The 144,179-nt window shown below is 36.3% G+C and overlaps 2 protein-coding genes across 2 annotated transcripts; one reads left to right on the top strand and one right to left on the bottom strand.

The window, feature by feature from the left end:
* Positions 1–30,744: 30,744 nt before the first annotated feature.
* LOC136553972 (nascent polypeptide-associated complex subunit alpha, muscle-specific form-like) lies at positions 30,745–36,311 on the bottom strand. The gene is made up of 3 exons (XM_066545784.1): positions 36,297–36,311; positions 32,529–32,880; positions 30,745–31,762 (listed from the first exon to the last, which is right to left on the bottom strand). Exons 1-3 carry the CDS (start codon positions 36,309–36,311, stop codon positions 31,395–31,397), a joined length of 735 nt encoding a protein of 244 aa, XP_066401881.1. The 3' UTR covers positions 30,745–31,394.
* On the top strand, positions 32,422–114,943 carry CDH7 (cadherin 7). The gene is made up of 12 exons (XM_066561267.1): positions 32,422–32,560; positions 41,383–41,783; positions 71,857–72,151; positions 79,657–79,776; positions 82,073–82,240; positions 83,568–83,755; positions 95,157–95,410; positions 99,091–99,227; positions 101,130–101,251; positions 102,651–102,768; positions 104,823–105,074; positions 112,316–114,943. Exons 2-12 carry the CDS (start codon positions 41,574–41,576, stop codon positions 112,807–112,809), a joined length of 2,358 nt encoding a protein of 785 aa, XP_066417364.1. The 5' UTR covers positions 32,422–32,560; positions 41,383–41,573; the 3' UTR covers positions 112,810–114,943.
* Positions 114,944–144,179: the final 29,236 nt, after the last annotated feature.

Genomic DNA, 144,179 nt, shown 5'->3' with positions numbered 1-144,179 from the left:
CATGGGCATTCAGAAGCCTCATGCCACTACTCTCAGTAGGTTTGGTTCATTAGCAAAGATTTTTCCCCTTGATGCACTTTTGGCCAACATGTAACATGACTATTTTTTTAATGTACTGAGTTTTCATCTCCCAGGGGGAAAATGTATCTATTTGCTAAAAGTTGAAACTATTATTGAAAAAAAATACAGTGATTTTGTAACTCAAATATTTTACATAGGAAACAACCTACTTCTCAAGCAGCTTTATTGGTAAAATTGGCATCACAAAGATCCAGTGCTACAGAGTACACAATACCAACCAAATAACTAACCAGCAGACTGGGGTTCCTGTCTCAATCCATTATATGGGTAGGTAGTGTGAAAAACTGTGATTTTGGATAACATTTTGCTTTCCCTTTCAAGAATAATGAAGAGGATTGTTTTTCCATTGATTTGTAACATAGAGAAAGGGCCTAGTCCACTGGATTAAGTCCATCACAACTGGACTTGATCTTAGAGGTGTTTTCCAGCCTAAATTACTTTATAATTCCATAAATACTTTATTCGAGTATACTGAAACAAATCTGCCTTCCCCACTTCATACTATTTGACTATGTACATCATTCAAAGAGTCAGAATTATTCCCCAGTTTTAAGTGATATTCTGAAATCTCTAAGAGTCATGATGAGATCAACACTACCACAGATTTCCTTTGATAACATTCAGTGATTTCTGTCCTTGATCACACTGAATGCAAGACTACACTATACTTGATAAGTCTAATTTTCCCCTGGTATAACCTGATGGAAAGTAGTGGGGATCCTTAGTGGATAATGTGGCTACTAATTTCTTACACATATGTATGGTGAATGCACTTGCTAGGAGTTAAGTTTATCAAAAACCCAGTATCCAACATGGAGAAGACCAGCCTTGACACATTAATGTCAGGTTCAAAGGATCCAACCAATCCTGATCATCCTTTAATAATATATCTTATAATTATGTGAACTTTCATATGAGGAGTTTTAATTTTTTAAAATATAGAGCAGGAAGAATAAAATTTAATAATTTTGATGGGCCAAAGTTATCATCTCTAAATAGAGGTTACTAAAAGATATTTTATTATTTTGATGTCAGATTTCATCAAGTTCAAAGAAAATTAAATAACTATTCTCCTTTTTAAATACCTTGAAGAACAAGCAGTTGTGAAATTGCACTTAGTAGTATGCAAAGGAGATAAACTTCAATCATGGAAATCTTATTAGTAATAACCCAATCATACACTATAACTCTCAATGTACAAGAAGAACAATACTTCTGTTGATTTCTCATTATACTGTTCATCAAATTATAAATGTAATATATTTTCTCATATTTTGTATATAGTATTTTAAAAGATCTGTAATGAATTATTTTGTGGGCTTGTTTGGAAGACCTATGAATATATTTACCAAACAGTTCATTTAACAGATTTTACAGGTTTTCAGAATAAGATATTGAACTTTTTTTTTCATTATTCCTCCACCCTTATGTAAAATATTGCACATCTTAACAGCATTGACTTTTTTCCCCCTTTACTGGAATACTTTGGAGTTCAAATTAATATTAAGTAACTTTCTTTAAAGTTCTTTTTCTTGACTCTTAAGCTTAATTGGCTGAAATTGAATTTAATGGAGCAGAGAGGAGAGTGAGTGGGCAGGGAGAGCACAATCACAGTGGGTTTGGGGTGTAGAGTGCTGCAATTTTCAGCAGGACTCTCATTCTGGGACCTGGATTTCTCCTTCCATGCTCAGTGCAGACAATTGCAAGATACTTTATTTTCAAGGTACAGCACCTCCTCCCTCTCTTTCTTTGGTGGCCTTCATGTCTTTCTCTCCCATAGTCTCACTCATCCATCTAAATGGAACTGTTGAAGTGCTTTTTTTCTCCCCCCTTAACTGTGTTATCCCACAGGTGCTAACATCATTGCTGTTGGGCTTGTGCTTGTCCAGTGGTGGATCGAGCTGGCATTGTCTTTGTCTGTCATGAGGGAAGCTTCTAGAAGAGCTCCCATGGAAGCCACCACTGTAGCAGCACCCCACTGCCATTAACAAAACCTTGCCATGCAAACTCAGTACAGACGCTTTTAACAAAAGTCATTTTAACTGCCTGTTTCCTTCAAAAGCTAGGAAAAAGACCTGCTTGTAAGGGCACATTTTCTCTTTCCCCATGCTGCTGCGCTGCAGTTTTGATCAGAAGTCCAAGCAAGCCCAGAGCCCCACTGTGCTAGAGAACCCAGTGCTGCTGTGGGTTCTGCTAGTCCAGCCTATTCCAGGGAATTGCCACCTCAGGGGTCTGGACTGGGCTGGAGTGTGGTCATCACCAGCAGCTGACAGATGTCTGAATCCCTGGGCAGGACATATGCAAGACAGATTTCCAAGCAGAAACTGGTGCCTGAAACAGATTAGGGAAGACTTTTAGTCCATTTTCTGGGAATACTCTGCTATATATTAAAAGTAAGGAAGTAAATTACTACAGCAATTAAGTAATCTTTCTGCTGTAATGGCAGGAGTGTGAACCTGGAAACAAATCTGATCTGTATCCATCCAAGGATTACAGAAATCATGTGAAAATCTCAGGTACTTGAGGCAGTGCTAAGGAGTGATAACTGTATCCTTCATTGAAATGGCTTCCATTTAGCCCCGTCATTTGGAAATGATGAAAAAGGGGAAATGAAAGGTAAAAGATGAATGTATCTACACAGAATGGTGAGAGTACGCATGAAAGATGATCCTACACAGCATACCAAATATAGCTCTAAAGATCCAGGAGTTAATGAGAGTGTCACTGGTGGTTAATGCAGTGCTCTGCATAGGATATGAATGAGGCCATACCTTCCCATGGTAGGGAAAGTGTAATTTCAAATTGTCTCTGATTCCAACATGCAACAATTGTGAGCAAATATTGAACTCATAATGGCAATTACTGCATTTTAATTACTGAATAAATTATGTTGCATATAATAGACAGTAAATTGCAAACATTTTGCAACTTTTTAAATGCTAAATAACTGCTATCTACTAAGAAAAAAAGAATCCTGTTTTCTCAAAACCATGAAAAAAATAATGAAAACCATTACTTTCCTGAAGTTGATAATTTTATTTGAAACATGAAACAAGATAATTGGAAAAAAAACCATCACGATAGACACACTTCCCTCCTGCTTATCTTCCTTTTCTTCAACTCCTAGCTCAGACAGTTGCAACAGTAGGGAAATTGGGATTACATCATCTTTTCTGTGCAGAATACTAGAAGTATGAGTTGCATTGCTAAATAATCAGATTTTTTTCTACTAGAATGCCCATTCTGTAGTTTGAGCTAATATACTATCCTGAAAATTTAATATCTTTGCAATCATTTTAAAATAGAACAGAACAAAGCTGTGCTGAAAGATGCTTACATTTAAATAAATTAGAACAAACTAGCAAAATGCAGAGGTTGAGGTACACGGTGAATTGTGCATATGAGGCAACTTCATCGAAAAAACGTTCAAAACACGTTTTATCTCCAAGTTCTTGAGAAATGAAAAGAAAATCAGGAATAAAGGGAGCAATAGAGGAAGCAAGCTTTTTCACACAGTAAGCAAACCTTTGTAAGGGCAGATCCACCGCATAATCCTTATTTACTGGAGTCTAAACTCTTGTAGGCAAATGTAAATATTCTGCACAAGAATGTGTGCACAATGCCGATATTCTTTATTCCTTGAGAGCAAGGCCTCTTCAGTATAGCTTATTGTCAATACAAAATAGCTGTCTGTGTAAAGAAAAGAAAAAAACACTTTGTCCACTGTAAACTTAATCTCTTGCTCCTAAATGAAGCTTATTCTAATTTGAAATAAGTTTTTCTTGAGTCCTGGCATCTAAATGTTTTTATTCAATAAATATGTATAAACAAGCTCCTTATTACAGATTCCACAAAGAGCTTTAATCAGGTCTCTAAATTATGGTTTTAAGAAAACCCTATTTCTTATGTGTGTTGGGCAGTTTTCTTATTTCCTACATTTGGTAAAATCTGTAAACAAAACATTCAGGATTTCATTAAATCACTGTGACATATAGAGATACAGTAAGTAAGTATGCCTACCGAATATACTCAGTTCTGGAATATGCAATGTATGGCAGTATTTTAAAATTAAGGATTCTCTAATGTTCACTGTGTTTGTTCTGCATGTTGTCAGTGTGATCTAGTGAGAGAGTTTTGGTATTGTGAAGTTTTAGTTAAATTAGTGGTCATTTTGCAGTATGCAGTGTAAACTTGCATGTAGACAAGCCTTGAATGTAGATTCAAGAAAAAAGGAGGGTGAGGAGGTGGGGTGGTGTTCTTTAGAGTATTATTACTCAATCATTTAAAAAGGTTGGTATGTCATATTTTGTCATTTGATAATTATTTTGCAATGCTCTTAGCAGATATATTGCTTCCCTAGGTGGTGATTGTCTGAAGATTTCATTACAAACAGGAGCCTTCAGGGAAGAATGTTGCTTAATGAAATTAATCATTATACAGGTTTACTCTTTAATAAGGTACTTTGCAAGAGATTATTTCTTGATGGAATATATTAGTGCAGATACGCTGTTTTGACAGTCAACACACTATATGAGAAAGAGAGAGAGTAGGAGAAGCAGGGAAGGAGGGAGGCAGGGAAGGTGGAAAACAGGGAGAAAATAAAAAATATCTCTTCACCATACCTTTCTCTGCCCCCCTTGAGATGTACTGGGAATCATTTCACCTCAATAGACCACCTGCTTGTTGATCATGCGCTAGATAGAAGATGACTACATGACTGCAGAGGGAAGATGTATGCTTGGTACATTTTTGAGCTTATTGTGCCCTTCAGGTGCCAATGCAACCCAGATAATCAGTAGAGAGGCTGGACTTGATACACAGAAATTGGATTTTATCTTCTGTTCACATTTTATCCTTGAGAATTTTTTTTTCTCAGAATCAGAGCATCATTGATTCACTTGTCTTTTCAAAGTGCAGGATGTTAACATGTTAAATTCTTTCATTTCTTCTTCTTCTTCTTTTTTTTTTAATAGTGCACTATCTATAAAGCTTGAGGCTACATGCAATTGTGCAGCTTGGAAAACCTTTGTTTCACAAACAACAAAAATGAATCCAAGAGTTTGGATAGTTATAACTGCTTACAGCATCTTAAGACCTACTTCTAGTCAAGGTTCAGATCATACATTTCTAAAAGATTTTCCTGAAATCTATTTTGCTTTACTTGAAAATATAGTTTGCTTCTTACACAATGTTTTCCTAACTGTGTTTGAGCATAAGGAAATGTTTGAAGATTAAAAGAAGGACTGTCTTCCATGACCACCAGTAGGGTTATTAAATCACTAGTGTGTCATGGATTAGCACTGGAGACTTTTATAATTTGAGAATTTCATCCCTATCTTTCTTTGGATTAACTTTCATCAAGACTTTGTATTGTCTCCAAAGTTATCTCTACAGGAAAGAAAATCAGCACATTACCATGAAATCAGAATTGTCTCACAAGTCAAGTCTAAACAACACTGAAGATCATCCAAAGGTGATGTGGGAGGATGCAGACACCCAAGTTTCAATTTTGTGTATGTCCAGTGCCAGGTGGAGGAAGACATGGCTTCTGCCTCACTGCTGAAGTGCCGAAAGATCTGTCTTTCATGACAGACAGTCCTAATAGAAAAGGTATGGACTTTTCCTCCCTCTCTTTCCATCCATGCATAGCATCTCTTAGGCATAGATTTTTTTTTTTTTTTCAGTTCAACCTGTTTTCAGAATTCACAATAAATGACCTTCTGAGGTGAAAAACTGCTATATACTCCAGAAAAAGGTGTATCATGGATTTAAAATAAAAAAATAGAAATGTTAAAAACAGATAAGGCTTATGAAAGGGCATGGCATTTTTACTTAGTTTTATTATTTTGAACACAGGTTTAATTCACAGAAATTAGCTAGAGATCGATAAGCTTTTTTTTTTTCCTCAAAGAACACAATCTGCAAAATAAAGGAGGAAAAAGTAATTATTTTTGTGAGCATAAACTGTCAGATTTGCTAATTTGGACACTAGCTTCACTCTGAAGCTTAGCCAGCCTTTTATAATTTAACAAGTAGCCCTGATAATCTGCTGCATTGTGCACAATTGTTTACCATTTCTAATTAAAATTGACAACCCCCCTGAAACTTCTCCTAGACAAATGTGGCAAGTTTAGAAGAGCTTCAATTGGTTTAACTCTTTGGGACTGTATTTTTACTTAGAGTCCTTTTAGAAAAGAAGCAACAATATATGGAATGCTCTAGCAAGCCTGTAAAAATGCCCAGAAAATAGATTTCTGGTGATGATGCGTAGAGTACCTACAGAACCTTTACCATATGAAAAAACGTAGTAAAAGCACCATTTTCCCTCTAGACATGTTAAAGATACTTTGTTCTTATTTGGAAGCAGAGTCTCTGAGAAAAATATTGTGTCATATACAATGTGATCGCTGCTGCTGCCTGGATGGCTGCTTGTCTGTTAAACTCCAAACTCCTACTGCAAAATACAGTGTGTGTGCTTGGGCTCTTATAAATGACCTACTTAATCTTGATACAGCCAGCACTGGACCACCTCATACAAAGGTAACATTTCATGCCTTCCCTCCTGCAACGAGACAGTGTCCTTGTGGTTCAATAAAGGAGTGACTGGAGGGTGACATACAACAATTTGTGCATTAGGAAGCCAGAATCCTTCAGGGTTTTTTTCTGTTCAACACTGAATTATTACAGTTCTCTCTTCTGTACCTAACTGTCATTAAAGCTAGTTCATTCAACACATTAATAGAAAATATTTTTCTCTACTTCTGTGAAAATAATACAGGCCTTGATGACTTTTTTTTTTTTTTTTTTTTTTTTAATAGAGCAGATGAAATAGTGGGGAAAACATTGCTGATTTGTATATGTGCTGTGTACGGTCATGTAACAGCGTGTGCGTTTTGCATGTTTCCGGAGATGGATTTTTGCCTGGAGCAATGCAGTCCATTTCTGGAATGTCCAGAGAAAATTTCCGAGACCACAGGTGGGGGAAGGGAGATAGAGGGGAAGGGACAAAGTGATACCAAAATGCAGATCTGATGCTCCTCATGTATTAGGGGACTGCTGGAAATCGATGTTTTTAACATCTTGGCAGAGTACTGAAGTAGCTGTTGTAGAGGCATTTCATTCTGGAAGGAAAGTGTGTTTTTTTCTTGATAGTGGGCCTCTTTTGCTGTATGAATACAAGACAGATGATGCTGAAAGTCAAGTCTTGGCCAAGAGACCCAGAAAGTGTTGTAATAGACATACAATGCACATATTCAGTAACCATCTTGTTTATAATAAAAAGAGAACTGTGTTCTTTGAATGTATGTCTTGCAGGCAGACAAATCAGGAGACTGGTTCCAATACAGGATTTTGCATTCCAAACTTTAAAGACAGTATAAAAGAGGATTGGCCGGAATGCTTGTGGCTTTTGAAAAGATTTCTTTTTCTGTCTTGCGCTTGTGCCTTTGCGTCTGGCAACAAGGTCTAGGGAGAGAGTTGTTTCCTTGAGAACTTGATGACAGAGACATTGGTTCAGAGAGAAGAAGATGGAGCTCTACATAAAAGTTCTGAGATTTACAGAGAAGAAAATCACAAATATACAAGAAAAGAAAGAACAGACTACTTTCTGTGTCTTCATTTTCTGTCTCAATGCGTGTGTTTTGTTTTCTGTTACAGATGAGCACAGGAATTTTGAAGAAAAATCCCCAAATTTCTATTTATTACTTAAGTTTGAAACCAATTTTTTGTAAGTTCTTTGTGAAAACAGGGAAGACAAAAAAGTCCATAAAAAGTTATAGACTCTTTCCTAGTGCAATAAAATGAGTCTCTTTTTTTATACCTGTTATTCATTTAGACTGAGTAATGTACCTGACCTAGCCTATGCTTCCTTGTTTCTGTCTTTGTTGATGAGGCACCTGAACAACATTTATTTCCTTGTTTCCCTCTCCTTCTCTCTCCTTTCTCAACTACTTGAATTCATGTACAGCATATTTTGGCTTCATGTATCTTCTTGCATGATGAAGCATCTGCCTGTAGTGCTGAAGCTACTGGCAGTGCCTGTGTTTGCCCCAGAGCACATTACAGATGGTAGTGTCATTGCAGATAATGATAGCCTAATATACTCAGGGTAGCAACAGGGGACAGATGCTGCTTTTGTTCAGGTTTCAGTGGCAGATCCACCCTGTAGACTGTGGCAGAGGGGAGAAAACGCCTCCAAAAAACAAGCAGAGCTGGCAATTTAGGTAAAGGCCACTGGGTGGGGCAAAAGTGCACATCATTAAAAACAGAACAAAAAAGCCCAACCAAAACACCCTTGGATGATTTGTTGGAAACAGCAGTGCAATCAAAACATGAATTTTTTGCCAGTAGATTCTCAGATATGCAAAATATCAGTTTCTACTTATGAAACAGTACACATTCTTCATTACTTTTATTACTTCCATGATAATTTACATCAGATTACACAGAGGACCATTTCAAGGCATTTTGTCTCTCAGGATATGGATGTGAGTAAATCGCACCCTATAATCTTCCATCATCCCCAGTGCTTTTTCCAGGGAGGATTTACACTCACACATTAAATAAACATTTAAACCCCTACTGTAGAATGGCAAAGACCTTTTCTTCAGGAGACTACAAACATCTAAAGTACATACTGCTTATCTTTTGCCTTTGTGCAGCATAGTCAGATGAATAAAGCCTTATCAGATAATAATAAGTAGGATTTTAGCACTATTTTTCACTGAGTAGTATTTAAACAAATTGCATTTTTCCTATTTCTCAGTTTAATAGCTTGAGATCATTTTAAAAAATTACAAATTTTTAATGATTAACATGATTTTAGCACAAACCAGCATTTTTTCCTCTTGCAGTTAGTAACACTAATGAGGGAATAGGACTCAGGTTATCCATCTCATCAGTCATCCATGTTCAGCCAGTGTACTAGAAACACAGGAGAGAAGCCAGTAGCTGAGTGAAAAAAAAAAAAAGAAAAAATCAGAGTGTGTATGAGATTAACTTCTTGCACATCCTTTTACCAGTACTCAGATCTGCCATCTGTTTTCTGCCATAAAGTAATTGCTCTGCTGAAGGTCCTTGAAGAGGTTTCTTCCCATAACACTGCTGTCCTTTTCATATTTTTCTGTGGGAAGGAAAACTGTTGGCTTGACTTCAGCAAGCCCCTAAAATGGAAGACATAAGGAAGAATGGAGCAAGTATTACAGGCTTTTCTAAGATTTTTTTTCCCAGATGTGTTCCTGAAGAGTGATCAGAAAATAAATAACAAAAGAATCCCCCTTGCCTTTATAACACTACCACCATTTTCTAAATTAGCCAAAAGAGCTGTTCTGCATGTAGAAGTTGAAGCACCAACTCCAAGATAGAATATTGCCCTTTCTGTTTAGAGAAGACCATAATTTTTTTTTCCTGTTCATCTTCCTACGTTTTCATGGCTGTATCCATCTATAACTCCAGAAGATCTCTCACATTTATGAACTCGATAACTGTTATCACTTGTGTCATAGGGTCAGTGGACAGGACAGTACCAATTTCTGCAGGGAGAAAAGAACACCATCTCTTTTTTAGCAGAAAGACTGAAGCAAGGTGATAAAAGCCATTATACTTCCTCGGTCATTTAACACAGTGGCTGGCACCATTTTTCATTGGCCTCACCTCAAAACATCCCGATTTGAGCTACTTCTTGTGAGTAAAGCAGCCATCTGCTGGGGCTGCAAGTCCTTCTGCCCCTGGAGAGGACTGTTTCACCTGATTCTTTTTAGAGTAGCTGACTGCCTGGACTTATTTCTACTTGCAGTGCTTGGCCTACAAAGTGCTGATTTCAGCCCATTTCCTGTTCATCAGGCATACCAATCAGAAAAACCATTAGAACAGATGTTACTATATTTAAGTGGCTTTAAGAGAGAAGACACTGAAGAGCTGAACTACCTTGCAGAAATTTCCAGATGTGAAAGGGTCTAATGCACATCACTTTCTTGAGGTTCCTAGCCTGTGTATAAATGAATTTTATTGTCCGCTGTTGCCAGCTTTGCATTTTTAAAAAAATTAAAAAAAATAACTTGAGGGAAAGCAAGCATAGTAACAGATAACAGTACTCAAACTACTTAGACTGTTTCAGGGGATGTCAACAGGGCAAACAAAAAAACCTCTGCTAATGTCTCAAAATACCATTTAATTGTCCTGTCATGGTTGCGCTAAACATAGAAACAGAAAAATTAATCTCAACAAGTTATGTAGTTTTGCAGAAAGGGCATTTACTGAAATGTGAAGACATTACCCCTGGCTTGCTAAGCAAGTGTATAAATAAATAAACCTAGATATTGGATATCGAACTCATAACTTCTGTAACAACAAGATCATCTTTCCACTCTGCTTTGCACTGCAAAGCTTAGATAGTAATGCTTTTTAATAATGTCATTACTGACATTACTTATTACTTAAAAGATTACCCAGTGTTGTAGTACAACTGCTAGTCAAACTGTATCTGCTTATACCAGAACTGAATCTGTTTCGTAAGGCATTAGAGAATCTGAAGCACTTCAAACATGCAGGCAGCCCTGAACAAATACAAATGAAGAGACTGAAATACAAGTTTTAGGTTTTTCTCCAGGTAACTCTCCCTATCCTTCCCTATTGTACAAAGCAGTCTCTCAAATTATTTCATTTTAAGGGCCTACTATTGGCTTGAGCATCCTCTAACAAGGTCTTCTAAGGTATCTCCTTCCAGGCATTGAAGGGCTATGGCTTACTACTCTTCCAAAAATCAGCCATCATCCCAGTCTAAAGAAGTTATAGCTTTCCAGCCTATGCAGAGAGTACACTCTAGATTTCTCTTTATATTTATACCTCCTGAATTTCTATCCTTGTCTTTGACCACAGAGAAACTCTTCTTTTTCATTATTGTGTCAAGAATTAAACGTGGCAATACATTCAATGTGGGTTCCATAGTCAATAAACAATTATCAATAGCAACTTGAAATATTCATTTAGGGCCTAAAGTAAATTTAATAAAAATTGCATAAGAATTAATTAACATAAAACACCCGAATACAAAATGAATTAAATAAACTAAAATAAAGTTCATGTTTTAATCAGCAAAGCCTTGTTGCTTAACAGCTCCTCCAGGCTTAATGTTCAGCTTAGTTTCTGGATCACACTCTTTCAAATTGCTCCACAGAGACATAAATCTGACTGCAGCTACTGTATACTCTTGTGAGAGTGAGTACATGTGTACATTTCTGAGTGGGAATGTGAAATATAGTGTGCTGGTGCATTGCATGTGAATTAGTCTTTTCTGTATTAGGGAAAATACATTGCAGTATACTACTCTTAAAGAACACTGCCAAATATTTTAAGCTTTCTTTTGTTTGGGGAGATACCAGAGAAATTCAAGAATAACATTGGACTCAATTAGATAGTATGACAGCAGAATAATGTTATTGAATTCATTGGAATTTTCCAGAATAGACACCAACATGTTTGAAATCTTACATTAGCACAAAGTTTCCTCCTTTGGCATGCCTTCACAGCAGTATTTTTCTTTCTTGAGGCAAAATAAAAAAAAAAAAAATTACAATCTGTTAATCCATAGATCTAGGACACATGTGTTTCAAAATAATGTCCAAACTTACACTTAAAGCCGTGCAACTAGATAAGTTGTCTGGATTATGTCACATGTGTTAGCCTGCTCTGATCCACTCTGGCTCATCATGCAGTCCTCTGAATATGAGTGAAAATGCAGCCTGAGATGTATTTTCCTCCTCTGCTTATTTATTAAGGTTCAGCAAAACTTGACCACATCATACTCTAAACAATAAGGCTACTGTTTTTTGACAACATACAGCAACTAAGCAACCAATGCACTTGCCAGAGATTTCTTGGATCTAAAGTGAGTGGGAACTCCCAGCAGATGCCCACTGGCCCTCCTGGGACCCTGCTCTCACTTCTGGGAAGACGAAGAGAGAAATGTTGTGTACTATTAGCTGCGATGCTGGGTCCAGGATGTATCAGACAAATATTTTTTTTGTATGCTCAAAGACATGTCTAAATTTTCCAGACAAACATAAAAAACCTGTAAGTTTTGTTAATAACTACATGGAAATTAACTTGCATGGTCCTAGCTTATATGTTTATTAGTAATATACTCCATTGTCCAGTGTATATTTCTGCTAAGGACTCCTAGCATATAAATTATCAAAGATTTTTTTTTCCCTAAATTTCTCCATCTTAAATCATAACAATGTTATTCTGTATTGCAAAGATTGTGAAATAAAAGCATCAGGAAGTACTTTCTGAGCCTCAGGTAGAAAGTTTCACACAAGTGGAAAGCATCTTTTTTATTTTCTGAAGTCTATAAATGAATCTGCATCTCAGAGCAGACTTGTGAAAAACAATTCTTTGTGGCAAAATAGTTTACATGGTCCTACAGAAGACAAGCAAGTTCTGTTGAGAAAGTTCTGTTCTTCAAGTGCAGCTAATGGAATTCTAGAAATTTTTATGTGGGAGGAATTACTGAAAGAAATCATGTTAATATTCATCATTAATATTAAACACAACTTGTTGGGGTTTTTAAAGCGGTACTGATTTTCAAGTGTCTTGTTAAATGACTAAAGATCACTATTAAAGAGAGTCCCCTCTGACAGGCCTGTGGCCACTCTATCTCAAAAAGAACACTTGTGGAAAAAAGGATAGTCATCCTTTTGCTATTTAGATGAATTAGAGAGTCACTGCATGAAAGTTCTAGGGTTAAACACAAATTCAATAGAAAATATTTTTAAGGGTGAAATATAACAACATGTTGGACAGCCCAGAAAGGACAAGCCCTCAGGTACACTCTTGATTTAAAACAAACTTGCTAAAATACAAAGTTTTGATGAAGGACATTTTCTACTTTGAAATTCTTTCTCTGGAATAAAGGATTGCATCCATATCTCAGTCGTAGACCCACACAGTTAAACTGATTAGATTTTGATGACGTGAAGAAAGTTGCTCAGTCTTCTTCAGATATTATTTCCTAAAACTTTTCTTTGGTAAAACTTTTTAAAAAACGTTTTAAAAAGGAGATCTAAATGGTAGCCAAATAGGTGCAAAGGCATCACAAACCAGAGGAAGATCATGAACTTCTGAAATAATTATTGAAACAGAGCTGGGGTTTCCCTGCTGCAGAGGGTTCACCCTGCCTGAGTGCTGAACACTCACCAAAGCTTTTCTATCACTCCACTTTCTAAGTGGAGCTGGGGAAAGAAATGTAACTGAGGGTTTATAGATTGAGATAAGAACTAGGAGAAATCACTCACCAAACACCATCATGGGCAAAACAGACCTGAATTAGAGATGTTAATTGAATTTATTACTAACAAAATCAGAGCAGGATAATGAGAAGTAAAATAAGACCTAAAAAACACCCTTCTTGTTGTATTTGGATTGCCCCCAGATGGAGGAAGGAAGGAACGATGAATCTCACTCCATGTTCTCAGAGGGCTAATTTATTATTTTATACTATATTATATTAAAGAATACTAAACTAAACTATACTAACGAATACAGAAAGGATACTTAGAGAAGGCTAGAAAGATAATAAGGGAAACTCATGACTCTTTACTGAGTCCCGACACAGCTTAACCCTGATTGGCCATTGAGTCAAAACAATTCACATGAAATCAATGAAACAACCACCTTTTGGTAAACAATCTCCAAACACATTCCAAAGGAGCAAAATCCAGGAGAGGCAAATCAGACAATTGTTGTTTTCCTTTCCTCTGAGGCTTCTCAGCTTCCCAGGAGAGAAATCCTGGGCAAAGGGATTTTTCAGAAAATGTGAATGTGACATTCTTGCATCCCACCTTTCTTTCCAGCTCTCCTCCCCGAAGAAGTGCAGGGAGACCGGGAATGGGGGTCATAGTCAGTTCATGACGTGTTGTTTCTGCCTCTGCTCAGGGAGAAGAATCTTTCTGCTGCTCCAGCGTGGGGTCCTCCCGTGGGATATAGTTCTCCATGAATTCCAACATGAATTTATCCTGTGGGCAACCATTCTCCATGAACTGCTGCAATGCAAGTCCATGGGGTGTAGTCCTTCAGGCACGGGCTGCTTTGCCCTGGGTCCCCCACAGCGTCACAATTAATACCAGGAAACCTGATCCAGGGTGGGCTCTTCTCTCCGCAGGTCTGCAGGTCCCTGCCAGAAGCTTGCTCCAACATGGCTTCACAGCCTCCCCTCAGGCTTCCACTGCTCCAGTGTGGCTGTCCTTCAGGGGCTGCAGGCAAGTCTCTTCATCCCCATGGTCTTCCATGGCCTGCAGGGGCTCAGCTGCTTTACCATGGTCTGTCCCACAGGCTGCAGGGGAATCTCAGCTCCTGCCCTTCCTTTTCCGCTGACCTTGGTGTCTACAGAGTTGTTCCTTTCACATATTCTTACTCCACTCTTCTCTAGCCACAGCTAGATCTGTGCAATAACTTTTTTATTTTCTTTATCTTAAATATGTTATCACAGAGGCATTACCACCATTTCTAATTGTCCCTGTCTTGGCCAGTAGCACTTCCATCTTGCAGCCAGCTGGCATTGTCCCTGCTGGAGATGGAGGAAGCTTCTGGCAGCTTCTCACAGATGCCACCCTGTATTCCCCCCACCCATACGAAAACCTGGCCATGAAAATTGAATACACCTGCCTTGTGCCCAGTGATGCAACTTTTGATGGCATAGTGAAAACTAAGGTAAGTAATATTCTACACAAGCTAGTATTTTTTCAGCAGATAGGAGATTTTAGTGACACTTTTTTTTTGTTTTTGTTTTGTTTTTTTTCCTGGGGGGGCTTGAGTTCCCCTTTTTTGCCACTTCTTTTTGTTGTCATTTATATTTCACATTAGCAAGGGTGGTCCTGGTTAATGTGCCCAAGAAATTGTGGCATGGGCTTTAAATCTATTTCAAAGTTGTTTAGATGTACTTTAAAAGGGCAAGAATATCTGCCCTGTACCCTGTGCTTTCTCTCCACTGAGTTCAGCTACAGGGCAAGCTGCTGCAAAGAAAGTGTTGCTGTGAATTTGTCACCAAAATGCCCCCAAATCAACATGAAATAGAGGTCAAAACAAAACTGAAGGGCAAATCAGTTATTGAGCAACCTCTAAAGAAAACCCAGGCCAGGTTAAATGCAGCTTATGTAAAAAAAGGAGATTCGATAAATTTATGGAGCTGAAATCCTGATTCTCAGGCTCAAGCAAATGAGAGCTGAATGGAGAATACATTTTATTGGTATCAATCTTCAGTGCTGTGCCACAGACAACTGACCCCATGGATGACTTGAAACATGGTTTTCTATTAGTCATTGGATCCTTCAGTTCCTGTGATTCCTTACCTGGGATCTCTGCCCAGAAGAACATTTTATGTTTTGAGAGATTGTTCATCAGTTATACAAACAACTACCCAGAGTGAATTAGAGGATCTCTCTAGATAAGAAAAAGAGGCTAATATTAAAAAATAAAAAAAGAAATTTGAAACATTAAATGTCTAAATTTAGGTGCTCTACAATTAAAAATAGTATGATTTCAGAGGACTTGCATTATTTGCAGAATTATTTCAAAATAGAAACTGCATACCACTCATTCATTTGAGAAGCTCTATGTGCAGGCAGGTTAATGCATTTAGATATTTATAACGTATTGCAATTTAACCCTTTTACACTCATTTTAAAAGGCCATGTGTTGATTCAGCCTCGACATTAATTCTGAAGTGTAGGGTTATTGATTTAACTTGTAACATCCAAGCAGATCAGTTTGATGCATTTCTTCTTCTAAACTAAGTAAACTGACTTGAAAAGTGACTCTGCATTTTGGTTTCTGATTACATCTCAGAACTACTGGTGATGAACCAAGCAACTGACTGAATTTTTCATTTTCTTACTCTCCTAATTTTCAATGTGTATTTGCATTCCAAAATTTGATAGCAAAGTGTGCCATGTATTCCCCAGATGTATAGAATCTACTGTAAGAACTAAAGGTAGAATGAATGAGGTATTTTTATTTTAAGAAATGAAGTATATCTACATCTTCATGAATCTGTAAATCTTACAGTATTGGCATTCTTACTGTCAACAAGCTCATCTAAGTATGAACAGCTGTGCTAGGGACAGAGGTTCAGGTTTAACAAATCAGTTCAGTGTTTCACAGAGTTAAAATTAATTTTAGAAATCAGGATTGTAGCACACATTTGCAGCTGTAATACTGTAATGCTCATTCCAGCCAGCCCCAATGCTGAGGTCTTTGTATTTATAGTTTACAATGATTATCACTTTTTACCCAGGGAATTAAAAATTCACTGTAGATATTAAAGGATTTTATTGCTACACAATAAATAATCCTTCCTTCCTTCCTTCCTTCCTTCCTTCCTTCCTTCCTTCCTTCCTTCCTTCCTTCCTTCCTTCCCTTCCTTTTATCAATACTTATAAACACAGATTTCTTTGGGCTGTTTGCATACTGTATTAAAATATTCTTTTATTTTTTCAAGACAGTACTATGTATTTTTACTCAAGGTTTCTTCATTCCAAACTACAATAATATACATGAGTGATTTAATTGCTTTTTATACATTTCAGTGTCTGATAGATGACTATAATTTTTGAAAGTATAGAGGACATTGGATATCCAGTTCAATTCCTTCATGCTTCTAAGAAAGTAGTAACCTCACCAGACATCATTTTTTTTCGTCATTCTTCCTTTCATTTGAGAATAAATGCTCTTTTGAAATATATTTTTTTAAAGCATTGTAACAAGCAGTAGTGGGATGCCCTTTGCCATAATCTCTTTAATTACAAATCATGCCTGAGACAAAGTGGCTCTGTATAGCCATGATATTTCTTAAAAATAAATTTAGTTTGTGTGCTCTTTGGGTCCTTTTCTGTATTTACTGCTGTATTTACTGAACATAAAACAACTAGAAAAATACTGTTCATTTTTTTTAAAGTGGTATACTTTTATCAATTGAAAATAACAATTGAAGTTTAAAAACTCTAAAAGTATTTTCTCTTTCTCCACTTCATACAAATAAATTTTCTTAATCTCTCTCTATATAAAGATTTCAGGATGTCATAAATATTTTTTGGGTGATCAAAGCTAAATTCAGAATTTAGTTTCAAGAAAAGAAACCCAAAACTCAGTCTAAATGCATTTAATTGGATATGCAAGTTTTCATGGCTTATGCTTTATATGTTAAGACTTTTAACAGACTGCAGCATAATTGAACTATGACTTATTCCTGTTCTTCTTTTATAGATTCATTCTGTTTAGTTATAGCCCTCTTTTCACTTAATTTTCTACTTTTTTTCCTTTTTCAAAATATAAGGACTGCTTTTGGATCAAATAATTGAACTTCTAAGGGCCAAATATATTTGGATGGGAATCTATAGAAAATTTCCTCTGCATTTATTCTGTGAGTGCACTGTGTCTGATGAGAAGATCAGTCAACCTGTGTAACCCTCAGCTATTCTACAGTGGCAAAATTCTAAAGTGACAAATTTTATCAGTTTTATTTTGTTACATCAGAATACTGATATATTTATTAACTAACACTTCATGTACCTTGTACTGTAGGGGGCTTTTTTGGGAGTTGCCTTTTAAAGTGGAATTTCTCAATAAATTTGTCATTTGAAACAATATTCAAACACTTTTGTATGCTCTAGGTAAGAGCACAAAATGGTTTGGAGGTTTCTAAGCTGGTAAGTAGTTACATCCTCTTTGTAATTGCCTCCTAATATAAAAGTATCCAAATTATATCCAAAACTATACTTTCAGTCTAGTCAAACTGAGAGCAGTGTTTTACTCTGAACTGAAAATAGCAAAAAAGAGGTCCAAAACCACAGTTCAAGTATATTAAGAAGTGTATTCTCTCAGAGTGACTTAGTCTCACTATACTTCATAAGGTATGGAGTGAAGTCAAAATATACTGAATGTAAATTAGTATAATAATGAAAAATTCTGCAACGGAAGTGAGCTTGTTCTTGGTTTTTTGTGATATTGGTTTTTTTTGTGATATTCAACTCAGTGACATTTTCAAGCCATGCAGCCTGGGGAAGTTGAGGAGTATTACTTAATGAAACACTTCATCTTGGGGAGAAATCTGCATAGTAATCTTCAGTCTGTGGCTAATAAAATTCTTTTTGCCTCTTCAGTGAGAGCTTTGATTAAATAGTGAAGGAACAATCCATATTATATATATATATATATATATATATATATATATATATATACAGGTATATATATATACACATGCACAGACACATCGATACAAAACCATGCATATGGAACCATAAGTATGGATTAGGCAAATCTCAAAATATGATAAATAAAAAAGAAGAAAAATAATGAAAAAAAAATAACATGACTGTCAGGTTTTAGAACTGATGAGGGTACCATTTTGGCTGCCAAGAACTACATTTAAATTCAACAACAGTGAAATGCTTTTATTTTAAGTTGTTGGTGATTTAATCCCATCAAAAAGGAAGGTGAAGACTTTAAAAGGGTTTTATAGGAAATTATTAGCATTGTTTTTTTCTTGTCTGTTCAAGTAAAATAGTCAAGGGTAATTTACAAATAGAAAATTATATTAATGCATACTCTATTAAAGTATTAGTTAGTTCATGCTTACAAAGTGCTTTGAGAATGCATGGCATTACATAATGCCAGACTTATTTTTACCATAATATCATGCAACTCCTTTAGCTGTTTCCCACTTTCAAAATACACCACTTAAACCTATTCAGTAATAGATACAGCATTCCATCCTGGGTAAAACTTGTGTGAAAGAGCACATCATTGAATTGCTCTAGAAAGGTAAAGACAGGAACTCCATGTTCACACTATATATACTTAGAAGTGTTTCTGCAAAATCGTGACTAGTTCTGTGACCACCTTACGCTATTATTACACTGGAATTGTGATATTGATTCAGATCCAAAGCCTGTCTTGCGCAGAATAACTATCTGAGAAAGTGGCCAGTGTCAGGTGCTTTGAAGTTCTGGAGCCCTCTCCACAGGCACTTCATATCACATAGTCTGCCTCCACTTTTGATATTTTTTGGTTGCAACCAGAGATTCAACCCTGAATCATGAAGCACTTCAATATCTCTATGTACAAAAATATATTAGTTTATGTATTGTGTGCAAAAAAAAAGCTAAGTTCTCCAAGTAGATGTGGGTGAAGAAAGGTTTTTGGCAGTTGTACAAGGAAGCAATTGAGTGAACCAGTGGGCTGCCCTAACTCTTACAATTGTGCAAGGGTTTCTCAAATAAAAATGCTGTGTGCAAACAAACTCCAACCCTTAGCTCCTTTTCATCTCCTAACACCTTCATTACCTCTGTTATTCATGATCTTATTTTCAGTCAACTCTTTTTCATCCATGTTCTGACTGTATTTCTCTGATGTTTTATTTCTCTATCAGGGGATTACAGTGCAGTGTAACTTTGTGTTTATGCTAATCCTCTCACCCATAAATCATTTCTTTATTCTGGGTTTAAAACTAAATCAAGATCAAAACTCTTCATAATCTTTTGTTTTGTCTTTCATTTGGATAATTTTTGATAGACGTTAAAGATACTGGCAAGAGACTAAAATGATACTGCACAAGCCAGAATGAGCAAAGACATGGCTGAAGTGATTGCAAAATCCTTGATTATGCTCCTAATTTGTTAACATTTCAGTCTATATTCACTGTATCTCTTATCAGGTTCTGTTCAGTTTTAAAAAGAAGGAGGATAGCAGATCCCTGTTCAGTAAAAAGCTTCTTACTCTGTAGAGAAGTTCCTTACCTTAGGCTCCTCACTTCATTAGGCACCTACCTGCAGTTTGTGGCCTCAAGGACCAAACAGAGTGAGGCTTGTGAACTAAACTGAGGTAATGAGTTCTTGCTAGGCTATCCTCTGCAGCCAGTGTGGCATTACGAGGATCACCCATCCCTTCAGCATGGCCAAATGCTAATGGGTGCCAGGGGTCCTGGTTAGCAAATAGTCACTACTGAAGGGAGCGCCATGAAGGACTAGAAGGGATAAAATGGGCATAATTTGCCCTGAAGTGTTCCTGTGGATCTACAGTGGGTGAAATCTCTGTACCGCTGTCTAGTCTTCTTGACAGCCCTGGAATTGCCAACATGCCAAATGTTGGTACTGCATGTAAACAAGAAATTAGTCAGGTCATCATCTTGCATGCCACTACCACCAGTGTAGTTCTCTGCAGAGAAAGAAGCCACTTCAGAGCTGAACATTTCCCTTCAGTTTTCAACAGTTTTCTTCAGGTAGAAAAAGAAACGCTATGCCAGTCTTGAGATTTCCTTTTTACCTCTTTCTTCCAGTTAACTATTTAAGAACAAAACTAAAATTCATTGTATCCTTTGGATGTTGAAGATCGCTCTATGTCAGTTGCAGTGAAAAAGGAAAGGAAGTTTTGAAATAGTGTTTTGATTTATTTTTTCTTTAATTTATAAGGATACTGGAGAACAATGAGTGCAGTTTTGTGCAAATAAGGTTTGCTCTGGCACTGCTGTGTAAAAACAATCACTCACTTCTGGGTTGTGAGCTGGAATACATTCCTACTCTGTGTTCTGTCTTCTAATTAGTTTTTTAATCCATGACATGACTGTGCATCATCCCCTCTCATTGCTTAATATCCTCAAAAGAAGAAATCTTTCAAAAGGCTCTTGAAATTCTAAATCAGTTATATTGCCTGCCTGCTTCTATTATGTATTTTGTTAACTATCCCAAGTAGTACTAACCCTTTACGAATGTAAAAATCTCTGTAACACTAAGCTTTCTAGCTTTTTTTCCTTTTCATGTTGTATTCATCAGAGACTCTTAGAGACCTTTGGTCCGTGCTACTAATCAGGAGGCATACACATACAGGAACTCAGACCTGTATGGTTCTTCCCAGGTCCTTTCAGTATTGAAAGTGCCTGGAGAACAAATAATATGATAAGGATGGTAACATTATTAAAACTTGGCATAGCAATACCATCCATGAATTCTCTCTAATGAGGAGGTCTTTAAAATTTCTTTTTTCTAGTAGCTTATCTGTTTAAATTCTGAGGGCTTGAGTGTTGTAGGTTTAGGCTACATTCTGCTGAAGCATATACACACACACACATGTGTGTATATAACTCTTTTGTATGTCACCAAAACAATGTGCACACCTGAATGCTGACACCTGTACCCTCAAAATAAATAAATAAATTGATATTATTTTTTAAAATAGGATGTGCTGTCCAGAAAGGGCAGACACAAGCACTTGCACACTCACTATTATTTTATTTTTTTTTATGCACAAGAAGAAACTGTGTTGAAGCCCAAATGAGAATTTGCTTCTATCAAACACGAATCTAGTCCATTTCTATACCCTGGTGCCTATCTTATAAAAGCCAGTATCACATCAGACTGACAACTGGCAAATGCCCATACCCTTTCTACTGCTCTCCACAGCAGTGCTTGACACTGTCAGTCATACATTCCTGCTCACATGCTGTATAAATCTGGCAAGTGTAGGCAGAAGCATGCTGAAGTGACTCTGATCTTTCTTGTCAGATTAATCCCAGAAGGCTCCATTTCCATCTCCAGAACTTGGCACAGAAGACCTTGGTAAGGTTCAATTCCTTTCCCATTCTCATTTGATATCTGTATGTCAGGAAACTCTGACTTGGCAGCGGCTTGGAAAAAGACCAGAAGAAAAAACCAGAAGAGCATATACTCAACTAGAAGAATGAGATCAAATCCAGACAATAAAACAGCAGTTATACCCAAATACCTTTTACATTATGCTTCCCAATGAAAGAATCTTTGGAAAGTTTCTAAAGGAAACTGGAAGTATAAGTTTAATTTGTTTGCTCCTGCCCTCTCTTCCCTACTCTTTGTTCTGCACAGTTACATATGGATTCATGCTGTGAAGCTGATCAGGGAAGCAATACATGTTAAAAAAATTAATTGAAAAATTCTTTTTTTATAGCTTGATTTAACTTGAATAATTGAGCTGATCTATTTTGTAGACTTACTCTCTGTTCAGCTGGGGTGACATCACATGTGTGAATGCCAGCACCGGGGGTAGGAAGGAATGAGAAGAGGAATGTCTCAGCTGGCTTTGTTGTCAGTGGCAGTGAAACACACAATTCCACCCCTTGCCTAGCTGAAAACCACATATTACAGTTGGGAATGAATTTTCAGATGCAGCTATTTAAAGCTCATACACTCATTATATGCAATGCCTCAAAGAAAAGAAAATTTTAAGAAGTGGTATGAAGATTTCATTATATATATATTTACGTACTTAATGTTTTTAAGGAGAATAAAAGAAGTGAATTTTCTGTTGAAGATACAACTCCTCCTGATCTTCTTTCAAAACTTTTCTTTGAACATGCAGCACTCTTTTTTTTCTACTTTTCTATGAGATAACAGTGGCAAGTAATAGGATGAAATTCTAATAAAGGAAGATTGAGATGTATCTCAGCTTTTAGTCCATAAGTCAAGTAGTTAAAAGATATTTTAAATTTCATTTTGTTTTTGTGCAGTCCTCTATCACAGATTCTAGTATACTATTTGGACACTTTTCTACATCTTAATTTTTTTGAGTTAGAAGGCAGGGATTTTGCATATATTTTCCCTTAAATTCTGTTTCTATATCTGCTAATTAAGTAAATAGTAAGATCTTTCTTCTTCAGCTTACTAAGCTACCTCTTGGATAACTCTACTTCAAAGGCTGTGTGCTATACCCAGCCATTCCATCTAAATGCAGAGCCAGACTAAACGCTGTAATTCTTAATTTGCCCTGATCTTAAATCCACAGTTTTATGAATTAACATTAGCAGTCATTTTTTTTGACCAGTCTGGTAAAATTACCTATATGTAGAGATTTTGCTTTCCTTTCAGAGGCATCAAAGTATGCTTCCTTTTGAAGTGATAAGTGCTTGATGTTGTGCCTTAATGCAGTACTGAATTGTTTTGCTTGGCTTCAGACTCGAAAAGCTGCTGGCCTGATCCTTCACACAGCAGAAAATATTGTGATCTCATAGCTGGGACTGAAGTAATGCAGGAGCTTGCCTGCACAAGGGAGAGGGAGAGGGTGTTTCTAGTGCCTTTCCCTGCTAGTGCCTGTTCTGTGCTATTATCTCCTTTCATAGATGGGAAAGAATTTTAAAAGAGGTAAATACCAAATCTTTTTTTTTTTTTGCTCTGTTTTATTTTTTTTCTTTTTTCCCCCTTTTGATAACAGCAATGTAGCCCCTTCCAGTCACTGAAACAGGTTTATAATTTTGGTATTAAATAGTGCTGGCTATTATTCTTCTCTTTAAACTAATCACAGAAATAGTTTAGAGAACTTGCATTTAATGTTTCAAACAATATTGTGAGGGGGGATGATGGTGCAACTGATCTTGAATCTCACGTCAAGAATATTCTGCCAGGGGTTAAACAGCAAGTCATTCCTAAGCCCGAACTGCCAGTATTACCATTTTAAATGTTCCCCAATTAAATAATTAGGTGTAACTTAATAAATGTTTGAACACCACTTTGTTCCCTCTTCTTTCAGTCCAACTGTCTTGTAGTTTATGTCACTATGGCCCACTTTTCAGCAAGAGCATGTCTTAATATTGACTGTATCAAATTAATCCTACGGTTTATTGTGGGCAGCCCCAGTTGGTCCTGTTCTAAGGCTTTCCCTCCCTTTCTGGTGAAAAACACTTGTACTGTGGCCCTGCTGGTGGCCTGAATCACCTCAATTTGTTCTAGCAATCAGAGGCAGCTGCTCCCAGTGAAAGGAGTGTGGACCACTGAACAGAGCATTAAGACTGACCTCAGGCTGAATGCAAAAGGCTCAGCCTTTTCGGCGAGGCCAGTCGAGCATGTGCAAACAGATTTGCTGAAGAACAAAATGGTCCAGTGATTTAATGCAAGTTTTCTTCTCCCTTTCTCTCTTTTTCCCTTTCAGAAATGAGACAGGATAGAGGATAGCCTGGGTGCAATCTTAGCAACATCTGTTGCCTTTCACTAGGGTCTTGGCCAAGGCCAATAGCTATTCAAAGAGCTACTGACACTTTACTGAAAGAGAAGAAAGGCTTAAATGGAGAAGTGTTTGGACATGTTTCCCAACACATACAGTTGGGTCTTTTTGTGGGTCAGAATGCTTTTGGAGAAATACTTCTCCATTCCCTCCCCCACTCCTCCCTTTTTGGGTGAAAATGTCAGAAAACAAATCTTCAGCAAATTATAGAGCTCAGTGGGCCTACAACACTGAAGAACAGTTAAATTTTCTTTTCTTTGCTTTTATTGTCTGAACTAAATGGTGTTTGATGACCAAAATCTTAACCACAGTTAATAGAATTCTGAAGGAATTTATGCTTAAGATTGCTTCACATCTGTTACTTTCTAATTTCCACATCAATTTATCTTTTAAAGTAACTAGTAATAGCAGTGGAGCAACTGCAGCATTTTAGCTCTATTGAGATGACTGATATTGTATGAAGAGATATTTTACACAAAGTTATTTCTTATGTTTGTTTTCCTGTGTGCTCTCCCCCCCTCCCTCCTAAACATTAATTCCATCCAGCACTTAGGAAGAGGCAGGTACCTGTTTCTCTCTCCCTTTTTCCTCACATAGCTTTTCACAGGCAATTTTGCTCTGTCCATCCATGACATGCCTTCATAAAAATGACAGATGAAGCAGCTGAGTAACTGGTGGGTATATTATCCTCCTGCAGGCATCTGCTGCTCAAAAGGCACCTATTCTTTTGTTTGCCTTGAGACAGAGGATGTAGATTGCATCCCATACATGAAGTCATTCTTATCAGTCTTCCCCTATTTTGAGGATAATCACAGTAAATTAAATAAAAGCTACTCAGAGGAAGTCTAGTAGAGTTATTCAATTGCATATATTTGCAATGAAGCTTGATGTAAGTACATGTCTGTAGACACAAAGGATATTGCTAGAATCCTCAAGGAGAAATACTGGGGAGTTTCCAGTTTTACTGAATTTTGTTTTAATCAGGCCATGCTCATTAAATTAAAAGCAAGATGAATATCTGTGGATGAGCACAAGCTTCATGACGTGGGATGTCTTAGAGTAGCTTACTCATGTGTATTATACTCATGTGCGTAGTAAATTATCAGTATCTATCTGTAAGGTAGTACTTCACACTGAGATAAAGGTGCCTGTGCTCTGTTTCCCTTGACTGACCTAAAAAACCCCTTGTCCCAGAAAGTTCCCAACAGAAATATATATGAGAAACTTCAGTGACTCAGAGGAAAACAAAAGCAGTACTTTTGAAAAAGCAAGGCTTGCAGGGCTGGGAACACCAAGGTCAGTGTTGCTGAATGACTAGGCACAGCATCCCAGTGACCAGCACTGATGTCTCCAAAGGGCAGATTGGAGGAAAAATGATAAGAGAGGGAAGGGGATTGAATGAATTACTTGTGGTGCTAGGGCATTACTAACCTGCTAAGTGTGGGAGGAAGCAAGTTCCAGAGAACTGCTATTTTCTTTCATTTGCCCTTGGCAGTTTTTTTCCCCTTACACATATAGCCGTGGGAAGAAGTAGAAGGAAATAAGGATTGATCAGGCTCTGGTTTTGTTCTTGCAGCACAACCATTGGTGTAATGCTTTGGGACTTGCATCTTCATCTCCGCCATTTGGGACTTGTAAAGATTTCCACCACTTTCTGCAGGAGTGGCACAAAATGTTGTGTTTCATATTCTGAGCTAGTTTTCAAACCAACAATAACTTATGTTTTTCATAAAACTTATTTTTGTCTCATTGACTAAACAATGTTTTCCCACCAATTTTAATGAATACAGAATCTATCCCAAGGAAAGGTAGAAGCTGGATAGGATTAAAGGATTTATAAGGTTTTTAACATTTTAAGTATAAAAGTAATGTCTAAGTTGTCATTCCTAAGGAATAAAAAATTTGATGGATACATTAGCTGGGTGGAAAATTGACATATGAAATTATGTCTCCTTCAGCACTCACACCAAGTAATTTTGAGAGTGGGCAGTTCAGGATGATGAAGATAGTGACATTTTTTTCTTTAACTCACTTAGAAGACATATCCATCTGCTTCCTATACAACTGCTTACATGCTTCTTTCTACATAAATATTCAGGTATAGGAGATTAGCATTTTGTTTAACATCCAGACTTGAAAAGTTGGATTGCTTGAAGAGGAAAAGGAAGGGTCATCAGCATGCTCCTTGCTTTTAGTGTTTCTTGTGCTTATAATACTCTACATTTTGAAAATGTGTTTTGGGGTTGTTAGGGACTTTTTGCCTTTTTTTTTGTCTCCAATTTTGGGAGGTTTTTTCTGAAAGAGAGAGTGCTTGTCCAATTTTTGCTGTGGTCAGGGGAAAAACCTACAAATAATAATAAAAAAGTTGCTTACTAAGCTGAAGTTTTCACACAGGGAAGGTTATGAGCATCTTGAATACCAGTTATGATGCAGAAGAATACATAATTCAGGCCATTTATTCAGAAAAGACTTCTAAAATTGCAGCTGTAATCGCTCATTTTGTTTGTGCAAGTTTTCAAGCTTGTCTTGACAAATCACACTGGAATACTGGTTTGGGTTTAGAGGTCAGTGGAGGAATTATTCACATGAATTTTGTATAGTTAATGTAGAGTATAGGGTTTGACCTGAAGATAGACATCCTTCTACGTATGGGAAGTTACTGGTTTAATTGTGTATATATTGGCATTTTTCACAAGTAACTTAGCTGCATATTTTCTGATGGATGCTACACAGTAGCAATCTCCCTAAAGCATGCAAAACTCCCTGAAGTCAATTGGACTCGCTATGTAAAGCTTTTCATAGAATCAGACAAATTGTGATTCTCCATCACAATTCATCTGAAAAAAATTACATCAGTTGTACCACAGTATGAATGCCTGGCAGAATTTACCTTAATATACAGCAGAAATGCATCTAACCTATTTTTTTCAGCATACATAAAAAAAAAAAAGAGAGGAATGCTGATTCTAAGCAGTGATGCTTCTTCTCCACCAGCAGGATCTTTTCGTCATGACACATCAATCTGAGACTCATGTTCTTTTTTGAACACAATTTGAATGATTTTTGTCATCAAGAGATGCTTGTAAAAGCAGTTACATGGCACCTGATAGAAAGTTGCTGTTTAACTTAGCAGCATTTCAATGTTAGTGCAAGTCCAAGGGCACAAAAGTAGTTGGCATTTTGCATGCTCTTCTCCATCTAGACAATCCAGAAACTGGATTCTCTTCTGCTCTTCCTCTGACTGAATTTTTGATCATATTTTGTTTGGACAACATTCTTGAATGAATCAGAATAAAGTAGTTTTTTAATGATTCTGCCTCCCATCTCATCTCATTTCCTCTTATTCTTAGCCCCCCTTTTTTTATTTAATTCTAATATTTTAAAATAACATTCATCCTTTTATTATTAGCACCTTTCATTGTCTGCTGCTGATTTCTTTTTTATTCCTTTATTGGTAATCCATACATCTTGCAGAGGACTCACTGCACCACACTGCCAGCTTTGTCACTCTGTATTGTATCTCAGTGCTGGCCAGCTTGGTACATCCACTTATAATATGATGAATAGCATCTGGAGCCTGGCCACACAGCCTCCATTCTGGTCTTAGTGCTCTTTTAAGCCATCTATCCTTGCTTGTACAAATAGCCCATTCCTGTGCGGCCATAATGAAATTCTCCATTTCTCTTTTCAGTCTTCTGACAGCCTAGCTGCCATTTGCCATCATCCTGTGACATTTTCAAATTTTTTGCCATGTTTTTGTTTTTTAATTGGTTTATTCTTGTGCTGTTCTTACTGGTGTGTGACTAATAAATTACCCTCAATAGTAGAATCTTTTAATTTTGCAGCTTCCTTATGATTAAACAAACTTAGATTAGAGTTTTTTAACTTTACAAGTTCCCTTCCTACAACTCCCTTTGTTGTATTCTCTGTTATTCCTGACAACATCAACTCCATTTTTAATTGCATTCACTTTTATTACCTCAGGCAACTTTGACTTCTTATTACTTGTACAGTTACATTGCCTTAGATTACTAGATTTACTTTTGAAGAATACCACCCTTGCAAATATATCAGTTACTCAGATTTGCCAGTATATGTGGACCAAAAACGTCATCAAAAGACTGTGGAAACTCAAGGGAGGATAGAGAGGTGCCAAAGAGGGACAGATGGAGACATGACAGTAATGTTTAATTGATAAGGTAACACTTCCTAAGCAGAATGGGTGGTTGTGGATACCCAAAGTGACCTCATAAATTCACCAATCGAATCACCACTACTAATTACTATAATTTAGTTCATATTATTATGTCACTTTGACTGACACATCTTAAGAGGATATTCTGCAAAATATATTCTAAAGAACAGGTAGTTGAACTTGCTATTGTTAGGCATGTCCCCTGTGGTTCTACATTGGGTTGAAAACACTCTTAGAATATAGACAACATTGTAATTGTCTCAAAAATGTCAAACTTTAAATAGGAAAATAAACCTGTGAGGACACAGAAAGACAGAGACATCCTTCTGTTAAATATCTTGTCAAAGGCTGTGAGTGTCTTCAATTTCAATAGGCTTTGTTTTATTGCCTTCTGCTATTTATAGAAAAAGATACTAATCTGCAAACTCTCCTGCTTGCTTTATGAAAGACCAATATCCACATAAATTTTTAAGAAAAAGAAAAGTTAACATTTTGCATCTTAGCGTACTACATTTTCATATTGATGGAACTCTACAAGCTATTGCTAAGTGCATAATGGAACTTGCTTCTTCCCACACAGTGAATTACCAGGACCCAGGTAGCAGTTACCTGACACTGCTCTTTTTCAGAATGTGTATAATGAGTGTACAGATAGAAATGTTAATATAGAGAGACAGTCAGAGGCTCAGGGGACTGAATACAACCACTAAACAAATTTGTTTTGCGTTTCTGGTCCACATCCTCCATAAGCAGAGGCCACCAAAGCTCTCACTGTCTAAGAAGTATTTAAGAGCATGCTTCAGGACATGCGGTTTCAGGTTTCGTGGTCCTAAATCTGCCTATGGATCCACTCCACAAAACAGCAACGTGACTTGTAATGCCAAGAGGCATGATAGCTCTAGAAGTGAAAAGATGGGAAAGGTGCCAGTATCAATGTGTTTTGATACCTGCAGTTACTCTTTACAGCACCTACCTAAGACACAGTCTCGCATGGTCCAAGGTTTGTTCTGTAGACTTTCCTCTGGAAGTGCTACACATATATGTCTCAGGATGGGTAAACACACTATGCAACATATTAGAAAGAAATGCAACAGTGCTGTAGGTGTGGATTCCTGCCAAAATGATCCATTCAATGCTTTGGAATGGACTGAGTCATTGGCAAAAACCCACAATCAAGACAGTCAAGAACAAAATGTATTAAAAAATATACATTTGCTTATGTTACTAAAAATGGTAGATTGCCAAAAGTGACTAAGAATAATTGCTTCTTTATATTTTATTCTGCCTGTGCAATGAAATTAAATTGGTCTGCTTAGTCACATATTTTGCTTGGAGTCACTGTTTTACTCCCATGAAAGTCAAAGGGTTTCATACATTTTATTTTGATATGACAACATAAACATTTAGAAAAATAATAAGACAAAAATATCTATCCTATTTTCAACAGTGTAAAAATAAGTTCAGATGTTTTCACTAACACACAGTTTAATGAAAGGTTTTGCTTGACGGACTAGATTTTTGGAACATAAAGCACATCCTTGAGAGGTCTGTTAGGAAGAAAGTCATGAAATACTCTGTGAAGCTACACATGAAAGCTTTTTAATTGGGTGATAATTGACTATTCTATTTTTCCATTAGTAATATCTGGATCAGAATCAAAATTAATAAGAAAGAGTCCTTCCTTTATAATGATTTTAAGTGACTGTAAAACGACTTAGTCCCTATTTTGAACCTGAAGAGCAAAAAAAAAGTTTGAGGATATTTGCTGAAGTTTATGAAGCTCAGGACCTCTTGTAGATTCTTTTTTTATGCCATCCTATTTGCAAACAAAGATTTTTTTTCTCTGTTTTTAACTGTTCTGTTTTCATCATTGAACTCATAGCTACTGAATTAAGTGGTAAAAAGATAAATTTTCATGATTGCATCTCTGAATGAATTTGAAAGAAGATAAAGCAGAGGTATTTATGATATTTCATGATAGAAAAAAGATAATCTGTCCTTGAACCTTGTCCTCTAAGGATCAGTGCAGAGAGTCTTATTTTGATTAACTTGTAAAAGATGAATTAGGGATTGGGGGAAGAAGAACAAAGGAAAGGCGAATCCTTAATTACAATCTTAAGCAACTGTGTGCAATCATGTTTCAGGATTTTCTTGCCTGAATACATCTTATTAAGTTGGAACCATGCACTCAGACACTCCACAACTTGGAGAATGTAGATTGCTTCTAGTTGCTCTCTTTAAACCACTTCTTCAGTTCACAAATGCCATGTTGAATTGCCTCCCTCTGATTAGAAGGGTGACATTGGAAATCACATCTGAAAGTGAAGCTTAAAGACAAGAAATAGCAGTTACATATTACATTTATTAAAAGAGTTATGCATGCTGCAATTGTGTATTCAAAGACTATAAACTAATTCAGAAATTAGAATTATTTTTAAAAAATCTTTGTGATCCAAACCAATTGTTTTGTTGCTGCTTTTTACTTATTGAAGTGACTTTATCCACACATTATTTTATTAGTGTTAACAGCACACTTCATAGCATAATGTATAGTAGGAATGAAAAGTAATTATATATTCACCTGATTAGCTTGTTTATATCATGTTGAAAATGCTTTTCTGGTAAAATGCTTTTCTGGTAAATATAAACCAAAAGTCATTGGCCAAGGTGCATCTCTTACAGCTGCCCTTGATACAGTCCATTGTTCTAAAAACAGTATATGTTAAAAATATTTTTGTCCGTGAAAAATGTCAGTTCAGCAGCTCTGCCAACATTTGGAACCTCTGCATTTTTTTTTTTTCCTAGGAGGCGTGCTGACTCCTGGCTGATCACGTTTCAGTTGTAGATCTGTTTCGTTCTGCAGACCCAAACGGCTTCAGCAGTGCTGGAAGGAGGCAGAAAGTTTGTGCTGCCGCTTTCCCAGCCGGACCGCGTCCGAACAAAGCAGGTACTCATTTCCCAGAGCGGCTGCCCCGAGCAGCTCCGGGGTTGCGGGGCTTCGCGTGGGTGCTGCCGGGCACCAGCCCCAGCGTGACACCGAGCCTTCTCCTGCTGCCGGTGCGCACACTCCGCTCTCTCCACCCTTTATTCTGGGAAAGCACCCGGTTCAGTTATTCAACGTATTTTTTTTACTTTTTTTAATCCTCTTCTCCCTGCTCACCACCACCCCGGGTATAAACAGCAGCCAGGGAGGCGTGACAGCAGCTCTAGGGAGACAGAGGGCAGCAGGGCTGCGAGGTTTTAAGTCCCCCGAGCAGATCGGTGGTGGCTCCGTGCTCTGCCCGGGGACCAGGAGAGGGACGGGGACCCCGGCGCGGCCCCGCGGCTGCCCCAGCCGGGCAGGAGGACGGGCCGGGGCAGGGAGCGTGGGTTTCACAAGCGGCAGGCTGAAAGGGCAAAGGCTTAAAGCAGGGACTCCGCAAGTTCGGTTTAGTTTTGCGACTTTGTCTTCACGCCTCGAAAGCTCAGTCGAAGCTTGTAGGACAAATTGCGTGGTGGGTTGTGGAGGGGGGGGGAGAAGTAAAAAAAAAAAAAAAAAAAAAAAATCTTGAAGTCTCTCCCTCAACTCCCTGTTTCAAATGCAAATAGGGAGAGAGATTGGTTCCCGCCCCACCCCCTAGCCCGGCTCCTGATTTTTATCCAAAGGACTCCATCTGTATATCCTGTCAAGGAGGAGGAGGAGGAGAAGAGGCGGGGGTTGGGGGGGTAGTGGGGCCGGGCAGGCTGCTTGCTCCCTGGATCCCGCTTCAATAGCCACCGCTGGGTCTTCGGGAGGTACAAAGAGTCCCTGTGCCGCCTCCGCGCGCCCTCGGACGGAGCTGGCAGCCGGCTCCAGCCACCGAGCCGTGATATCCCCTGCCCAGAGCAGCATCCCCACCTCCTCTGATTTCTCCCTCCCTCCCCGCTCCTTCCCTCCCTCTTCTTCCTCCTCCTCCCGCAGCCACGATCCGCACCCAGTCGAAGCTGGGCTTGGCACCGGCACCCACTTCTCCCATCGTGTGCCCAGCGGCTGCCTGTGCAGTGCCGCGCTGTGCCGTGGAGGAGGAGGAGGAGCGGAGCAGCGGCAGCGGCAGCGCTCCCATTCCCGTCTCCGCGGGTGCGGGCGAGTGCGCGGGCGGGCGCGCAGCCCCCATGCCCGGTGGGCGCCCCGCCGCCCGCCGCCCGCCCCCCCGTTCTTGGGAGCATCCCGCCACCACTTCGCCGCGGAGGCACCGCCAGCCCTTGGAATTAAAATACTCACCACGCTGGGCAGCCGAGGGAAAGGGGGAGCAGGTAAGTGTCGGCTGCACCTGTGCCTTTCCTTGCCTCCCTTCCCCTTTCTGTTCCCCTCCCGTGTAGGCAGAGGGCGGTCGGAGCAGTTGCAGGAAAGGGCTGTGCGCTGTTCCTCCGCACCCGCTCGCCCCGGAGCGGCTCCTGCCCGGAGCGGAGCCGCGGCTCTGCGGAGCCGCCGGGGGCGGCGCGGCCACGGCCGTAAGTTTGGCGTTCCCCGGGCTGGGGGCGGCCGGGACCGGCCGCGGGAGCGCCCAGAACCAGGTGTGGTGGGCAAACCGTGGAAAGTGAGAGCACTGGGACTGTAGGTGCGTGTGCACCTTCTGAGAAATAAGAGAACAATAGCATCACTCTTGACTCTTTGGAGAAGTCTCACAGACAAGCGGGGACGTGGGATGGGGGAAGGGAGGACCACAGACTTCTGCAAAATATAGGCAACCCTAAGTCCTGACTGTCTCAGTCCTTTCTGCCAAGCCAAAGCGGGTGTCTTGCTTGGGCTCCAAGTCTGGCAGTGATGCTACAGTGCAAAATATTATAGAGACAATGAAATTTCCTGAGTTATTTCCCAGAGCTTTTGTCCTTCTATGTCAAAGATGTTCTAGAGTTTGCAAATGTTGAAATTATGGGAGCTGTTTCTTTGATTAGTATTCAGCTGGTAAGGCTAGCTCTGCAGTGCTTGGCTGATGCTGACCCTTCCCCCTCCGCCCTGTCCCCCAATCCATCCACATATCCACACACGGACATGTCCTGCTCTCCTACAATAGGCTGTGTACACCAGTAGCAAGAGGTTTGTCATCTGGATCCTCAGACTTCTAGTTGCTAATGGAGGCAAAAAATAACCCTTTTTGAGATATGGTTTAGCCTTTATACTGCTTTCAAAAGGTGAAGTAGTTCAGGTGAGCCAAGATTCTACAAACGATGACTTCCCTGGGATGTGGGAAAGGCTAGGAGATGGATAATTGTGATGTGCTCTGGTTCTGGGAACTAAAATGCTGATACTTTAATCTTTTCCCCTTGCAAGGATAAAACCTTATGTTCTGATAGATAACTTGCTCAAGCCAAACCAGAGACTTGAAAGGGCAGAGTATACTTCATAGTCTCTCTAACAAGACATACTGACTTGCAATTTTTCAGCTAAAACATAGGTGTTTGTGCAGCTTTGCAGAAAATAAATTGCTTTTCCAGGACAAATAAATAAATGCATAAAAGAGCCAAACTCTTGAGCATGCCTGTTTCTGAAGCAGTCTCTCCTTGGCGTTGATGCGTGACTTTACTTCTCTATCTTTATTATATCTACTAATTGTTTCTGTGTTGCATTATTTGAGTTTGCAGGGAATTGTTACTGGTGAAAGCTATGTACTTTGTTTCTGAGAAAGGTGGGTCTACACAACCCCAGGTGCAGAGCTGTTCAGATGGGCAGCAGCATGAAAGTTGCATAACTAAATTAAGTTTGCTTACCCTGTAGCTTCTGAAGGTACAACAGGTCAAGAGATAAAGATCAGCTATAAAGTGATGCTGATTTTATTCTCAGCAGTATTGTATCAGTTTTAACAATGCAAAAGCGAAGTGAGGATATTTGGGAATGGTACGATTGTGCCTCATTAGAGCTAGTTCAGTGCAACGGGTGTGTTACCACCTTTGGAGAAAAAAAAGAACACAAAACCCACTTAACAAACCCAAAAGAACTATCCAGGGACCAAATGTGCTATTATTTTTAAGTCCTTTTACACAATTTTATAGCTTTTCAGTCTGCAACTACCAGGGGATCTAATCTAGACATCTAGACACACATTTATTTTAGGGTCATGAAGAAAGGCTAAGTAAAATTCAAAAAACAATTGCAGTAAAATCCACAGTAAGGGAGGGCCTAGCTCTGACAGCTTTTAATATTAAGTATGTGCAATATCTAGGGTTTGAGTACTCAATAAAGGTTTAAAACTACCAGGAATATTAGAAATATATCAAAGGTAATAATCTGAGTTACCACTGCATGTTAGAAATGTGTGTCAGTTAATGTGAGTGAAAATACAAACATCAGTAATATAGCTGATTTTCTTGCAAAAAGCCATTAAAGATTACAATTTTAATCAAGAAACATTTCACCCTTATAATGGGAGACTTTACTGTAATTAAAGGCTGATGTGGGTCATTAGAATAGTGTTAAAAGTCAGATGACAGCCTCACAACTCTCCTAAGTCTACTTTCATTGATTTAAATAGCAAGGCACTATTGATTATTTGCTATTGATTTAGTAGCAAAATATTCTTATGTTTTCATGTAAGAGTGTAATTGTAAAGCATTTGTACAGCACAAGATTAACTGTGAATTTTCTGATGAGAAGAATGGATATAATATCCACATAGATTTTCGCCTGTCCTTTTCATGTATGACTGTGTGTACGGACACGTTCCCACATTTTTCTGTGTTTCTTCAGCAGTCAGAGACTTGACTGAAGAAAATCATTACTAATCCAAGACCTTATATTGTTCTACTCCAACTTAAATTCCTACTTTGCTATAAACCTGGCTAAGCCTTTTCTCAAAGGGATTCAACTCACAAATTGACTCCCATGTGTGATGAAAATAGAAAATATTTCAAACTTCAACTGGTTTACAGATGAAGATACTGCTTGGGAGTCAGTCCTAGTGATGTCTAGTAAGTTTTTGTGAGTGTTTTCAGTCTATTGACTTCAGTATCTGATGTGTTCAGCGGTTCTTCAATGAAGGCCTTTTTTGAGCCATTCCTTTTCCTTTAGTTTATCGCACACTTTTTTTTTTTCATGTACGCTTTCATGCTACTACTGGGTATTGTTTTCTCATGGCGATAAAAATCATTAAATTCTATCTGAGGAAGGGTGCATAAAATAGATGGTTACTTCAGTTCTTCCTGTCAAACCAGGCTTAACTCTAAGCAGTAATGCAGGAGTGCCTCCTCTGGGAATTCAGCAGTTCTGCAAGAAAGTCATCCCTAGGTATTATGTGACGTTCTTCAGCTGAAATGAGGCTGCAAAAATTGAGCTTGTGGAAATTTAAATATTTGCCTTGATTGGTCCCAGATCCACAAATACTGCTGGTGCTTCTTTTCAATAACTGATCAAATTAGCATAATCCTTCCCAGCACCATAGATCTTTCAAATGCAAGGTGAAAAACCAATAAAACCCTTTCACATGGAGAAAATTATATAAGAAAAAAAGATCTTTCTTCTGCTAATTTTGCATGGGGAAGAAAACAAACTTACCAAGAACCCAAATAATTTAGCACTCTAGACACGTGCAATCTTATGATCAACTGCAGAGCAGTGTAAAAGACCAAAAGCTGTTGCCTGGTTTTATTTATGATATTTTTTAAAGCCATATAATTTACTGCAGTGTTCCTCGTGTTTTTCTATCGTCTCATCGGGTCCTTTCACCTGAGTCAGAGGGTATTGGAGCCAGTTTAGTGTAACAGTGCCATATGTTTGGGGCAGTGATAGTTTTTTGCTTGATAACCAGAGGCAGACTGCAGGATGTGCACTACATTTACAGATCTCCCATGTGAATATTTAGGCCAGTTAGCGGCAGGAGGTTGTGGTCTGTAGTTCTAATGTCATCTGGCACAGGGAGTTAATAGGTTTCATCAGACTGCCTTGACTTGCAGAGCTTCATTTCATCACAGGGTCCCCACCTCACTTGCTCCAAGGCACCCTCCTTTTCTTTTTTTCTTTCTCTGAAAAAAGTGATAACCAGACATTGCAATTTACACCGTAATTAGACATGTTATCGTCTCAAAACCTTTTTGTCTCAAGGATCACATTCCTGTTCATGTGCCTGTGGAGGAGTCTCCTGTAATATTTAGGATGTGTGACATGGAGGAGCTGCAGACTTGTAACAAAGGGGAATTTTCTCTGCCACTAACTGTAACACCCTGTCCAATGGACATTGTAAAATTGAATGTCAACACATAAATATTTCAGTGAGGGCAGTCCAGCTGTCAGGGGGCTCACCTGCTGGTTCTACTTTGCTTAAGGGATCATGGTTCAAGATCCAGTGGCAACAGTCACCCTTGGAATTATTTCAACACCCTGGCTCTGATTTTACTGTATGACTAAAGTAGAGAAAAAAACAAAAAACCCCATGGGTTAACTATGCATTGTTGACCACACTAATGCAAGATTTATTAGCAGGTGGTGACTGCTCAGTCAGTGAGGTCCATATTTTGGACCTTAGTAAAGTTTGCAATGGTATCAAAAATTGAAGAAATTTGATGAAAGGACAATAATGGGGCAGGGGGGAGGACGAGGGAAGAAAAGGCAATAAAATAGGACTGGTAAACTCTTCAGTTACAACTGCAATGCATTGCTGACAGAGATTTCAAACTAGAGTAATGCAATCCAGACTGGTGGAGTTTAGTAATGGAAAAGGGTTTGGATTTCCACTTCTTCCTGAAGCATTTTACACGTTAGAAACACTTGAGGACAAAATATGCTGAAGGACAAAATCCTCAGTTGGGTTGAAGAGGTTGACAGGAAAATGATATGGTTCATAGATTAAGCTGGCACTGTGACACTGGTAGCAATGTGCGAGCAGAAGTCTGCAGGAATTTGCATTTTGGCTGCAAAGGTTAGGTGGTGCAAAGATGATCTCAAGAGCATCAGCAAATTGCCCTACAGGGCTGGGGAAATCTCAGATGTGGGGAAGGAGGGCTTCCATGATGATATCTCTGAGACTGAAAACTTGTCCTTATCTGCTGGTGCTTATTGTGACACACAAACAACGAACGCTAGACTTGATGAGTTGTTTTAGAAATTATGGAGTGAAGCAAAATATTCAGAGAGATTTTCAGTGGGTGTAAATTACCCTTAATTGCTTGCAGTGAGGGGGACTTTTCCTTTAAGTTGAGGATCTTATTCATGATGTGAATGTTTTCAACAAATCAAGATTGGCCCTTGGAGACAGTGCATAATAGTGTCTTTTTGACATTAGCAGATTGTTTTGGGAATGTAGAGTAGTAACATTTTTCAGTTTAACAGTGTATACCAGTAGACTGTGGGTTAAATATAGTTTAATTTTTTACAGCAGATGGGAGAAAATGTAAGGTTTATGATGTATATTGAATGAAAAGGTTATTATGTTTTTTCAAATGTGTATTCTTCAGTCTGAGGTTTTATATATCAGCCAGCTATTTAAGAACATAAACGATTTTTTTGTTTAGATTTTTGGGTTTTGTGGGTTTTTTTGATTCTTACAGCTGTTCACTTGGGCAGCATCTTACTGCTTAGTTGAGACATGCTACCTGCACTGTCCAGATCACATAACATACTCTCCAAATTACACACCAGTTCTACTACTTTGTATTTTTCATATTTGTTATTGCCAGGACTAAATATAAAGCAAATGGGGAAAACAAGCTTAGATATGAAAGCTAGAGCTTAATGCTTTAAATACACTAGCAGAAAATTTTATTTTTAAAGGCCTAAGTCACTTTTAGGTTGGAAAGTGTGAATGAGGAGATATGATTTGGTTTATCCCTATTTGGGGAGGGCAGTAGCATTTGGGAGATCAGAAACAAGATGTAAAGGTACACTTTTATTCTAGGGTACTTATGCTATCAAAAGTGTAAATATTTCTCAGTTTTTTATATTCTGAATCTTGTTTGTGTAGAAAGAGATAGTGTTTCCTAAAAGAGCATCTTTAAACTAAAAGTACAAAGTGGTTGCAGGTCAGTTTTGCCATCACACTCAAGTCAGTAAACACAGATGACAGTGAAGACACTGGAATCAGAGCACTGAATACCCTCTGTCACTGTCAGTTTTAGTTTTATCCACTGCTGCAAGTGCAACCCTGAAATCTCGAGCTGTGACTTAATGAAGAAAAAAACACCAACAGTACCTCTTAGTTTTCAATTTTATGAATGCTGTGACGTTGCTTACGTGGTCTTGTGGACTTGATACTTATGTACATCATAGAACAGGTGATGTTGAAGTGCTAGTTATGCTTGGACAAAATTAACACAAAAAATCTCTATAAAATTATCTATCATCTATCTATCTATCATCTATCTATCTATCTATCTATCTATCTATCTATCTATCTATCTATCTATCCATCCATCCATCCATCCATCCATCCATCCATCTCAGTAAGAAAGGTAATGAAATGCAATTTAATAATTCTTCCCAAAACGGAAATTATTTTTAAATATAAAGAGACTTCTGCTTTTGGAGATATCAGATATAAAAGGCAGTGTGCTGGAAGAACTATAAATAAAAACCTTAAAAAAAAGGGCTTTAAGAGGAATAGGAAGAATTATCCTGAAGAAAAGAAAAAAGGGAGGGAAGAATGTTTCAGAGCAGAAAGTGCTGCCACACAGCTGAATAAAAATAATTGGAATTTTGGAGTCTGTGTGGTGAAAGTATTTGAGAATGAGTAAACCACAACAATGTTTTTTTTCTAGGAGGTGTGAGTATTCTGCTTTTCATCAGATTGTGCTGTCTAGCATATGGACTGTTTTTCAGTTGGTATTTTGGGTGCGTTTTTCAGTTCTGTGCTGTGGAGTGTGGCTGGGGACCATGGCACTCCATATGGTGGCTTTCATACTTTCCTGCAGGTGTAAAAGAAAGGATATAAGAGTACACTGTTCGAGATAAAGGTTAGAGCAATTCTAGGTTTGAAATGCCTGTTTTGAGCAAGAACAAGACATTTCAAATTGCTTAGTGAAAAGACTCTAACATATTGTAAATGTTTTACTGACATTTCTTAAGAAAATCCATTTTATATTTTTATCTCTGTTAAATAACAATCTGCTGCCTCTTTGAAATAAACTGACAGTTTATCAATATCAGATGTCTTTAACATGATGTAACTTAGACACAGAGAGGGGAAATCAAGGATGCATAAACAGCCTCTACTACAAACAACACTTACCGTAGCAGAACAGAGCAGTAGGAAATGAACATATCACAGGGAAAGCACAGCTACTTCCTTAACACTCATTGGCAGCCCTCTCAGTAATTACTGTCATATGGTCATGATTTACCCAAAGGGCCAGATCAAAACTGAGTTATGACTAGTTGGGATTAATCATTTCAAACTAGGCTCCTCTAACTAGGATGACACCTGCTTGTTAATCCTGCTGTGACAAGAAATTTGGTCCACGTTGAAGTGACGTCTTATAATTGTAGCATCATGTTTTCAAAATTAGGGTCTTTAAGTAAGGCTTGCCTATTCTTTTCATTTTGCCTATAGGGAGACACTGGATTTTCCTATTTGGAAGCCTTCAAATTGCTTCTGCTTAGCAAACATGCTCAGTGGGTTTGTGGTTTATCCCACCAGCCTCTAAGCAAAGCCTTTCTGGTGCAGGGCAGTACCACAGAAGGGATTACAATAAAAAGGCTTTAAATACAGTCTGTAATCAGAAGAGCTTTTTATTTGTTTCATGTTTCTGCCCTCTAGGTACCTTTGGCAGCACAATGCATAGGCGTTCTGCAGCTGAAAGAGCCTGACATATTGAAAACAGATAGTAGATATCACATTTCACTCAGTTTTAGTAGTAATGGGTAGGACTATGATAATCAGTCCAGAGTGTTTAATGTGTATGTGATTTAATGTCTAGCCTTTTTAGATTAATTAAAAGTATAAAGGATGAAATCTTCTTTCTTCCGTGGCTTCCTAAGTAGCAGCAGTTCACTCCAAATTAATGCCGTTATCTATTTTAATTTCATCCTTATTTCCACTTCATGTTTGGCACTTCATAAATGCTTCTTGTCTCCCTTATTGCTCACTTGGACAAGGAGGATGTCTATTTAGGAGACAGCTTTGCTTATCTGGTGATTCTTCTAAAAGGCGAAGCTATGTTTGGTTCTGACTGACAGAATTTGTACTTTTAAAAACATTATGCTAAGTATACATTTTTACATGGGCAGAGGAGGCTCACAGATATAAAAAGCAGAAAACAGTCTTGTTTAAGTATTGAAGTTTTCTCTTTCTAAAAAAATGGGTTTTTTATTAGTAAGTCTTATGGGTTATGAAATGATAAAATTTTTAAATAAAAACTGATTTACATTTGTTAATTCTGGAAAATCATTTGTAATTAAATCAAGGTTTCATTGAAACTACAAAATGACATTATCTTCTGATCTTTCTGGGCATATTTCTGTATAAATAGTCTAACATATTTCTTACTTATAACTACATATAAAGTAGTCTAACATGTTTCTTACAGTGCCTGACATTTGCTTTAGGAATGCAGTGAAATTGAGTGGGGAGACTCAAGGCTTTTTACCAGGTCAGGTTCAGATCAGAACCAATCATAGCATCTGGTGAACTGTGACTAAGAATCAATCAAATTGTTCCAATTCATCTTATGGTCCTTCATTTTACTTTTTAGTTATATGGGAGAGAGTTAATCTAGGATAGATCCCTGCCATTATTACAACTTGGTGCCTCTAGCTGGTTTGTAATTATATCATAGTAATGGCAAGTAAAGCAGACCATAGCAGGCAGAAGAGAAAATATCAAACCAAAAGCCTGCAAATAATAACTACACTTACTTTGATTATTTTAAAGAGGAACAATTTTAGCATTTATACTGGAAAAAAAACCCCTGATATATTAAGAGAACATTTAGGAGAAAACTTTATGGCTGTAAACGCAGTTGTATCAGCAGTAGTAATGCCATCCAAGAAGTTCGCTATAAACTAAGAGAGATTTATGTAAACTCATTGGTGTTGATGAGGAGAAAAATAATGAATAAACAGTTTCCATACATGATGTGAAAACTGCAAAGAATTTGCATTCTCTAAAAAAAATTTAAATTCTGACAACAGTTCTTGTCTTTTTCCTGGATAGGTACCCATTGCACCGTTTCTTTGGTGAAGGCTGTTCAGCAGTGGTGACATCTTCCAATCAGCCACTCTGCAGATTATTATCTCTGGACTCCCAGCTGACACCCTGCCGGAGGCTAGAGCTACTGAGACAACTGGAATTGTGCCTGCTTTGGTCAAGGTTTTTTCTTTCACCGAGGAGAAAAAAAAAAAAAGATGAAGTTGGGCAAAGTGGAATTTTGCCATTTTCTTCAGATACTAGCTCTTTTCCTATGTCTTTCTGGGATGAATCAAGCAGAGATCACAAGGTCCAGGTCAAAGCCCTATTTTCAATCAGGGAGGACGAGAACCAAACGCAGCTGGGTGTGGAATCAGTTCTTTGTGCTGGAGGAATACATGGGTACAGACCCACTCTATGTAGGAAAGGTAGGGGATTGAAATAAACTTTGGAGGGTGCAGATGCTTGTTTTTTGATGTGTTTATATGATGCAATCTAAAAATTGCAATTCTGTTAGCCCAGAACAGCAACACGTTGCATTCTAGTAAGAATTCAAGGTTCCTGTTGCAATTTTCTTTAAGAGCTCTACTGTTTGTTTAACAGAGTACAGTAATGAAAGTGTTTTGCCACCACTGATAGGAAGAAAATATTTATTACTTATACTAGGTTTTAAAACAGAGGAACATAACAATGAGTAATCTTTTTTAAGAGTTAACAGCTAGTCCCAGAAAAGAAGTTCTGTATTATGTTGTTTGCTCCCTAAAACTCGGCACTACTGTAAGCCAGAGAGAAATAATCAGGCGTCTGTGGGTGTGATGAGTGAAAAGGAGGGCATGTCTGCATTACTGCTTTTCTTTGACATTGCCTGGCTGGCAGATTGTCACCTTGGGGGCCCCGCTGTCCTCTGTGCACAGCACAGCCTTGTGGCTTTACCTCGTCTGTGATGGGCACGGGTCCAGTAGAGAGCCAGCCCTTTTACATCAAGGCATCCCAAATGGTTCTTTCTGAGCGCCTGCCGCTGCACATGGAGCACACTGAGCACAGCTGTGAATCCGGGACTTAGCTCATTTACTGCCTTGTGCTAGTGGGTAATACGCTGCCTTCAGCAATTATGCAGGGGAAAAAAAAAGCCCACAAAACAAAGCCCCCTCTTGTGTTTCTCTGTAACATTTATGTGTAATCATCTTATTGAAAGGAAAACCCATTTTCTCGGTAATATCAGAATCAATAAATAGAGTTTCTCATTAAAATACAGCAAATGCATAGGAAACAAGGGAGTGACAGCTTTTGGCACAACAGCATGCTTACAGAAAAAGAGATGAAGTAATATGAAATCCACTGCTTCAAATATACCAGTGCAGTGAATTTTAGCTTACTTAATTCATCCTACTGAGACAAAACCTTGATGTTTGTGTTAATGCAGTTAAGCACTTAGAATTTAATCATGCCAACGGAATAATCAAGTTAAATAGGGAACTGCTTTCATGATTGCAGCTATCGTTGTGTTTAGGTGCTTTTCTGAATTGGGACTGGTACTTTGCATAATTGAACCCTTAAGAAAGGTGTACTAGAATCAGAAATGTCATCTTGTGGTGACATTACAGTGGTCTTGAAAGTTTTGGTAAAGTTTTACTTTATGTAGCAGTATCCATTCTGACGCCACACAGCTGCTGGTTGCCTGTGTGGGTTTGTCTTTTATGCAAATTTGTCCCCAGGTTGGAGTTTCTCTTGTGGCTCTGGAAATGGCCTATTTGGCATTGTTTCATACTGATAAAAAAAGAAGTGTGGCTTGCAAATTTGAATTTCTCTCCTGAAAAGAAGCGTCTTGAAATACTTGAGTGAAGACTAGTTTTGATCTGTAGTAATTCTCATATTCAGTCGATTGCTATATTATGGCCAAAAATGCTGTGGTAGTGCTGTAGTACATGATATCTGCATGCATGTGGTTATTTTTAGCTTCACAGTCTGCTCTTTCCCGTCCTTTGCAAGAGTCCTAGCATTCACAAGCAGATATCTTCCAAAACACAACCTTTTTTTTCCCCCCTGAAACATTCTGTGCCCAGTCTGCTTTTGTATCAGCAGTATGAATTGTTGGCTCAGGAATTTGTACCAGCAATCCATTTTGTAGGAAAAGCAGATAAAAAATTTCACTTACAAAAAGAAGCCCATCTTCCTGGAAACACAGTCCTTGCTGAGCATCTTGTAAGATAAGATGTGCCCAGTTCCTAACCTTTTCACTGTAGAGGCTTTTCACTATGTGACTCCTGAGGTGCAGTCATGACCGAAGCCACATTCCCACACAGGGGAGCAAAAAGGTGAAGAAGTGAATTTCTTTCTGTGTCTTAATATATTATGTGTAGCACCACTACAAGTGCGGCTGAAGTGAGCAGCAGTCACCTTCCTCCCCCTCTTCTCTTAAAAACATTGTTACTCATGATTCAAATTCTTTGCAGGCAGGTAGGGACAGAAGAGGCTGAGATTTGGATAGGAAGGATGGATTTTTTTTCCTTTTTTTTCCTTTTTTTTTTTTTTTTTCCCTTGGTGAGGAAGCTGCAGCAAGCAAAAAGCTCTCATAATTCACTTTTCTCATCAAATGAAGTGGAAGCAGGAACCAGACTCTGCAGAGTGCTCTGCTTCAGCCCTGCGCTGCCTTGTGTTCAGGATGCTTTGCAGGGTGCCAATCTTAGTGCACATCCAGGAAGGAGGGACCTTCCTCCAGCTTTTAAGGGCTGTGAGATAAAAAGGCTTCAGAAACACTCAAGCAAATGGAGTTGTAATGGGGAATACTGTCTCCTTGCCACTATTCAATTTTACAAAGCCCTAGGCAATTCTGGTTGGAAGGCAGCATTTGGGGGATGTTAGGGTTACATGGCAAATCATTCAAGAGTTGTGAAATACCAATGTTAATTCCATGTTCAGCACTAGCTCTGTCCTCCTGGGTGTCTGCCTGCTGACACTTTAATTACATGATCATGCTGGGTAAAATCCTATTCCTTGTAAATAATGTAGTAGGATTCCTATTCATCTCAGTAAAACAAGTCCTTCCCTTAATTTTTCAGTGTTTTCATGTTTGTTTAACAAGGCTTCGCATCTATACCTGAGCATCTATACTGCAGCCTTCCTTCTTCATATCGTTTTTTCGTTTTCCTAAATGCATATGTATTTTTTTTATTAAGGCAGTAGGGCCTGTTTCTCATGTGACTCTGGAGAAACCTCTGGAGGAGTTCCATTAATTTCACTCTAATAGGAGTCAGAGGTGACAGAAGTTTGGTGCCTTTTTTTATTCTCTTCTTTTAAAATTTAGGTCCTTCCTCTCTATGATATGAATTTTAATCATCTTGGATGTAATTTCGAGCGCTTCTTGGGAGGTGCTTAACATGTAATCAGATTGTGGACTGAACCATATACAATTCTTTTCTGTCGGTCAGCACAGCACATGTTATGTTCACTTGAAGGGCTGAAGCATTTAACTGTTTAACGCATTAAACTGTTTGGATAGGCACTGTTCTCCTCCAGACATGCCATGTAGGAGGTGAGGCAGTTAACTGTGATGCTTATTGAGCTAGAAGCATAGCTGGCTTCTGTTTTCTGGAAAATGTTTACTACTGCTTGGTAATGTTTTTGTAAAATGCCTGACTCTGTATTTTCCTTGTAAATTATGGTAATGGAATCTATTTGGAAAAAAAAAATAGTATAGAGCAGTTTTAAGTGATTTGAAACATAAACACCTAAAATTAGGAAAAATTTTGTTGAATCTGCTATCATGTTGAATATTTGAAAGTTGCATATGGTCTTGTAATTGAAGTTTCCATGGGTACACATTGGCAAAGAGGGGTATAGTAAAAGTAGAACTTGAACATTTTGTTGGTCCTTTTTTGGTTTTGTTACATAACTATCAGACATCCAGGGTTTGGGGGTTTTTTTGGTCTTATGTGTTGGGGTTTTTTTATTATTATTTGTTTTAATCTGTTTTCTGCTGCAAGAGTATCAGTCTCATCAAAAGTATTATAATGACACAAAATCTCTGCCAGTAATAATTTCATTTTTCTCATTAAAAAGTTTAAAAAATCCCAAACAAACAAAAGAAGCCACAAACAAACCTGAAGAAGTGAAAAAGGTCTTTGAATTCCATGTGAGATGCTGATTGATAGCTGGCTTCACTTTTTTCTTTAGGATCCAAACCAACTCTCCTTTTCCAATGGCTCTAAATTTAGGTATAGTTACAGGACAATTTCAAGCTTTTTGCTGAATTGAAATCTTCCCTTGAGGTCTCACTTACATATGAAGGATGGAAAATAAAACCCAGAGACTTTTGACTGAGCACAAACCCAATAAATTAGTATGTAACTTTGAAAGGCTCATTGGTAATTCTCAAAAATAATGCTTTGAACTCATAGGATGCCCTGAGTGTTGTTTTTTATTTATAATGTAAGAGAAAGTAAAGCATAAGTCCTAACCTGCATTTTCTAGATTGTAAAAGCAAGAAAAGGTTAAATGAGTGAACTAAGAGCCCATAGTTTCCTAGATCTCACAGTCATTGCCTTCCAACACAATTTTACCTGCCTCTTCTGACTGTTTTAAGGTAAATAAACCTGTTGGATTCAATTTGGACAAAAGTGCATAAAAGCTAATATTTGCATTATTATTTCCTAGAGTAGTACAGAATGGGATGCATGTGAAAAAAGAAATGAAGTTAAGCTTTTCCTAAAAAACTTTGTCCTCTAAGAGGATTTGCAGGTTCTACAAGTTTTAAGAGAACTTACAGGAAGGATGGGTTTTTAAAGCACCCATATAACAAGTTTATGTTATTATTAGCATAGAGAGTGGGTTGTTTTTTTCCAGTCTCCTCATTTTGGAGGGAAGGAGGCTGGATAGGAGAGGATACTGAGGTTTTAGATTAATGCTTTGTTTTTCAAAGGTGCTGGTGAATATTTCAATTAGGTGACAGAATTACTCACATACTATATTTATCTGTGGTGTGACCTTGTCTCAGGCCATACAGATGCAGTCAGCAGTAGGGCTCTTTTCATAGAAACATAGCCTAACAATTTCAGATGTGGCTGACAAATTTTGACTGAGCTGGATAATAAGTGTCTTTGCTAAAATACTTTAAGGCAGTGAGTACTGTGGAGGTGCTGGCCCCTCAGTCAAACTCAGACTGAACTGTGGGAATATTACTGGCATTTTGGGAAATGGAGAGGGCATGGGGTGATATTACAAAGGCTAAATATAGGTAAAAAGGACTGGGCTGCCTCACTTGCACATAGTGAAGAAGGAGATTAGTCAGGTGCAGTTCCCTGGAGGGATCTGACCCTCCTGCTGCTTCTAGAGGCATCCAGAGGGACTAAGGCTCAGCTTCAGACTGGTTTGTTGTTTTTTTTCTCTAAGCATCCTGTGCAAGGTACATGTTCATGCCTGTTCTACAAGTAAGCCCCTGGCTGAGAGTACCCATAGCTCTGCAGATTTTTGTTTATTTTCCACCCAAAGAAGTTTTGAAAAATAAAACCCATTCAAACACACCAAACTCAGACCAGCTATTTTTCATGTGTCTTTGTGGTCTCTGTGAGTAAAATGGACAGCATAATAACTCAGAAAGAAATTTCCCCTTTGTTTTATTTTTTTCCTCACTTTCTATTTGTGTTATCTTTACTTTTATCATAATCTTTGAAGCACTGTTGTTTTATATACTCCCAGAAGACCATTTACAGAAGAGAAAAAGAAAATCTGCTGTATTTCTGATATTTATCCATCTCAGGAACTCTTTGCTTTTCTGTGCTATGAAAATTGATAGCAGTTGACCTTTTAAGTAAAATGGGACAAGCCATTCTTGTCAAGTATTTTCCTACCACAAGTGCTGCAAGTGGAACAAATGAACAGACAAAATAATTAAGTCCTGCTTACTTGCTTTATGTATTGAATAGGTCTTGGGGAAGTGATGCTTCAGTTGTACTGCACATGTATGACTTTACTGTCTCAACTTGTTCTGTCCAGTCCCAGTATCACACACTTTTCTTCACTGGGTAGTCACTGTGGGCTTTGTGTACTATTTCCATGCTATAATTTATGTGGATTACCCTGAATAACTGAGAGATGACTGACAATCCAAATGTTCCCTCTTTATCATGCAGGGCTAAAGTGTCTCTGGGGACAGTGGTGAGATTAGGGCACACAGGAAGAATTATCCAAAAGGATAACCTAAAATCTGCTGCCTTTTCCTGGTTGATTTTATCAGCCTGAAGAGCTACAGTGTAATTTCTTCTCTCCCTTTTTACTGGAAGTCCTCTTCTCTCATAGCTGAATGGATACTAGAGAAGTTTTTATGCCAGGGATTTAAAGTGATGACAATTTCACAAGCCCAAGCACTAAAAGACAATTTATATTTAATTTCATTATTAAAAGTGATAATAGAGTTGAGAGACTTATGGTTGGATACTGAACCAGAACATGTAGCTTTTTGATCTCTTTCTATAATATAGAACATTGATCCTTAACATGTGCCATTACAGAAGAGGAAGGTTAGTGAAGGTGATGACAACATCAGTAAATTAGGCAGCCCTCATGGCAATTTTTTGTTCAATGGCATAGCCATGCTATTTATGTAATCCTGTAATACCATTTCTGTATTTTAGCAGAATGAGAGGCTCTACCTGCAGTGCCCTGCTCTGGATGTCTTTTGGGCATTATTTAAAACTAAACTTTATGAGTCTCCGACAAAATAGAAAAGCAACAGTAAAAGCTAATTTTGCAATTATATGTAGATGAGAGGCTCCTGTATGCTTGGCTGGTTATCAGAAAATGCCTTATCTTCAGGAAAGAATGAGATTTGAAGCTCTGATGTCAGTCAAGCTGATGCTGCTTCAGCTGACATTCCTTCTCCTTTTTGTCTTCAGAGATTGTACTTGGTCCCTTAGTTCTTGTTATTGGCTGTCATCCAACATCCAGTTTTATGTCCGTCCTCGTGTCTCACAGTTCTGTGTTAATGGCGTTAGAAATACAGCACTGTAAAACCGTGGCTATCAGGGACTGTGAGTATTTGCATTGTTCTAAGACGAAGTAAGTCCATTCATGAATTATTTTCCTATCTAAAATACAAGCAAACACAACCCCTGCTCTGAGGCAGTGGTCTTATAAGGCAAGAACTAATAGCAGACTAAGAAGCAGTGACAGAATTCAGAGAACTACAGTGTTAATCAACATCTGAAAATAGTTTGAGAACAGTGGGTCACTAGTGCTGTTTTTGATGACGATAGAATATTTCTTTTCTGAAAATGAGACTCATGCAACATTTTAAAACATTATGAACATATAATTGAGAGCTCTTTCCTGCCTTTACTTCCCAGTATTTATAGATGACAAGTTTTTTGAAACTTTTAAGTGCAGATCTGTTTAATATCTATGTTAGTACAAGGCTACATCTTCTTTCAGACCAGTAAAGATAAAGGATGTTTTCCAATTGCTTTCAAAATATCAGACTGCATATGCTTTATAGTGTTACATCTTGTAGCCTGCTGTCACGCTACCTTTTTCATGCTGCCTTTTTTCATTTATACATCTTCTGTTAGCCATAAGTGTCTGTCTGCAGACTCATTGGGCATTCATTTCATGTATTAAGTATTTTCCACGTGTCACCATCTAAAAGTGCTGCCAGGTCTGTTACTGCCTTGCCATAACTCTACTGCTGAATTTCTTCTTTGCTTTACATTTGTTTTTAAATAGTATACTGCATTTCTTAATTTCCTGGCTCCTCTTTTTTTTTTCCCCCAATAATCACTTAATAAAACAGCACCTGTGTACATATGTCAATGTTTCAGTGCTAACTTTAACCACTTAAAGGGAGAACCTGGGACAATATATTTAAGGATTCTGAAAAAAAAAATCAGGGAATGGTTCCTTTGCATGCAATAAGCTGGCTTTTACATAAATGCACTGATGATAAGTACTGGAAATCTCTTCAGTGTTACCCTATTATCTCAACACTATGCGTTTCCTTGGAAGAGATAACTGAGCAAAGTGCTAATGGTGGAGCTGCTGAGAGAAGAAAGATGTTAATACACTAAGTTGCTCAGTTCTTTTAGAATAACTATTACCTATCTTACGCTACTAGCATCTTCTCTGTCACTTTTGCACTGGAAGAGATACTTACTGTCATGTAAATTAGAGACAAGTAGCTCTTAGAAAAGGCAGTGGAGTGTGTGCTCTAGGAGAGCTCTAATTCTGTCCCAACTGTTCAAACCATGGTCATGGTATGAGTACCAGCCTATACCAAGAGCAGAAGTTTGAGGATGTCATAATGCTTAATCTTTTGTAACTTCAAGGTTATAAGAAGGAGAATTAGCCAGCTAAAAATAGGCATGGGTGTTGTTCACTTGATATAAATAAATGTTATGAACACCTAACTATAATTCATTTGAGCTCAATGTATAAATGGGAACCCTCTTAACCTTTCCAGGCAAGTGTAAACTTAGCCAATGAAGAAGCTCATTGGCAACAGATACTGATCACCAAAATCAGTAAACAGGTTCATAAAGTTGAAGAATATATTTAATATTATTTCTTCCAGATGTTCTTGAAAAAAAATACTACCATTAACAGTTCTGTCAGTGTAAAAATATTTGGTGATGTTACAGCCCTGTGCTGTTGCAAAAGTAATATTGTTATTTATGTAGGTGTAAAGCACATAGTATGGCAGTAAGCACAGTACTAGTCATAAACATAGCAAAGAATAAGCCTTATTTTTTCTTCCAGATAAATAGGAATGCCAAGAGAGATATAGCTCTTTTGCATACAGAAGTTCATGCGCCATTACTCATGTATCAGGAAACACAAAATATGCGTTACTGACTTGGTCTCAAGCTGTCTTTTTCAGAGTCCTCCCCTGGGAGAAGAAGCTAATTCTAAACATTCAAGAAGAAGGCAAAAAGTTTTTTAATAGGTTTTGATTATTAAATTATGCTGTTCATAGAGTAACTGAAGACTTAGTTTAAAATCTTCAGATGAGTTTTATTCACCCTTGGAGACCATTTGAGAGTATTAATGTTGCAATATAAATATCTGGTCATTTCAAAATTGAATTTTTAACTGATATTTTATTCTGTAGGTTAGTGAAAGAGGAATACTGAAGATTGATTTGCAACATATATGAACATATTCCACATTTTAGAGGGAAGAAATAGTGGCTTCCATTCATATAGTACTCTAATGTTCCTATAGCACCAACCACCAAGGGTGTGTTGTGACATTGTGTGTGGGTCAAAAGCTATACGCTAAGAACAACAAAGGACACTTACATAATATTCTACCTACAACACAGAAAATTCTTAGGCCCTCTTTGAGTAGGAAGAAAGAAATTTAATGTCATTTTCTAGGTGATGTAAGATTTTTCTGCATGAATTCCACAAAACATGGCCAGAGTCATACTGTTTCATTTAGTTTTCCCGTTTCTGTAAATCATGAGACATTACCTTAAGTTTTAACAAGACATGCAGTTCTGTTGCTGTGGAGTATGTGTGAGAAGGATTGAACTCAAAAAGTTGTTTTTCATTTGAAATGCTTCCAAAATATGGAAAATCTGGTAGTTGGATTGTTCATGTGTAAGGATGATAAGCTGCTTAAACACTTCATACTGAGGTACCAAATTGTTACCCTGCTGACTAGGCAATCAGGCAATTCATTTTCCTTACAAGGAAGGCAGGTGCTGTATTATGTGAATTTTACCTTGTTATCCTGTAACAATGAAAAGTTTCCAGACACAGCTGGGAAAAGCAGATGGTCATTTCTTAAGTTTCCATAATCATGGTATAAACGTTATGCCATAAATTAGCAAAATACTTAACTTGTCTTTCTTACACAGTCTATACTCATTATATGGGCAGAGCAGGCATTTGGAAAAGTGCTTGGCATGTTTTTATGTCTCTTTTTTAACTAGAAGGGCTATAATTCTACATAGTCTACATATTAAAAACTGTTTAAATAATTCCACTTGCTCCTGGATGTTCATAATCCTCATGTATTTCTAGACTGTTATCCTTCCCATCATCTTTCACCCTTTAGCACTTAGCTGTTGCTTAACCAAGCAATACTTTTAAAAGGTTTTCCTTTTGAGTCTACACTATAGTCTTGTGTTCATCCATATTGCTCTTTCATTCATCCCCTCCTTTTTTTGAATTTCTTCTTGACAGTGAAAAGCTGTGAACAAAAGCACTCTATTATTGCTTCATCTAAACAGGAAAAAAGCCAAGTGAAACTGTTACTTCCTTTCTCGTTGTAAGATTCAACTTGCCCTACTCATGTTTGTTTCTTTCTTTGCAAATTCATGTCCACTACTATGCTGAGAATCTTAAAGTTTATTGCTTTTCTTTTTTTTTTATCTTTATGCTGAATCAAGCATACTTCTAATCGAGTATCAGTCCCAAAGCAATGGAAATAATAGTTGTTTGAAATGTTTCCATTTGTTGTACTGACAAACCAAGTGAAGCCATGTCAAACAAGGTTTTATGGAGCGAACATGCAGGAATTAGAATGATAGCACTGATGAAGCATATACACAAGTGGGTATCTATGTTTAGGAAGCAATGGAGAGACCTCACATTGAGGAATAGTTCCTGCTTATCTGAAATATTTATTTAATTTAGATTTATTTTAAGATTCAAGGAAAGTGTAAAAATTCTAGCCTATATTGGTTTTAGTTTGGGAAAATAGAGATTGAAAAAGTTAAAGAGAAGAAAAAGTATGCCAAAGAGTGAGTGTGAGATGGCAAGGGACATGATGAAGCATTTTACTTTGTTTTTATCACTCTGGAGTCTGATGTAAAACTGAAATCAATGAGAAAATAAATTTAGATTAAGGTATAACAATCTAATCACAGAATGGCTCAGGTTAGGAGAGAACACTGTGGGTTGTCTGGTCCAACCTCCCTGGTCAAGCAGGGTCATCCCAGAGCACATGGCATAGGATTGTGTCCAGACAGCTCTTGAATATTTTTAGTGAGGGAGACTCCACAACTTCTGTGGGTAGCCCATTCCAGTATGTGGTCACCTGCACAATAAAAACATTCTTCCTTGTGTTCAGGTGGACCTTTCTGTGCAATCTGTCTCTGCCTGTTGTGTCTTGTTCTATTCCTTGGCGAAGAGTCTGGCTCCATCTTCTTGGCACCTCTCTTTAGAATCTTCAAGACATTGGTGAGGACCCCTTTCAGTTGTCTCTTCTTGAGGCTGAACAGGTCCAGCTCCCTCAGCCTGTCCTTGTAAGAAAGAGGCTCCAGTCACCTTGGCATCTTTGTTGCCTTCTCATCGACCTGTTCCAGGAGTTCCATGGAGCTCCAGGAGCTCTCTCTTGTACAGAGCAGTCCAGAACTGGACCCAGCACTCCAGATGTGCCTCACCTGGGCTAAGTAGAGGGGCAGGATCACCTTCCTTGACCAGCTGGCAATGCTGTTCCTAATGTACCCCAGGATCCCACTGGCTGTCTTGGCCACAAGAACACACTGGCCCATGGACATTTTGTTGTCTACCAGGACCCCCGGGTCCTTCTCCAAAGAGCTGCCTTCTAGCAGGTGACCCCTGTCTGTCCTGATCCATGGGGTTATTCTTCTCCAGGGGCAGGTCCTTGGACTTGCCTTTGCTTTGTGGAATTGCAGACAATTCCTCTCTGTTCATCTCTCCCACCTGTCAAGGTCCCTCAGAAGGGCTGCCCAGCCTTCTGGGATATTGACCACTCCTCCTGGCTTTGTGTCATCAGGGAACTTATTGAGGAGACCTCTCGCCCTCCATCCAAGCCTTTGATCAATAAGTTAAATACTGGGCATAGTTTTGAACCTTGGGAGACACCACTCGTGACAGGCCTCCAACTACACCCTGTGCCACTGACTGCAACCCCCTGGTTCGGCCAGTTCTCAGTCATCCTCACCGTGCACTCATTCAACCCACACTTCCTGAATTTGCCTGTGAAGATGTTGAGGGAGACAGTGCTGAAAACCTTGCTGAAGTCAAAGTAGAAAATATCTACTGCCTCTATCCCTCCAAGCAGTTTCATTGCAGAAGGCAATCAGGTTGGTCCAGTGTGACTTAGCATTAGTGAATCCCTGCTGACTCACCTCAATCCACCCCATGGGTTCTAGAAAGCAGACCTGACTTGGTTATGTTATCACAGATGGAAAAGGAAGGCAGGTGGCCAGGTTTTAGAAATATATGGGAGAGTAGGTCTGTTAACTAGCAGATGTATTTGAAAGAGACAAAAAAGGTAAGTAAAGTTCATTTTTAATCAAAAGAGGAAAACGCCGTGTGCAGCAAGGTAATCTGTGATACAAGACATCAAAAGCAAATATCATCAAGACAAAAACCTAATAGAACAAGTTTTTATGCTTCTGTAATGAGACTAAGGAAGCAATGAATAGAAAATGAAAGATGTAAATATTTATTTTAAAACATAACTGGAGAGGGCTAGAGAATTTGGAATTTGTTCAAAAAAAGCCTAAAACATAAACAGCAGAGTGCCAAAGGACTCAGGACAAGACAGAATAACATTCTATACATAGAGGTTCCAAGAATTACTGGGTCAAGATAAAGCATGGATAAGTAAAAAACAACGTGAAGATCTGGAGGAGTCCAAGCAAGTCTGAGCTCTCAACAGACGGATGGAAGGATGCAAATATGTGCAGCTGTCAGGGAAGTAACTGGACCATGTCCAGACTGTTTCCAAATTAAGAGCCAAAAATCAAAATTATGAGTTCTCTGGTCTACCATTTAAGAAGGCAGCTCACACTTTACAAAACAATTTTTTCTTGGGTGCTAAAGGGATGAAATAATGTCATCCATGGTTTTCAGAACTTTAGTAGATACCTTTCCTTCTAGAATGGTGTTTTGACATAGATCATTTCATGTGCCTATAATTCCTTCCATCTGTTTGCAGGCTGCATGAGATTTTTTTCATGCAGACTAATTTCAATGTCCTGTCAAAATTAGATGCTGTTCCATACTGTCTAAGTAACAGTATCACATTCAACAATTTCCATTCATCTCTTATTTTAGTAAGCAGAGATGGGTAGACAATGATGGCCCATTCTGCTAGTCTGATGACAAAGTCATCTTTCCGGATTTTTTTTTTTTTGGCAATTTTACTTCTAGTAGTACAAAGTGAAGTCAATGACTGCTTTAAGTGTGGGATGATACAGACTGAGGGCCCAGGTGCTTTGTCAGGCTTCCAAAATACCTGCCAAGCAGAAAATGAGACTGTGAGGAAAATGGAAAGATTAAGACGTCCACCCTGATGACAGATCCTTCTGATTGAAAGATATAAGGGTCTGTATCTATATACCGTATTAAAAAGGGAAGATATTTAGTTTTGCTTCTGAAATTATGTTGTCATATGTGTTTTAGACAGTGGCCAGTCTTCCAGTTCTGATTCTTTGATGCATGCTTTGTATTATACTGAAAATGCAAATATCATTTTGGAACACAGTTTGAGGCTTTAGCAGGATGTGCTAACAATTTTTGTCTCAGATTATATTTTTTGGAAAATTTGTAAAATAATTAGCAGGATAAAAGGGAGACTTTCCCCTTCAAGGTTAGAAGAGTTAAATTTATTAGAGTGAACAAAATGATCTGCAATATCACAAATTTTCCTGGAATCAAACATTCCTGTACCTGTAAATAACCTTTACTGATAAGAGAACTTCAGCAGAAATTGTATGTGTGACATTGTAGAAAGTCATGGAGTGAAACCAAATGCTTTTTCTTCCATAGTAACTTGAATCTGGTGAAAATATGGATACAACTGAGGATGAGCAGTACATTCAGTGTATGCTCAAAATCAAAATGCATCTTTGGTTTACAACAGAACTACTGCAATAAAATAAGGTAGATTTTCTTAAACATCAAAGGTACTATTTAATAATGTTTGGCAGAGGATAACATCACTTTATAAATGATGTCTTGTAAGGCAAGGTAAGAGTTTTTCTTTATATATTCCTAAATTGTATGTCTCAGTAATCAATAGGCCCTCCCTGATGTTTTCCTGTAAGTTTGGGCTCAACAAAAGCATTGTTAAATCTTTTATCTCAGTATTTAAATACCTTCAGGGTGGAGTGTCAGGAAAAGCAGTAGGTTGTCACATGGCAAAGGCTGCTCAGGGCTCGGAGTCTTCACATAGGCTTGGAAACTCATACAAACAATATGATGGTTTAATATGTGTCTGATGGTTTACAGACTAGCAGAAAATTTGCTCTTGAAAGAGACTGCATAAAATTATACTGTGTTACTCAGTAGATGAATTCTATGTGTGAGTCACACCCGCCTGTTCCAGTGATAATTTTTTTCTCACTTATTATTGCCATTAGTCCTGCTGAGCTAACACAGCTGAAAGACAGCAAACTGAGTGTCATCCTCAGACTTGTTTGTTATGTTTCACTGACTTGCACCTGCAAAAGCCTATTGTAAGCTATGGGGCCCTACATTTTTAAAATTAGAACAGAATCTGAAGATAGCAGGGCTTTACTTGCTTTTGTAACCAGGGCAAAGACTCAACCAAGAGTGCAATATGATCAGCTTGCATATGACCTGTCCACTGGGTCTGAAACGCAAGACAAAGAAAGGAATTGCTGGTTTAATACTTTTTATCATACTGCATACTAATAGAAGGTCTTTTTACTGTCCCAATGCATTTTTTAAATTATTAAATTGGCTTGGTTGATTAATTAGTTTTGTTTTTTACCAGTTAATATTGAATTCACTAGATTTGCTGGTGAGCTACTCTCCTTCCACTTGTACCGCTATTTTTGTGTATATATGGACACAAAAGCATGGTTTTACAAGTGAACTGGCATGCTTTACCTTTGTCAAAATTTATTACAGAATTTAATAGTGTATTCTAGTTTCTTTGGTCTCTTGTATAGGCTCTGGTTTTACCTTCTAGTCTTCCACAAGTTTTAAAAGTAGCTGCAGAGCAAACTGAAGGGTATTCCTTATCATGAGCTGTCATGAACACTGACCACCAGTGACTGATGACTTCTGTGAACAACATGCTTTAGAGTTTCTCATGTATTCTTCACTGAAAACAAAACAATTTTTAAAAATCTCTGAACAATCTCTTTGCCTTCTCATGAATTTTATTGGGCAATTATGAATGGACATTAATGGAGAGCAGAAAAGTGGAAGAAGTGATGAAAAGGATGTATGTAAGAAAAAAATATGCCTGCTACTAACTCCCAGAAGAGCAGGGGTACTATTGGGCAATGAATTCAGCAGATTGGAATATGTGGTAAGAGTGTGGCTGAAGAAACACAGCCGCCTTTGAGCTTGTATATAAACTAGAGACAGGCAGAGAATATGAATTCTATTAGTGAATTACTAGTGAGATTAGGAAATAGAACTTTCTGTCCACTTCAGAAAGTTTGATTTTAGTGATTTGAAGTGTGTAGATATTTCATTAATTTGACTAATCTGCTTGTGACTTTTCTTTGCAGAAACTCTTATTTGGGCTATTTTCACAAGGTAACTTTCAGATATTTGTGAATAACAAAACTATTTACTAAAATGCTATTGTGTTTATATGACAACTTGTGTAGTTTTGAAGGGACAATGTACAGCAAAATAACATAAATAAGATATTTTCATGTGCAGAAGCAATTCATATTAATTAATATTTATTGAAAATAACATTTTCCTTTTAACAAGTACAGAAGTTTGGCACTATCTATTAGTGTAGAAGGCTCAGAGGCCAGTTAATAGGGATATAATTAATTATTTTTCCCCTTAAAGCTACAGAATCCTCAATTAATAGAAATTGTACCTTTCTTTCAGTGCACGGAGCTGTGCTGATTTACACCAAGCTTTATAGAACTTCCCTAAGGGGACTTCCTTAAATGAAATGCTCATTTTAATGGACCACACAGAAGGTATGAGACAAGAGTGGAAATGCCTTGAGTATAAAGTTCTGAACATTGCAATTGGTGACAGAAGGCCTATCAGTGAGACAGTAATCCTATAAAAATACAAAAAGATCAGATTGTTTGTCGAATTAGACTTGCTTTAATATGGATGCATGCAAGGGAGCTGGAAACTTTGCATCTGTTTTGTAGACAAAGTGATTAGATTGTGATCACTTAGTCCAAGAGGATAGAAATGATGCACAATTTTCCAGGATGAGACATACAAATTGGATCAATTAGCTTTGAGAGCGCTCAGACAATCTGGTAGCGAAGTTTACATGCTGTGTCAAGTGAAACTTAGCAAAGATCAGTCCTGGATGCTGGGGGCAAGTATTATAGTGATTTAAACTTTAATCTCTAAGAGTAATTCATTGTTTTCAGATTTAGTTATAAAATGTATCAGATACTATAACAAGAGATCCCTTATGGAGATGCTTGATGGTACACCAGAAGTATGACAGAGAAAATAGTAGCAGCCATCTGAGTTGCAACATTTGAGGTAGAGGCGAGTAAATTCAGATGACTGATCTTGTTTGCAGCTAACAGAATGCACAATTCTAGTAACTCCTGTACCTTCGTGTTCACCACAATGTTTCAGAAGCAGGGAGTATTCTCATAAGTAGCTCACTGCACTATTTTCATTGAACCAAAGCTCTCTCAGAAGGGGGTCAACAAGAAAGTGATCATTAGGTAAGAATGCTGTAATTTCTTCAGAGACGATGTAAGAATTTGAATTATGTAACCTTTTAAATGTCCTTTATAGTGTCAAAAGGACCTGTTGTCATAGATAATCAGAGGGGTCTCTATGGAAATGGAAAATTCTCAATATATATGAAACACTAAAAGCCTCAGAAATCAGTTTTGAAAGAAGAAACTAAAATTTTCAGTAGAGTCCAAATAGCTTACAGAATTAGAAGCCGGTGTGCATAATTTGAATGTTAAGGTAGATTCAGCAAATATATATGAGCACTGTAAAATAACACCTTCCATTTCACTATTTTCTCAGAATTTGTTTCTTAGTGGCACATACATTGCCTGTATCACCAGAATTTAATGGCAATCAGTAAGAAATACAGTAAGAATATTTAATGGTGAAAACAGAGGAAAAAAATCTCAGCATTATCGTTGTATATGGCAAATCTTATATCCTTGTTTGTTTTTTTTAAATACAAATGAAGTTCAATCTTACCTCATAAATATCTTCTCTCATCATCTGAAATGGCAAAATATGATTTAAGGAAACAAATTATAATGACTGCAGAGAAATTTGATGACATTTTCTTTGTTAAATGCTTGTTGTAAACACCAGTATAGAAAAAGGCACTAGGAGAGCACTGCCTTTTACATAGAACTGTTAAAATCCTTCTAAGCTGGGAGGATTTACAATTAACCTAGTATTGTTCATGTTAAGGCAGTTTTTTATGGGTTTGAATAAGGCATTATCCTCCTCCTCCTCAAATATTTTCTGAAAAACAAATAGAAAACCTGGACATTAAAAATATTTATTTCCCAGCCCTTAATCCTGTGGAGTTTAAATGCTTATCAAGATATGAATTACTATCTTGAGATCAGCCTGGTTATATCTGAAAATCCTTGCAGGCCTGCAAGTTTGAATGGTTAAAAAAAACCAAACCTAGGGAGAAATCAAACTTCTTAAAGTATCTATGCCCAAAAGATCACTTTAAATGATCTGAACAGTTTCAAGTAGACTTTCAAGTGTCCATATTTACTGTGCATACTCTGCTTCAGCTTGTTCTGAATACTGAACAGCTACTGTGTGAATTTATGTAAGGAAATCTCTTAATCTTTCAATGCTGCTTCTTATAATTAGGCATATGTGACACACATGTTCATTAAAGCAACCTTCCTCTTAGAGCAGGGGTTAAGGGGTTGTTTCAGAAAGATATTAGACATATGCTTAGTACCAGCTTTCATGACTGTTAAGCAAGTCCTGACATGATCCACATGGATAAGAATGATTTCCTAACTCAGAAAATTCTAAACCAGGTTTAATGTGATGGTAGCACCAGGTTAAATTTCCCCAGGTTTTGAAATGAATTTTGAACAACGAGCTGTGAATTACAAGCCAATATATATATATGGGTGGATGGATGGACTTGAGAAATATTTTTGGGTAAAATTCAATATGATAAGCTACCTTCAGTGAAATACATAATAGTAGGGGAAAGAAAATAAAAATTTTCCTCTAGTCTGCTGAAAAAAAGAGCGCTTTATTTGCATTCAGTGTTTTACCTTTACTTTTATATTTACTGCAGAATTAGAAAGGGGTCACAGTAGTTAATGGAAAGCATTAACAGAAATATTAGGGTGTTTATGAAGCCAGACTCTAAAAGAGATTCTAAATGAAATGTAAACACACTAGCAATGGTAACCTGTGGTTTATGATAACAAATTAACCAAGGGATTATTTTGCTCTTTTTTTACCTGAACTCATTTTATTTACAACACAAGTGTCTACATGAAGGTATCTAATACTCTCCACTTTATTTGGCCATGCACTGGTTTTTCATCTTACATTGTCATACTAGCAGGGAAAAGATAATGCTTTACTATAGATGTTCATTTCTGCCCTTTTCATATGCAACAATTCACTCATTTTAACATGCTATAGTAAAATTTTTTATCTAAATTCTCTGTTGCTGACTTTTTTCCTTGACCCTCTGTCAGCTCTGGGCACTTGTGACCTTCTCCACAACATGCCTTCCAAGGTATTAATTATATTCAATGTGGGCATTGTGTCAAAATCCTAATTTTGCACTTTAGGTCTAGGAGTAGTCCCATTGATTTTAGTGAGAAGACCTGTGGATTAGATTCGTGAAAATGCTTTGGGAAATACCTGGGTGGTGTGAAATATTTTATAACATATAACCAATTTCTTCATATGGAGAATTGTCAATTTAAATTGGACTATATATCTTCCTGAAAGTCATTGTATGCATCAATTATTGCATTCAAGCATACAGGATTTTATAAAGAAAGACAATAGGAATTTAGTTTTTTAAGAAGAAAACTCAATAAAAAGCACTGTTACTCTGACATTTGTACTATCATTTTTGTTAAAAATTAAAATTAGTATTTAGACCAACATGTAAATTCTGTTTTGTTCTGACAGGTTTTTTTAATATTAATTAACCAGTCCATAGTTGTTTTCAGGAAATTAAAGATTAGTGAGTATGTGGACCGAATTAACTACGTTTTTTCTGTATTGCAAGTCTTTAATCATTAAAATGATCAGATCATACTCTCTTATGTAGTCCAGTACTTTATAAACTTCTCCAGACACTTAACCCTAGTTACTTACACTGCTTTACAGTTAGGTATTTTACCATTGTCTTCCAGTCTCTCAGTGTGTCAGCACTTCCAACTAACACACAAGGTAAGATTATGAGTCGATCTTTAGTAGCATTAAACTTTCAAAAGCAAATTAAATGTGAGGAATTGATACAACATAAAACCAAAACGAAAACAAATGAAGAAAGCTCTACACCCTCTGGGTGTCTATTCCTTGGTACTAATGTTCTTTGGAAGCAGGTTCCTATGAGAAAAATCATTATCAACGAAGCAATGCTGCAAGCTATTTTGGATAGTTGAAGCAGAAAGAGGATAATCACTCTGAACTATAGATCAGTAGTTTGACAAAGAAGAGACAATATGGGAGGTATAATTTCCAAGCTAAAATAAATACATTCAGTATAAGTACATATCTTATCTCAGAAAATACTTTAATACCAAATGAATTTTTGTTTGTAAATTTGGTATTTTTGATATGGTAGTCAAACAAGAAAGGTCTATGATTATTTTTCCTGTGCAGTGCTGTTGCAGATAATTCTATAGATTACTGAGTTAGAGATGAAAAAATAGATTCTCTAATGTGCTCTCATTTTCCATGGTTGAAATCCTGGTCCCAAATTATTATGGCTGAGTAGAAAAAGCATTATGGGAGAAACAACTTTCCAATTACCATATTTGTATTCTAATGTCTTATTTCTGTTTTCAAGGAGAGATAAAAAAGTAAAAGCATTAATTTTTCATTATTGAAGGTACATAAATTCTGTTACTGCTTTTTTTGTTTCATTTACTATCTTTCCCTTCTTTCTGTGATATAAGGGATACTGCATGCATGCATTGTCTGGTCATAATAACTAACTAACTAACTAAAAAAATAAATAATCTGTACTGAAATAACTAATAGAAGTATGTACAGTGCTATAAGAAGGCAAAACATTCATATTACTATAAACTTATATATTTGCGCACCTATGTATGTGTTTCATTCCAGAAAAATACATGCTCAAGAAACAGTACTTCACTGTATGTGTGTTAATACTGTGCAAACAGAAATTATTTCACGTATAGTGAGGAAGTAATTTGAGAAGAATGAGAGAAATTTCTTGAAGGTTCTCTTTCTGCAAGCTGCTACACATACATAAACTTTTCAAGCCCATGAATGTCTGCTAGACCAGAGATATTCTTCTATGAAGTATGCTGAGAACTTTAGTATTTGTTTGCCATGCTACATTTCTAAAGCCTGAACATGTTTGTAGAAGTCATATGTGGAGAAAGCAGGAAGGAAGCATCCTTGAAACAAGTTTATTTTTATTATACTGCTGAAATAGAGTGTAGTGACTTTAAGGGAATTTTGTCTTGCAGCTTCAGTGATTCTTGGCAACAAAATAAATCAAGCCACTGGACCAGCAAATCCGTCGCTTTAGTATATAACAGCAAGTTGTTTGGTGCACTATGAATAGATATGGATCATGTGGAAATGCTGTTGGAATGTATGGAAGTGAACTTAGGCCCTTTCCTGGAGAAGAAGTAAGACCCAAAATAGAGCTAGTAAGAGTAAAGATTCAGGAATTTGTAAATAGTTTCACTCAGTGGTATTTTCACATGACTTAATTGTATTAGGCACTTGTATAAATGAGTCATTGGTTTCTTTAAGCAAAAATTAAATCAATTTGCATAAAAACAGCTGGTTTTACATAAAAAGTAAGATGGCAAATCCATTCTATGTTGGTTTTTCAATGATGCTGTTTTTTTACTGAGATGTTTAGAATGAGTACTCCTAGGAATAAATACCGATAGACTGAGAGTAGGGTGGGGAAGAAAACAAACACCACCACCAAAAAAAAAAGAGAAATCAACTGAACCAAAAACCCCATGCAATGCTGAATATTGAACAGCTCTGTAGGGATTCCAATGTGCATGTTGTCTGCAAACAGTGTGGGCTCTTTCCATTCTAGGAATCCGATTTCTGAAAAGTTTGAAGCCTGTGCATGAGGGGAAAGCAGGTCTCTCTGTTTGCACTTCTTGTTATGAACGTGTTATGTTATCTATAGGCTCTTGGTGGTGCTACAATACAGTATTGCGGTCCCCCCACCCCCAATAAATATTATGCAATTAGTACATGACGATGCACAGTATGCAGATGGTTTTTACCTCCCAAAGCTGCCAAACTGTCTTTTTAAGAGAGTGAATGACAAACAGTCATTTTGGGGAGTGACATGTCATGTTGATGGCCCATTAAAACTCCTCAAGAATACTCAGCCAGCTACATATGCCCACTCAGCTCCATCCACAGCAGCAGCTGCTTCTGAGTTCCTCCTGTAGCTGCAGTAAACTTAATGGGCTGGCTGCACAATTCCCTGTTGCCACAGGGCATTTTATGTTCTTATTAAAACTGGGGAGTGGAAAAGGCACATATTTGTGACTACAGCAACTGCAGAGACTGGAAAAGGACAGAAAAGGGGAAGGGTACCTCTGTGTGTATACACATGTGTACATATACATACACACACTTAAATGTTTGTATAGATATACAATCTCTGTCTATAGAAAGAGCTACATTGTGTGAGTATACATGAGGAGAGAGAGCACTACAGACACAGTTGAGTATTATTAAGAGAAAAAAATATCATAGAAATTTGACATGGATGCTGTTATCACATCAAGTTTTCAGTATTTCCTATTAATTATTCAACTCACTAGCCTTTAGATGACAGTATCAGTTATTCCTAGGGGGACTATTCTTCTGAACTTTGTCTTCAACCTAGAAGCCTTTAGGGCTTACTTAGATGCTAACTGGAATATTAGGAAGTGAAAGATTTAGAATTTTAGTACTTCTAATTTGAATTTTGTTTGAACAGTAGCCATCAAGGAAATGAAGTTTCACTGTTCCTTTTCCTCTTTAACCCCCATTTTCGAAAGGTTGGCAAAATTAAATGTTCACTTCACTTCATGTGGCTGAGGTGATAAGATTATTAACCTCCTGAAGCACTGATCTACCATTTAGAAGTATAAGGGCTGTAAAAGGGCTTTAACTAAACTCTTCCACCAGTATCTCTGAAATTTTATTTTGGAAACAATACAGAGGAAGGAGGGAATAGTAAAACCTAACTGTTTATTCCAAGTGTGATGATGGAAGAGCATAAGTAAATTAATACAAATTCTTACTATTTCAGTTTCTTAGGCAAGAAACATGCATTCTGTAACAAAAAAGGAGTTCAAAAACTGAATTAACAGTGGAATTAAGGATTGTTTGAGGATTGTTTTTCTAAAGAAAAATACCTAGTTCACTCAAAGTTAGCTGACAGTTATGCTACTCTCCCAGCCCATTAATCATGTTTATTTTGTTTTCTCCTCTGATCTCAGGACTTTGAAATCAAGGGCAATTTAAATGTCAATTTCTTTCTTTTTTTTTTACCTCCTTTTTTTTGTTTTTGTTTTTTTTTTTCTGTACACTTGGAGTAGTGGTATTGTACATCCTCAGTAAAATGACACTTGACCAGTTCCAGGTAATCATTTTTTTAAATTGCTGTTGCATTAAGCAGTGTATGAAAAGAAGATGCTGGTAAAGTTATACAACATTAGTCTGAAGTTCTATTCTTGCACTTCAGATGTATCCATGTTCTCATTCATTTTGGCTTTTGGTTTGTGAATATTTTTACCTTTTATTTGTTTATTTATTTTTCCCCCCTCTCTTTCTCATTAAACATTTGTATTTATTTTGCCTCATCCTCTGCTTTCTTAAAAATGACTAAATACCTTGATTGTACACAAAGCTTTATCCTCACTGGTTTTATATACTGTTGAATTATGAAGGTCTTGAAGGTTCAAATTACACCAAATGTCATACATTTTGCCTGCAGGAGGACTCTTGAGGACAATCTGTGGGAAGAAAACTGATACTCCCAAAGGGATGTGCCTTGGTTTTACCTTGAATCTGAAATGTGTTCATTTGATAGGTAGTTTTTGATGACCTCATTGCATTTGTGGTGATCCTGGGCAGATATATGTCTGCCTTGTGGTCATTCATAGGACTCTAGTATTACCTGTGTCAAAACAAAATATGATTCAGAGGCAGACTGGGTTCAGGCAGTCTGTAGGGTCAGTGCTGAATGGGAAGAGATCTCTGAAATTTCCTGGACCTCAATTATCTCAGAAGTTCTTAGGTCTTTGGTCAGCTCTGAGCACTCCAGACACTGTTTTGGATATTTTAAATCAAGTCAGAAGAGAGGTCTGGTCTGGGCTGACCAGATTTTTAGCAACACAACTCCTTGTGTTAGATAAATATAACGTGGTTATACTGTGGTCTGCAGCATGAGACCTTGTTGTATTCCCTTGTGACTGTCTCTGCACTTGCCTGACAAATAGCAAGTCTGAAGGCAACAAAACAGTGCATGAGATTGCCAGTATGTCAACGTGGCAAATTGTGCCACAGTGACACCGTTGTCTGTGCTGGTTCCCTACTATGCTGACAACATTGCTGAAACAAGGAAACTCTGGCAGCATTACAAGCAGATTCCTTCTGTTCAAACTCTAATTAAACGTGTTGGAGTTTTGGGTATAGCCGATTATATTGACTTGATCTCTTGTCCTCAGTATTATCTGTTGTGCTGAAAGCACAGAATGTAGACCAGCATATTTCTTTCTGAGCCTAGGCCTATACTATAGTTTTACATAAATTAATAAAATCAAAAGCAAACAAAAGCCCTCCAGGATCTCCTTTATCACTTTCTCAACATTTCTTGGAGAATAGAAAAATCATTATCTCCTGAATAATACTTTCACTGGTGCCTGGGTATAAAGTCAATTATATGAATCACAGGCCTTTGCTGACATCAATAAAATGTTGAGGAATCTTTTTCTTTCCCTCATGACTTCTGTAATCAGACTGAAAGATAAATTTAAAAAGATGTCTTAGGCTGTTGATAGTGAAATATGGTTTTGGTTTACAAGAATGATAGTTTCATGGCTCCTTCTGAAAACAATGATCCTATTAGTAGCTAATGTGTTTGTGAAGCCCTTAGACATTGCAGAAACGTGGTATGTGTGCACATTAGATTTTACTGAAATGTTAACTACATCATCTAGGTTAAATTTTAAATATTAGCTATTATTTGCATTGAAATTGTTCCAAAGCACCAGCACTGAACCCTTAGTTATCCTGATAGTTGATAAATATAGTTACATTAAAAGAAAAGAAAAAGAAAAGGAGATAAAACCCCTATAAATATCTAGTACTTTATGAGTCATCACAAAACACATACTAACAATGATAATCTAAGGGGAAAAGGGATTTGAAAACTTCGTATTTGTAACCATAGTAAATATTGACTCCAAGAAAATCCGAGAACGGCAGCTTTAAGAACCTGGCTGTTGTGATGACCAAAATTAATAGAAGTGGAAAAATGGTGGTTTTGTTTCAAATCACCAGCTTTCTTTAGCCTTTTAGAAATTACATACTTAATCTTTATATACCCTTTTTAAGTCTTCCCAGAAGGATGAAGTGGAGAAGGTGGAATGAAGAAAAGTTTATTCTTCCCGCAATCTGTTCTCAGTTGTTTTGTGATAGTAAATTGTGGTTATAAAATGGACAAGAAGATTGCTTCTGGTTTGGAGTTCTTTTTTTTTTCCTTTTTCCTCGTTGTTTTTGATTCTTACTGCCTCCTTGCATTTTGTGAGGAGGCAGGAATAAAGTCGTGACAGTTCCATATCACAAATAATGATGGATGCTGCACAGGGCATGAGGAGGAGGCAGTTTTCATTCCTCTCCTCCCTTTCTAGTTACTTTCATAGAGAGAAAGGAAGGGGTGCAGACAAGGCAAATCCTCCTTGAGAAAACATTTCAGTTCTGCAAAGGAGGACACATTTCCTACGGTCTTAGAGAGCAATGAAGCTAGATTGTATTGAAGCATCTGATGTTTCCCCTGTCCATCTCTTTATCTCCATTGCTTCTGTCATTCTGCTAGTGTCAAAAAACCATCAGGTCCTCATGTTCTCCCTTCGATTTTCTTCTTCACCAATAATCTATAACTTCTGTAATGAATCATTAACCATGCTAGCACAGAGAGAAGCAAAAGCAAAGACAGATCTTTAAGGAAGATAAATCAGAAAAGAGAGGCATATGAACATTTCACCTGCTTTAAAGGAGCCTGAACTGAAAATCAGAAAAAGAGTAAACCTCCCATTCAGACATACAAGAGATGAGTAGTGGCCAGATAAGCTGCTTTTAGTACTTTAAATGCTTTTAATACTTCAGTGCAATATCTCTCCTTACTGAGAAAAATTAGTCTCCTTCTCTATTGGAAATACTGCTTTATTACTTTAATGGCAAGTGATACTAAAGGGTATCATCTGTAGTTGTACAGATTTTAAAATAGGCAATATCTAGAAACTGTTGAGTATTGGGAATTTTTAAAAAAACTTTTATTTAGGTTTCCCTAGAATATTTACCAGACTAAAAGTCCACATAGACATAAATGCATTAGGGGAGACACTAGAGTAAGCTATATTGCTGTAGAGACAAAAAAATCTGAGAAAAAATTAGGTTTATTAAAAGAGTTAAGGTAATAACACCTTTGCTCTTTAGTGAAGTTGACTGCTTCCTGCTCTCACGCATATTCAGCAAGTATTTTCTAAAACTGAGAGCCTAAATAGATTAAGTGCTTTTTTAGCTTGAGTTCAGAGTCAACACTAAATTATCTTCTAAAGAACAAGAAAAAGTTCACTTTTCATGTACATTGTCCCTCTGCCTCAACAAGGCTTTTGTGGCTTTTATTATTAGATCTGTTTGCTCTCTGCTAACTTTCCTAGCACATCCAAAGTTATCCTCCTGTCAAAAAATACATCATCTCTCTCTAGAGGATTGTTGCTTCACTTTCCTGTTCTCATGTACTCTTGTATATGCAGGGATCACCCAAATCCAGAACTCTTAGAATCTTCATGTTAAATATATGCAGTAGGTAACAAAAAAGCTATAGGATCAGCATACAAGAATTGGATCATGAATCTTATACTGAAAATAAGCCAAGTTGAAAGGCAAGGCAAACTGGAGAGTCACCATCATGGATATTGTGTGGAGGTGGCAATGAATGAAATGGATTGGAAGCTTACAACAGTCTCTATCATTCCTCTTTCTGAAAACAGGGTGTTTTATTTACAATATCTATGGCAAACTGATTCTGAAAGAGGAACTGTCTGGAATAACCCAGAATGGAACCAGATAAGGTTTACCCTGTGAATCCTTGAATCCTCCATGTCTCTTGACACAACAACTTGAAAGTGACTTTGTCCTGAGCCTCTCTACTTCTGAAGTCATAGTCCCCATGTGCATATATGGATTGAACATAGTTCTGTCTCCTACTAGAATTGCCCTGTAGAAAGTGGGACCAGTGAAAGACAAGCTAGCAGATGGCACAGCCAGAGATGCTTTCCGGAATCTTCCTCCAAAGTACTACTGTTCTGAGGACTAATATCATCCTATATAATTGTTGCCAAATTAGTAACAAGAACAAATAAAAATCCCAGATCTTATTACTTAATGTATATCTTCTATTAAAAACAGGGCAAAGAATACCTGAAAACAGCAACAAAAGTAAATAAGAAAACCTGACAACAATAAAAAATGTACAAAGTGTTTTCTAAAGCCAATGTTATATGGAAAATTGTAATTCTCACTTCCTACAATGTTGAATTAAATAGCTGGAACCACAGGTAGTTTGCAGTCATGTTTGGTAGTAGCAGACCTGAATATGATGCAGGACATTCAAATTCAAAAATTTTGTTCATAGTTGCAAAGCATTGAAGCCTCTGCATTAATGACTTTGAAGATCACTGTATGGAAGAATTATATTGTGTGAAACTGAAATAGGGGTGCCGTGAAAACTGCATCAAAATTCTCAATATTTTCAGCAATTGTTTGCATTGTTCTCTTGTACTGTGCTTTTAAGTTTTCTCAGATCTCCTCTAAAAAGCATATAAAAGTGTTTGAAAAATCTCTTTAGAGTGCTTTACAATGAATTGATTGTTCCCTAGTGCCAAAGATAAACTAAATCTTGAGCTATATCACCTTCCTGGGGTTAAGTAGGTAGAGAATGGTACATTACTAATTTGAGCATGGGCCAGAACAATTTTTAAATGCTTAGTAGAACAAAGTTTTATTAAAATATGCAAAGAAGTTTGCAGTTCCAGAGCCTTAACCTTGGAACAACAAAGGTCCTCACTAATCACTTTACTAATCCATGTGGTAGCAGTTTTCTTACCAAGGCATCATTCCAAAAAGTGGCTTCTGCTCAGCATTTCACTCCAGGTCACCAGCCACTGTAGTGCAATCCATGAGGAGATTTATGGACCTCAAAGTGGAAGTCCTTAAAGAACAATGTGTTGTTAATCAGTAAGCCACTGAGTGAGCAAATGCGAAATGCTGAAGCTTCAGAATTTCTCCTTTCCCTGGATGTGAAAGCCTTGCTCAGTGCATCTTCAAGGATTTACTGGCCTCTCCCCTGAAGGTCTCTTTTTATTTTTTTCAAAGCAGTGCTGGTTAGTTATTTGGGATAGGGCTGGATGTAGATACAAGGTAAAAGTGCAGCCCTGCAGTTTGAGAGCACTGTGGTGTGCTGATGGGCTCAGCTCCATCCCCATAGGACAGCACTGTGCTGCTCTCAGCAACTGAGATGTGGAAATTTTCTCTGCTTGAAGAGATTTACTTGTACATCTCTAACATTCAGAAAACTGCTCTGCCTGATGAAATGCTGGGTATGCTGGTGTCCTCTGCTTTTATCTCATCCAGCATCCATCCTAAGTTATGCCAGAAAAGGGGGAACAGCCTTTACAGGGATAATGTGAGAATCTCAGCCAACCCAGAAAGACCAGCTAGAATATGGGGTATGGAGAAAACAGAATCACTTAAGATAAAGGCATGGATTTCTTGTATCCCATAACCTCAGTTCTTGTGAAATGTGATATTCAGCATGTCAGTCTAGACTGTAGGATTCTGGCTATGTAGGGAAACACAGACAGTTCCTCTGTAGCACACAGGAGACATATGCACCCTGAAGCAGGTATTAGAGAAAGAAAGAGGAAGGAAAAAAAAGGTCAAACAAAATCAAAGACAAGTTAGACAGATTCTTACTTGCACAGGCCACTGCTCCTTTGTAGGGAAGATGGATACTTCTTCCAGTCAAGTTTGAAAAAGCATTGAAAGCCCCAGCTGTCAGATGTGTGAGTTGAACAGAGGTATCGTTTGTTCAATAAACCCCAGCCACTGGGACTGAGGAATACTCAGTGCTGTGGATCTCAAAAGCGCCTGAATGTGAGATACATTTTACCTTGGACTGCTCACAGTGTCAGCATGGTTTATTCCTGAGTGTGCAGAGAAGTTGGGCTTTAAAAGTTTGTGGAACTCCACCAAAGAAATCTTAGGCTTGTTTAGGTGTGTCTGGATTTAGGTAGCAGGAGAATAAGGGTAAATCATATTTCAAAATAATGTAGCTAGTCTGATTTAGATACTTTAGTTCTGTTTTTCTAATCCAGTCCAAAGCTCTGGATTCCATTTCTGTCTTAAAAGAGAGGAGTGCACTGTAATTGCATAAGTATGTGATGTCCAAACAGTGTAAGTGAAATAATGTGTAAGAAATAGGCAGCTTTTTATCCAGCTGAAAAATTCAAAACTGAGCATGAATACTTTCCTGCTGAAATAGGAAAATATTTTGCAGCTGTGCTAAGTCATGCCCAAGACAACAATTTTCTACATGTATTTGGGAAGTGAATACTGTCATAGTGATACTCCTAACAGAGAGAAAAAAAGTTAGTGATAGAAATTGTGATGATGGTGATGACAGTGAACGTACCTCCAAACTCAAGATAACATGGAATTCAGGCAGGTACAAAGAAGATATGAGATAGAAAAACCCAAGCATATTTAACACTGTCTTCAGCTATTTACAAATTAATCCACTGTTAACAAGCAAGAAAGTACTTTAAATTTTACTGATACTCTTTTCACTTACTGTACAGTATTAAATATATTATATGTGCATGTTACTATAACATGATATCCAGATCAATTACAGTCTTGATGCAAGTTTGAGAAGTATGTAAGAGGTGTTTGAGTCTTTCTGTAACAGGAAGATGAAACTTGGTGAACATAAAAGAGGTAGAAAACCTGTGGAATTCTGCTCTGTAAGTTAAAATACCTTGATTGATGAGGAAAAAAAAATTCTTTCTGTAAACCTATCTTGCCTTTCTAATGGAAGATACATTTTGACCTGCTGAAGTATATTTCTTGTGTGCCTTCTACAAGTAGTCCCAGGGAAACTGCACCTGGCTTTCAATGCTGTGTGCTTCCAAAAGTGCCAGGACACCTTGGTCTTTCTCAGAGTCTGCATTTTTCTGTAATTAGATAATGAAAAGGAAGATATGGAAATGAAGAATTGAAGTTACAGGCCCATCAGATAGTAGCAAGAAATTTATCAACCAGCACATTTTACTTCCTTTTATAGAATCATAGAATATGCTGAGCTGGAAGGAAACCATCAAGATAATCAAGTCCAACCCATGGCCTTGCACAGGAAACCACAAGAGAAACACCAAGTGCCTGAGAGCATTGTCCAATTCAACATTTCTTGAACTCAGTCAGGCTTGGTGCTGTGACCACTTCCCTGGGGAGCCTGTTCCAGTGCCCAACCACCCTCTTATTGAAAAACTTGCCGGCTATCCAACCTAAACCTCCCCCAACTTAGCTTCATGACATTCTCTTGAATTCTGTCACTGGTCATGAGAGTGAAGAGATCAGTATCTGCTGCTTTCCCTCATGAGGAATATTTGACAGAGTTTACTGCTCTCTGCAGTAAACACTGAGAAAATACCTAAATACACACAAGAACAAACACACACTGACATGAAGTTTATACTGCCATTTGTTTGAAGTCTCACCCTTCAGAAGGATTATAAGCTGAAGTGAGCAATGTGGTTAAATTCAGATAGGAATAAAGTCATGGTTGTGATCATATGTGTGCATGTGTTTGCCTATATAAAAATCTGGCATGAGAAAAGTGAGTTTTTTTGCAGGAAAGAATGAAGTTTTTGTGCTTAAAGGAGCAAATTTACAGATTCTAATGGTCACACACATGTTGTGTGTGATAAACATTCAGCTTATATTTCCAGGAACAATAAAATTTCATGTACTACTGCTCAACACAGGAATTTTTTTTTTTACATATCTCCATGCCACTGACTCTCTTGTAAGTTAATCTCATCTCTCATCAATTTTTCACCAGCTTCACTCTGATGTTGATAAAGGAGATGGTTCCATCAAATACATCTTGTCAGGCGAAGGGGCAAGTTCCATTTTCATTATTGATGAGAACACGGGGGATATTCATGCTACAAAGAGGCTGGATCGAGAGGAGCAGGCCTACTACACGCTCCGAGCACAAGCTCTAGATAGGCTGACTAATAGACCCGTGGAGCCAGAGTCTGAGTTCGTCATTAAGATTCAGGACATCAATGACAATGAGCCAAAATTTCTGGATGGTCCCTACACTGCTGGAGTTCCTGAGATGTCTCCTGTGGGTAAGTGCAAAATACACTGTTGGTGTTGTGGGAAATTTGTTCCTATTGCCTTTTTAAAAGTTTCATTATTTTTTACTGTTTCGCACTAAGCTACTTAATTATCTATGAGGCACCTGCAACAGTCAGATATTTCAAGACTAAACTGGAAATAACATGCTAGATTAAGTATTTACCCTTTCAAAAATGTTGTGAAACTCAAATAGCTATGCAAGGATCCAGATAACCATTTTATAGTGCATTTCTCGTTCCAGGGCCCAGAGGCTTTGTTTTATAATTCCCATTAACAGTAATAAGTTTCACACCTATGTTATGGTACTTAGAGGTTATAATTTATAATTTCATTCAGATAAGGTCTTTTCATAACAAACTCTTCAAGTTCCTGCTACTGAATAGCATAATCTTTTTTGTAAGTTTTGCACATTTTAGTAATAGTTCGTTGGATATTTTTTTCTTACACTGAAATCCCATTTTCTGGGGAATATAGGCAAGCAGCAGGAACTGGGGTACAACTTGAGATAGTTCCAAGTTCTACTGAAATCAGAGAAGAAGGGGTCTTAGAGGCTTCAAACCCTTTTTTGGAAACTAAGAAATGCTGATTTTTCCTGAATTTGAATTAGGGAAGAATTTAGAAATCAAATCCACTGTCTCTTCCTTATAAAGTGACCAAATGCTCATCCAGTGTCAGGTGCCACTGTTCCTTTGAAAGCTGACTCTTTCAGACCAGATTAAGGTTTGGCCCAGAGATGTTTCAGTAAATGTCACTTTAAGATGAAATTATAAATGCAAGCACAAAAAAACCTGACCAACCAACCAAACAAAAACAAGAAGAAAAAAAGAAAACAAACAAAACAAAACAAAACAAAAAAACCCCTACTTTACTACCAGTATGTATACGGGAAGGCCCACTTCAACCTGAGAGAGTTCTGTGGTGATTAAAATAAGGATTTTCTTTGTTTAACTGATTCTAAACTGTATTAAAATAGGGTACTCTTACAGTAAAGCTGGGCATAAAATTTGCTATAATTTCCTCAGTATGATCTCCTGTGTTTTTGAATGTTTAACAATGCATCTAAATTGGAGCTAGGGAGAAAAAGAATCTTTCCTACTTAAGTGCCCTGCAGCAATCAGTAGCAAACATTGCTTATGTATTTGTAACTCAGCTTAGGAGTCAATAGAAGATATGCTAATATAATAATATATATATATATTTAATATAATGCTAATGACTTTTCTATACATTTATTTTACTAAGCAGTGAGCATAGACACTATTTCTCATTGATACTTGGTATTTGCTCATAGTCACTAGAGCACTCTGTGAATGGCTGAGAGGCAATACTAGCCTTGGAAGAAAGACAGACACCACAGCTTTTGCAGAGTTACAGGGAGGAGATGAAGTTGTGATATGTTGTTAGGAACTAACTGAACTTTGAAAAAATCTAGACAACAGATAATTTAAGACTGTAAAACCTAAATAATACACTTCAAAAACATTTTGTGTTAAAACACATCTGTTTTTTTTCTTAAATAAGATCCCCTTTTACTTTAGAATAAGATTATTTAAGAAAGGTGTAGTATGCAGCAACTATTAGAATTTTTTTTCTTTTGTCTTATGACCTGAAAAGAAATTATCTCCATATTTCACTTTTGCATTTCTCACCTCTGTCTTTTCTTGCACTGGCATATTGATGTACAGACAACTTCTACAGATATATAAGGTTTACTTACACGTACAAATCCATGCCTCTACTCCTACCTATGCTTCATTTGTTCCAAAAATATATTGGAAATCAATCTGTGGGGAGTGCACTGTGTGCAGTGGAGAATATAAGGACTATTTTTCAAAATGAGCTGCTTTGCATATTTTGTTGAATCTTTACATCATAAAGGAGTAAAAGATATTTTCTCCCACATGTACTGTGCAACACCAAATGTATTTTCGATTTGGGTAAGTATTATGTAAAATTATTAACTGAGACTAGTGCACTCTGAAATTTGTGTCAACTAAGGGTGGTTTCAGATTCATGAACTTCCTGAAACTGCACATTTTAAACATCTTCATGGTTAGTATCACAAACCTAGCAAATACTGCATTGTTACAGAGTTAAGGATTAACATGAAATTCCTTTGTCACACTTTGTCGCACTTTGTCGCATTTTGTCTTACATAGTTACAGCAATTCATACTTTATTCATATAACATAATTTTAATTAATCACCTAGAGCATCCATGAAATATTAAGGAGAGACAAAGTATGTCTCTTCTATTTTGTTTAAAATTGTATCCATGACAAGAATTTTTGATTGGGTATTAAAGGAAATGAAAGAGATCACAGGATTCTAACCGAAATTAACTATAAAGCTAGGAAAACTATAACCTTTAACCTACAGACTGGTTATGCAACCATAATGGTTCTGTATTTTATTTGACAAATATTTTTGGACATTATCTAAGGCTAATTGAAGTCAATTTCTTCTTTTTTTTGAAATGACTTCAGGTCAGGTTTAAATTATATTTGGGTCAGGCCCAATTATATTGATTATCCTGAACAGAGTAAATATCTTGATGGCTTATAAATCTATTCTTGGCAAAACCCCCAAAGATATGGCTTATCTGAAAAATCATAAGGATTTGTTTTTGTCATATTTTTTAAAAGTGTGTCTGGCACTTAAAGAACTGAGCAGCATTATATTTCAAACAAAAGGATACTGATCTGTTTGAGTTATAACCGAGGGAAGTAGGGATGAGAATTCCCATGCTCAACATAATTTTGGTTTGTTTAATCTTATCTGCTCTCCAGCCATATCAACAGTTTTGCTTTTTACCCAGCACAACAAATATCTCTCTTGCCATTTATTACCCCTGACTGAGATGGATAGAAATATCTGAATTATCTAACAACTTAAAGAAAGCAAAAGCACTGTATCAGGCTTATATCTTTCATACAGTGTGTAGTGGGCCTTGAGAGCCTGCATGAAGTGTCTCTCTCCAAGCACAAGCCACCTCTGCTTCCCTTTGTCTGACCTTGCTGCTTAGCTGGGACCATTCTTACGTTTTTTCTCCAAGTGAAGGCAACATAACAAGGCTGTGGGAGGGTAGAGAGGAGCTGAAGAGGGTTCTGACTCTTCCCTTTCACACTCCTGGAGGGGAAAGGCTCTGGAAGCATTGCTGCATCAGCTGTGGGTGAGACCTGGTGGTGGAAGCATAGAAATACCAGAAGGTACCAAGCAGAACCAGTCTGGATTGTTGTATATAAGAATCATGCAGGAATTCTGGATAACTTGATAGTAAAGGTGTTTAATGTTTTTAGTAGCATCTGATACCACGTAGAGATGTGATGCCATCATGGAATGGTTTTGTGTGTTAGACATAGTGAACATCATTAATTGATACAAATTAATACTTTTAATAACTGACTGCCTTAAAGGTCTATTTTCAATTTGTTAATGTGGCCACAATTCAGTTGATGAGAGTTTGTGCAGTTTAAAAATTATGCATTTGTTAAATAATTCTAGTTTTAGAAACCAGTTTTATTTTGAATGATCTCATCTTGAATGATATTAAAACAGAAGTCACAGAATCATTTCTCATAAAACATTATTTCAAAATTTGCATAAAATATCCTGCAAGTTACTAGCAAGCTTTCTAAAAAGCTCCATAGGGGTTTCTAAAATAATGCACTTAGAGATTCAAAATGGATCCATTGGATTTCCCAATGGAAATTCAGTTGAAGGATCTCCAACTCAATTTTCAGCAACCAGTTTAGCTTTTTCTCTTCCTATCACAGAAAAGGTTAATCTCTGCAGTGTCAGGAACATTGTTGAGCCTTGACTTGGCTAAATTTAAGTACAAATAGCATTCCAAATGCAAGATCCTCTCTGCAAATATCCTCCCATCCTTTTACCTTAATATCAAAGTTTATGGGTCAAGTTCTGAGATAACTGTAATTTAGTAATCTCTATCAATATCTAGTAAACATTACGTTACAAATTATCTTAAAAATTATTGAAAATAAAACCAGGAATCTGTACCAGTCACACAGAATTAAGTCTGTAGCTAACTACTATCAAGAAAAGAATTATGTGGAGCACTTCGATAAGCAGCACAGATTTTTTCTCAGTACTTGCTACAATTGTTGAAAAAGTTTATGATGTTGCTACATGTAGAATTCCTTTTGATGAACTAATATCTGAGTTTTGTCAAAAAGACATAGTTGTAGAGAAAAATATTTTTTGAGGAATCCATACTTTAAAAAGAAAGCTATTTTTAAAATAAATAATGCATGCTTATTTTTTCAACCCATACAAAATACACAAAGTAATATTTTGTAAGTAATATCTGTAAGTAATATTTTAAGTTATAGTTGCAAAGCCGCAGTTTATATTAAGACACTAATGAAAGTTTGGCGTAGGGTCAGTGTCCTCTCTACAGTTGAACTCCAGGGCTCTGAACAATGGTGACTAAATTAGATTTACTGGAACACTCATTTTGTTGGATGGAGTAAAGGTATGGTACCATTTGTTGACTGTCCCTGTTAGCTGTAAGTCCTAACCTTGGATGCAGGTATGGCAGCTGATTGTTTCTGCTGGAGAGTGAGGCAAAGCATTCACAGACACAAGGAAGACAATTTCAGTGCAGGAAAACAAACTCTTCTAAGGTGATGTACTTGGAACTACAAGGCAACTACCCATTTGTCCTCACTTTTAGATTTATTTACTATCCATAAGTATCCCCACAACTTTATGATTTGGGTTTTTTCAAAAGGGAAGTAAGTATCTTAGTTTGACATCAATCCATTGCAGAAAGATTAGAACAGCAGTACATGGCAGTTATCCTATTCTGAAGGAATTCCTGTTCTTCAAGAGCAATCTGTTTCTTCTGGAAAAAATCTCTGGAAATCCACAAATACTGATCTTTCTGTGCATTTTGTTTCCGTGGAACAGATTTCCGACACATAGGACTTTTCATATAATTAGAATACCTTCTGTTATCTTGCATATTCTTGAAAAAAATGGTGTGCAGAAATCTCCCTCTCAACATGGGGCTTCAAAATCTTTTTTTTTTGTGTGTGTGTGCAATTAACAAAGAAATAATGACAATATAATGGGTTTTAGTTTTAGATCTTTCCCCCACTGATGTTTAGAAGAAGTTGATTAGCACAGAGGGACTGGAAAAGTATCATTGTTTTTTAGTTACTGATTACACTTAAATGGAATTATCACAGAAAGATTCGATGTTAGAATTTCTACTTAAAACCCACCCTTTTCTGAAGGATCCATGTGTTTTAGGAAAGACACAATCAAATTCAGATAATGACTTTATTCATCTCCTGAAATGTAGAAGGTTTGTTTGCTACATCAATAGATTTTTACAGCAAACAAGCACTTCTAAACTTGCAGCATTTCGAAAATGTCTGTGCTGAGATTGCAGAGCTTGTAATTTCTTTGATCTTGTATTGGTCTGGGGCCCTTGAAAGCAGCAAGAGCAGGGGAAAAGACATAACTGTGTGAGAGGTTTATAAGCACTTTTGCCAATATTTGCAGACATTGTAAGCTTCATTGGCAGGGCTTAGTGACTTTGTAAATGTGGTAAGCCTGGCATTCACAAAGAACACAGGATGTCAAACAGTCATTACTATACCCTTGTTCTCAAAAGCTGGATAGGCTTTGGCAAGTTTAAAATAGGTCCCTGTATGAAATTACATCATAGAGTAATCTGTAAAATCACTTTGACATACTGAATCAAAGCTCTTAGTTACTGGTGAACAGAAAATGGATGTATTTTAGTTGCAAAATGATAAATGATTTGATGGATTAGCAATCTTCTTTTTAAAATTTCCATCTACTTAATAGTTGCATGTGAAATTTCATGTTGGGAAGAACCTTTTCCCTGTCCAAAAATATTAGACCAGTCACAAGACAGAAAAATTGCATTTAAATAGAGTTGCAACCATACTATTTTGTCATGGATACTTCAGGAATAGAGATCAGGAATGTGGGCTAATTAGGCCATAACCTCAATAAATTTGTTTTACAAATGATCATTTCTGGTCAGAATTCTTTCAAGAAGGACCCATCCTTTGCAGTCTATTCCATTTTATGGAGGGCTGCACTTAATCCTTTCTCCAAAGTTTCAGTCCTAGGTTCCATTTATGATGTCCTACTTAACTGAGAATGGAAAAGATGAGGAAAATGGATGGGTGATATACTATATAAGATAAAAAGAATTTCAGAGCTTTCTCCCATTTCCTGAAAATTCCAAGTAAAACTGACCAGAATACTATTTATTTTAAGTTCACCCTGGACACATCCTATTGCAGTTTGTTCTTAAAAAGTGATTTCAAGGCTTGCTGGTCTCATTTTCACCTGTCAAAAACATCCTTTCAGAAAATGAACATTGTGTTTAAAAAATGCTTTTCTCTAATTGTGTGAATAAATAAAGTCTATGAAGCAATCTGATCCTCTCTTGAGGATTTTTACTGAGCATCTGCCAAATTGATACAATATTAATTTGCAGTCTCACCTCCAAATGGGTCCCTGTGCTGTTCAATGGAAGGTCTGAATGTTACAGACAATCTGCCAGTGAGAAAAAATAATCTTTTCTGTCTATCAAAGGATGGTGACCATGGCCAAGGCCCTGGCTCCAAGTGTTATTTTATTCTGCTCTCAGCATACACCATGAAAGCTGTTGTCTAAAACAAAACAAATGGGAACTGACATGGAGAACATAATGAATAGGAGATGGATGCAGAATGAGATCCTTACAAAACATATCCTTCTTGTTAGCCAGTTAGAAATTTTTCTTTCTTACTCCTGTTAAAATAGAGACATTTTTTGCTTGAGGAATCTTTACACAATAGATTACCACAATTGATATTGCAGATATATTGAAGGAAATTAGTATTGCAAATTATTGAGGGAAATTATTGCTTTTTAAAGGAATTTGGAGATCACTTTCACCAGATTTTCTCTGAGCTGGGAAAGAAACTCTTCAGCCATCTCTTTATGAAGCAGTAAATAATTTTATAGGCTAACAATAATTCTGTGTACATTTATCAAAATTTGTAAAACATATATATGTATGTATGTTTGAATTCCTTATGAGTTATTACAATTTCAGCAAGCAGATTTTTCTTAAACGAAAACTACTACTACTGTGTTTCATAGTCAAAAAGACTTCAGGTTTCACCATCATTACTGAAATTTTGCTGACATACCCTCTACCAGGCAAAGGCAGAGATGGAGAGGAGGAGCTAATGAGTGAGATGTTTTTTACTGCTGTGAGTCAATGCTTGTGACTATTTGGGAAGATGGAATTCTGTAGTAGCTGATACTGTCAGTTTACAAATAGAACCTGATACAGTAAACAGAGTCAGCCTGGAAATGATGAGCAGTTGTGAAAAGCCACCTCACACTGTTCCAGATATGTACTGGCACAGCATATAGAGTAAGTGTAATTCAGATTTTTCTATCTTTCATGTGCAACAGTCCCTCAAACATTTTGCAGGTACCTCTGTGGTTCAAGTGACAGCCACTGATGCAGATGATCCTACTTATGGCAACAGTGCTCGAGTGGTTTACAGCATATTGCAAGGACAGCCTTACTTCTCTGTGGAGCCCAAAACAGGTAAATTTACATAAACCCTTTGCAGTAACGCTGAGAAAAAGAGGAAAATGTGCATTAAAACTTGCTAGGAACTTATTAATATGACCTTTTTGTTAATTGAATACATTTGGGTTTTGTTGATATTTTAATCTCTTATTGTTTAGAATGCATTATGAAAGCCACATGTCTGAGCTTTCATAAAGAGACTTTGCTGGAATAGAATTTATTATCTTTTCAATCTACCAGATAATTGGTCTGCTGCCCATTGTCATCTCCCTTATCAGTGAAAATTTCAAAATTCATTGAACACTTTTTCAGATTTCAGAAATATCTAAATGTCACATAGTCAGGTTCCATAAGAATATATTTAAGGCTCAATTACTCTCCATTCTACTTTTCAAAGTGAAGTTTAGTTGTGGAAAATTAATCCCTTCTTTATTAATTTGAAGAAGGACACACTGTGCTTCTTATGCTTATCAGATATAATATTTTGCGGCCACTTTCAAAGCATATTGGTAGTGAAACTTCGTTTTTATAATTTTCTTGAAATTTTGTGAATATTTTTAAGCCACAACCAAATTCAACCTTTACTCTTCTGTTGTTTTTATAAATATTACCCATTCTGCTGGATTTTTCATAATGCAGGAAAGTAGGTTTTTGCTCTGCTCATTTCAATTTAGTAAGGCTTGAGCCTTCACTTACACCTACAAAGAGAAGGGTTATAATCTTCATTTTGGATATAATCAAGCTGAGACAAAAGAGAAAAAATATCACCCTTTTATAAATTATAAACAATCTGTGATGTGAATCAGACATGAGTCCCAATATTGTGACCAAAAAGTCACACTCAAATTTAGCAGCATCTAAATTTACAGAAATAACTACTATAACTATCTCCATATTGCAGCAGATCCATGCTCAGCAGGGATATATAGGACTGTCCTTTTCCCTCCAATGAGTATGATTCATAGATTTTCTCTCTTTTTCTCTTTCTCCCTCTCCATGTGTGCTTATGTACCATGTATGTTGTGATGATGGCTACAGGCAGCCAGTGAAAAATAATATGGTAGTTTCTGTTAAATAAAAATCTTGAAGAATTCACACTGAAATGTTTGCATACATTTTCATCACTTGGATGTGATACTCAACTTTCCTGTGTGCATGACAGTTTGCTTTCAAATGACTGGGTAACTTTACCTGGTGATTTAACTATGACAGAAAAACAAGCATGCCAGGAAAAGCAAAGTAGAAACAATAACACTATTAAATTGTATATTAATTGTATTTTTACAAATCTTGTGAAACAGGTGAAATAGTGCCACGCAGTCTGTTGGTGAAATAAATGTTTCAACCCAAAGGTGATTAATGGCAAGTCCAACATTCATAAGGGAAAAAAGAAATAAAACTCTAAGCTAACATTCAACAAATAGCAGATGAAGAGATATGTGTCCCCTTGTGCCTCTTCTTTATTTAGTTTGTTTATGTTTCTTTTACTGCTGACATTAAATGCTGGAGTAGCAAATGGCTGCCTCTCTGGAAATCAGGGTTAGCAGCTGTATTATGCACTGGGCATGAAATATTCATAAAATCATCATATTTTGAGAAGGCATATTTATTTTTTGATGCACATCAGCAGAGCTGAAAGAATAAAACATGGAATTTTCTTCTAGTTTTCATTTCATGTCAATTAATTACAAAGTAATTAATTATGCAGATCATCAAATGGACATAACAAAAATAATTCAGATATTTAAGTATTTCTTTACTAAATAAAAAAATCTCTTAATTATGCCAGTGTTTTAGAAGTGGATATCGGTAAAGCCAATATATGGCAAAATAAGGTCATTTCGTATATCTGCAAAGTGTGGCGTGTTATCAGTATTGGTAAGAGTGTCCAAAAGATAGTGAAATGAATCTTGACCTTAGAATGAATGAATGAATGAAAAATGAATGCTGAATATTCTGCTCTTCATAGCTCTAAAAGAGTGGGAAATAAAATACAGAAGATTACATCTTCCAGGGAAGGAAGTGGTACCCAAGACATTTTGAAGACTAGTTCAGGGAGAAGACACTTGAAAAACACAATCATGCACGGCATTACCAAGTAAAGAAAAATTGGTGGGTTTGGTGACTATTTAAAATAAGCTTATGGTATGTCAGTGCAACTCCTAGTCAAACCCTGTTATATTAGTGTTGGAATTAAGTAATTCCACTCTTGCTGCAATCACTGATCCGCTGTTACCTTTTAAAGACAACCTCAACTTTTACAGCAGCATATTTTTGTTTGTGTGATCCTTGACACCTTGTATTTCTGCAGGTGTTATCAAGACTGCCCTTCCGAATATGGACAGAGAAGCCAAGGACCAGTACCTGTTAGTTATCCAAGCAAAGGACATGGTTGGGCAGAATGGGGGATTGTCAGGGACTACGTCTGTAACTGTCACCCTGACTGATGTTAATGACAACCCGCCCCGCTTCCCACGCAGTAAGTTACTTTGTAAATATGTGACTTGTAATATTATTCCCAAACACTGCTATTTTCTTTACACACTGTGCTATTTCTAAACAAAAAGTGCTTATTTTCCATGTTAAGTTCTTTGTTAAACACTGACTGAAAGACTATATTATTATTATTATTATTATTATTATTATTATTATTATTATTATTATTATTATTATTATTATTATGTAAGCATTGTTTTTCTTTGCCTCATGCATACCAGATCAATTGAAATGGCTTACAGCAGCAGGGACATTTATTAATGTATTTCACTTCCTCTCTGTGAATAAATAGACAAAAAAAATATATATCCTAACAGATATTTAGGTCTTTCCAGTTAGGCTTCAGAATTCTTTAATTTGACACTTAATCCTTTGTATTTTTTTGGCATTGTCACATGCTTACAGTGTTTCCTTAAGAGTTAAATACCAAAGAGCTGGGCAGTCACCTTCCCTCCATTTGATTTGTTTGACCAAAGTGGCTCTCATCTTAACCTAAAGAAAGGAGCACACAGTTGTATGCTCAAACCAGAAGAGCTCAGTTTATTCATAGTGTTCTGTATGGGGTGCTTTTTTATTAATAAAAAAAACCAACAATGTGGTAACATAGAAAGTAATGTGGAAGATATATTCATGTCAGCTCCAGCCTCACCTCCAACGATGGAAAAAATAGATCTGTACATAATAGATTTCCTGTTATTTCAAGCTACCAACTGCTTGAAATAATAATAGAATAACTGAAGTTGTTTTTGAAGGTGAGGGTGTTATTGGCCACAGAATGCACTCTGATACCCTTTTGACAGCATATATATAATTTTCTGCTTGAATAAAAAAGACTAGAATTCTCAAGATGGTGTACTTACTGTTAAAGAAATTAATATATATTAGTTTCTAGTGATATTCAGATTGTGAACTGCCTAATCAAAATATAAACTATAGAATAATACATTTTTATATTGATATTACTTAACTTGTTTTTCTTTCCTCTTTTCTGGTAAACAAACTAAAACTGCATTATCAGGGACTCACATCATGATTTGCATTTAAGTTTTGAATTTTATTTTTGCATCTTTGCTTTGTACTTTTCTTGTCATATGAAGAAGTTATGCTTGTTGTACTTAGAGTCTATCACAAAGAAAACCTAGCAAAAAGTGCAATTCTGTTTCAAAACTGAAGAATATTTTCTTGTAGCCCGAGTAAATGTTCAGGCACAGGATTTAAAGGAGTGTAGAATTAGGAAAGCTAGATTTTTTTTGTTTTTTGGCTTTCAGTCCCAGAAGGCTCTGAATTAGCTAAATTTTTAAATTTTGCAGGATCATATCAGTATAATGTCCCTGAGTCTTTGCCAGTGGCTTCTGTGGTGGCCAGAATAAAAGCTGCAGATGCAGATGTTGGACCTAATGCTGAAATGGAGTACAAGATTGTGGATGGTGATGGCTTGGGAGTATTCAAAGTTTCTGTTGACAAAGACACCCAGGAGGGAATCATAACTATTCAGAAGGTGAGTCTGATTTTACCCACTGGTTCTGTTTGGAATTCTTCAAGATACGGGTAAGTAATGAGAGTATGGTTTTTGTTTCTAAGAGCCTTGTCTGCTGTAAATGTTTCCATTGGTGTATTTCATCTTGACTTGACTATGTGATTTTGAGGTTTTTAAAGACTTATGCTGAAAAATATTCTGCATTTTTGTTGACAAGACCTGTATTTTTGTGACATGTACATTTTAAAGCACGGCATTTGAATGAGAATCTAAACTTTAGTCTCATTTGTCTTTGTATTAAATAGTAGAAAGTGTGAAAATGTATCTTGCAGCAAAAATGGAAGCTCCAAATAAAAAATGGATCCTGAAATTAACTTTAAAAATAATTATCTGGATGTCTTTAGCTGAGGTGGTACTATTCAGAAAGCACACATTATTAATTTAAGTTATATAACAGTAAAAGTAGTAGGTTTACAAGATCATGTATTATTTAAAATATTATTTTAAAAAACCCTGAAAAATTTAAATAAGTATTTTTTCTTCATAGTTTTCTACATGTGCAGTTAGAAAGCATTATGAAACTGAAAGATCATGTTGATATAAAATTATTAAAACCAGGCTTTCTCACATTGCTGCAACACATTTTAGACTACCCTTTTAAAGAGAAAAAAATGTGCTCAAATATTTTTCAAGAAAATTTAATTTTTTGAACAGTAAAAGAAATACAACACCTTAGAAGAATCTCTCATATAATTTCTTACTCTTAATATGTGAATACTTGGCAAGTCCCTTTTTTATGCAAAGGGTGGTATTTCATGGCCTGGCCTTCCCACCCAGAGCACAGCCTGCAGCTCCCACTGCAGCTGCTTACCCAGCTACCTACACTGAATGGATTCCTCAACAATCTAATGTCCTTAAAATGTGGGAATGACTTGGCATTTTGGAATACATGTACCTATGTTTCCAAACAAGGACCTATATTTGTACTTATTATTATTCCAAACCAGATTTTTTTTCCTAAATAGTCTTTAATCTTTGTAAACTTCACCTATCAGTTTGGGCACTTTTTTGTCTTGTTGTGTTGGGGTTTTTTTCCCTTCTCTGGTGTATCAATTTCTTCTTCTAGCAATATAAGTCTTGAGTTATATTTCTCTTTGAAAGAAGTTAAGAGTGCAAGATGTTGCAAAGCAATGGGCTAACTCTCTGATGCCCTTAACACCTGTTGAGAGCTGGTAATCATCCATAGATGTCACAACAAATGAAGTATGTTCACCCTTGAAAGATCATAATATGTGTAATGTGAATCTTCTTTCAAGGAAAAAACATCCATCTTAGGCTTCTTACAAAATGTACTTCTGCTTAGCACATTTGAAATACAAGTGATGAAAAGTTAGTAGTCTTTCTGTTCAACAGCCAAATTCAGTGTGGCTCCTTCAGTTTGCTCATTTAAAGTTTTTGGGCAAGGATTTGGGAGAAATGTGCCTATCCTTGAGGGAGAACATTTACCAGTGCCACAATGAGCAACACTGAATTAGTCAGGGTCTTCAGTGATCTAATACAAGAACTGGTGAGTTCATTTCCATTTTTTTTAGTATGATTTTGTAATCATGGTATTTGTTCCTGGAGTGTCCTGATTTCAGTGCTATACAGTGGACCAAATAATTGGCATTTGTTATTTCTATAATAATTTAGCTGGGGAGCTGAACCAGAGTTTTCGCTTCTGAATGTTTGTCCAGAGAAGGGCTCTATGAAATAGCTGTTAGACTACATCAAAAGGTACAAATTTTTGACCTGATCAAATGATCTAATCTGCTAATAATTTTTATACCTACATACTGCTATATTTTGACACAAGAATTCAGACTTCTTTCTCTGCAGTGTGAGACCTTTTCTCTAATTTTCCTACTATTTTTGACTTCTGTTCCTCTGTGTGGTAGGTAGTCCTTGGCTAGTGCAAGGTCCCCACCAAGCCAGTCTATCACCCCCCTTCAGCAGGACAGTATGAGAAAATAAGATGGAGAAAACCTTGTGGTTCAAGATGGGAGCAGTTTATGAAAGCAAAACTGAAGGTCACATGCATGACAAGCAAAGCAAAAAACCAGATGATCTTATTCCTTATGGAAATGCCCGGCTGCTTCCTGGGAAGCAGGGCTTCAATTCAAATAGCAGTTGTTTCAGAAGGCAAAGGTTGTAAATAAGAAATGCCCACTCCCCCGCCCCAACCCCCACCTTCTCTTAGGTTTTATATCAGATGCCCTACGGCATGGAACATCTCTTTGGTCCATTTGGGTCCACTGTTCTGGCTGTGCTTCCTCCCAGGATCTTGCCCATCTGTGTGGGAAATGTTGGAGAGACAGCACTGATGCTGTGCCAGCGCTGCTTGGCAGTAGCCAAAAACTGGCGCGTTGTCAATACCTTTCCAGCTACCAATGCAAAGCAAGTGCTGTTCTGCTGTGGGGAAAACTGGCTGCCCTTCACCCAAACCGTGACATACACAAAGGTGATTTCCCACACTGAGTGCCACCTCCCGAACCTCAGGATGTCCTTAGCTTTTCATTTTGACTCCAGAGAACCTTGTGCATTGCCCAGTGCTCAAAGACCTTCTTTCCTTCCTGCCAGCCTTGTAGGGAACATTGTCTATGTTAGAAGTGAGGAACCGAAGCATAGTGCCTATCAGGAAACTGCACTGTCTTCTGGACAATAAATTGAATTAAAGACCATTATTAATAACTGCGTATACAGGCTGAGTAGGTTTCAATCACTGAGCCTTATCTGCCAGATCACTATGGAGTCAGGTTATCCCTGCATGATAATGTGCGCTTGTTAGTAGGAAATCAGGGAAGAAATTAAGTTTGTAGCCTGAAATCTGCCTAAAAATTTTACTGTCCAGCACATGATGTTCTGTACTCCTCTGAGTGCAATCAACTTTCTTTTTTTCATGCCCTAAAATCAGCTGAGGTATTGAGAAACAGCTCAGCCTCAAAATGCATGCCTATCCTTTTCAACTTCTGATTATTGATATGCTCAGATATCACGTTTGTGTACACATCAGGCAGTAAAGTGCCACGGCAAAGACTTATGAAAAGGCACGCTTGGGTTCTAAATGCAAATGGGTGCTTTAGTTTTGCGTACTTCTGCTGCAATTGTACATAAAGCTCAGCATGCTGGGCATGAAAATCACCGGCAGTTACTGAGCAGCTGAAGGCACTTCTCCATTCATTTCTGTGCTGGGTGTTGTTGGAGAAAATTTGGCACCTGGTTATCCGAGTTCCACACACGAGCTGAGGATTTTGCGTTCTGTTTTTAGAAGGATAACCACTTCAAGACAACTTTGAAAGTTGACTTCCTCACTCAACACTAACACTTCTTTTAACACATAACTAGCATTAAATTTAAAAAAAGAGTTTTTGTAAGAATGAAAAGAAAACTGCAGGAAGAGTATTGAGATTTAAGAACTCACCATGTAAAGACAGATTTTTATGTTCTTTTTTATTTTTATTTCACAGTATTCCTTTTAGGGAATATTAAAAAAATGCCCAGGGATGAGCAAAAATTGCAGGAAAATGATCTTGTTTGAAACAGAGAGACACCAAGTACCATGATATTAGAATGAGAAAAGTGTTACATTCTTAGGAGTATCTCAAGATTACTGGTGAACAGATTTGAGTGTGTTTAATTTTTTGTTTTGGATTGTTTTCCATGCTGTTTGAACACATTTCTTCTCTGTACCCTGCAACAAGGAGATTTCATAACATCATGAGCAAGTGGGAAAAAAATTGTGTTTTTACTATTAATAGTGATTTTCTTTGAAATGTATGCAGTGTATTCCTTCCTTTATAACTCTTCTGCCTTGCTATAAACCCAGATATCTCTCTGGCTTGCACAGTTTATTCAGGCTGGATTTTTCTCCTAACACTTTGAGAACAGTGCTGGTTTCCAGATAGTAGTGGCAGTCCTGCTCATAGTTCTTGCAGCCATGGCAGGACTGGGGATTACATGTTCCTGAGCATACTAGTACTGTTGCTACCTAGTGCCTAATGTCAGTGTAGATTAACTACTAGGCTAAACCTCAGCTCAAAATAACATTTTGGCAATAGTCTGGCACTCTTATAATTACTCCCTTGACCATATGGAAGCAGACAAGGGAAGACTGTTTTCTCTGTGTCTCTATCCACTTGGTCTTTGTCCTTTCCAAGAATAAAGAGTAGGATTGTGCTACACCTTATGCAGCACAACTAAGAAGCATGTATGCTTCTATCCCTGTAGAGTTTTTGCAGCCCTATGGGCTTTCCCATACTCATCACACCTTATTTTATTTTATCCCAGTTAGGATACTTGAATCAAAATTAAATGAATGAGATGAGTAGTTCACGTGTTTCAGGAAGTTGCTTAAGTTCCTTCGAAACAAAAAAAACCCCACTAACCCCCAACAAAAAAACCCGAACCCAAATAAACCAATCAAACAAAAACGAATAAACAAAAAACCTCACACACAACATCCTGAAAATATTTGGGACAAGGACTAATTTTGTTCATTATTTATGGCTTACATAGTGACAGCAGGTTCTGTTTGGGTAGAATTGGTTTCTCTAAGATTCAAGAAGTTTAAATTTCATCTAATGACAGAAGCTAGTAAAACAGCGTTGAAGCATTTACTTACTTATTGGTACTAAAAAAAAATATACTCTCTTCTGCAATACATTAACCAATTTCACATGCAAAACATGTATCCAGCATGTACCTACAGTGGTGTATAAAAGTGTGTAAACCGTTTTTAGGCTATTTCCAGCTATTTCATTACCTGAAATGGATATGAAAAATTCTAGAAGACAAACTTTGACTTTCTTTTTCTTTGTCTTTCCTCTTTCTTCAGAAGTTGTTATAAATAACAAGTAAATGAGACCCGTAAGTAAAATTCTCAGCATAAACGAAGGGTGGGAAAGTGGTAGGAAAGCTAATAAGGGTCTTTTCCTGTAACCTACTATATTAATACAATTTGTTGCTTAGCAGTTTCAAGTCCCTGTGGAAATCTTCCTACTTCTTTATTTACTTGCTTTCTCTTGTGTTAAATAATACTAACAAATAAATGAAAAGTTCTCACTTGTCAAATGGCACAGAAGAAATCTTTCTTATTTTTATCCTATTTGGAGCAGTTCATGCTACAATTCTGATGTTGCAAATAATGTGAGTTTGGCTAATCTCTGCACTGTAGTACAGTCTTTGTGGTAATTCATAAAATAGAACATAATAGAAGAGAATAGAATCATAAAGATAGCATCATTAAGGTTGGAAGAGACCTCAAATTCATCAAATCCAGTCTTTGATCAAAGACACCACCATGTCAGTTAAACTGTAGTGGCACATCCAGTTATTTCTTGAACACTTCCTGGAATGATGATCCCCTGGGCAGTCTTTTTCCAAGCTTAAGTATCCTCCCAGTGAAAAACAGTCTTTGTGATGACCAGCCTGAACCTTTACCTGTCACATCTTGTGGCTGTGTTGTCTTGTACTATCCCTAGTTACCTGGGAGAAGAGGCTGACCCTCATCTCGCTACAATCTCTTTTTAAGTGGGGGTGGAAAATAATGTTGCCTCTGAGCCTCCTTTTCTCCAGGCTTAAGAACCCCAGTTCCTTCAGCCACTTGTTACCCAACTTATTGTTTAGACCCTTCACCAACTCCATTGCCCTTCTTCTTGCACTCCAACACCTCCTGAATGGGGGCCCAAAACTGGATGCAGGACTCAAGGTGTGTTCTCACCCTTGCCAAGTTCAAGGGGGCAGTCGCTGCCCTTGTCCCTCCAGACACAATGGTTTTGATACCATCATTGACCTGAGGCACGTGGGCACATGCTGGCTCATGAACAGCATTCTCAGGTTCTTTTCTGATGGGCAGTTTTCCAGCCACTCTGCCCCCAGCCTGTGGCGCTGCAGGGGTTGTTGTCACTCAGGTGCAGAACCCTGCACTTTTGTTGTTGAACTGACCTCAGCCCATTGATCCAGCCAGTCCAGATGCCTCTGTAGTGCCTTCCTGCCCTCCAGCAGATCAAGGCTCCCACCCAGCTTAGTGTTGTCTGTAACTTACTGAGGTGCACTTGATCCCCCTATCCAAATTATTTAGATATTAAACAGGACTGGACTGAAGGCTGAGCCCTGAGGAACACCAGTGATTGGATGGCAACTGAAGGTAACTCCATTCACTACCAACTCTCTGAGCCTGGCCAGTTTTTAACTCAGTGAAGAGTGCACAGGTCAAAGGCATGGGCAGCCAATTTCAAACTAAAACTAAACTAGATGTGTAAGTTGCCTTTAAGCTGGATTTAGGAAAACATACATCTTATGTGATCTTTTCAGAAAAATAAGAGCTATAGAGTTTATGAAAAGGAAACAGGCATTTATATTTCTTAGAAGTATCTCAAATTTTTTTCTTCGTTCACACTGTGACTCAGTTCTCCATCTGTAGAGTAGGATCAATTCCTTCCTGTGGTTTCATTTGTAATTTACATACTGCTATCAATGCTCTGTTAGTAAGGACTCTGATCATTTGCATAACACAATTTCACAGTGCTGAGGGTGTTTGGAGAAAAAGCATAATTTTTCTGCATATATTGGAGTTTGAAAAAATGTGTCAGATTTTCCTCTGCAGTAGAAATCTTAGAATCAAAGAAACATTTATGGAAACAAATGATGATTCAGTAAATTAATACAACAGATTCTGAAGTGTCCATGCAAAGCTATGTACAATTTTGAAGTGAATTCATGTTGATTTTTGACAGAATCAAATTGCAATACACATGAAGGGAGTCTTGGCTTTTCTTTCTAAGCAAAGTATATATACAAACCCTTATTTCTTGTGGTTTCCTAAGCACTATTACTAGAAATAGTGTACTAAAAAAAGCATCATTTAAGTACAGATCTCACTTTATCCACAAAGTAGCAGTCTCAAGTTAGACTTCAGTAATATTAATAGGTTAGTAGCAAAATATCTAAAGATAAAAACATGATGCTCTGTATCCACCTACACTTTTATCAAATATTTGGTACTTAAGGTAATTATAGTAATTTAATAGTAAAAAAAGGCTGCAAGGTATATTTTTATTTTATGTATCATATGTGACTTTTTGAAATGTAATGAGACATTACACAAAGCCATTTGGAAGTCTATGGAGATATTTTAGTGGATTAAAGGGAGGGGAAAAAAAGACCAAAGACCCCTAAATACTCTGTAGAGTGAGGGTTGCAATGTCTTACTGCAGAAAATGACAAGCATTAAGATTTCCCATGGCAGAGTTCTTGCTCACTTTGCCTTCATTTCTACCCTCAGTACACAGTCCCAACACAATATCACTGACTGGTATGCATGTTAAAGGGTAAAATATTGTTGTAACATACTTTCTCATAGAATTTGACTGCTAAGAGATTATTTTAAAACCTGAGTTCATTCTAAAAGCAATATTAGCAATTATAAAATGGAGGTGGGGGAAGGATAGGGTTTATGCAGAAGCTTTTGAGTGAAAAGCTATCTTTCCATTACTTTTAACATTTCTTTTTTTTTTTAGCTAGAAATTTTTCTTTCAATTCTATTTCAGAGTTTACAATGTAAGAACTTGAAGCTTCCCAGGTTCCTTTGAGAGATTGTGTGCATTTGTTTGATGTACTGTGGTTTTCAATATAAAACCTCAACTGGGCTTAAAAATGGGATTTTTACTCTGAAAAGTACATTATTACAAAGTTACCATGCAATAAAAATGAGCATTATAAAAATGGGCTTTCTGTGAGTTATAACTTTATATCCAGCCTCTCTAAAATAGAAGACTTGTTTTCCTTCAGAGAGGATAAAATTCTTACCCCTTAAAAGGAAAAGAAGAAAAAAAGAGACAGACCTCACAAAAGGAAAGATATGGATCCTGTGTGGGATCTAATCAGATAAGACTAATGCACAGATATTAATGAAGTTGTTAAGCTCTATTCATTGTACTGGAGGACTGAAGTATATGTTGTCCATTTAACCTTCATCATTGCTGTAGTGATTTGCAGTCTCTTAAGTTGGTGTTCCATCACTGGAATCTTGTGCTTTTGTTATAGCAGGAAATAATGAAGGCATGATCCAAAAGCCATTTAAATAATGTCTGTATTACAGACACCAATGATAATTAGATAAGAAGAAACAAAAAAAGAAAATCTTTTCAGGTCACTTTCTCTGTCTCTCATGAGTGTGTGTAGCATGCAATTTCTTCATTATATTATCTAAAAAATGTTGAAATATTTATGCCAGTTTAAGAGCTCGTGCACATTAATAATATCTTAGATATTTTGTTTGTTTTTCCCAGATTATATTCTGCCTCAAACTCTGATTGATACCTCTGTATTCCCCACAGGATCTGAGGTTGTATATCTCAGAGCAACAGATTGAGGATGATGACTGTAGCTTTTGTATACATTGCCACACCCCACAGAAGACAGGTTCTGCTATAAAGAGCTGACAATAACATTATTGCCACTGCAATAAAATCACTTAATATTGTAAAATCCATTTGTCCATCCATAATTGCCGTCTTCTAAACACCGTCTCCACTGTATATGTACATGGATTTGATTTTAAAAAATTATTTATTTATTTTTCATTAACAAGGATCTTTATCTATCTTGAATGCTGCCAGCAGCATTGGGTACCAGAATATATCTGAGGGAATCCTACAGAAGGATTTATGTTGCTAAGAGCAGATGTTTACTTCTTTCAGTAACTGAGATTCCCTTACTAGTGACTGGTGAAAAGCAGGCATTCACCAGCTGATAGCTTTCCTGGAAGAATTTTGCTACAATCACACTAAGGACCATATGGTGGTTTTCTCAGAGGTACATAGCTATGTTAGAGAAGGTTGAACATGCACTTAGTAAGACTGTTTAGAATACATATCTACACCACTGTTAGGTTTTCATCCTTTTCTATGAGGAAATACTTTACTCATGAATATGTATATTTGGTGAATTGCCTACTAGTCTAACACTCCTTCATGATAAAAATTCATATGAAAAAACAATTCTTTATGATTTCAGTTAATAAAGATCTAAAGTAGTCTTCTTTAATCAATATAGAGACATGTGAGTGTCTTAAAATTAATTTGAAGAGTATTTATTTTTTGTTGTACTATTCTATTAAAATAAAATTAAAATTTATATAATTTTCCCAATTACATATATGGTATAAATTTTGTCTCTTAAATCAGAAATTTCATAATTCTTTTTACTTTGAAGGACTATGATGCTGACATTAGTGTATCAGAAGCTATCTTTTCTGCAGTCTCATGATAAATTTTCATGTGTTTGATTAGGTATCACTGTAATCTCAATCACCCAATTTCAACAGATGCCATGAGGATAAATTAGCCTTCCTTTCTCCAGTACATACTTTTGCTCATTCTGACTGAAAATGTATTGTTTGCAAAAGGGTCAGTGTTTTTGTTTTTTGACGGGGAGTTTTGGTTTTAGTGTTTTTTTTGGGTTTTTTTGGTTTTTTTTTTCCTAGTTCAACAAATGTTAGCCTTTTGCCTTTCACATTTTTTGGGTTATCATTTCTTTATTTATTATGCTGTTTTTTCAGGTCATAATTTTTTGATTTATAGTGTAATGCCTTTAGATGTCTTAAGAGTTTGTCCACTCTTTAACCTTGCTGCTCATCTGGTCGTATCACTTGCCTAGTTGTTATCACCGCAGAATGAAGTTTCTGAGGCATTTTCATCATTCCAACATCACATTGCATTTGCATTATGGCTTTGAGGTTGTTTCATAACACGTGTATTGTCCTTTAAACATAAAACCAAAGTGGAAATAAAAAAAACTATTATACATGCTTTATTAAAAAATACTGACCAGTTGTATCCAGTACAGGAAGTAATATCCAGACAAACTTTCTATTTCAGCATATCTGTTTTCCAAGAGCTGTGGATACTGCAGCTTTGATTCAATGCAAGAACTAAGTGCTTGCATAATATGAGGATCACAAATATTCCCATTTGGAGAAGCCTTTTGCTGCCACACAGAGTTTGTAAAAGTTCAGTGCCTTTCTGAGTGTGTTGTGCTGCAGTTCATTTTTCATGTTTAAATCTAGACTGTTTGCAGCTGTATTATCGCATCAACATAATCGCTGACTTTAAGATGCTCATTTGGGATTTATCCGACTGTAACTAGATGGAGAACTTAGGCCCTTGTAGGTCAACAGATGTGTGTTTCACCTCTGCTGCTCCTCTGAGTGAATATTGGAATGTTTTGCAGATGCTGGAGGATTAATTTGCAAGCACATCTCAGATCCCTGTGATGTATTCAGTAGCAGAACTGCAGAAAAACATTTTTAATCTGTTTTATACACTTGGAATTATAGTTTGAAGACATAGTTGAGTAACCAGACTGCAGCTTTAGAAGTGCTTCAGTATTTTCCTGCTGTTTTACAATGATCAAATTTGGAATTTCAAAGGAATAGTTAGTTGGATGTTTGGTGCAAGCTGTCAAACTAAGACTATAGATACAGGGTAAAAAGTTCTAATATTAACTTTATGTTTTCTTTCAGTAATGGCCTCTGTGCTAAAATTATTCTTTCCTCAAATAAAATTTTCTTCTTTCTAAAGAATCTGAATATCCTCAGATCACAGATGTCTCATTTTTATGGAGGGTAGTTTTTGATTCTAAGGCAGTATTTATTTGAAAAGAAACTTCCATTGAAGAAAATTAAAGTAGAAGGAAGATACAAAAAATTACATGTATTTTGCTTAATAAGCAAAACAAACCAAAACAATCTCCAGACTTCATCTCAGTACAAAATATTGTGATATAAGCAGTGTAATTTAGGTCATTGCCACATTTTCTACTCAAATTTATAAGATACAGGAGAAAAGATTGTTTATTCAATCCAAATACTATACAAAACCCAATAAATTCAAAAGAAATTTAAGACAGAAAAGAATCCCACCCACAGTTTTCTGAATGAGGTTACTTGTAAGTAACCTGTAAAGATTATATTGACTTCTTATATCTGGGTAGTATGTCACATGTTATTTGCCATGAGCTTAGATAAAATATTAATAAGACAAAAATAAGTATTAATTCACAATAATGAAATAATCAGTAAGAATCTGGCCCTCAAAGAAGTTACAGAAAGTTTTGCAATTATCTTATAAATTTGTTTCACTTACAAGGTAGAACTATCTTAATGACTTAAGTCATTGCACAATATTCACTAGTGAGACACTGCAAATAGTGTTTTGAGAAAGCTAAAAAATTAACCATGAGCTATTGTCTGTCATCAAAAGTGATGGTTGTATACAAATGGCAAAGGTATTTTCATTTTATACTTACTGAAAGTTTTAAGCCGAACAGTTTTGTGTCAACATCACTGAATAATAAAATTTCCAAATAACTTTTGACTGTATAGGAGCTGGATTTTGAAGCCAAGACAAGCTATACCTTGAGGATAGAAGCAGCCAATATGCATGTTGACCCTCGTTTCCTGAGTCTGGGGCCCTTCAGTGATATGACAACAGTGAAGATAATCGTAGAGGACGTTGATGAGCCACCTGTGTTTACCTCCCGTCTGTACTCTATGGTGGTGTCTGAAGCAGCAAAGGTTGGCACAATCATTGGAACTGTAGCAGCCCATGATCCTGATGCCTCAAATAGTCCTGTCAGGTAATTCCAAGAGTTCTTAATTATTTATTCAGCCTTTGCATTGAAGTTGTTCATCTTGTGGTGGGAGGGGCTTTGGTTACACTGGAAGTCATTAATAAGCTTTATTCCCTTGCAGAGGGAGATTCAGATGTTCTATGTGTTTGCATAACTTTTATAACCTGAACTACAGAATCTCTGAAAAAAAAAAAAGTTGAAATCTCTGTGAAACAAAGAGAAGATATCGCTTCAGAATCCCAAAGGGAAGAAATCGCCTAAAAATATTGCTCATATTTATTACTCTCTAATCTTAGGAAGAGCCTATTATTATCTATAGCAAGTTATGTTCTCTTAAATCAACCAGGATCAAAAATTATATCTATATTATACATGTATGCTTGAATAATGATTCATAGTCTGTGTGCACTAGGAATCAGAATGTAATAGGACATAAATTGGAAACATTCGTAAGAACTTTTTACATGAGAAAAGTGGACAGGATGAGATGCATCCTGTCTAGTCAGGATGGTTAGAGGTTTCTGGTTTTGTAAATATTGCTGCAGCCAAATATCTTCCATTTGAATGGGAAGAGGCATGATCACTGGAAATTCATAAACTGTCAAGGCCCTCTTCCTTTGTTGTCAGTGTCTGAAAAACCGGCAAGTCTTCCAAAATATAATATACAAGATCATTGAGAAACCATAGGAGAACACAAATTCTCAATCTTATGTTTGCCTGTATCTAAGGTCAGAGCTCAAGAGCAAAGACTCACCACCTTAATTACAACAATAATGAGCTACTTGTTATTTTTCTTATGCAGAGTAGTAATATTCATTTTCAAAGGAGCATGCAAAGGATCTAGAGAGTAATGGTTATAACTTAGAAACTCTGTGAATTTAAACACCTGCAGGGGGAGGAACTCATACACAATTAAAAGTTAGTGCTGTTTCATTTGTTTTTATTGCTCACTTAGGGCATACATAGGAAAGATCTTTGTGGGTATTTGTTTTCATAATGTTAAGTCTTTCCTTTCATGCATTGAAAATGAACTTGGAAATCAAGTGAAATTTCTAAAGCAGAGATCTTTTGCAAAAGTAAAGCATATGTTTCACTCCTAGAGGTGATGCAAGTGTTCTATCTCCTTCATTATATATTTGCAACTTATTCAAAATAGCTGATTCCTATCATGTATAAATAAGTCCTATATGAATGTTTGGCATGGATTTACTTGTGAAATTTATCTTTGCTGTGTCAGTATTTTCTGGCACTAATGTTAGCAACTGGTGTATAATATCTGGTTACCAGAATCATTTAGAATAGGCAAAAACACAGTTCCATTAATGCAGGCCATGCTCAGAATGCTTAGACTCCTTTGTAAACATAAAGATGAGTTTATTGGCCTTGATCTGGTTAATTTTTACAATTCCAGCATAAAAAATAATAATATCGCCCTCTAATATCTTGAAGATTCTTTCTGCTTCAAAGTTTCTTGGAATCTGAGGAAGAGCAAAAAAGAAAAATAGGATTTATCTGTGTGCTTGTGCACCTGCTATGGACATGGTCAAAGGTACTGAAAGGTAATAAAATTTAAAGCTGTTCTACATATGCTCTGATACATCAGAGACAGATTCACCTAAAAGTGGAATGTGCTAAGGAGGATTAAAGCATAAAACTTTTCATGATCTGTTTAAGGAGTTTAAATTATAAATCTATAAATAAGTATTCCAACTTCCAAACATTGGATTATATTTATACTGATTAAAATCTAGATTTGTTACAACTCAGAAAATGTTGAAATTACAAGATCAGACACAGAACCTTGACAATACCAAGGACTAGGAAAAATAATAAATGTTTTGAAAATAAGAGGTTATCTCATAAGGACCAGAGAACTATTGATGTTTGAACTAGCTTAAATAAAGGATTTAAAACCCCTGCAGCTCAAAGATTTTCAAGTACTATGGCTGTGAGGAATTAAAGGATTAAATATATTTAAATTTTTTTTTTTAGAATTTGAGTATGGATACAATGTTTATAAATAAGGGAAACTGCTTCCTATGCATAGAATTATTTTTATCCTTCTTTCATAAGGAGATCATCCAATTTATATAACTTGTTTGCTTTTCCACCCCCTTCCCTCTCTCCCTCATTGTCTCCCTCCTTTACTGCTTTCTTCCTTTTTGTCTTTCTCACCTCTCCATCTCCTCCTTCTCCTTCTCTTTCTCCTTTGACTCTTCAAGTTGCATAATAATAGTCTTAATAACTGGGAAATCTAAGGATTTCTAAGGGAAATCTGGCAGGAGATTGAATCTCAGCTGTGAGGCCTGCCAAGATTGACTACATAGCAGAGGTGACAGGTATAGTCTCATGGGGAAACTTGCCAGCCTCAAAGCAGCTGTAGAACACTGCTGACCAAATAAACAACAGTGCTGGCAAGAAATAAAGTGAAAAATAGCCTACAGTTAAGACAAAATGAAAGAAGAAAAGAGAAAGTGAAAGAGGGAAAGCAGTAATCCACAAAAACTGCTATTACTGTTGTCATTACAACTCGTTATTCTCTCTCTCACTGTGATATAATAAAGGTAAACAATTCTAATTATGTAACAAGGCTCTACACTTAGATTATACAGTTAGGAGACAAACATAAAAACACAGTAATGCAGTAAAGAAGATGTATATTGCAACATAGAAAAAAACATAGTTTCATAAGATCATTTTGTCTAGGAAGTCACATTTTTAACTGTCTTGCAAATTTCTTTCTTTCCATGTTCTTCAAAGAATTTGTTAAATATTATATCAATAATCTAATATATCATCAGTGTGTCAGTAATTGCAATGATCACACTTGATCCGATTCAGACGTTTTAATTCATCCTGAGTGTAGGGAGGTGCTCTGGAGTACATACTCGACCTAAATGAGAGTGCAAGAATCTGACCCAATTATAAATCTAATGTCAAAAATACTCCAGTTGTAAATCTAAATCTGCCTGATGAGCGGTCCCTTATTCTCAAAAGGGATATAAGGAAATCAACCACAGGTGTTTTGACCTTTTCTCTTATGCTATTTTCAGTTTGCTAAGGAGCTCCTAAGGAGCTCCCCTTCCTAAAACAAATTGGGATGTGTTAAGCCAAAGAGTTCAGGGCATGAGCCTGTGTTTGTTTAATGACAGTAAAGCACTGTGAACTGACAGTGATGACATGCAATCCGTTGACCCTAGGCTGAATCATCTCCCCTTTTTCACTCTTCCCCTGCAGCTCTGGGTGACTCAGGGAGTCTTGTGCTGGTGATTGAAAGCTCTGCACTCAGACTGCGAGCCCCATGGGATCGGTGCCCGGCTGGTACAGCCTTGTAGCAAATTCCAACTCCCCTGCTCCTTAGCTGGCTCTCAGGAGGATGCTATTTGATTAATTTCTGAATTTGTTTTACAGCATAGAGGAAGAAAAAAAAGACAGACGAATACCTATAACCTCGCTTAGGACGACACTCTGGGAGTGTAGCCTGCCATTTTCAGCACAAGTTACTGTGTAATTCTCTCACCTTTGCAAGTGGCTTTGCTTCTCTCAGTGCCCCAGGGAAACTGGACTGAGCAATGCTCAAACTAAGGCAACAGTGGAAGTGCTTTCCCTTTAATAAGAAATCAGTGAAATGTTTTTACAAGCAGTAAATGAGCATAAATGAAAAGTTTCTTTCATCCTTTACCTAGGTATTCGATAGATCGAAACACAGATCTGGAGAGGTATTTCAATATTGATGCCAACAGTGGAGTCATTACAACTGCCAAATCTTTGGACAGGGAAACTAATGCTGTTCATAATATCACAGTTTTGGCCATGGAAAGTCGTAAGTATCCATAGAAAGATTTTTATCAATAGTTTGTGTGTAAAGCTTCAGGCTTGATTTTGGTGAGCTTCACTCAAAGAAATTCTGGCAGCTGCAAAGTGTGGCAGATAAATATAACATATTGCTTAATTCAAAAGAAAGCTATATGATAAAAGTATAAAAATACAACAGTTCAGATGTTTGCTCTTTCATTTGCTTCACACCTTGTATATTCTTTTATCTTCTGAAAGACAAATGCAAAGGAAGATGAAATATGCTAAGTCAGCAGTCTCACACTAAGTGTCATTACAGGAAAGGTGATATGGAAGATAGAGAAGAATGGTTACCCCATCTCCATGAGGGCACTCACAGTTGATTGCTGTTGGTCAACCACAGCATTCTTAAAAGCTGTAAAGAAAAGGGGATGTGAATGCTAATGTGGATTAATTTTCCTGACTCTAAGATACTGCTATAGAAGTTATTTTGTATTTGGTATCTTTTTCTGGTGTAAGATAAAAAGTGTTAAAAAAATGTAGGGTTTCAAATTGCTACAAGAATTCTTCTAATGCAGGCTCAAACATAAACTTGTTCTCCTTTGAATACATTTTGTAAAGTGCTTTTATATTTAAAGAATTTATATCTTCAAATTTCATCTTTATTGCTACTCTGTTGGGCTGTGATAATAAAAGTTATCAGTTCTCTGGCTTGCTATTGTAAAATTCATCACTTCTTAATTTCAGTGAGCTTAATTTAACATTCAACCTGAAAGTTAAGCTTTATTGTGTAGTGTCTCTATGAATCTATCTTCTATTATCATGAGTAATATTTTAGCCTAAAAACATAAAACACAAAATTTTTCCTGGGTGGTAGCAAAACTGATGAGGTAGACAAGGGGCATACCTGAAACAAATGAGGGTCTAGGAGCAGAAGTAAAAACTTGTATTGTTTTAATTTATATTTATTTCTGCTTGGTTTTCAATAAGCTTAGCTCAGCAGAGGAAACATTTGGTCTCAAAAAGGCTTGCTTCTCTGGCATTTCACATATGAAATAAAAAAACACCCAAAAAACCCCACCTTGTGATTAACATTTGGATACTTAAAATATTTATTAAAATGTGGCTGCAATACACTCTAAAAAATAAATACATGTTTGAAGTTTTGTAAAGTTTTTCATTTTGTCCTGCTGTAACATTAATATCATCATTTTTGGTGAAAAAGGATTATAACAACTCTTTTCCCTGCTCTGAAAGAGAAGCAAAATAATTATTGGACTCACTGATGTCCCTATGCTTAGTCCAAAATACAATTACCATTTAAAGTATTACACTGGACAATGAACATACTCAGTTTAGCTGGAGATGTATACCAGTTTAGGATGTGATTCATAGTTAAGGTGTTCAACATGTGAATGACAGTATTGAAATACTTAGTTGTGTGTGCACTTTAAATATTTTGGGATTTGCTTCAGAATGCAGCCCTCTCTTCTTTTCTCTTACACATAGCTGATAAAATTCTGGTTTTGACTTCTCAATAGACTGATCCATCTAAAGTTCAGAAAAAAAAAAAGTTTAACCTATAATAATCATGCTATTCTCCATATGAATAGTGATGGCCTGGCTAGCTTGGTGATGATTTTACATCATCTTGCTTTTATCCTTCCATGTGATTTGATTCAATGCTGTGATTATTGAGTAAGATTTCCAGTTTATCCTGAGAGTAAAATCTTAGATTAATTGAAGCAGATGGAGTACGTAAATGTTGGTCCAGAAGATCAAGACAAGAGCTTCCTTTGTATTTGAGGGAGGGATTATAATTGATTTGACATGCATATCCAAAAGAAGAATGCAAATAAAAAAGATAATGACCTTCAGAATAACTTGCAAGGATCTCCTTTTAATTGTTTTATTGGACTTTTTCCTGTAGAGAATCCAGCGCAGATTGGGAGAGGCTATGTAGCCATCACAATCCTTGACATCAATGACAATGCCCCTGAGTTTGCCATGGAGTATGAGACAACTGTCTGTGAAAATGCTCAGCCTGGTCAGGTATGTCTTGATAGGTTTTTTGTTTATTTTTACCAAATAATCAGCCATTCCTTATGAAAGCCTTCCAGCTTTAAGAAAAATCCTCTTATAACAGTAAGAATGAGGCTCTGATAAACACTACACGCAAAGAGTAGGAAAGATCCAGGTATAAAAAATATTGGTTGAAAGTCATGTTAAAATCTCTGGCTTTCTTACTTGTATAACTGATACATTTTACTTAACTCACCCAAATTTGAATAATACTGGGAACGCATGCTTTCTCCTAATTTTTGTGGGAAGTTGGAAGCAGTAACACAAAGGTCATTCAGAGATTAAATGTCCACCATTCTGAAAATGAGTACATACTTTTAATCCCCCTAGGAAGTATGGACACAGTTTCACAATGGGAATATATTCCTATTTTTTATTCCCATATTTTCAACTACACAAATATCTTCCAAGTAGTCCTAGACTTCACTAAATCTATCACTAGTTCTTTGTCCTTCGTGACCCTCATATTTGGCCTTTTCCTCTCTGCTTTCGAAGACCTCACAAAATGCATGTACTTTCTCAGTCTCTCCTTCCACTTCCAGAAAACTTGTAGATGTTGCACCTGCAAAGATCCTGCATATTTCCAGGAAGACTTTGTGCTTTTATTCCTTCTCCCAGTGCTTTTATTCCTTCTCCCAGTGTATTGTCCTTCCTGTGGTAGATGTTTATTGCACATTTCAAAATCACCTCATTATTTAAATTCTGACAAGAACCCACTATGATTATTAGCTTGTGTTCATGAGAAACATAGACTATGCATGCTCTCATTGTTGTACCTTTCTGTTTTCCCTGTGCTCTGATCAGAACAAGACCAGAGAACTGGAGTTTCCAATTTTTGTGGTTTTTAACTAGTGGTGACAATTTCTTTAGAGGTAGATTTTGACAGAATTTTAGAAAATGAATTTAAGAACTATTAGTAATGAAATTTGAGAAAACAATAATAATATAATGTACCTTTCTGTTTTCCATTATATTAAAAAAAAACAAGGACATGAATTCGAATGCTCAGAAACATCACGGTTTCCTTGTGAAGGTTTACAACACTGATTACAGCCACTGATAATTACACTAAGAGCCATCCAGAAGACACACTTCTTCCACTGCTATGTAGTTTATTACTCCAAGCTCTGGCAAATGACAGGACCTAACTTTCTCCCAGAGCCTGCAGATCATTGCTTTGGCCAATAAATTTGGTACAGGTAAAGAGTTGAGTCACACATTAACAGTCTCTACATGCTAGGAGATTAGAAAACCAAAATCCAAGATGATTAGAACTTGAGGGAGGGTTGATATTTTGGTAGGTCACAGAGGGGTTATGTAATGTACATGTACATATGTGTCAATGAAACCCTGATGTATCTCAAAACAGGTGATCCAAAAAATTAGTGCAATTGATAAGGATGACCCACCAAATGGCCATCAGTTCTACTTCAGTTTAACAGCAGAGGCAGCAAATAACCACAATTTTACATTGCAGGACAACAAAGGTAAGAAAACTTTGATTTGGTAAATATTCATCAATAGCACCTTCCGTTTTCAATGCAGCATGCTTTCTATGACATACATAAACTTCTCTTTTGATAAAGACATAAACTACAATCAGCCTGCCAAATAATTTTATCTGTAGACTATTTGTCAAAGGAATTAAGCTTTTGCTTGAATCATTTAAAGCCTTGAGCCAAGCAAAGCAGCATCAAATCTTTAAATCTTTACCTTTTTTTTTCTATCACTCAGTCTTCACATTTTTGCATGTATTTATGGGTTTTTATCTAAATTATATTTTACCTTGGGGCAGTGACTGAAAAATGTCCAGGAATTCATGTCTTATTAATATAACTCAGGGCATAAAAAATGAGTGCACAATAGATGGAGATGTTTTGGGATTTGTGGAGGTTTTGTTTGGTTTTTAGAAAGAACACATCTTTTCATAACTAAGTATGTCCCCTCTTGAAGAATGCTTTTGATAATGAAAGCTGCCTATAATATTTGCACAGACTTCTTATGACTGTTTCCTCAAAGACTCACACTGACATCCCATTTCTGTTAGTTGAAATATCTGAGAACACACTCTAATTACTGCCCTCATTAGTTGCACTGCACAGTACAGCAGCTGGGCACGTGTCAGGCTGTTTAGCTATTAGCTGTAGCAAACAGAACTAAATAGACAGGGTATTGCTCTTGCACTGCTCTTTTATGGATCAGTACTTAGCCAGAGCTATAAAGTCATCCTATTAGTAAAACAAGAAAAACAAACATATGGACACTGAAGGACACTGTTTGTACAGGCAGACTTTGAATAATATTCATTAAGTATAATGTGTGACCCAATAAAGTTCTTTCATGCAGATCTTCCTTGCCTTACCTTACATGTAGTTAATGAAATGCTTAATTTTCTTCATATGAACAGCTTGCAGTTTAAAACTGAAGATTCTAACAGTAACTCAATCAAAATAATAAAAGTGCATTAGAATAGGACTGTTCAGAAATCTGACATAATGAAAACTGTAAAGTAGTTAATGAAGAGACCCTCTTCCCTAAGAACTTATAACTTAATAAAAGTAATACCAGACTTTTGTAATGCCTGTAAAATCAGTGGAGGTACAAGACACAGCAGTAGCTGCCTCATTCAACATTGGTTAATTTTATGCATCTCTCATCTGATGTTATATCAAGAGGTCCTTGCATATTTTGCCGGATAGATCATAATAGATGACACAGTAAGATAACTTTGCTGACTACCAACATGTCTGTCTATAGATAGATAGATAGATAGATCGATCGATCGATCAATCGATCAACTGAATGAACATTTCTATACATGCTGGGAGATGTAACTCCCTACCTCTCAGGAGCTCTCAATCTGCACTGTACACAGTGAGTTTTGAGATATCTTCTCGAACACATGGGCTTTTTAATCACACAACTCAGACCACTGTCAATCTATACATTTTAAACTGATTATAATAGCTATCTTGAATCTCAGAAGAGTCTGAGAACAACAGCATTTCTTTGTTGCATGCCCAATTACCTTGTTTGTGCATGGATGGGAATTTTTTTGCATTCAAAAAATATTTCATTAATCTTCAGAACCTATTCTCCCATCAAAATGGTCATTGCTTCCAATTATATTTTATCTGTAGCTGTAAATATTTAAAATAGATGTTTCTAAATACCTGGAAACATGTATTTAGATACCTAATCTGATAACTGAAGGGCAATTTTTTTTCTTTTTACATTTATCTCACCTTCACCTATCTATCTAGATTGTGAAAATGTGAGCTTAGATTAAAAAAAATGGACTCTGCTTTTTTGAAATATATTTTGTTGAAAATATATTGTTGCTGTTGTTGTTTAGTTGTGTGTGATTTCTCAGTTGATCTTACCTCTGCAGCTTCAAAAGTATCTGACTGGGAAAGGTAAACTTATTGAAATAATTTTATTGTTTTTATAAAGTCTTTAAGTAGAAGGCTATAGTATTTATAAGCTTGTGTTTCAGAAAAGTCACATATTTTATAATTTGTCTTTTTATTCCTTTATCTAGATAATACTGCGACAGTATTAACCAAAAGAAATGGGTTTCGAAGACAGGAACAGTCTGTTTTCTACTTGCCAATATTCATAGTGGACAGTGGATCACCTTCACTTAGTAGCACTAATACTCTCACCATCAGGGTCTGTGATTGTGATGCAGATGGTATTGCTCAGACATGCAATGCAGAAGCATATATCTTGCCTGCAGGACTTAGCACTGGAGCCCTGATAGCAATATTGGCCTGTGTCTTGACACTGCTAGGTATGTCTTCTTTCTCTTACCCTTCTTTTCCATTCAGTGCATCATGGCAAAAGATACATGCATATAAGCTTCAACATTCCCCTCCACCTTGATTTCTGTGAACAGGCACAGATAGTATTCAAGAAAGAACAGTGTTTTGTATCATTAGCACAAAAAAACCCTTTAGATTGGGATTATCAATTTAGATTATTTGTTTCTAAATCAAATTGCCTCTGGATAGATATAAGAAATTACAGTAAAAGAAAAAAAGTTTGACATGCATCAAATGTAATATTTAAGAAATAGACAGTGCGGTTTATGGAAGCATCTGGTTTAGCATACTCACCATTAACTGGTATCAGTGTGTCCCTTTTCCACAGGCATAATTGCTTTTAAGCATTTACTGATTTGCAGAGAACAAAAGATATTCAGAAAATAAAACAGATGAAATTTACTCATGAGAATCATAATTAGTTGGCATCATTTGCAGAGTGATCTTTTGTTACTTCTGCAAATGGCAGCACAGCTGGATTTTATGTTGAGCAGTGAAACTGCAAATAGATAAAAGGCAGTGGAAAAGAGGGAAATAGTGTCAACATCCTAGTTTGCCTAGCATTTCTCATGTAATACCTAGTCATTAAGCAGTAAATGGGAAAATAAAGGGTCAAATCAAGAAATAAAGATGAAGAATAAGGTGAGCAAAAGTGAAGTTTTGGGTTCTGTCTGGAAATTCTTATGTTAACAGGGTACCCCGTTCAGCACATAAGAATTTTCATCAGTGTTGCTATCAATTAAGAGATTTTTCTATTCCCTGTCTGTACATACCAGTCTAAGGAAAGGGAGAAGACCACAGTCTTCTTAGGTTGGGATAATCACAGTGGTGTTTTATTTTCCACTGTTATCAAAGTAATTTGCATAGGTCAAATCAAGAGACTTGTGTCCAAACTTCTGTCCGTGGCAGTATTTCTACCATGTACAGATATGTCTTCTTTCACACTCTGATTCATGTCTCTGGAAACCATTAGAAGGAAATGTTCCTTCTGCTAAAATGTTTCTAAAGGACTCCAAAATGAAAAACCTGTTGCATACTTTTTTTACAGAGTAATAAAAATCCCTACCTCTGCAACCAACTTACTCAGTAGCTATATATATATATATATATATATATATATAGGAGGTGGCATTTCTAAAGTTTTCCATCTACGTGACATAAAAAATCTAACACCATAAGACTTTATTCTCACTCAACACATGGTTAGGCCTAGGTTTAAGAAATGGAAGGGAATTATTGCCAGAATGCCAGAAGTTTTAATGAACATTTTTAAATACCATTTTTCTAGTAGCATTTCTAGCCAATTTATGTACACAAATGAACTTTATTTGGACATGAAGCTAAATGTTAGAGTTCAAAAAGATATAAAAATATTCTCTTATATCAACTGGCATTAGTATCAGTGAAAAAACACCCTCTTTAAACTTCAAGTCCGATATACTTAGGAATAAAAGTCCTGTAACCATAGCAATTAATTTGATCCAAAAAGTAAATCTCACCATTTTTGTTATACATGAAAAGCTAGTTTCTGAAGATTACACAGGAAACTGCTTTAGGTACCATGCAGCTTGGTCTGGTCATACACTTTTCTTAAATAGAAGCAGTAGGATTTCAAGAAGACCATTGAGTGGAGACAAAGCATGTTGGCACCAAATAACTTGCTTATTCTACTCGGTACACCAGGGGTCAAATACAACAAATAAACCAACAAATGAGCTTTTTTTCCAATTATTCTGAACAAGGGTTTGGTAGAAAAAGCTTGCATATTACCACCACATCACTGATTTTATTTGTCAAAGACTTTGGTTTTCCAAAGTCATCTGTCTGAAGGCATCAACATTGTTTATCCAAAAAGACGTTTGTATGTGCCACCATCACTTCCAGTCTAAACTGTTGCTTTTGAGTACAGTTCATAGCTGCAGGAGCAGGTTAGGCTGTGTTTGTATGAGAACCCTGACATTGAGAACTGCATTTGGGTACTGTATCCTGTTTTAGCTGCACGCCAGTGTCCATAAAGAAGAGGTACCTAAGCATCCCTGATGCCCAATGAAACCCAGCTGCTCGTCTGGTCCCAGAGACTTTCTTCTTCTCTCATTTGCTCCTAGAATATTTTTTCTGGGACCAGCTGCATGGTGGTATTGCTAGGAATTTACTTTTGCCCTTTGAATTAATTCCTGAGAAAAATGCTGAAGATCTACTAGTATAGCATAAAAAACAGGCTTCAGCTGCTGGCAAATGGTTCCAGGACTGGAACAAGGGATGCACATTTTGTGTAAGATTTTATCAGTGAAAAGAGGATACAGTCTACTGGATCAATATCTTTTCCTAACCCAAGATTAACATGCAGTACAAATCCAGTCACATTAATCAATGTCATCCCAATGTGGGTGCCAGTTGTAAAGCAGAGAAAGCATGAAATTTGCATCAATGGAATGAATACATGCATTCTGGCACCAGGGTCCTAAGTTCTCAACCAGGTCTTACTTTCTTATAGTATGATATACTTTTTGATCTTGCCCCATACCTCCCTATGGCTGATATATAACCATTTGTCTTTACCAGGACCTGGACTGTCTCAGTGGGATTTCTTAGTGTTACTACTTTTACTTTAGCAAGTAATCCATTTTAGATAAGCCCAATGTTTTCAGTGACTCTAAGAAGGAAGAAAGTACATTATTAAATTACACTCTTTTTACAATAATTGCATATAACACGGTATAGACTATTATTTCAAACTAAAATATTTTTTAAAAGCTAAAAACATTTAAAAACAAAATCTTTATCTTCATACTGACTGATGGAGTTTAAATTTTAAATTTATTCCACAAGAAAATTCCAGCATTTTTTTAATTACTCTAAACAGCTTTCCAATTATGCAGTAAGGCTAAGTTTTGCAGAAAGAAAAAAAATAAAAAATCATAAAAAGCATACAAAAAGGTAGTTTGATTCATTTTGGAATACACATAATTTTGAGGCAAGCAAGTAGAATTATTTTTAACTTTTTCTGAAAATTATACGGTAATTTAATTCAAGGCAATTTGTTTTTCAGTTAGCATCTTCCAGAAACAACTGCTTTTGTAACAACTGTTTAGCATAAAATGTTTAAATAAAATCACACAAACAGAATAATACCTTTAGATAACCTAATTACATTTGAGAAGTTAAGTATTTTCTTTGTATGGAAAGCTATATTGTCACAATACTTTTTCATAATTATTGTCTTTTATACTTCTGAATGTAATCTATTAGTGTCACCTATTTTCTTAAGAAGACTGAAGAAAGCTTCCTATTGGTGTGGCACTAGAGTTTACAAGGATAATACATTAATAAAATTTGAAAATACAGCTTTGAATAATTTTTTTACGGTTGAAAGACATCAAATTTGTTATCATTATCAAAATACCCCAATTAAATCAGAACACATAAATGTGATTTGTAAACAAGAAGCAGTTCTAGTGATAAGAATCCTATTCTCTTAATAGATACAATATGTACAGAATGTGACTATGTAATATGTGTAGGGTTTGGCCTTGCAGTTTTAAAAGTGATAAATGTGTAACTAGGGGAAAACATTCAACTAGGGGTACCCAAAGCAACACTTCCAGAAAGTGGTTTCATATGAAATGCAGCAGCTGTTTTCTGAAAGTTAGGGAGTTGATTAGGGTCATTCAGTATGGGCATTTAAAGGTCACAGTCACTTTGCAAATATCAGTCCAAACTGATTAAACAGCAGGTATAGGCAAAGTTTGTTAAGAGGGAATTAAATTCAAGTTTCCTGAGTCTTGGCCTCTGTAATCCCCAAACCTTATCTGACTGTACTGGCAACTCCAAGGTTTAACTAAATAGGTTATTAGTGTGCTGCTTAGATGGCTGGGGATCTCCAATCATCAGCTTTATGAATCATGACACACCTAAGGCATAAACCAGAGTGCAGATCTGCTCGCAGCTGATGTGGCTTATTGCTATAGTAAATTCCTGGCTTAGGGGTGTAGTGTATACAAATCATGGTAATGCTTGTGATTTAGCTCTGTGCCTTTCTGTATAGCTCTGCATGTAGTCTTCTCCCTCAGGGCCTCTCTGACTTTTATGGCTTCCTTACAATTATGCTGCAGTTGCCTTGAGTACAAAAGGAAAAATTAATACTAAACCAGAGAAATATGTTTGGGTGAACTAAACCTGACTTATTACCAGGTCATACCAAAATGAAAATTTCATGGTAATTCCAGAAAGCACACTGAAAAGAAAAAATCCACTCTTGCATTTGAAGGTGTTTTTTTTTAAAGACTGGTTTGGGTGTATTGAAACTACAAACATTTAATGTATACTAGACACAAGGATAAAACTGTGTATTACCACAGCTATTATAAAGACAAACAATTTTTGCTTGCCTACTCTACCTATTAAAGGAAATCAATATTTCTAAAAATTTAGGTAAATCAGAAGAATTAAAAGGTTAGTTTAAATCAGTCTTTGTTAATTTTGGTTATTAGGACTTTATAATTAGCAGCTTAAAATATCAATTGATTTGTTTATTTGTTACATCACATACAAAATCTGTACTGTCATTTCATCTCCTTAGTATGAGCTGGATGTATCTGTATGGAGCTAATCTAGTGCCCTCATTTGTGCCTGAAGGTTTTCCACTGTATTATTTCTTTTCTAAAAATCATGAAATTAGGTTTTTAGAAGTTCAGACAGTCCCTAATTACTGACTTAATGTCTGTTTTTGTCATAAATGTAGGAAATAAAAGCCCACCATTACTTAATGAGAAATGAAAAAAAGTTTGAAACCATTTGGATTTTATTTAAATAGCAGTGAAAATTGTTTAGGGCTTGTATTCACTTCTGCAGCTCCTGCAATGCAGCTAAAGCTTTGTTCATTTAGAGGTTAAACTTTATTGTTCATGGCTGCTGGAAAGGTTAGAAATTAATAATCTTATAAAGTTATCTAAATGCTAAAATATTTAACCTTTAGAAAGACTCCATATTTTTCTTGGCTTCAAGCAAGTGTGAGAGATAGAAGGAACACTATATAAAACATTCACTGTATCTTGATTTTTATTGTACCTTTAGGCAGACCTTCCTACTAAGTTTCTTATTTTGCACTTATTAGCATGTCTTTAACTTTCAACATGAAGTATTTTAAGAGGGACAGTAGAGTAAAAATGCATTTATTGAGTAAAGTAAATTAATAGCTGCTTACTTATATGACAATAAAATGTGGTAGTAAATGTTAAAAACAGTAATTAAGGAGTTATGTCAATAGAAATCTTGTTTGAAATATCTAATTGTGCTGTCAGCAAGGTAATTTCACTTTAAAATATCTTTTACAATAAGGGAAAACATTAAGAGTGGAGTGCAATTGTATCTAATGACAATTTTATGTTCTCTGCCGTATAATTTACAGCTTATTATACAAATATCAGAATGTTTTGAAATTTCACAAATGTCACTTTAAAGGTCAACATTTCATATTATTAAACTGCTTATGTAAATATTGTTTGGAGGAAAATCCCCCAAACTAGTGGCTTCTGAATTCAATACATAAAGGATGAATCAGGTAGATGCCAGGGGCAAAAAATGTGAAAGGGTGATGTTGATTATGTAGTAATATAGTCATGAGATATCTATTAGTAGATGGATTATTGGATATGTGTTTGGTAGCTACTGAGAAAAGAGGAAAGAATTGTTGCCTAATATATTTGTCAAAAATTTTAGAGGAAAAAATATATAGTTGCAGCTTTATTTTTAGACATGTGTGGCTCCAATGGGAAATAAAAATAGTGCAGAAAAGCATCTCTGGCTTTAGCCAATTCAATTAGTACCATAACATCTGTAGACATATACAGCTTTCTTGCACGTACAATTTACTGGTTTATTCTAGCCAAGTGATCCTAATATTGAGTAATTCCTCACAATGACTTAATTGATACTGATTTTAAGATCACTCCATGAAAAGGTTTTCAAGAATATTAGTCCCACATCATGCAATTTGTGGAGGCCACTTTTGAGACTACCTAGCGAACCTCAAGCTTAATTTTATCTCTATCACCTTTTAGCTTTTGCTTTTCCATATGTTTCTACAGCATTTAATTGGCATTGTAAGTAAAGACTGAAAATGTTATGGATGCATATAACAACATAATCTTAACATTAAAAATAATCATAAAATCAGAAGAGATTAATTAAATGTGGAATGACACTTTTCAACGTACTGTTATTTTTTCAATCATAGTGATGCCTGTGATTTCCTACGAGTGTCATTAACTCAGCAAATGTTATCCAGATGCTACAGTATAGTATTAATTATTTTCTAGGAGGATGATTCACACTCCATCATGTCCCACAGATGGATGCAATATTCACAGTATTTGTTCCATATTTTGTATGTCACCAGTGATGTTTCTCTACCAAAACTCTATTAGAACAAGAGGAGACTTGAGCTAGTTTCTTTCAGTGCTTTTGGCTGCCACTGCAGTTTAGTATTAGCTTTCAAGCTGAAAGAAACTTTAAGGGTTAAAATTGAATAACCAATTACATTTGTAGTTCTGGTACATCCAGTAAACTGTAGCCATAGCAGTTTTCATTAGATGTAAGGCATAAATCTCAAGTGCAGCACTTTGCACTTTTCAGGAAAGTGAGATCTTATATAGAAGTGGTTTTATTCCATGAACTAAGACAGTCTTATTTTATACATTGCTTAAAAATTCGATGTTCTCCAACATAAAATTTTTAAAGTTTATTTTTATTTGGCACATATTGATCATACACTTTAATGCCATCACTTTCCAAACTATGTTTTTTAAATTATATTCCGTCAACTTATGAATGTGCTTTTATCACTTGGGCATTTAAGAGTTCAGGAAAAGTTGTTTGGTTTTTTTAAAAATTATTATGATTTCTTGGCTGTGAGATTTTCAGTCAGACTGAACTGAAATTTATGCTTAGCAGACAATATAGGATATTAGAATTAGAAATGAGACGGTAATCCTGAATGATTTGGAAAATAGATTCTTAGGGTCTAAAAAGCTTATAGTTTAAAAGCTATTTCATAATCTGCTAGGTTTCACATCTAACTGCACAAATTTCTTGCATCTAACTGTATAAATTCCTTGGGTCTTTGTCATATAAATTAATGGGTGCTTCCAACATTAGGAAAAATATGAGAAAACTTCGGCGCTGCTAAAACTCTAGCTTTTCTTTGTTCCAGTTCTCGTCTTGCTGATTGTCACCATGAGGCGACGGAAAAAAGAGCCCCTCATTTTTGATGAAGAGAGAGATATCAGAGAAAACATTGTCAGGTATGATGATGAGGGTGGTGGAGAAGAAGACACAGAGGCTTTTGACATGGCTGCCTTAAGGAACCTCAACATCATGCGAGACACCAAGACCAGAAGGGACGTGACACCTGAGATTCAGTTCTTGAGCAGACCGACTTTTAAAAGTATCCCAGATAATGTCATTTTTAGGGAATTTATCTGGGAAAGACTAAAAGAAGCTGACGTGGACCCCTGCGCGCCGCCCTACGACTCCCTGCAGACGTACGCATTTGAAGGGAACGGCTCGGTGGCGGAGTCGCTCAGTTCTTTAGATTCCATCAGCTCAAACTCTGACCAGAACTACGATTACCTCAGTGACTGGGGTCCTCGTTTTAAAAGGCTTGCAGATATGTATGGGACCGGACCAGAATGCTTATACTCCTAGCCTTGGAACCTTTCTCTGAAAATGCACTGAAGAATATTAAAACAGAAAACTCAACCTAACAGACTGAGGAAAGTTGTAAATATTTTCCCATTTTTTAAATTTTAGGTTGTTTTTTGTTTTTTTTGTTTTGTTTTGTTTTTGCCTTGGTGGAACATATCTTCATTAGACTTGTACTAGGGACTGCACTGACCACACAGAATATGAGCATTTGGTGGCATTTTTGATAAAATGAAATGCTCAGACACGTTCAAATAGATAGCAACCCTCATATACCTGCAGAGGCAACTCACTTTCAAGAGTATGTTACACAGTCACCTCAGTGAGCTGGCATCTGTAGATGCCTTCACAGTATTGCTATATTGAGAATACAGAGTCCCTGTTTTAAGAATAAATATATTTTCAAATATATAACTCAATTCAATATTACAGTACTTGTAGTTACACAGGCAAGGTTTTTTTAGCAAATTTTCTTTACTCTGTGCATACAGCTTATTAGAACAAAAGCAGAAGGACTGATGAAAACAAACAAAAGCCCAGAAAATATTTTTGTGTTTCTTCTGAGCTATTTAATCAGAAATTCCTGTAATTTTCTGGGTAGTTTTCAAGAAATTATTGTTTGTACTAAGAAATTCCACAGTGTGTCGTCAACTTACAAAGTAGCTTAAAATTCACATAAAACTATAAATATGGAGGTGTAGTCCTATGGATGGGAAGTTTTGTGATGCCCATGTAGGTATAGAAAAGGTGTTGCTGTCTATTTGCTATTTTTTATTCTCTCTTCTGATTTGTACAGGAGAACTTATCCTTTTTTACCATTGTTTGACATAAAGTGTTATATTTATTTTGGAACTCCAATCTCCACTAAATTCAGGTCCATTTTACTGCCTCATGGTTTTAGACTTGTCAGAACATGCTGATTTTTCTCCAGTCTCAGATAAATGTGGGAAATGAAGCATGGAAGTGGAAACATTACAGTAAACAAGGCCAACCACCATTCATCCCACAGAAAGGAGAGCAGCTCCAAGGATGTGCAGTTGTTCTTCTGAGCCATTACAAAGTCTGAGACATTTAAAGAAGATATTTGTACATTGAATTTTTTGAAAGAAGACTGCAGAGGTAGTTGGGATTGTCTTAATGCAAGATTTAATTTTCAAGGTTAAACATGCTATATGCTTCAAAGACTGTAAACACCTCACTCTTCTTCTTCCCTTCTCTTTTGCTGCTGATGAATCACAGCAAAAGATTTTTCTATTTCTTTCTTATGTTAAACAATGTAACACTATTAACTTCAGAGGTCATCTTTAGATCCTGCTGCACATAAGTATTATTTCCCCAAGGTGTTAACTCACTACACTTAATTTCTATGCTGGTTCAGGAGTGCCAAAACAGAAGGACAACTATTATTGGTTAATATACTGTATGATTTTGAAGTAGGATTTCTTAGAATAAGACAACTTTTTTATGATTCCGACAATATTTATACTTCATCTTTCATGATTTATTACTAGATAATAAGACATATATTCAAGTTAAATAGTGAGTTTAGGTATTATTTCAGATTTTTTTTGTTTTAGATAAAATGTAGATGAGTTCCTGAATTAGAATCTGTTCCTGCAAATTTTTTGCTTGTACCTAACTGGAAATGACTTGACCTGCCTGCAATTACTGAAGGGTACACTGAATTGTTTACAGAACTGTGTTTGTGAACAGAAGGTGCTCCACAGAGGATGATGCTCACTCTAAAAGTACTTCTTTCTGAGAGAAGGATCCTTGTACTGAAATCCTAACGTATGAGCGATGTGAGGCTGGGGGATGGGAAATTATCATTAAGGCTCTTTAATTTTTGCAGCCCGGCATTATCAATTAATTATGTGAAAGTGGCCTTCAACTCCAAAAGAAAAGAAAAATAATTTTAATCATCTACAACATACTTAATTTGAGTTACATGTTAATAGACAATCATTGTTTCATAATTCAGTAGATTTGCTTCTAGTTGTATGAAATATATATATATAGGCATATATATATATATATATGACAGATTTTGTAATGGAACTGAAAGATATCGTCCATGACTTTTAGTCATACATGTAAGATTTTCAATAAAAGTATTAAAAAATAGGGAAAAAAAGAACCATGTGTACACAGTTTAATGAGAGCAAGATATGCTGCAGAATATAAGCAGATATTAAATCAGAGAGGTTCTGAAAGAACAGTTTTCATTAATCTCCTTGTTCTTTGTGGGAAGATACTTCATGCATCTGGATTAAGATGTCAGAAATGCTGATTTTAGCACGTAACATTCACAGGAGATTTAAATGTGGTTTAGAGTAAACAGCCCAATTTCCTTGGTTTTCTACCTTCTGTATCTATAAAAAACCCAAAAACCTCCACTATTAGGAAACTATGTTAGGGTGGGGTTTCTTTTACGTGCTTTCTACAGAAAAAAATATGCTTTTTTCTGATACCATAAAAGCTCTGCACATACATGTTTTCTGTTGCACAGTTCTAATTTAATTAAGATTGCTGTTGCATTCTACATGCTTCCCTGCTGATTGTATTGTTGCAGTTAGAAAGGAAGGTGGAAATCCCCTATATTTGGTGACAGGTATTACTCTAGCATACACATAAGGGTGTGTATAATATGCATGCTATATAATGCTCACCAAAGCTTACCACAACTACAGGTTTTTACAGTTTGTAATCTGATTCAAATTCTTTTGTTGAGTCTTACTTATGGTGCATAGCTGAATGGCATAAAGTATATTCTACTGACAAAATACCATAAAATGTAAAAAACGTTTTCTCTGTCTGGGAAAGATGATGAAGTTATTTGGGCAAATTAATTAGAACAGGCCTTTAAGAATACTTCCAATCATATTTATTTATTTAACTTTCTGAAGAGCTTCAGTATCTAACTAGAAGCCACAAATCCTAGGTAAAAAATAGGTCAAACATTGCAGTCTCTCTCATCTTTCAGTGGAATAACGTCTTTCCTTCTGCCATATGCCAATGGAATAAGCTTATTTTAGATTGAGATTTCCAAGAATCTTGAAAAGTGCACAGTTTTAAGAATGCTACTAAAATACTCCTGCATAAAATTAACCTGTTTGAAGAAGACTTAAGGGGAAGACTTCTTACTCTGTTTTGACCATGTGAAATCTACTGAATTCAACAGAGTCAAACAATGGACATTCTGACTAACATTCCCTATTCAAAAGAATAAACTTAGCATACTTACTCTAGGTTATACTCCCACTAAGACATAGCACGGGCCTTCCTAAGCCTCCTAGTTCTGAAGGCTGCTTAATATAATCACTGCCGGACTCATGAACTTTGATGTTACCAACTGAAATTTATCCTACTCAAAGAATTAAGGGAGAAAAAAAAACCCAAAAAACAAAACAAGTTCCTTTTTACTCTTTTATTTGTTGTTTTGAAAGGGAGAGGAAAGATTCATCACAATGTCCTTTTTCAGTTAAGGTCTTTTCTAAATTTTTTTTTCCTCTTTACACTTCAGGTGTTAGCAATAATTAAGAAAAAAAATTCCTATTTTCTTTTTATTTTTTTTATTTTGGATGAAAGCATGTTATGAAATATAAAATTGCAGCATCTTATTTTTATGGACAAATACTCTTGTATGATATAAAGAAAAGTCATAGTTTGTCATTCTGAAAAGGAAATAAATATAAATAAAGCATACAATTATATTGGCTTTTAAAATCCTTAAAGAGTTGAAAAGTGAACACAATTACCTATATCAAATCTAGTATTAAATTCTTGGTTGCAGTCCATCATGTGACTGATTTTAATTTTTTTAATACAGTTTTTTTTTTGTCTACTTTAGAATTTATAGAGTAATACTGCTTTGGAGCATCATTGTCTTCACTTCATTAGTGGTAGAGGGGGTCAAGTATATTTTTACTGGTCTGTGACTCTAAAAAGGAATTGCTAAAGATAGAAATGTCACTTTATTTGACAGAAATGGGAAAGTCTACAAGAGCTCTAAAAATTGCTTTTTTAATTATGCCACCCTTGTCTAACAGATCGACATTTAAATTTTTCAGATGCATCCTAAGATGTATTTTCACCCCAGAATGATTCCTTCCACAACAAAAATTATTCTTCAGTTCATTTTTAATGCAGCTAAAATGCATTTTATTGTTCACTGATTTTTTAAAATAGGTTTCTTCCTTAATTTGTGTTCTTTGAACTAGGGGAATCTCAGTACACAATATCATCTATTTTCAACATGAAGGGAATGAAAAAAAAAATCTACATAACATAGGCTCTACTTTGTTACTATAATTTACCTTTTCTCAGAAAAGAAAGAAAAAATATTTCCCAATGGTACATAAAATCCATGAAACCTTAGACCATACAATTGCCTACAAAGATATATCAGTTGAAAAAACTTGACTTTCCTCATCGTTATATGATACGAGATTGTAATGGAATCTTTATGTGAAGCCTTATATATCTGATCAAACACAATGAAAGAAGAAATCAACATAAGAATTTTCTGGAAATCAGAAGAAGATCTCGTTTGAAGCCACAGTGGTGTGTTGCAAACACTCCTCATATGTGAACACATATTTTCTAAAATTATGTGTATGTTTAAACATTCCACTCCCAAACCATTTATTTTAAAATACTTTTTTAATCAGAGAGTATCTGGAAAAAAGTAATCTTATTCTCAAAAACTTTATTTATGCCCATCAATAACTGAGAAAGAAAAATATAATTTTAGATTCAGGCAAAACTTTTAATATTGACCTCACGATGAAAGCAAATTGGTGTCATATTTTGACCCAAAGTAGTTTAAATGGTGCTAGAATAGTTGCAAGTACAGTGATTTCTGTAAATTTTTTTAAAAAGATGGTATCAGATTGAAATTCCTATTCCTAGAAATAATGTGAGGTTTAAATGGAGTTTAATATTGGATGATGAACTAAGTCATAAAGCTGTTGTGATGGATGCTGAATCACTACTAGGGGAAAAATCTAGGATTTTACTTTCTTCTTCTATTCACCGGTATCTCAGTCAAAGTCAGAATTTCAGTTTCCACCAAAGCAAAATCATGTCAAATCTAAGTTGAACACAGCAGGTAATTAGATGTTGTCTCTTCCTCATAAAGGCTAAAAGACATTTACCTTATTCTACTCAAATATTCTTTTCTGATTTTGTCTTGACTGCCTAGGTCATTCTACTTGAGACCTGTGAAGTTGTTGTGGTTTGGGGGTTTTGGGGGGTGAGGTTTGTTTGTTTATGTTTTGTTAATGTTAAAATTGGTATTCTTGCTGAAATGCTTATGTTTGAATGAGCTGACCTTTTTCATCAAATTTTTTGGGTTTGTTTGTCTTTGGTCAAAACCATACTGGCCATGTATATCCTGACTTTTCTTCTATTTTGACTCCAAGCCCACCTTCTTCTGTACTGTTAATAGCAAAAAAAATGTCCTGAGGTGTTCCCTCTCTTTGATGTGAAGAAGCTATGAAGAAAAATATTAACAGAGGATCAACAGACTGCAGTGAAACTAATCTGTAATTTTCTTGAAACATAAACTCACAAATTCCATAGTTAAGCTGCCATTAGCACCATTCAAATAATGACATGGATCTAATCTTAAAACCTTAAAATATTCTGGCACTACTATCAGCAATTTTTACACATTTAATGAAATCATATTTTAGAATTGTCAAGGTTTGTTACCTGTAAATCAGTTTCATCATAGTTATTTATATCATGATCTTGATGCACAGAAAAAGAAGGAAAAATTGCAAAGTAAAACAGCCCAAAATACCCCTATGTGCACTGACATTCAATGCAGTGTTTGAATTACTGCTGTGCCTTTGTATTCCTCATACACTCACAGCTTTTCCTCTCTTTGAGACTAACTACTAATAAATTAAGAGAGTGTGATATCGAGCCAGATATTCAAGCCACATTAGACCATTTGAGTTTGACAAGAATATTCAGTCTGAATTTTAATGTTCTTCTATTTCCTTAATGATCAGAACATCCTTTATTATTGTCATCAGGCTGTTGAAATTTTATGGAGAAAGAAGTGTTTACTGATTCACCTACGAAATGCTAGGCAAAGTCTGGATCATGTTGAAGTACTTGGCAGATCTCCCTATGGCTTTCAAGAGGTGTCAAGATTTGTCCATTGTTAGGGGAGGCAGATTAATGATCACTTACATCATCAGGATAAAAGATTGTTGCTTTGAGTTGGATACCTTTTCTTTTTACATAATCTCTTCTACTAACCTTCCCATTTTGGAAGGCACAATGTCAGAATGGTAATGCAATTAATTAATAGGATGTTTTTAATGGCATAAGCTAATTAGTTACTATCAGCATAGTACAAATAACCTTGCTGTACTGAATAGTACCCTTACTCATAAAGGTAATTTCTCTGCACATGATAAACACAGACAGTGTTAGGAAAGGTTTAAATTTGATGAGGTACCAATAGTAAAATATTGCCTGGAGAACAAAACCAAACCAAAGCAAAACACAAGCAACAGTTTCTCATTAAAATAAATAACACACAGAATTTTCAGGCTATCAAAATTAAGTTATCATATTTTCCTCAGACTGTGGGACCATCTGTAGCCTTACTGTACCTTCAGTGACTGCAGGTACAATCCAAATTAACCCTAATCTTGTTTGGATATATTTTGTTTTGCTGATACTTCAGATTTTGCTAAATCATAGAAAAGGGCTGTAGCAAAAAAAAAGTGACAGAGAGGTTAAAAGTATCAAGCTTTTTTTGGTGTTTGTAATGTTTCATAGATGATGTAATGATGTGAAAAATAATGTTTTACCAGTTGCTACTGGAATACAATTTCCTTTCAGGTAATAATATTTCCATCCTATGGAACACTGTTTTCCAATAGTCTGCAATGCTTGACCTGGCCTCATCTTCTTATTCAAATATTTTAAAAAAGAGTTATTAAGAGGAGAGATTAAACACATAAGTGACAAGCTTAATAAAAAATTTTCAATTGGTCAAGACATTAAGTTTTCCTGTTCTAGGTGTGAGGAACACATGAATAAAGCTCTCACAGGACATACAACATGTTGATGCAGCTATTGATTCTGTCTGGATATTTGTTCATGTTTCTTCCCATTCCATTTTTAGTAGTTTGTGACTTGATTTATCTTTCAGCGGAAGTTAGTATGTGATAACAAAATAAAACATCATGAAAAAATTATATTTAATAGCAGCTGATCATGAAAAATAGGTTAATATATTATGTATGACTTTTTTTTTTCTGTAGCTTAGCAGAGTCCCAATATACTTTATTGGGACTCAGAGATTAATGTTGACCAACTTGCCTCACGTGCAAAGCACTCCCACAAAGGAATTTTAATTCAAATAGCTACTATAAAATGTGGAGTTATTTAAATATTCAGAAGCCAGTGTTCCTTGGAAATAAACAGAGGTAACCATCAATCCATACTCCTTGTGTTTCTGGGAACAGGTAGATATATGCAGAAAAGCTAGAAAGGATAAACTCTTCAAATATAACACCTGTAGTGAATATGGGTGAAAATCCAATTGACTACAATTAAAAGCAAGATAGAAACTCAGGAGGCATCTGTCAATGGCAATCATTCTAATCAGTCTAATTTAGCCAGTTAGGGTCATCTGTATTAAGAGTTGTCTTACTTTAGTTTGGGCTTTGTGTACTACAAAAACCACAACATCAGAAACTGAAAAGATTTATGTTGTCTTCTGGTCTATTTTGCATTCATGAAGAGGTAAAGCAAATACAGTCCAAAACTGTGGCTGACTGGCAGTCTGCAAGTTCAGCCTCACCTACAAGACAGATAAAACTGATAGTATGGGAAGGCCATGCTGAATGAAAGGGAAGATTTCCTCAAATCCTTTGTGCTTGATTTATGTGTCAGGAGCAGACCTCAGGAGAGCCAAGATCCTTGTGCCCAACAATTTGTCAGTATCCCATTATGGGGGCTCCACTGAGCAGTTCACTGGAATGGCCAGCAGTTCAACTGACTCTTTCAAGGACACACACCAACAGCATAAGAGAGACCCCCTCCCAGGTCCCTGCAGTCCAGAGTGTTACCCACGGCCAGCGACTGCCAGCACCCTTGAAGGACTCACATGGACAATTTATAGAACAATGTAATTAATTATAAATAATAGAAAATTCTGACAGGTTAAGGTCCAAAGGTTGCTGGTGATAGTATTTGACTGCAAAAGCTTATTCAAAGCAATATATAGATAAGCTCTAATTCCTAAAAATGTTAGCTAGAGATAATTATTCAGTGTGCACAGAGTATGATTCTTACCCAATAGACATCCTCATGGTGGAGAAAACATGTTCAGCTTCTGAGTTGATCCTGGCAGTTATGGAATCTTCCTTAACTTCTCCCAGTTACTAACTTACTTTTACAATATTTCTTGGTGTCTAGGTGAAGCTTTAGTGACTCTAAGCATGCATCATGCTCAGAGAGAGGTGCTCATATCCCAAAGACAGGTAGCTTTGGGATGGAGGTGAGGATCAGTATTACATCTGAGGTAACCTTGGGATGGAGATAGATGTCAGTATTATATATGAAAAGAGTGATTTCACCCTAGTTTCTGGTTCAACAGTACGACATCTCTTTTCATCTCCCTTGGTGGGGAGCTAATATGTGGCTTATCATCTAAAAAAATATCACTGAGTTCCCTCTTCTGCAAGGATTTCAGCTGAATTTGGTCACCATTTCTCCACTCTGCTCCACTATGAGCTTCATCCCTCCCTTCTCATATATTGTGCATGGGAAGTCGGGCATGTTGACCTCATTCCATCCAAGGAACAACAACTGCATTCCCCTCCTATTTTTTCCGTACTCTTATAACTTCCCAGTTTTCTTTAATTTTTGCCTCAGTCTTTTCCCTACAGTGAATGACAATGCTGCCTCACTCTTCATCCTTCCACTGCTCATCTCTTTCTCTAGCTGGTATTTCCTAGAGGAGAGTTGTAACTTTGTGAATTCCCTGGTGGTTCATACACTGATCCCAGATGTTGATTAAGCCATAAAAACAGAACAATACTGATGTTACTCTTACTACAAATAACAATGACACTGTCAAAAAGAGACACTGTTATTCTTGGAATTGGAATATCAGATTATTATCAGATATTAGTTACCTGCCCAGCTTTGTCAGTGATCTGTGTCACTGGTTGATCCATCTTTGTCACCTGTTGACAAAAGGACCTGAAGAGGAACAGAGCACTTTCAATATTTTGCAGAATGAATATTATATGGCAACATTCATGTAACTGTTTGTTCATTTTTTGTTAGTTTATTTCATTCCTGGCCTAAGTCTGGAGTAAACTGTTCCCTAGCCAATATCGGCAGCAATGTAATTTCAATGCTGTATATAGGATGGCAAGGAAGCTTCAGAAAAAAAACAAGAGGTCCTGAAAGTTATTTGGCCATACAAATGCAATGTGATAGTCATACCAGTGGGATGGAATGCTGTAGGAAAAAAAAAAAAAAGCAAAAAAAACCCCACATAAAATGTCTTCCAATACTTTAATTTCATACATCTTATGATTCATAGAGTTTAAAGAAAGAAACATTAAATTAATTTGCTTAGTCATTCTGTCACTGAAGAAAGCGTTCTTTCAAATCCACAATGAAATAGTGGCACAAAATATTTTGGAAGAGTAGTATACTTTGTACCTTTGTACTGAAGTAAAAGGAAGTAAAAGGAAGCTACATAGCCTTCTGTTGAGTATTCAAGGAAGTAAAGGCAAATACTTGATTGATATTTTAATATGAAAGAAGACATATTTGCAAGTAACCAGAAAGGTTTTGAGTATGTGTTTTCTCCTCAGCTAACTTATTTCAACAGCTGAAGCTTGTTAATACCCAATCCTAAAGTAAAACATCTATATTTAAAACCTTATGGTTTAGCTAATATGAGACTAAAAAATAAAAAACTTTATTGAAATGGAAGCTCCATCTGAGGAGGGATGATTAATTAATCTTGCTTGCCATTTAATCATAAGAAAACCCAATGGCTTTGCAAATTTGAAAATCAGTCCTCTCTTTGGAAATCAGAAATTAAACAAATTAAAGGCTCCCTTACTAGCAAGTTTCATTGGCAAAGCAATATGTGAGAAAAGCTAATGGCCTTGAACAGACTACCTCACCAAATGATATCTCTAAGATTAACCTGCCATGTGCCTAAGCAATCACCAGGTTAGAAAAGCAAAATCACGCTCTGTTAGAAAACCAAAGTAGAGGCAGTTCAGGTAAGCTCTTATCAACTTCAGTAGAAAAACAGGTTTTGGTCTATCAATTTATTTCTGCAATTTTTTGATGAATGTAAATTATATAAACTAACTGATACAGAAGAAATTAACACATTATTAAATTTAAAGGTGACATGCTGTCCAAAAATGATGTGTGAAATAATTCATCAAGATTCAGGCCAATAAATCTGGACTGCTTATGTTTTTTCTGAGTGAATTTAAAAAGGATGCCAATATTCTGACAGCAAAATTATTTTCTGAACTAAATGGGATCTCACAGAACATGTGTTCTACTGTTTGCTTTCAACATGCTTATGAGAAAAAAAAATAAAAACAATACCCAGAGAAGCATAAGATATGAGTTCAAAGTTCTCAATGAGGATTTTTTGTAACTACTGTAGTTGTTTTATTTGCCTTCTGGTAGCTCAGATTTTGTCCAATATAGTGGCAAATTATTTGGTGCTTTATTTGCTACTGGAGCAGCAGTGAACTGACCTAGAGAACAATATGGTTTTCAGTGTATTCAGCCTCAGAATTTTAGAGGTATTTAGTCATATGACCAATAACAGTGGGGCAGCTAAAGACCTCTTAAGGGCCATGATCAGAACTGAACCCTCATTTCCCAAATTCCCCAGACACCAGACATCTGAGGACAATATCCTTTAGACAGTGGAATGCAACAAAAGTCTCTACCTTAGGAAATCTAGTTATAGGAGAAAAAAGGGTCATATATACACTTCATCTTGGGAAGTTTTCTTATTGTGTTGAAAGTGATCTTACCAGTGTGTAATCTACAAATGACCAAAGCACTGTATTAACCTTTATCAGCACAATTCACACTAAAACTCTGTAAGCTAAATTCTTTTAAAAGCCTCCTTAATTCTTGGCAATCTTCAGTATTTAAAAGGGAAGTATTTTAAATTTTCTAATTATCTATATCTTCTTTCTCTTTTTTTTTCTTTCTCTGTGTATTGGGTTTGCTTGGCCAGGTTTTAGTAGGGGACCAGCAGGGAACCTAGAGGGGTTGCTTTTGTGAGAAGCTGACAGAATCTTCCTCTAAGTCTATCAAAGACAATGCCAGCTGGCTCCAAGATGAATGTGCCACTGACTAAGGTCAGCCAATCAGAAATGGTGATGTCTCCTCTGTAATAACGTATTTAATGGGAAAAAAAGTTATTGTGCAGATACAGTTGTGACCAGAGAGGAGCAGGGTGAAAATATGTGAGAGGAACAACTGTGTAGACCCTGAAGATCATTGGAGAAAGAGGAAGAGGAGCTGTTCCAGGTGCTGAAGCTGAGATTCCCCTGCATCCTGTTCTGAAGACCATAGTGAAGCAGCTGTCTCCCTGTAGTCCATGGAACAGGAGATTTCCTGGTAAGACTTGTGACCTGTGAGGAATACATGCTGGATCAGGGTGTGCCTGAAGGACTGCACCCTGTGGAAAGGGACCCACTCTTGATCAGTTCATGGCGAACTGTAACCTGTGAGAAGGATTTACACTGAAGAAGCTTATGGAGAAAGATTCCTCTCTCCAAGTGGCAGAAACAACGTGTGATGAACTGACCATAGCCTCCATTACCTGTTTCCTTGCACCACTGGGTCAGAGGAAGTAGAGCAGCGAAGGGGGGACGGATGGGGAATGGTGTTTTTAGGATTTGTTTTACTTGTGATTATCCTGCTCTGATTTTGTAGGCAATAAATTCCATTAATATCCCCAAACTGATTCTGCTTTGCCCATGACTGTAACCAGTGAGTGAATCCCAGTCCTTAACTCATGAACCTTTTCCTGTATTTTCTCTGTCCACTTTTGGAGGTGAGTGGCAAACCAGCTTTTGTGGGCACCCAGAATCCAGACAGCATTAAACCAGTCCACTCCATGTGCTGGATGATGAACCATACATTAATGAGGTCCCTTTTTTTTACTATTTAGTCTTCTATAAAATCTAATTTTTTGACAATATGGACAGAAGTAAGAATCAGAGTATCTTGTTTAGAAGATTAGCAAACTACCTGGGCTTAGGATAAAACTGTAATAGCTCCTGAAAAAACCTGTTATTTTTATTTTTTAAATGCTCTTTCTCTAAGTGAGATCCTACTGACTTTTGCATTACAAGACAGACGGCAAATGTTACAGGTTTTATACATATTGTCCAAGGACATAGAGAAGTGTTATTTACAGCTAACAGGCAGAAGACTGTGTACAAGATGACATGATGTTAGGTTAAAAGGATGCAACTTTAACCAGCTTAGAAACAGCACATCTTGTTTACAACTGAGTGTATTCATCTGAGAGCTGTTAAATATGAATTATTAAACTTAGAGCACTTCAGAAAATGTAATTGAACATGGAAGAATAAATATATAAATTATAGTCTCCAAGAAAATAAATTTAACCTTCTCCTATTTCTAAAATATACATAAAATACAGTATTAGCATACAATTTAAAGGTCAATTAGCAGCGATAGTACACTACTTTTATGGAGGTCAACCGTGTTGGGATCTTGAAAATAAATGACTTTTCACACGATTTTACAGACTTCTGTTAAAACCATACTCCTTCACTTTTCTTCTGTTATTTCTCATCTCCTAATTCCCCTTAATTTCTTTTCTCCTTTAATAAATCTGTTTTGTTATACAACTTCTCAGTCTCTAAAAAGATAAGATATATGTGGCACTCTATCTATTTGAGTTGCAAAATTAGATTTCAGGGATGGGTTTTGTACTCAGTACTTCTGGTAGTGCTGCCTTCTAGATCTACCTTCAACAAATTTCTCTACCGCTATTTACATGTGGTCAAAATTTTCCTCTTTTTATAAAAGGCAGGCAAAAGACATAAAATCAATACACTTCCTCATGTTTTCTTTCTCTGCATGTGCATTCTATGAATATAATATTTTCATATTCCATGAATTCTAAAAGAAAAGCTTTTCAAGAAGCTGTGACACTGTATAGCATAAGGATGGAGTAAGACAGTGGACTCCATGTCACAGGAGGTTAATAGTGAGTTAGGAAGGAAACCTCATACCTGTATGAACTGAGTCTTGAGTAAGAAGGAGTTGCTAGTCAATAATATTTCAAAGACATTACATTACACTCAGGTGATGATCAGGAACCCTATGTCAAATAACTTTTGTTTTGAAACTAGGTCATAGAGTATAAGTCCTTACATAACTGCTGACAATTAATTTAACAACTTTTTCAGCAATCTCAATAAAGACAAAAAGAACTAAAACAACCTACTGAGTAAAATACCCTCTCTCTGTCCATCTGATTACCAAATGTTTCCTTCCGGCCATTTTTTTAAGTCACACCAGCTGTATTAGCCATCAAAAAGCAAGAATAAGAAAGCTTTAGATGTTAATGAACTGTTAATTCAGCATTTTTCTTTTAACATTGGAAGCAGAAGAAGATTGTTGACTAAGCAAAGATAATTCAAGTTAATGTCAGTCATAAAACCTTTCTGATAATTTAATATCCTACCATGCTCAACTTTCAAAACATCTATCAATTATGTTCAAATAATGTCAAAAGTAATCATGATAAGAGATATGTGTTTAGCTAGACTTTAAATCCAGGTTTTAATAAAGTTCCAGAGTCTCCCCTTTTCCTCATTTTTTTTTCCATTTCACCTATAAGAAATTGCAGAAGCTCACTATGCAATAAGCTCAATAAAATCCTGGAAATTACAAGTAAAACATGTCAGAAACACTTTAATTTTCTTGGCATATATTTAAAAATAGATATCATAATAACTTTAGGGACAAAATATTCTTGCACATGGAGAGGGCAGATATCGCTACCAAATGATGAAATGAAGCAGAGGAATAAATTCTTTTAGATCAGAAAGCATATTTGTAACAGAGTTAGCCACAGAAAGTAATATGATATATTGAAATGTAAGACAAAAATTAGCCTCTGAGTTTTTTATTTCTAATTCATGATGTTGATTGGCTTGAACACAAGTATTGGAATGGAATGAGCAAATAATTATTTTCTGTAAAAGGGGTAACTTTGAGCATGGTCTTTCATTCAAAGCAGGAGGGCACTGATATGGAAGAAGTGCAAGCCTTACTGAATAAAAAGAAAACCAATGTAAAAAAACATAACAAATGTCCAAACAATTATTAGGAAAACAATGATAAACGATGGAAAAACACTCTTCAATAAATTTTCCTATGACAAAATTGTAAGGTACAGAAAATAAAATAAGATAACCAAAATACAGTTAAGGTGAGTCTTTTAAAGAAAATTACATCTGTCAGTGACAAAGATAAAAATAGAAAAGAGTCAGCAGGAAAAGGAAACAGAAGAAAAGTGATACTAATGCATGCTCAGATAGGGAAAGATCAATGTTAATCTATTCCAATTGCCAAAGGAATAATTTTGCCTCAGACTTTCTTTTTTTCAATGTACCTTGTATACAGAAAAAAAAAAAATAGCAACCACTTATAATTAAAAAACCCACACCAAAAAAATTAAAACAAAAAAGAATTATGTGGCAAAAGTAAGGATATCTGAAGAGGAACAAAAACTTAGATTTCAAATTATAAAAAAATTAGAATGGTCTTTTAGTGTCTGTCTTGAAGAATATAGTCCTTTAAAGAATCATGATTTGAAATGGAGAATCCAGTACTGTGAATGAATGATGGAAATGTTCTCTGAATGAAGAGAAGGAAACACAGCACTGTAAACACATCAGAAATATGCACATAGGAGGCCTCGGTGCTGCATAATGGCCTAGAACTTATTTTCAAGAAAAAAATTGCCAAATCCATGTAACTCTGTGGACCCTTGAGTAAGCTATAAAATTATTATCTAGCACAGTAGATACACTCCATATATATTCTTCGGAAATACACATATATTTATATTTTCTGACAGCTGATCTATTAGATCATCATAGTCAAGTCATCCCACAAGTCATCCCCATGTGTCTAGAGTTACAAAGCACTTCATACAGTTCCCTGTAGAGAAGTAGACTTATATTCATTAGAAATTATGAATAGCCACGCAACAGGAATGCAGCAAAAGTTGAGTAAAACAGATCATACTGGAAGAAAGAAAAGACATTAGAATGTCAAGAAAAGACAAAAGAAATGAGACAATGATTTCTCTCAGCCATTCCTCCTGTGGTAGATATGTTTAATATTTTCATTGGAGACTTTCATGCAGGAACTAAGTGGGCATCCTGAAATGTGGAAGTGTTACAAAGCAGAAAGTCCAGACCTAATTAGTAAGTGGAAGAGTTGGATGAACTTGGGAGCTAGAGCAATGGAAATTATATTAAATTAAATAATAAAAATTCTAAAGATAAATGCTTTATGATTAATGAGAATTTGAGCCTATAAATGTAATTGTATGCAAGAAAGGAAAGGAAAACTTGAACATATTGATGAGTAACAGGATGACTGTGACATGGTTGTGAAAATAATAGTAATATCTCGGAGAGCATCAAACAAGAAATTCTCATTACACATAGGCAAATAGTACTCCCATTTTGGAACATATTGTCATGATCTTACTCAAAATATTGTAAACAATATGACTCAGCTGATAAGCATAAAATTTACCTGAATTTGATACAGGAAAAGGTGGTAAGGATGACTGTGAAAATGGAAAAATCCCTACAAATTCATGTTAGAAGAGATGGTAAACCACATGTGGAGTGAAAATTACCTTCTTTCTAAGTGTGAAGATGTAAGAAGACAAAAATGATCTGCCTTAGAAGACAATGCCTGTGCATGACCAGAGGGATATGAGGTGGTCATGAATAATGTCATCACAATCAGAAAAGTATTTCTAATTAAGGTCTTGGGATAGTGTTTCTAATGATTTCGACTCTAACACTGAAATTGAAAAGATTAGAGAAAAAAGGATTACATAAAAATCCTAATTCTCATGATGAAAGATTATATGTATTCAACTAATTTAAATTTTCAAAGGTTGTTGAAATAAACATAAGGGCTTCATTGATCAAAAATGCCAACCCTGCTTTTTGGTACTACATCCAATTTATATGTCACCATGACTGCATCCCTGACAAATAAATTTGCTTTTGTTTTGGTGTTCCATCTTTCATTCTTCTTCCCAAAAAGCATTTGGAGACTGATCACTGACTACAGTACTGGTTCAAAAGTAGCTCTAGCATTACTGATAATTTTTCAAGTCTTTACATGGTATTTCATACTAAGATACTGAAGTGATCATCATATATCATTCGAGGAATAATCAGGAAGTAATCAAAGACTGTCAGAAAACACTGGAAATTTGTTTCAATTTGCTTTCAGTATCCTTATCTAGATAGTTTCGTCTGACAAATGCTCATATTCTTCCTGTAATCTAGGACAGTGTCAATGTCCTTGATATTCTCAGCTTTATTTCTGTGCATTTTTGTAGCTTTTGATCTGATGTTGAAATACTGAAATCTTCAGTTGGTTGAAATAAAACACTATTATAACTTTTAAGTTTAGGATTCCCAGTGCCTGTCCAAGAAGATGCCATTCAATCTACAACTGGCAAGCACTGACCTCTATTGCTTTAGAACTTTTTTCCCCCTGCAAGCTCTCTCTCCTTACTTATTTACATTTATTTATGCATTTAAGCTATGTTATTGACTTTTTTTCCCTATATGATTACAAAAGTAATACCCTATTTTGTGTAACCGTTGTTTGTTGGGGTCATAAAGAAACATTCTGTAATTTACAATTTTGACCTTGCAAGGAACAAAATTTTAGAAGTTAGAGTGCCTTAAACACTGCAAATGTACATATCTCTAAAATCACTAGTTTTAGTTAAGCTGCTCTAAATTTTCTTTTTTTTTTCTCTCTTTACTGAAACTTATCTCACCTTTTCCAGTTTCTCTCATTTCTGGCTGAATATCTGAAGCTACCTGTTATCATTCCTCTACTGTATGTCAGTCAAGATCACTTTCCTAGGAGTTAATTGGGAAAAGACAGCTCAGGCTGGCAGCAGTAGCCTCATGATATTTGCATGCAGGAGTATTCATCACTAAGTTTTCATGACTGACGCTGCTCTATTTATATATACTGAACAGAAAAGAGCAAGAAATACAGAAGACATGTGCAGTATTTTTCTTTACAGGACTCTAACAGAGAAATTAGGAAAAACAAAAAAAAGAGGTTTTGTTAGATAAAAGTAAAAAGGTAAATTGAGATTAAGGAAGGAGAAAATCATATGTTAAATACTGAAAGAATAAACACAATTTAAATCAACAGTTTTGCTATATTTATATGCAAAAATAAATGTAGACTAGTTTTGAAACAGACTTGTATGCTGCTAATAATTTTTATTAATATTTTTCTTCTCCACTACTTTTTCTTCTCTATCACCACAAGAGAGTAGCAGGAAATTGCTGGATGTATTTTCTCAGTTCTTTAAAAAAACCATTAATTTTTATATATCAGCTTTATTAAATACATATTTTTGAAGTAAATATCATTCATATCAGAAAGCAGAATGACTTAAAATATTAGATTCACTCACAGTGGAATCACGCTGCATTTAAATCAGCAATGCATCTGTTACCCCTAATTAGGGAAAGGTCAGTGTAGAATAAAAATAATAATTAAAGTGAAAATATTTCAGATATATATTATGTACTGTGTGTGAAGAATTCAAAGTATTTTTGAAGCTCAGTAGCATTTAGCCAGCTATTAAAACCCTGTTGACATGGGAAACTAAGAATCAGGGCACAGACAATTTAAATGACTTACCCAAGGCCACACAACAATTCAATTCCAGTAACAAAAATCAGATTCCATAATTCCAGTCTCCTTTGTACCTAGCTATACTTCATTCCTGCCAAGCATCTGTCTTACAGACAAGTATCCTTGTTCTAAATTGTGAAGTGAAGTGAAGTGAAAGGAAATGAAGTCACCTTGTGTGATTTTATTAGATGACCTGTCTTAATGAAATATTGAATCCTCTAAAGATGGTGCATAGAATTTATCTTTCTAGTCCTAAATATGTTAATAACATTTTTTTACTCTTTCTTCTGTAGAAATTTTGGAAATAACAGAAATGTGGATGTGTCAGCAGAGGTACATACTTACAAGATCATCTTTTTCAGCAGGGTAGATTTAAGACTAAAAGAAAGCAGATGTGATAGTAAAGGACTGACTGCATTAACAGCTTAAATACAAAGTAAATGGCATATCAGACAGAAATGTGAAGGAAGTGAAATACCTTCTATCTAAATATACACATGCAGTCGCAGCTGTTTCCGAGGTAACACAATGTGCCTTTCTGAACAGTAATTCCCCAAAGCAGGTGTAACTTTCAAGGGATGAGTAGAGCAAAGAGACATTCAGAACCATAACTTTTCTAACAGCAGCAGTTAGCTATTTTAGGTGATATTTTTTCTTGACATAGGCTTTTTTAATTATTGCTAGCATAAGTTTGCCAGGAAAGTAAGTTCAGTCTTCTGACAAACTTCTATATATGCTTTCTCTAGGGTGATCTATGGTTCTGTATATTAGTAAAAACAAGAACAAAAATAAGTTGGTAAGAAACCAAGAGGAGCAAAAGGAAGTAGGGTTTTAAAGTTTCACTGCCAGACAGAACAGCTGTCTATAAATCTTCTGTGCCTCTTTTACCTTTGCAAAACTGGATACTAGCCAGCAGTGCACAATCCAACATAGGCAGGGAATCCAAATTTTTTACTGCCTGAAGCCTCTGTAATTTCTTATAGCTTTTCAGTTTGCATGTAAAATGCTACTATTCTGATCATACCCACACTTTGCACACAAGATAGTGATTACCTAAGGCAGTGTGGAATCAGACCAAGAAAGACAGGGAAGAGGACCCTTCCTTAGGATCAATATTTAAGTGAGAAAATACAGAATAAGAAGTAACACATGCATTTACATGAGTACTCACTTTTTTTTCCCCTACTGTTTGCAATAGCGTTAAGCATTTTTTAATTATGAATTCAGACAGGTGTTAAAATATTCAAACTGTATAAAATTTTCCAATGGATTACCAATGCATTCAAATCAATTTAAAATTACATTTTTGTAGCATACCTGTATAAAATGCTACTTACTCATCTCTGCAGAAGTCCTATTTAAAACCTAGACACATATTTAGAGAGCAAAACTCCTTCTGTGTGATTTTGGGGTGCTGTAATGTACCCCTCAGTACTTTGTTTAGAGTGCTAGGGGACTAAAATATCTAGCAATGCTAGAAATGATTCTACAACATCTAATTAAAAGATCTGTTAATCTTTTATGGTCTTTGAGTACATCTTGCTGCACCCTAATCAATTTGTCACATTCTCAAAAGGAGGTTTACAGTGAAAGACTGCAGGTTTGCAATTTCAACAGGGTTTGCATGCTTGTTATTCCATATCACCCCACAAAATCTTTTACAAGATGAGATCAACTATGTGTTTCTCATTCATACTGAGATTTTTTATTCACAGATTGAAAGTAGAGGTGTACAGTAAAGAAGGATGTAACTGATGGTTTTTCAGCAGTATAATGGAGAGCAATCATCCATCATTTATGTTCTCCTTCTCCCTCACACAGTCTTACTCATATGAGGTAATAACTGCAGTTTGGATGAAACTGCAGCAAATATAAAATATCCAGGTTCTGCTCTAATTTTGATAAATGACAATATATTTATGTGAATAATTTCTAATACTACATCAGTATTTTAGATAAGAAGATTATGTCATTCAAGGAAACCTTGAAAATCTGGAGAGGTATGTTAAGAGATAGATAAGATAACGTTCCACAAATATGTTAAGAATGGCTATAGTTCAGACTAAAGGTCCTGTATTCCAAAGTGAAAAATTGGTTTAGAAGAAATTTAACAAGTAGAGGATATGCTGAAAGGTTCTCAAAAAACTTTCCTAGGCTTGAGATGGGAATTGTATTTCCAGGACACAAGGCAGATGGTATGTCCTAGTCTGTACTACCCAGCTTTCACATCTCTAGGCATATATGTTCTCCCTGCCTTTTATCCCACTCATACCTTGTTTTCCTCAACACAAACTACCCATTGCTGTATAAACATACTTCACTTCAGAGACTTGATATTCTTTGGTAATGATAAGTTTACTCATCAGAGAACCAAGGACCATTAGGAGTTCATGCATATTCCTCAGCTGCCACATCTGATCAGGCAGTAATTCTTACTTGTTGGCATAGTTTGTTTACAAACTGTGCAAAAACCAGGCTATTGCATTTTGAGAGATGGCTTTAATCTATTCGTTGATGTGTATAGTTGAGAGGAAATTGGTTCTGCAACTTTCATTTCTATGGAACTGCAGTAAAATCATTAAGATTGGTGTGAATGCAGAATTAACAGGAATTTTCTGCTATAGAAGCAATGGAAGAAAAAGCAGAACACTAAGCCTATAAGAATAGCATGTGCTAATAGCATGTAGCATTGATTTTCAAAACATTCAAGAGACGAAAAACTGAGTAAATTCTGAAGGACTGTAGAGGTTGAACATGGAGATGGTTGAAGATGGAGAGATTAATTTCTGAAGAGTCTAATAGACACATGAAAAATGGACAAGTAAGTCACTCACCTAAGAAAAACTGAGGAGGTGATGAGCTGATGTTCTTTGGAATCTGCATCGTCCTGGGGCCAACTACTATTGTACATGAACCTTGGTCATTGCACACTGAAGGGGATGCTAAACTTCAAAAGTCTTGGTGCCTGTGAGTATGTGAGCATGGGTGTCAATGTGAGCTAATGTAGTTGGGTTTATTTATTTATTTATTTATTTATTTACAATTTGTTTCATTTTTAATAAAATCATCTTTCTTTTCCACATGGCCTGCATGAAGTTTTGCTACAATTTTTCTACTAAGTTATGACATTGTGTCCTACCTTCTCTGTTTTTGTTTCATTTCTATTTTCTATTTAATCACATATTTTCTTTCTGTATGAGCTGAAAACAAAACCAGACAAAATAAACACACCCACCTTCCCTCCCTCAAGAAATGCAAAAAACTAATCAGGATGCAGACCCTAAAATTTGTATCACAGATAATACTTTACAGCCATAGGGGTTTAGAAGAAAGATTGTCAGAAGTTGAAGTACAGCCAGACTATGAACAAGTTTCAAAAATTACTCCTTTAACAGAAATTGAACAAATACCTTCTGTCAAGAGTATACAATTTGCTTTGGCTTTTTGTGCTTCATAGATCTTGAACTCTTGAAAATTCTCTGGAATTCAGTAAAGGTTTAGGGGTTAGGTTGACTTGGCTGTTACATGATTTCTCTATCAATGTAATTTGCAAAAAATTACCAAGAAGTAAATACTACTTTAGTATTACTTTAGATACTTTAGTACCTACCAAGAAGTAAAAAAACCAAGAAGTTTTAAAACCAGAAAAGGATGAGGAATGAAATACATCTACAATGGCTTTCACAGTTTGAAATGCAGTTTTCCTCTTCATTGCCAGCCAGCTTGGAAGGCCAGTGCAAAGGGGCAGCAAAGGACACTCTTCCAATCAACTTTTGTGGACATCTTGTTTCCAAAGGCAGATGCACAGATAATGTAAATTCTGTAGTAAGAATAATTGTATGAGGTCATGGAGGATGCACTCCAAAAATGGGCTGTCTGGCACTCTTACGTTGGAAGTAGACAAAACAGCTCCATATTGGTTCCAGGAATACAAAGTGAGAGTAAGTAAAAAGAAATACCTCAATTAAATGCCTATTTTTTAACAAAAGCCAAGAAATAACTGCAATTTCTACCAAGTCACATAGTTCAAGCTCTACAAGCTATAAATGAAGTCTGTATGTGAAAGTCTCACATTTAATTAGCAAGTGACAGTTTAGAATGTTAGCAACCAGGTGCCTGTGTGTCTAGATAATTTCAAAGCAGTTGGAGCATCCTATATATTAGTTCAGTTTAGCTATCATTGCATAGTGAGCATTCTTCCATACTGGCCATTAGTTTAAACAGAGCCAGTCTTTGATTACTCAATAAAAAATAGGGAAGGAGAAAAGGTAAGAGACAAAGATAGGAAGAAAGCATGAAAGGGTTAAGAGATAATTCCAGTTTTTTATTTTAACAACTAGGAAATTCACAATGGAGGAGGGCAGGGCAGAAAGAAAGTCAAGTGCTGTTGTTTTTAGTTTTATCTTTTGCTTAAACATATCTGTGGTTCAGTTCTGAAGGACGTCTGTCTCTTGATCCTGTCATAATAACTCCATTTTCACTGCCTTGGAAGATGCCATTGACAACTAGATGTACAGACCAGGCACAGGTTTAAGTGATATGCTGAAGCTGTTTTTTTCCATGTAGAATAAAAAAGCAGATGAAAACTAGAGAGAACCTGTAAGCCTGAAATTTGTAGTCAAAGAAACAACTGCAGCAGCATTCCCCAGCTGAGCCTATTACTGCTGCACAACAGTGATAATTACTAAATTTTTATATTTATAGAAAACTGGGACCTCATAAAGATCCAGCTGCACCTTTATCTAAGCACAAAATGCAACCATTTTCTATAAATATGGACATTTGGTCGAAGCATATTTTTATTGTTAAAATGCAGGATAAAGTTAGAGGAATTTTATATTATTTATTCATAATACATAAAAATTCTGCCTGTCAGGAAAATCAATCTGACTCATTCCCATTTTCATTGAACACATCACTGATCATTTAGTAATTTTTGACCATGAGGGCTACAGAACGATTTTTTTGGCAGTATGTCTTGACAGGAAACAAGCAGATTATCAAAGTTTTCGATCATAATGGCTAATGTGCATAAAAAATGACTATGCAGGCTATAATGCTGGAAACACTGGCACCAAGAAGTCTGTCAGTGGTGTGGAGCTGCACAGGTAGAATAAGACAGAGACATTGATTCATATGAGATAGGTGGAACACTTCAATTATTTATCTGCAAACAACTGCAGCAGCAGCAAACCCCTGACATAGCATAAGATGGTTAACTTTGAACTTGGAATAGATCTTATAGTCACTAAGGTACCTCAGAAGCAGAAGGCAAGTTGTCAGTAATTAATGGCTTGTGGATTTAAGAAAAGAGCAAGGTGTCAGCATTTACACAGTGAAGGAGAGGAAAGTACAAGGGACAAATCTAGCTGACAGTTGCAGGGAGTTTTGCAAGTGTTTGCAAGTGGCATCTTAAGAAATATTCATCTGAAAAATGACTATACTTATAAATGGATTATGGTATCTAAAACTCCACATGTCTTTTATTGTCACTTTAGGCTGCTGGTCTTCTTCCATCTTGTTTAATAAGATTTACCTTAAAATGTTTGTCCTATTTTAACAACAGCAGCACCAGCCAAAGTGAAGAAAAAACAACCAACCCCATTTTTATGTCAGAAAAACCTCTCTCTTTTTATCAGTCCAAATGGTTCCAAAGGTTGTTTTTGTACAGTGCATGATGTGTGTGTGGCAGCAGTGGCTATATATAACACAAATACACCAAACTGATGAGGTGGATTTCAGTCTACTGCTGATGAGCTGCTTCCTTTTATCCCTTTTACCTCCTTGAAATAAACTTCTAAGCTTTCAAATGCTGTCTCCTGTCTCCATGTAGTCACTTGACCAAAATGGATTATAAATTTTTCACCTGTTAAAACTCTTCCTTTTTTAAACAACTCTGAGAGGACCCAAAGCAATAAAAACTAGCAGAAGTCACAATGTCATCCAGAGACAGGGAAGGGAAGAACTCAGGTATCTAAATTGCTGCTTAAAATGTCAGCAATTAAAATGAATTGAAAATAATTAAGGACCTCTCATTTTCTCGTATTCAGTGTTTACTTAATTTTTGTAACGCTACTACAGTAAGTTCATACACAGGCTGAACACGTGGAAAATGATCTGCAGTTTCATTCCTGATTATTCGGCAGGAGGGTGTTGGGGCTCTGTGGCAGCTGCGGCCATGAAACAGCAGAGCCTGGCAGCTGGGGCTCACCCCACCACCCCAGCCAGGAGAAGGCAGCCAGGAGGGCACTGGGGCAGTGCCAGCCCCTGGCATTGGGCACCTCTGTCTTGTTGGAGCCCAGTGCCAGGGCTCTGGGGACAAATGCAGACAGAACAAGGACAGCGCTGCTTCTGATCATCATCTCAGCCTGGCCATCCCCACTTCCAGAAAAGTCACATATGGAAAAACAGAAGCTTTCTGAGAAGGTATGTTTCATGAAGTTTTGATAGCAAACATGATCTTTTTCTCAAGAATACAAGCAAAAAGCAAAAAGAAAAAAGAAATCTGTCCTCCTTGCTTTCAGAAACCATTGTTCATTTCTTCTGTTTCCCAGATAGGATTTTAGCAACTGAAAATCAAAATATTTATTCTGAAATTAAAATGTATGAAGAGAACTCAGAACAAAAAACACATAGTGGATGAAATTGAGACAAGGCTGTAGCGACAAGTAATATTCTTACCTAAAAAAATAGTGTATTTGTGCAAACTAAACTTTTGAATCCACCGCCACTTCTTTGCATCTGAATTCAAACTAAGACCAGGCTGGTAGTGACTGCCAGCATTCATACACCTTCCCCTGGCTTCTTATATCCCTGGCTTTCTCTTCTGAGTGGTCCCTCATACAAGTTTTGGGGGCCTCAGCTGTTACAGTAAATGCTTTTGTAAGTAAGTAAATACAGTAGGCCACTGGTATATACCAGATTAGTAAAATGATCTGGGATAATGACAATCCTTGGGAACTAACAAATGTGGAAAGACCGACATCAAAATGCACCCTGAATTTAACTTTTGTTTATTGGTTTTAGGGCATTTGGACTTCATTTCTCTCAAGCAGAAAAAATGTTAGGCATGGGAGAAGTAAGAAAGATATTTTAGTCTGCAGAACAGGGAGGAGTGATTTTCACCTAAGAAACATTAAGAACTGCCCTAGGGAATGATGAGGCAAAATACACGGAGCATGAAAAGAATAGACCTATTGAGCCTTTTAGTTTTAATAATACTTTCAATAATAGTAATAATAGTAATAGTAATAATAATAATAATAATAATAATAATAATAATAATAATAATAATAATAATAATAATAATAATAATAATTTTTTCTTTCTATACACAATATCTTCCCCAGCTGCTGCTAATGTTAAAGTTATGCCTGTGTTGGAATCAGAATATGGAACATCCCTTAGCAATACCTTATACTCTATGTCTTGCTTTTTTTGAGATATTTGAGCAATGAATTTTCTCTAGTGGATATTTGCTGCCTCATCAAGTCTTCCTCACTTTTAAAATGTAAACTACTTTCTGCTCTCCTTTGATTCCTTTAATTTATTTCTGAAACTTCCTTCTGAGTCAGAGCATTTCCTCCAATCATCTGGTATGCTGCCGGGCTTTTATTTCTTTTGTATATTGTGTCAGGTACAGACACACTTAAAGTTGCCCTCGTCAGCATAACTCTGAGCATTACAAGCCCAAGTTGTATGGCACAAGACTTTTTATTTCACAGTACAGGCTGGAGCTAACCTAATCTCTTTTAAAGATGATTTATGGTATAGCAGACTGGTGAATATGGGCTAAGCACTCAACCTTCCTCAATTCAGAAAAAAATATGAATATATATAAGTACATAAGACTTGCCAAAAGATTGGCTTTTTAGCTCAAGCTGTTGAAATTCATGTTTATAGGTTTGGAATCTCCCAGTCCCTCAGCTATCTTTATTGATAGTTATTCAAAATTCAGGTGGACAAGACTATAAGCAATTTGATCTCAGTTTGAATTTAACCCTGCTTTCAGTGGAAAGCTTGGCTCAGTGAGCTTCAGAGTTTTGTGTTAACCTAAAGTTATCTGTGCTTCTATGAATTACAATGAACTTGATGCAGACAGGCCTCTGTTCAGTAGTGAATTTAATGTTGATTCTAAAAACCTCATGACCCTTCATCATTTTAAATTTATTTTTATCTCAAGTTTTAAATGAGTCAATGGAATTCTATTTGGTATTTAATCTTATACCTTGCTTTATTTTGCTGATAAAGTAACATAAGAAAATAAAATCTGAACAACAATTAGTATATTTACCATCCTTTTCTTCTTATTGCCAAGTATTATATTACTGGGACATTTTGTCACAAATCTTCCTTTGCCCCTTATATTGCTATTACTATTCTCTGAGCAGTCACCTCCATTTCATCAGTTACTGGTGAGAGGAACAGCTGTCATTCACAAAATCCTTCACAAAGAAATATCCTTTTGTGAGCTAACTGTCATCCTAACAATTTTCTTAACAAGCTATTGATTTTTTCTGTTCATTTCTCTTCACATCAGACATAGAAACTTCATAATTTTGAAGGTGCTGTAACTAGGAAGAAAATGCAGCAGGTATGTTTTGCACCGAGTTTCCTCTTTTATACCTTGATCTTCCTATTTCTGCAAGTTTTTTAAGTCCTTTCTACCATTATCTTTGCCAAGCAATTAAATCTCTCTTGAATGCATAAGTCTTTAGAAGCCCTAGAGATACTGAAAGAACATTACTTACTTCTTTGGGGACCAATCTATAAATCACAGTTTAGCGTTACTTTTTAAAATTCATCCAAATTCCGGCAAGAAATATTTATGTGACTACTGACCAAAACCACCAACCTTAAGTATTAACAGTGGTAGGTCTGGAGCAGAAAGTTTTACAGATTTCCTATCAAATCTCTCCTAATTAATAAGTGCTCAGAATTATTTTTAAAAAAACAAAACATTTTCAAGACACATCTTGAACAGGGTGGGTAGTGGTCCTCAGCCAAGACAAGTTCATGCTTGTGACTGAATCCCTCCTCTAGTCAGTCTCTGAACTCATAACCTCCCCCTTTTTAACATATTCCCCTCTGGTATCAGTTACACAGATCTAGTCATAAATTTTTAACTCTTCAATTCAGTGCTCCTAAAAAGATAAAAAAAAAAATTAAAATAATTTAATTGTTGAATACATGCTTGATTTTATACATTTTAACTAATCCATACATACACTAATACAAAGCAGAGAACTTCTTGTCTCCAGCTGCTCTGTGCAATCTACTGTTAAAAAAGGAATCACAGTGGAGAGGAGACTTCAGGAAACAGACACTTTGATCACTCCTGTTTCCAAATACATTTCATAGTCATTTTTCTCTCAATCACCCCACACAGCTGCAGCAGAGACTCTCTTCCTTGTTATTCTTATTTCTCCTCATTCATATTGAGCAAGAAATTTTACACGTCAAAACTGAGATTCTTCTTAATTACATCTACTGTAGAAAATTTAATTTTATTTGCCTCTTTTGAATAACTACATTTTTTTAAAGACTATGAAGTATATATACAATATATACTTCAACAAGACTATGAAGTATATATCAAATATAAAATATACATATATATACATATAAAATATAGGTCAAGGGTTTATGATTCTCCAAAGGCAGAAAGGCTGAAATTATTGAATGGAGAAAATAAAAATTGAACACAATTTCTTAACATTTTAGTCAGAGACTGTTCCAATATATCTTCTGAATCATTAAAGTATTTCAAAATGAAGAAAAGAGGAAAAATTGAGTATAAACACATACACACAAACAAACACACATACACACAAAATCCCAAAACCACCAACCAAAAAAAAACAACTGAAAAAAAAACCGGAAAAAAAAAAAAAAAACAACAAATAACCGTACTAAAATACGTGGTGAATAAACAAAGAATAAAGCTAACTGTTGTCTGGACACAGAATCACAGAACATTCTGAGTCAGGAGGGGCCAACAAAGGTCATTGAGTCCAGCTCTTAAGTGAGTGGTCCATACATGCATGCATTGAACCAACACCCTTGGCATTATTAGCACCATATTCCAACAAACTGATTTAGAGGAATTAAAAAATATGTTTTTAAGGAAGTTTTAAAACCTTTCCCCAAAGACCACAGACAAAAATATTTTGGAGTTACTGACCCAAATATAAAGTGAATGAATACAAAATATTCTTTGAATAATGTTCTAGCACAACATGGTGATAGGGTATTTTTGAAGCCTGTGATTAAAAAGTGAAAATAAGCTGCTTCTGTGGCTTCTGGTTGCAGCTATGCATATGCACCTATGGTTTGAAAGAACAGAAGCAACTCTCCTGCAGTGGGTACATTTTTGAAGGCTAAAGGTTAGTATCAGGTAAGGTACCTCCTAGTGGTCTCTCATCAGTCAGTTCTTCTTGCCTTTCTCATTAAGAAATGTAACATCTCAAAAGTTCCCAAAATCACAGACTTCACAAACTTCCCAGTAGAAATCAGAGAACTGTAAAACAGCCTCTTTTGGAGCAGAAGAAACTTTAGATATTTTTTTGTTCAGGAAAATTCAGGCAGTGAAGATTCTTCATTTTTCTACCAATTGTTGAAATATCCTTTATAATTTAATTTATAAAATCATTTCACTTATAAAACTTCATTAAAACCCCTACAGTTTTGCTTTAAAAACAACCAAATTGGATTCAGTCAGTAAGTGAGAAGTCCAGCAATAAGGAAGGGATTGTCCCACTCTGCTCTGCACTAGTGCAGCCTTGCCTTGAATATTGTGTGCAGTTTTTGGCCCTGAAATACAAGAAGAATATTAAACTATTAGAGAATATCTAAAGGAGAGCCATGAGGATGGTGAAGGGTCTGGATGGGAAGCCACATGAGGAGCAGTTGAGGTCACTTACACTGTTAGGCTTGAAGAAGTGAACTCTGAAGGGAGACCTCAGTGCAGTCTACAGCTTCCTCATGAGGGGAAGAGGAGGAGGGGGAGACATCTCTTCTCTGTGGTGGCTAGCGACAGGACCTGAGGGAATGGTCTGATGCTGTGTGGGGAGGTTTAGGCTGGATATCAAGAAAAGGTTTTTCACCCGTAGGGTGGTTGGGCACTGGAACAGGCTCCCCATGGAAGTGGTCCCAGCACCAGCCTGGCACAGTTCAAGCATTGTTTGGACAACATTCTTGGGGATATGGTGTGACTCTTGAAGATGGTGCTGTGCAGGGCCAGGAGCTGGACTCGATGAAGGTCCCTTCCAACTCTGCATATTCTGTGATTCAGTGATTCAGTGGACCCAGGTCCTGCATCACAGCATCACAGCATGAGATTACTGCTCATCCTCAAGGCTTCAAGTGACATAAGATTGTGTGGTCCCTTCCTCCATTAGGATTAGACCTATTTGGGCATGATGAGCTCTAAGAATGATCCTCTTAGCACCTCTTCAGAGAAGACATACAGACCTCTATATTATCTCTAAAGTTACATTTGTTCTGTTTCTGAGTGAATTTTATTTTTTTTTTAGGATACCAAGTGCTATCTATTTTTGCACAGCTCCTTCTTCCCCTTTCTGTCTCTGGTGGTATCTTTTAAAGCTGCTATATCCCTTCATATTTAGCTCACACTGATTTTAATTCCTCTGCCATGTTCGAGTTAAGCATGTTCACTTAAATGGAACAGTCACCTGTCCTTATCACTAAGAGACACCCTGTATAAAAGATCTTAAACTCCAAGGAGCAGCATATCAAAAAGGTTAACGGCAAATGAAATGGTGCATTTCAGTGTTTCTTAGGAACTCCATTAACATTTAGTACCCATTACTGGTCTTTTTAAGATCTTAGCTTCCATTGAATCATCTGATTTTGTCCTTATAGTTTCATTAATAATTCAAAAACTTTTGTTTCAAACACCTCATGTCAGCATCTTTGTCAGTGTCATGCTAATAGTTTGAACTTTACCTACATATAAAAGGAAGGAGATCAGCACAGACAGAGAGAATGAAACCTGAATTCAAGGCTTGCAGTAGCAATCATTCAAAAGAAATATATTTTACACTGAGGGATACCAGCAGAATATAAGGGGTTTTTTAATTAATATTTTACTGTATGATAAATAGAATCATATGGTTTTACTGCAGGGAATATTCATAGAAAGATAAGCTATAGAATATGAACTACAGATTATATCATAGAGGCATCTCTTAGTGGCTCATTGCCTACTAGTTAGCATAATATTGCCAAACACTTTCATTCCAATTATGAGAAATGGAGAGGAGACTTTAAAATAAATTCCTATATACTCCTTTGCATTTATAAAATTCTTTTATACATGGTATCTCAGCAGAAATGCCATCCATGGCTCTTGTATTCTCTCTGTGAAGAGTATTTTTAAAACATTAAATACAAACATTTTAATTAAGAGAAAAATTGGTTGCCATAGAATCAGCAGTATTCAGCAACCTTTTCCTTTACGCACTCAAAATGGAAACTGTTTTATATTTAAGCAATACCTAAAATATTGTTATGAATGCAATAAGACACATGTTCTAAGATAATAAAATGATTAATTACGCTTAATAATATAGGTGGCTCGTATTCCGTAAACCTGAATCTTGCCCACTGATTTTGGTGCTGGTTTTCAAAAATATAATTTTAAGGGTTCATGTTGCCTACTTTGTCAATTACAAAAAAAAAAGTGTTTATCCACATATATTTGCTTCTGCTTTTTGTAGAGCATGAAAAAAAGGAATAATGCATTTCTTGAAATAATGTCTAAGCAGTCTAAAGAATATTGGCTAGATAAAGTTTATCTTTCAACACAACTATGAGGAAAAAGAAAAAAAAGAGAAAAAGAGTCAAGATCCCAAGAATTTTATGCCAACACTTTAAAAATTACATAGTTTTTTCAGACATCAGTCTCCAATGTCCTTTTAAGAAGTATTCTTGAAATTGACTGTTAGAAAATGGGCAGTTTTCCACCCAATTTTGGAATATTGCAAGTAAAGGAACTCAGATTGATGATTTTGTAGTTCTCAGTCCACTTTCTTAATGTTCTGGTCTGATCAATTCCCAAAATTCAAGTTACTTCCTAAATATTATTGACAAATATTTTCTTTTTTCCTCTTTCCTTGATAGTGGTGCTTTTCCTCTAGTGCAAAAGTTGTAAAAACAAATCTTAACAGTTACTCAGAACGCTTTCAAGAGTGAAGAGGAAAGGAGGAGAAGCATTTAATGCTTCCATGAGTATGCAAAATACTTCTGGTAGAGAAAAGCTGCCCATCTTTTCACAAATCTCTTTTTACTTCCTCTTGCAGTTGGAGCCAGGCTACACACGAGTTATGGCCCTTCCTTTT

This window comes from Molothrus aeneus, chromosome 1, assembly GCF_037042795.1.
Source record: "Molothrus aeneus isolate 106 chromosome 1, BPBGC_Maene_1.0, whole genome shotgun sequence".
NCBI lineage: Eukaryota > Metazoa > Chordata > Aves > Passeriformes > Icteridae > Molothrus > Molothrus aeneus.
The sequence above is the reverse complement of the archived record's forward strand: the minus strand, read 5'-3'. Positions and strand labels throughout refer to the sequence as shown.

Bases quoted from the DNA above. Each gene is read 5' to 3' on its own strand.
- LOC136553972 (XM_066545784.1), bottom strand. The intron at 31,763-32,528 runs GTGAGTATTTTA...TTGTCCTACAAG, and splicing joins TCCCTCGGCTGCCCAGCGTG to CTTCGACTGAGCTTTCGAGG.
- CDH7 (XM_066561267.1), top strand. From the start codon at position 41,574: ATGAAGTTGGGCAAAGTGGAATTTTGCCATTTTCTTCAGATACTAGCT. The intron at 41,784-71,856 runs GTAGGGGATTGA...ATTTTTCACCAG, and splicing joins ACCCACTCTATGTAGGAAAG to CTTCACTCTGATGTTGATAA. The intron at 72,152-79,656 runs GTAAGTGCAAAA...AACATTTTGCAG, and splicing joins TCCTGAGATGTCTCCTGTGG to GTACCTCTGTGGTTCAAGTG.